Source organism: Pleurodeles waltl, chromosome 7 (genome assembly GCF_031143425.1).
Source record: "Pleurodeles waltl isolate 20211129_DDA chromosome 7, aPleWal1.hap1.20221129, whole genome shotgun sequence".
NCBI lineage: Eukaryota > Metazoa > Chordata > Amphibia > Caudata > Salamandridae > Pleurodeles > Pleurodeles waltl.
Window position 1 is genome coordinate 1,426,326,790 of NC_090446.1, and position 144,179 is coordinate 1,426,470,968.

General features: G+C 45.5%; 1 protein-coding gene and 1 long non-coding RNA gene across 2 annotated transcripts; both read right to left on the minus strand.

Moving 5' to 3' along the window:
• Window positions 1-31,532: 31,532 nt before the first annotated feature.
• Window positions 31,533-49,695, minus strand: LOC138247070 (venom peptide SjAPI-like). The gene is made up of 4 exons (XM_069201817.1): window positions 49,678-49,695; window positions 49,553-49,573; window positions 47,520-47,547; window positions 31,533-31,956 (listed from the first exon to the last, which is right to left on the minus strand). Exons 1-4 carry the CDS (start codon window positions 49,693-49,695, stop codon window positions 31,778-31,780), a joined length of 246 nt encoding a protein of 81 aa, XP_069057918.1. The 3' UTR covers window positions 31,533-31,777.
• Window positions 49,696-50,042: 347 nt separating this feature from the next.
• On the minus strand, window positions 50,043-100,584 carry LOC138246445 (uncharacterized). Its single transcript, XR_011194290.1, has 4 exons — window positions 100,513-100,584; window positions 70,530-70,594; window positions 67,748-67,783; window positions 50,043-50,178 (listed from the first exon to the last, which is right to left on the minus strand). It is a non-coding gene; the product is annotated as an uncharacterized lncRNA (long non-coding RNA).
• Window positions 100,585-144,179: the final 43,595 nt, after the last annotated feature.

Here is a 144,179-nt window from a genome sequence, read left to right on the forward strand (position 1 = left end):
TCCTGTTCCTGGCGGGAGACCCGCCAGGAACACGATGGCGGTAGGGGGTGTCAGAATCCCCATGGCTGCGGAGCGCGCTCCGCAGCCATGGAGGATTCACAAGGGCAGTGGTAAACCGGCGGGAGACCGCCGGTTTACCCTTTCTGGCCGCGGATGAACCGCCGCGGTCAGAATGCCCTCGGGAGCACCGCCAGCCTGTTGGCGGTGCTCCCGTGGTCGGTGACCCTGGCGGTCACCGGCCGCCAGGGTCAGAATGACCCCCTTAGTCTTTATTTTGAAGTTTTTCTTCACCGGGACGAACCTGCCAGTTGAATCCGACCTCCTGGAGCCCTTGTCCGGATACGCGATGTGGGTTTCCTCGGTGGAGACTTTTACCTTCGGACTTAGTCGTTTCTTCGAGATGAAAATCCTTCGACCGGGGTAAACCTTGATCTTGATCCGACGTCCATGGAGCCCTTCTCGGATACGATGGCTGGAAGGTCCCGGTCAACTTTTTACGTTCGGACTTAGTCTCTTTTTTGGATGTTTTTCTTTACCGGGACGAACCACGAAGTCAGGCTGGGTCGCGGTTGAGGCAAGCCGGCTAGAATTTCCGCGGCGGGTCGGTCCCTCTCTGGAGCTTTTTTCCAAAAATTCTCAAATCTTTTCCAAACTTCTGGGGCTTCACCCAGATGTTCTTTTAAGGTTCTTTTGGGGTCCACAGCTCACCCCAAGGGTCCAGAAGTTCTGTGATGGTCCTTGGGGGGTGCGGACTTCAACTCCCAGAATGCACCTGGCGCAAACTCCTTTTTGGCCACTGGACAGTGGTCAGCTGGTCGCTTTCTTCAGGAGTTGGTGCAGGGGACTCTGGTTAGCAATTTTTCACCTGTAGCAAACAGGGAGTCCCTCCTTGAACCAGTTGAAGCCAGGCAAAGTCCTTCTTGTGGTGAAGCACAAGTGTGCAGCTGGTGCAGTCCTTCTGAGTGCAGGTTCCAGGTGCAGGCCAGGGGTCCATTAGGGCAGTCCTTCTTCTCCTTAAGTTCTTTCTTCTTGAAATTTGGTGGGGATCTGAGGTGTGGGAGCAGGTCTGCCAGTTTTATCCTTGCTCCTGGGTGAAAAGCAGGGGGGCCCTGGTTCTCCAATCAGGGACAGGGTCGTCCCCCTGTGATGACCACTTCCTGGGAAGTGTGGCAAAAATCCATCCCAGAAGGCAACAGTCTCTAAAAATCCAACATGGATGAATCTGATTTTTGGAGGTTACATCTGGCTGAGCCCACCCACTGGTGTGGCTAAAAATCATAAACACACCCCTCTCCTGCCCTCTCCTAATCTAATCAAGGGGGCACCTAGCTGTCTGGGGTTGCAGGATGTGGGGGTGTTGCTGGGTGCTGCAAATGTCCTTCTCTGCCTTTGAAGACCAGTTTGGCAGCCCTCCCCCTTCCTGCCTCACCATCTGCTGAGGGGAGATTCTCTCCCCCAAGCACATTCCTTTGTGTGAAGTCTGGCCACTTCACACCTCATCAAGGCAGCCTGGCAGAAGCTGCTGCAGGCTGGCCAATCAGAGCACAGCAGCAAAAACAATGCATAGCTGAAATTGGCAACTTTTTAGGTAAAGTCTAAACTTTTTACCTGGACAAGTTATATTAAATCCAACAACTGGAAGTTGTGGGATTTATTACAACAATCAATTTGATACCAAATTCTTGGTATGTAACATTTAAGGAGACTTTAAAATTTAAAATAAAGTCTGCCCATTCTAGCCTATGAAGGCCATTTACTTCAATGAGGGAAAAACGAATTTGGCTGTTTTTACCTCACCAGGGCTTATAAATCTATTTTTATAAAGTCCCTGCTTATAGTTACATGGCACCCAGCCCTAGGGGCACATAGGGCACACCTTAGGGGTGACTTATATGTTAAAATAAGGTAGTTTAAGACTTTGGAAGTACCTTTAATTCCAAAGTCGAATTTGCATATAACTTTAATTTAAAAGCAGCCAGCAAGGCAGGCTTGCTTTTAAAATGACACTGGGCACCTCAGCAATGCACCTAGGTGTGCACCACCTATGCTGTGGTCCCTAAACCTACATGCCCTACCATATACTAGGGACTTATAGGTAGGTTAACTTAGCCAATTATAATTAGCCTAATTTGCATATCCATTTTACACAGAGCACAGGCCCTGGGACTGGTTAGCAGTACCCAGGGCACCTTTAAAGTCAGGAAAACACCAGCAAAAAGTGGAAAATGGGGGCAAAAAGTTATGGGGCCTCTGCAATCAGCCCTGTTTTCTCACACAACCCCCCCCCCCCCAGCCCACACGCCCAGGAGACTCAGCCCAACCCTGGGAGAGTCTTCCTGGCTTGTTAGGCGAGGAAGACAGTGAAGAAAACTGGCTGTCCCTTTGCAGGGCCTACTCTGCCTTACATCCCCCTGTCAGGGTCACTCCCTCTGGGTAGTGAAGCCATCCCAACAGTAAAAGGACCCAACTCAAACTGAAACTTCCCTCTAGGGGGGTCTTCTTCCTTTCTCTCTGCCAACTTGGGTAGTGAGGTGCCCACCTCCCCTACTTCAAACTTTGCTAGGGCAACACCTAGCTTACCCAAAGAGGTCACCCAACACTTGAGTAACCCCACCATGACCAATAGGGTCAGGGGGCCTACTTTGCTATTGGCCCTGGGGTCTGCCTCCCAGGCCAAGTACAGTGCTGCCTGGAAGGCTAGCACCCAGCAGAGGCTACTGACAGCTGTCAGTACCCAGAACCACACCCTAAGCTCTCCACTGACAGGTGGCTGAGCTGCTTTAGGGGCATCTTTGGGGTCCTGGCACCCCTCTTGCTGTCTAGAGTGGGGGGCTACCACCTCCTGTGGCAGACACCCTCCTTCCACTCTCCCTTCTGTCAGTGCAGGGGCAACACCTTGCATCTGGACAGCTGCCTGACTACTCAGGACTTCCTTGGGGTCAGGTGAGGCCTCACCAGTGCCAACTCTGGGCTCCCCCCTTACTGGGGCAGAAGGCCTTTGGCTCCCTGGAACTCTCTTTAAGAGTGGCCTACCCTTCCTTTTCTTCTTTCCTTTTCTTGGGGACCCCTGTCTCCTAACTGTAGGGACTGACTCCCCAGGACTTTGGGTTGGGGGGGCGCCCTGGGCGACCACCCCATCTGTGACCAGACTCACCTCTGGGAGGTCATTGCCCAGGATACAATCTAGGGGAAGGTCAGCACTGACTACCACCTTAATCCAGTCAAGGATATCCTCCCTCTATAGGGGCACTATGGCTACAGGTTTGGAGGTGACCTCCCCTGTGGCTATCCTGACTTTCTTTGTCTTTCCTGGGACATACATGTCTGGGGTCACTAACCGGTCACTCACTATAGTGTGACTGGCACCGGTGTCTCTCAGGCCAGTGGTAGGGATCCCATTCACTTGAATGTGGTGGAAGTGCCTACTCCCACCCTCAGGGATCACCAGCTTACCATCTGGTCCTGTCTCCCAGCACACTGCTAGGAGGACTTCATCATCTTAGGAATCCTCCTCTATGGCTACACTGGACAGCCCAGTGCTAACCACCTTCCTTGGACAGGCTGCATCTCCTCTGAAGTGACCTGTCTGCTGACAGTCAAAGCAAGCCCTACTGTCCAAGAGCTTTTTTAACCCTGGGTCTAACTGTCTCTGCTGGTCAGAGTGGGAGTGGGATTTACTCTCCTCCTTCTTAGGGTTCTGGGGTACAGAGGGAGTCTCTGTGGTGGGCTTACCACCTCCCTCCTTAGGTTTTGGGGGACCTGTCCCCCCCTTCTTGGAGTCTCCCCCCTGGGACTTGACAACCACCCTGGTTCTCAACCACTCATCAGCTGCCTCCCCTAGCTCTCTAGGGTTGGTCTGCTTAGAGTCCACTAGATGCTGGCGTAACCTTTCTTGGATACAATTGGTCAAGATGTGCTCTCTCATGATCAGATTGTATAACCCCTCATAAGTATCTACTTTGTTACCAATAATCCAGCCCTCTAGTGCCTTTAGTGAAATGTCCACAAAGTCAACCCAAGACTGGGTACTGACCTTCTGGGTGTCCCTGAACTTCATTCTATATTGTTCTGGGGTCAGACCAAACTTCTTGGCTAAGCACCTCTTCATACTAGGGTATGAATCTGCCTCCTCCCCCCTTAAGGTCAGAAGCCTGTCCCTCCCTGAGTTGGGGACCAACTCCCACAAAAGGGAACCCCAGTATTGAGGCCTAACCCTTCTCATTTGGAGTGCCCTCTCAAAGGCCCCCAGCCACTTATCTATGTCATCCCCCTCTACATAAGCAGGAACTACCCCCTTGGGCAATCTGGGGCAAACTCCCCCACCCATGGACACCTCAGCTTCTTTATCGCTGCTTCCATCTCTTTTCTCTTTGCATGCCCACTTTTTCTTTTCTAGGGCCAGCTTCTCTGCTTCCAAAGCTATGTATGCTAGCTGGGCCTCCAACTCTCTTTCTCTGATGGATGGGTTCTCTCCCCCTTCCCACCACTAGCTTTGGATCTGCCCCTAGTGACTGTATTTACTGAGGACCGTTCTTCCTCATCCTCACTTGGGCTCAGATGCCTTCCCTCCCCTGAGTGGTTAGAGCTTGCATCCTCCCTTCTTTCTCCCTCCTCTGGAGCTTCTTCTGACTCTACCTCTTGGGCCTCAGCCCATGCTGTCAGGGATGTGATCAGGATTTGCTTCCTGAGATCAGTGGTTGCAGGCAACCCTCTTTCAATACACAACCCCCTAAGCTGGACTACTGTCAGTGTGGGTAGGCTAGCCAGATCAAGCTCCATGGTTCCCTAGTTTTGTGTCAACAAAAACTTTTTGCAAAAATTGGAAACAAGAATTTAGAAAAATTACAAAAATTCAATAATTGAAATTAATCCAAATTAAAAATTAAAAACAATTTTTGCACTAGGACAATTTAAAGGATTTTTAATTTGTTTTACCTAAAACTGTAACGTGATATTGAACACAAGTACAGGATCCCGTCGCTGCTTCCAATTATGTTGGAAAATGGGTTATTGGTAGGGCAGGTAGGTACCTACACCTAGCAACAAGCCACCAACCTCCACATAGGTACAGTTAGGTCTCAGTAAATTAATCCCAGCTCAACCCTTGGTAGCTTGGCAACGAGCGTCAAGGCTTAACTTAGGAGACAAAGTGTAAAGCATTCAAATATCACAAAACAGTATTTAAATAAAACACAGGAAACAGTTTAAAAATCCAAAACCAATTTATAAAAATAGTTTATATTTTTATCTTTAAAATGACACAAAAACGATTAAAATCGGTTCAGGGGAACCGGAGATATGAATTTTTAAAGAATTATTACTTTTCTAGCGCTTAGAAACAAAAAGCGCCAATCGGGTCATCTGGTTGCACCTCGACCGGGGCAAAGTCAAACTTTCAGGCCGACCGCGATGGAGCCCTGCTCGGCTACAGGTCGCGGGAGGCCTCGGTTAAAAAGTTACCTTCTGACTTAGTCTTTATTTTGAAGTTTTTCTTCACCGGGACGAACCTGCCAGTTGAATCCGACCTCCTGGAGCCCTTGTCCGGATACGCGATGTGGGTTTCCTCGGTGGAGACTTTTACCTTCAGACTTAGTCGTTTTTTCGAGATGAAAATCCTTCGACCGGGGTAAACCTGGATCTTGATCCGACGTCCATGGAGCCCTTCTCGGATACGATGGCTGGGAGGTCCCGGTCAACTTTTTACGTTCGGACTTAGTCTCTTTTTTGGATGTTTTTCTTTACCGGGACGAACCACGAAGTCAGGCCGGGTCGCGGTTGAGGCAAGCCGGCTAGAATTTCCGCGGCGGGTCGGTCCCTCTCTGGAGCTTTTTTCCAAAAATTCTCAAATCTTTTCCAAACTTCTGGGGCTTCACCCAGATGTTCTTTTAAGGTTCTTTTGGGGTCCACAGCTCACCCCAAGGGTCCAGAAGTTCTGTGATGGTCCTTGGGGGGTGCGGACTTCAACTCCCAGAATGCACCTGGCGCAAACTCCTTTTTGGCCACTGGACAGTGGTCAGCTGGTCGCTTTCTTCAGGAGTTGGTGCAGGGGACTCTGGTTAGCAATTTTTCACCTGTAGCAAACAGGGAGTCCCTCCTTGAACCAGTTGAAGCCAGGCAAAGTCCTTCTTGTGGTGAAGCCCAAGTGTGCAGCTGGTGCAGTCCTTCTGAGTGCAGGTTCCAGGTGCAGGCCAGGGGTCCAGCAGGGCAGTCCTTCTTCTCCTTAAGTTATTTCTTCTTGAAATTTGGTGGGGATCTGAGGTGTGGGTGCAGGTCTGCCAGTTTTATCCTTGCTCCTGGGTGAAAAGCAGGGGGGCCCTGGTTCTCCAATCAGGGACAGGGTCGTCCCCCTGTGATGACCACTTCCTGGGAAGTGTGGCAAAAATCCATCCCAGAAGGCAACAGTCTCTAAAAATCCAACATGGATGAATCTGATTTTTGGAGGTTACATCTGGCTGAGCCCACCCACTGGTGTGGCTAAAAATCATAAACACACCCCTCTCCTGCCCTCTCCTAATCTAATCAAGGGGGCACCTAGCTGTCTGGGTTTGCAGGATGTGGGGGTGTTGCTGGGTGCTGCAAATGTCCTTCTCTGCCTTTGAAGACCAGTTTGGCAGCCCTCCCCCTTCCTGCCTCACCATCTGCTGAGGGGAGATTCTCTCCCCCAAGCACATTCCTTTGTGTGAAGTCTGGCCACTTCACACCTCATCAAGGCAGCCTGGCAGAAGCTGCTGCAGGCTGGCCAATCAGAGCACAGCAGCAAAAACAATGCATAGCTGAAATTGGCAACTTTTTAGGTAAAGTCTAAACTTTTTACCTGGACAAGTTATATTAAATCCAACAACTGGAAGTTGTGGGATTTATTACAACAATCAATTTGATACCAAATTCTTGGTATGTAACATTTAAGGAGACTTTAAAATTTAAAATAAAGTCTGCCCATTCTAGCCTATGAAGGCCATTTACTTCAATGAGGGAAAAACGAATTTGGCTGTTTTTACCTCACCAGGGCTTATAAATCTATTTTTATAAAGTCCCTGCTTATAGTTACATGGCACCCAGCCCTAGGGGCACATAGGGCACACCTTAGGGGTGACTTATATGTTAAAATAAGGTAGTTTAAGACTTTGGAAGTACCTTTAATTCCAAAGTCGAATTTGCATATAACTTTAATTTAAAAGCAGCCAGCAAGGCAGGCTTGCTTTTAAAATGACACTGGGCACCTCAGCAATGCACCTAGGTGTGCATCACCTATGCTGTGGTCCCTAAACCTACATGCCCTACCATATACTAGGGACTTATAGGTAGGTTAACTTAGCCAATTATAATTAGCCTAATTTGCATATCCATTTTACACAGAGCACAGGCCCTGGGACTGGTTAGCAGTACCCAGGGCACCTTTAAAGTCAGGAAAACACCAGCAAAAAGTGGAAAATGGGGGCAAAAAGTTATGGGGCCTCTGCAATCAGCCCTGTTTTCTCACACCCAACTTTTGGAATCCAGTCAGTAGAGGTTATTCATACATCCCTTATCCCCAAGGACTCAGCACTGGCAGATGTGTTGTCATTATGAAACTGTGGTAAGTCCTGCAGGACAATGACAGGTTCATTTATGTCAAAAGGTGTATCTTCCGCCTCGCCCGAGGACCATCGAGATCTGGAATATACATTTGTGATCTGAACAGGACTTCAAATGGGGTACATCCTCCCAGGGACCTTCTGCTCTCTGGACTCCATGCAGGTGATTTAGCCAACTACGACCCGTGCCTAATACTCTTGTTGTCAAGGATTGCTTTAAGTCCCAGTTCCTTTGCTCCACAATATTATTTCCCTCTGCATGATAAAGAGACAAATAATACAGTTGGACCCTTAATAGAGCCATGGTGTCCCTGAATGCCCTTGAGGCAAAAGCAAGGCTCTGGTCTGCATATGTGCTGATAAAGACTTGAAATTCTTTAATAACAGTTTGTGTGTCAGCTGAGAGTTGAGCCACACCCACAGAAATCTGGATCATGAGCCAACAGTGAATAAGATGTATTTATATGCACCATTAGGTGTCAAGGGACCACAGTGTTCCAGGTACACACATAGTAGTACTTTGCCAGAAATTAAGAGGGGTGTCTGTGGTGGGTGTTTAACAGTGGACCCTTGAAATAGTAGCCGCCACACCAGCATGTGCAGAAACAACTCCCTTGTGCGATGCCTTAATCACCTCAGGGGCATATTTAAGAGCCACTAGCAGCACCGGAGTATCACTTTTCATTATATTCTGGTGGCACAAAGCCCTACACCGAATTTACAAGGTGCATTAGGCCACTTTTTTTAACCTAACACCATCTTGTAAAGACGTCCCCTTCACAGGCAGCACTTTACATGGAAATGGCGTGCAATGGATGTTGCTGTGGACGTGCCACAGCCACACCTATTGCATCTTGATGCTGCCTCAGAGTTTTCGTAATCCTGAGGCAGAGCCAAAATCTAACGCCACCCCAGGGGTGGTGTTAGCATGATGCAAAGAAGAAAAATGCTTTAATTTCTCTTTGTTTCTTAGGGTCAAGTGCGCAAGAGCTCTGACCCCTGTTGTAATCTCTCTGTGGGCTTTTAATCACTTTCTTTGGTTCGTAGGCTTGCCTTTTAAAATTTGCTTGATTTAACTTGTGAAAGGCATGCATAAATCATGCCTTTTCTGGTGTTTAGCCCTCCTTGACAGCACTGGTAAACTACTGAGAACATACGTGGCTCCATGTTTTCCGTATGGTTTCTGGATTACCTTTTTTTTTTATTTCGAAGGCAGCGCAATCTAACTGGGGAGTATTCAAGCGCTTTTCATGACTACCAGTTTAACTCTATTGTTTATATTAGTGCTCCTTTGCGAATTCAAGGTTTTACACAGCGCAATCTAGCTAGTTTTGTATTTATTTGTCATTTAAAAAAAAATAATTCCAGTCCCTGTTCCCGCCCCTGCCTGCCCCTCCCCTTGTTTTATTTGTCAGCCTCCCTTTTTGGAAAAACCTACTCAGTTCTGAAAAATGCTATGAAATGTAGTAAGGAAACATTTACGGCAAGGTTTGGCTGAGAAAAAAGCCCAGATTAATACCAGCATGGAACATGCAACTTATTCTAGGCAGAGAAGGTTTCATGTGACAAGTGCAGCACAGAGCTTTGACACAATAAAAGGGGCCGTTTAGATTCCTCACAGTGAACCTCAACTGGTACTCGACTCCTTGATTCAATTATAGTGAGTGTGCCTGCATTGTATGGTTGGATTTGCTCAAACCATTAGCCATGCGGTGCAGGGGAGTCGTGCTACTGTGGAGTTCATGGAGATAACAGGATATCAGTGACACGGGTTGGCATTTAATGCTCTGCTATGATATTGTTAATATCAACACTGCCAAGGCCCTGACTTATCATGTGGTTTCATGCAGTCGGCCCACTGTTTCCGGTTACAAGTTTTAGCACATGAGATGCCACACGAAGTAACTCGCCCATTATTTTTGCACGCTGGTTTTCATGCCCTAATGCGAGGTGTAATACCACATGCAGTAAAATCATGTGCAGTGAAATTGATTTCTCTCACTTGCAAGAGAAAATGCCACCTGATTATTTCTTGTGCTTAGTCCTAGAGCATGGCTTTCACCCCTGAAACATATACATGCAAAAACCTCTCACACCAAGAAATCTTACTTCATGATCTATATGCAATCTGGTCTAATAAGATTCCAACAAAATACATTGATTTCCAAGGCAAAACATAAACCACATTACCACAGCAAACATTATTACACAATACAAGTCATGTGGTTTGACCATAAACAGACACAACACCTGCAGCTGCATTTCGGACTGGTAGACTTACACCGTGACCTAAAAGCACTTTCAAATTGTGATGATGATCCCCCAAACTTGCATTACTCACTCGAGTGATATGGAAATCAACCCATACACATGCTAATCTACTGCTAAATAAAGAAATGTTGAACATCAGAGACCATCCAAATGTTTGTGCCATGTGTATCAGTACATAAAGTATTGCATGTAATATACATGCTCCCCACAGACATTCCATTGGATGACAGGCAAAGATTGGAAAGGCACATGTACATGCTCACCAGTCCAGGGTGCAGAATCAGTGACATCAGCAAATTAACCCCTAACCCATTCCTAAACTCCTCTAATTCTACCTCTATCACTCCCAAGACCTACTTTTTAGAAATGGGATCTTTGGTTGGCAGTCAGGTTACCCCTGTCCAAGCAAGGACCCTCACTGTAGTCGGGATAAAGGAGAATCACACTCAGTTAACCCCCACTCACCCCCTTGGTAGCCTGGAATGAGCAGACTGGCTTAACTTCAGGAGAAATGTATAAAGTATTTGTACCAACTCACACAGTAATACAGTGAAAACTCTACAAAATGGACAACACACCAATTTAGGAAAATAGGTAATAATTATCTAAACCAAACAAGAACAAAATGACAAAAATCCAACATACGCATGTCAAGACATGAATTTTCAAAAGAATAAGAGTCTTAATCGTTAGAAAACAGTGAGAATGCTGTTGTTAGACAAAGTATCTGGTTAGCGTAAAAAATAAAGCCGCACGGGTGAGCGTGCTTCGGAAAAGTCATTGATCTGATGATTCCTTACTCGCAAGTGAGGCTGTGCATTGTTTCCTTCTCCGGTCGGGTCGGGCCATGCATCGTTTTTCTCCCTGGCAAGAGAGCGATGCATCAATTTCCAGACGGGGCACCTCTGATCCACGCAGAGTCGGGTTGAGTTGGATGCCCAGGGATGATGAATGGAAAATCCAGTTGCAAGGGGTTAGAAAACCACGCCGCATGGGGTTTGCGTCATTATCAGCCTCAGTAAGGGGTTGTTGTGCGTCGGTTCTCCCACCGTGTTCTGTCGATCTCCCAGCCGCGATGCAGGTGAGCGTCAATTTCAGCTGTGAAGCCTGCAGCGTGTCGTTTATCAGCCTCGTTGTGGAAGGTGTGTCGTAAATTTCCCTGAACAACATTCTGTCCGTGGATTTTCAGTTCTTGTCTGCCAGATTCCAGGTGCTGGCAGGGGAAGTCTTTGATGGCTCTGAGACTTCAACAGCAGGAGGTAAGCTCAGTTTAAGCCCTTGGAGATTCTTCTAAAGCAGGAATGCACAAGAAGTCCAACCTTTGTCCCCTTTCACAGGCAGAAGCAGCAACTGCAGGATAGCCAAACAAAGCACAGGCAGGGGCAGCACTGCTCTTCAGCTCTTCAGCTCTTCAGCTCTTCTTCTTGGCAGAGGTTCCTCTTGATTCTAGAAATGATCTAATCTTCAGGGGTTTGGGGTCCACTACTTATACCCCTTTCTGCCTTTGAAGAAGGCAAACATCAAAGGAAAGTCTCTCTTGTTTGTAAGATCCTGCCCTGCCCAGGCCAGGCCCCAGGCACACACCAGGGGGTCGTGGACTGCATTGTGCGAGGGCAGGCATAGCTTTTTTAGTCGTGAGTGACCACTCCTTCCCTGCCTCCCAACACAGATGGTTCATCAGGATATGCAGTTTACATCCCAGTTCCCTGTGTGTCACTGTCTAGAGGAGTGGTGCAAACAGCCTACCTGTCAAATTGACCCAGACAGGGAATCCACAAACAGAATGGTTTAAGCAAGAAAATGCCAACTTTCTAAAGTGGCACTTTCAAACACACAATCTAAAAACAAACTTTACTAAAAGATGTATTTTTAAATTGTGAGTTTCAGAGACCCATCACTCCACATTTCTATCCACTCCCAAAGGGAATCTACACTTTAATCGTATTTAAAGGCAGCCTCATGTTAACCTATGAGAGGGACAGGCCTTGCAACAGTGAAAACCGAATTTGGCAGCCTTTCACTGTTAGGACATTTAAAACACATTAGTATATGTCCTATCTTAAATACACACTGTACCCTGCCCATGGGGCTACGTAGGGCCTATGTTAGGGGTGTCTTACATGTAAGAAAAGGGAAGGTTTAGACCTGGCAAGTGGGTACACTTGCCAAGTCGAATTGGCAGTTTAAAACTGCACACATAGACACTGCAGTGGCAGGTCTGAGACATGACTACAGGGCTACTAATATGGGTGACACAACCAGTAATGCAGTCCCACTAGTAGCATTTGAATTACAGGCCATGGGCCCATCTAGTGCACTGTACTAGGGACTTACTAGTAAATCAAATATGCCAATCATGGATAAACCAATTACATACACATTTTGTGTAGAAGCACTTGCACTTTAGCACTGGATAGCAGTGGTAAAATGCCCAGAGTAACAAAAACAGCAAAAACAGAGTCCAGCACACATCAACAACCTGGGAAACAGAGGTAAAAAGTTAGGGGAGTCCACTCCAAGGATGCCAAGTCTAAAAATCACAAAGAAGGCCATATTATATAAATTGAAACTTCATCTCATGGATGTGTTGGTAAATCCTCCAGCACCATTGGTATGTTATTGGTCCTAAATATTGTGTCTCAGCTTGCACTCTACACACTCACAGACAACTCTTTCCTCCACCACATCTATGCCAGGCCACCAAAACTTTGATCTTAGGATTTCCTTTGTCTTAACAATACCCAGATACCCTCTGTGAGCCATTTTTATCACTCTTTATCCGATTGAACTTGGGGTTTTAACAAAATGCTTTTGTCTTCTGTTAGTTCTTCCCTCCTTGACTCTCACACTTTTCCTAGTGCACACCAATTACCTTTTGTTTTGCTTTGTTTCTTAGTGACTGCACTGAAAATGTCATCATCCAAGACAGTTGATTTCCATTCCATTCCATCTTCTGTATCGCACCATCAGTAACCTCACACACATTCATTTAATCTTCAAGTTGAATCTCTAGCTGATCACCACTATCCATCTCTCCATTGACAGGCTCAACTAATCTTGATAAACATTCTGCAGGCTGAATTTTTATACCTAGAACATATTCCACTACAAACTCAAAATCTTGTGAATAACCTATCTACCCCTTAATCCTTGCAGAGAACTGTTCTAATCCTTCCTTTGAGAATACTTCTCTCTTAGGTTTATGATCTATTTGTACCATAACTGTCATTCCTCACACCAAACTCCTGAGTTTGTTTAAAGCCCAATAAATCGCTAGAGGTTCTCTCTCAATGACTGAATAACTTATTTCAGAACCTCTTAAGCTCCTGAAGATACATGTGATCATGTATTCATTCCCATATAAATCAGTAGAGGATATCTCGATGACTGAATAACATATTTCAGAACCTCTTAAACTCCTGGAGATACATGTGATCAATTGTTCATTCCCATCTTTAGTCTGTACTAACATAGCTCCCAGACCATTGGGCTTGTTTCAGTAATGACAGACATTTTTTTTCCAGACACAAAGCCTACAACACAGGCACCTTTACCAAATCTCTCTTGATGGATTGACATTCTTGTGTACATTCCTCAGACCACAAAAGCTTCCTCAATGAAACTGACTTTTCAGCAACATTTCTGATAAATTTGCTGTAATATTCCATCATTCCTATAAGGAATTAAATTCCTCCTTGTTACTTGGTACCTGTAAGTTAAGAATAGTATTTACCAGCTCTTATTTTTGTCAGGTGACATTTCCAAACTGGACATTCTATGTTAAAGATAGTTAACCTCGTTATCCAACACCTACTCTTATTTTTCTTCCATCAACTGGTGTAACACATAAAAAACTCTGTCATCATGCTTTTTCCAGGTTGTTCCAAAGATCAACAAGGCATCCTTACATTAGAGCATGCCTACTACACCTTCCATACACCTTGCCCATCACTCTCTGGAATACAGAGGCTGGGGATATTAAGCCAAACGCCATTCTCTTGTATTTAAATGCATCAACTGGTGTTATGAAGGCTGTCAAATTTTGGGAAGCTTCACATAGCTCTGTCTGGTAGTGCACATATTCCAAATCTAATGTGGTAACATACTTAGCCTCCTTTAGTTTCATGACCATTTCATCAATGTTTATTAGGGGATATTTAACCACAACCACTTCACAATGTAATGCTCTTAGATCCACACATAGGGGGTCATTCTGACCCTGGCGGTCATGGACCGCCAGGGCCAACGACCGCGGAAGCACCGCCAACAGGCTGGCGGTGCTTCTGGGGCCATTCTGACCGCTGCGGTAAAGCCGCTGCCCCAGGGAATCCTCCACGGCGGCGCTGCAAGCAGCGCCACCATGGGGATTCCGACCCCCTTCCCGCCATCCTGTTTCTGGCGGTTTTCACCGCCAGAAACAGGATGGCGGGAACGGGTGTTGTGGGGCCCCTGGGGGCCCCTGCACTGCCCATGCCACTGGCATGGGCACTGCAGGGGCCCCCTAACAGGGCCCCATTAAGATTTTTAGTGTCTGCTTGGCAGACACTGAAAATCGCGACGGGTGCAACTGCACCCGTCGCACACCAGCAACTCCGCCGGTTCCATTCGGAGCCGGCTTCCTCGTTGGTGGGGCTTTCCCGCTGGGCGGGCAGGCGGCCTTTTGGCGGTCGCCCGCCAGCCCAGCGGGAAAGTCAGAATGACCCCCATAGTCTTGTTGTGTAGTCATTTTAGTTATAGCTCCATGCACATTATTTTATACTAGGCCTGCCACTGTGCACTTTAACCTAGATATATTTGTTTCAGCTTTGTTTATTATTTTAACAATAGTCACATTTGCGGTCTTGTTTTATTTCTTTCTATCTAGCTGTTTATTGCTTAGGCCAGCACTGTGTTCTTAAACAAGCACTATGTGCTTCTCTCAAGGCTGCAGTAAGATAGGTTACCGGTAAACTTGGTAACGTTTTGTCTCTGGTATTCATAGAAACATACACATCCTTACGTAGGGACATTTTCTCAGAACATCAGCTGTTTTATTATAAAAAACACTTCCCTGTCCCATACACGTTAGAGGGAGATTCCAGCCAGATGACCACGACTGTATGCTAATTGCTGAACGATTCACTACAGCTGCTTATGAAGGCTTCAGGCTCTTGCTCAGGTATGGGGGATGATGTCTTCCCAGGGGAACTTGAAGGGCAGAACTAGAGCTTAACATGCTGTGCTATAATGTAGACTAGGAAGGAATTATTCCATTGACCATAGAGACAATGTGGTACCGTTATTTCTATGCTTTACTCTCCTTGTCACAACTTTAATCCTGTCAGGCTTTATTGTCCTGGTCATTGCAGTACATGCTTTATTATTTAAAATGCAGTTGCTTCAATAAAACCTTATTGGAACATATACAGCCTCTGTTTGTCCTTGTATATGTGAGACTAGTGTAATTGAGAGAAACAGATGAGATCTGAGTGACCACGATTTCCCTGAGGAGTCAATTGTGTTATGCGCTTGGCTGCCCAATTGGGTGGAGATGAGGCACTGCTAGTAAGCCAGAGCAAAACTTGAACTGGGGCGACAGGGGTCACCTGTAGTGGGTTAAGACTCAGTCTCCCACACCCTAGGCGATTCTGCAGCTCAAATCCAGTAGTCTCATTACAATAATGAGAGCCTAAGCGACAGTCTTATGGTCCCTCTCACCTTTTCTTGCAACAACTATGTGAGCCAACCATTCAGTGGCCTCCACTGGCTCACTCACCCTCGTATATCAAATTCTTTCAATTCCTTTGCAACATTCTCTTGCATACATACATGAATGCATCTTACTTTTGCCATCACTTGCATAGCTCCTCTTTTTTACTTTATGGGATGTGTGCATCCCACTATGCACAACAAAGAATCTCTAAACAATTTACTGAATTCTTGTTCATAACAATCATTATCCTAGGAAATGGACTGAATTTGTACTTGCCGATCTGCTTTTGTATTTGACTTGATATGTTGTTGTCAATGGTGTGCCACCCTTTTAACTCATCTTCTTTAAGTCATACATACACTTTTCTTGTGGTCATGCATTTTCTCAGTTTGATTGTGCCACAAAATATGCCATTATATCTATGGGGGACACACAATACCCCACTGTTGTTATATCTATATTATGTAATTCTACCCTTTATTCAAACTCTCTTTCTAGTACTGATTTTGAGATTATTGTTAATTGAGAACATGAATCAAACGCATTTATACCATAGCCTCACCAATTTGCACTACTTGAATGCTTGTGTAACTTCCTTCATTTCCTTCAGAATAATTTTTTTACACTCTTACTAATACAACATTTACTAAAATACCCCTATTTCTAGTAAGTGTTACAATTCACATGCAGAGCCAGACATCTGCTAGAATAAGCTATGTGGCCTGCCTCGCTACATTTAAAGCATCCTCTTTAAAATATACTTGCAAATTCTGTTATCTTGCTTTTTCATCCCAATCAGATTCACTTCCTTATGTAGTTTGTCCTCTTTTTGTTCCACCTTTTTCAAGACACTCAACTCTTTAACACACTTTACCATATACTCCACCCTCTTCGGTAAACTAATCATTTCTTCAAGAGGATGCTCATCCTTGAGCCACCATTCCTTATGTATTATCTCACTGCTACATTTTAACTAGTGATGGGTGGTAAACTTCACTCCACTGGCAAAATTCACAGACTTTTGCCACTCAGTGCTCCACCTGAAGTGCAGAGTTTGGCAAAAACAGCTATGCTAACCACCGGCAGAGCAGAGTTTAGGGGTGTGCTGCTCACCTCTTTTCAGCATCACAATGTAAATCGGGCTGCAATCACTCAATAACATGTTTTCGCTGTCACATCAGGAGTACACGTTACTGCGAGGGAGGCCAAAAGGTTGCTTCTCTAATGGAAAAAAAACACTATTCACATTTGTACTTCTACATCCTAGCTTCTTATCACATAGGGTGCTGGGAAGTGTAGTCCCCAGGAAATGTCACATGAATGCTAAGGATGAGAGATTCACTTCATCCTCCAGTGAGCAATGAGCACATGAGGACTGTGCGTCCACTTAACGGCTGGTTCGTCAGCTGCCACTCTCACAGCACCCAACCTGGTAAAACTTCAACTCCTTGGCCTGCGCTGTGAGTTCCTAGTAATCACTGGTGAAGCGTGGGAGGAGGAAGCATATGCAGCCCGGGCAGGTAAGTGTACCCATTCTCTGCAGAGCTGGGATTCTCTCTGGAGCAGCCCTGCATGATCTCCTTGGCAGGTGGACAGGCACTACCTGTTCTGGGGTACTCACGGCAGACAGTCTCAGGGGAAGAGAAACACTGGCCCTACATGACACAACTTCTACAGGAGACAGGAATGATGTCTAACTCCTGTGGCTATAGTCTCTTCCTCTGTAGGAGCTGGTTTTGCCATCTATGCCTGAGGATCCTCTCTTCCCTCTCGCGCTGGGGTCAGAGCCAGTGAGAAAGAGGCAGCTGCTTCTATACTGCCCGTGGTGTGATGCATATTGTCTCAGAAATGCAGGGCTGGTTTTTCTTCCAATAACTACCTTGGCCTGTGCATCTTGGAACATTGCTGAGTCTCTCCCCTATGGCTCACTGATTGTTTAATTTCAGAGATCTAATTAGTGCAGTGCAGTGAAATGAATCACCGCTAGGCACTTTCATGCTGCAATGATTTCAAATGCTCATACTTTTCACAGAAGTAAAAAAAAAGCACAACTATCACACAAAGCAGCTGGGTCCATTTTGTTTTGCAATGAGTGTCTGTGTTTTAAAAAAATTAAATAGAGAATGGGAGTTATAAGTTCTTTGCTCGCATAAAGCACTAGAGGTAACCAAGCACTGCTTTGCCAGCTCTTGGAACTCTGCATTATTTGGTGGAGTTTTTCCGTAGCTCCAAAGCATTCCACTCCATTCCACAAACTCCGCAAGCTCTCCCCAGGCCCAATTTTTACAAGAGTTGATATCTAATTCTTTCCTCCAATGATGGTCTGAATTTACACGTGGAAGCAAGTTTTCCTAAACTGGTGACATCTACCCTCATTATGACCCTGACAGAATTTTGACCGCCAAGGTTAATGTGGCGGTATCACTGCCAACAGGCTGGCGGTGTTTACCACCACATTATGGCCGCTGCCAACCCGCCACATCTCCACTCATACTGCCATAATGGTATGAACCGTCAGGCTGGAGATGTACATCATTGATATTATATTGTAATTTGGACTTTAGACTAACAGTATGTATTGAAATTATATTGAATTTCTAATGATTAATGATTTACATGTTTGTGCAAAAATAGAGAAATGCAGTTCTGCGTTACACTGACTGGAAGGTATTAACAGAGTCAATTTGTTTAAAGTGACTGTAACATGAATAATAATGAAGAATTATTCATGTGGAATGTATAGACTTGCATATTAAAATGTGTTTATTATAACATAGCAATCAAATGCATTGTTTTAATATAGTTGTATTAGACTAAGTGAGGCCTGCTAGGCCTGTATTCCGTGACAGTTTGGGGTAATGCTGACTCATTTTAATAACTTGAACTTTGTTCAGATTTCGTTCCCATGAGAAAACGAGCTTTGGAAATAGACTCCTACTGTTTTAGACATAGAGAGAAGTGAAACAATGTCATTGAAAGAAGAACAACCTGACCAGTGAACTGGCATTATATACAATTGTTTGAATCTCCTGTGGAGCTACATGCAAGGATGATGTCCTCATGACGGACCTGGGAAGATGTGCCAATGTTTCAGCTTTGAGTAGTGTGATCGATTGCTATTGAATTATGCCCCTTCAAAGTAAAATGGGCTGTTTTCCGAAGCAAATCAGATTGTCTTATGAATTTTGGTGACCAGTTAGACTTTTGTGTGATTCTCATTCAGAATCCAGACAGATGCCTCAAAGATGAAGAACCCTGCATCCTGAACCACTTGGAGAGGTATCTTCCTTTCTGTTTTGCCCCTTTGAAATGCCCTATTGAGACTTAGAGATTTCCTTTGCGGAAGGCTCTTGATTGAGCTTCTTACATGCTGACACTTTCCCTTTTTACCCTTTAAGGAAGTCAGTTTTTTGCCCTGATCACCCCCATTTTTTGACTGATGCTGGTGGTTAATGCCTCTGACTGTGCCCTGGGCTCTGCTATGCAGACCCAGGGCCAGTGCTCTGTGTAACAGGAATATGCAAATTAGACATAATCATAACTGGCTATGACAGCCTACCTGTAAGTCAAGTCCCTAGTATTTAATAGGGGCTAGAGGATTAGATGCCCAGTGGATTTAATGCACCCTAGTGTGCACTGCTGTAGTGCCTGCTGTCATTTAAAGGTAGCCCTTTGGAATTAAAATTATTTCCTAAGTCTCAAACTATCCCTTTTTCTACATATAAATCACCCATAAAGATTCCCCTTAGTGTCACAGGGGTAGGGGGCCTTGTAACTATGAGCATCAACAGTATAAATGATGTTATATGTGCCCTGGTGAGGGAAATTTAGTTTTTTTTCCTTTGTAGTATGTAGCTCCATAGGCTAACAAAGGACATTTTTATTAAGGTATAACTACCGCTAGGAGAGGACTACAATTTTTATTCTGGGACTTAAAATGATAGAATAAATTCCAGCAATTTGTCACAGAAAATAAGTGATAAAATGTTCCTTTCTGTGGCTCAAAATCCAGTCTTCTAGTAGTTCCTCTGATTGGCCAGCCTCTGCCAGGCTTAGCCAACCTGCCTCAATGAGATGTAAAGTGTCCTGCATTGAGACAATGGGACATCTGGTGGGTGGAGATCTGCAAGCTGCAGAGTCAAAGGCAGATGTGAAGCTGGGTAACCAAACTGGTCTTGAAAGGGGTAATTACACTCAGGACAGTACACAGTTTACCCCCACTTCCTCATACATCAGCCAGATTAAATTAGCCAAGGGAGTGTTAATGGAAATAAGCCACACCAGGGGGTGGCTTAGCCAGATCTTAACCCCAAGGAGAGATTTCCTGGATTTTGGAAGAATAGTGTTTCCAGCAATTGATTTTTGCCACACTTTGCAGGAAGTGGTCACCCCAGATTGTGGCACCCTGCACCCCAGTGGTCAGGGGTGCCCCCCTGCTTGTCAACCAGTGAACAATAGCTAAATATGGAAGAGTGGTACAGTAACTAAGGCCACTGAGCAACAGGTTAAAAGAGCTTCACCTGTAACATTCCCACCAAGAAGGAACCTGGTAACCACCTTCAACTAGTTTGAGGATATGCCAGGTGCATTCTGGGGAAACATAGGGCCAGATGTAGCAACCCGTTTGCGAGTCGCAAACGGCGAAAATCGCCGTTTGCGACTCGCAAACGTGGGTTTGCTATGCAGAAATGCATTTTGCGAGTCGGATCCGACTCGCAAAATGCATTTCAGACTCGCTAATAGGAAGGGGTGTTCCCTTCCTATTAGCGACTCGCACTGGTATGCAATTCCATTTGCGGCCGCAATGGACTCGCAGTTACCATCCACTTGAAGTGGATGGTAACCCAGTCGCAAACGGGAAGGGGTCCCCATGGGACCCCTTCCCCTTTGTGACTGGACCAGATATTAATTTTTCAGGGCAGGGAGTGGTCCAAGGGACCACTCCCTGCCCTGAAAAACCGAAACTAAAGGTTTCGGATTTTTTTAAAGTGCAGCTCGTTTTCCCTTAGGGAAAACGGGCTACACTTTAAAAAAAAAAAAAACCTGCTTTATTGACAAGCAGGTCGCTAACATGGAGGCCTGCTGACGTCAGCAGGCCTCCATGTTAGCGAGTGCCTATACTCGCAATGGGGCCGCAATTTGCGACCCACCTCATGAATATTCATGAGGTGGGTCATTGCGACCCCATTGCGAGTTGCAGTCGGTGTCTGAGACACCGTACTGCATAGCAATTTGCGAGTTGCAAATTGCGAGTAGCAGGGACTCGCAATTTGCAAGTCGCAAATTGCTTTTTTCGTACATCTGGCCCATAGTCCCAACATCTGAAGGACCATTTCAGAGCTTCTAAACCCTTGTAAATGAGCTGTGGACCACTGGAGACCTAAAAGAGGACTTCTGAAAGACGATCTAGACGTTTGGAGAATATTGGAGAACATTTGGGAAAAAACTCTATAAGGCCTCTAACCCATCAATGAGAGTCAAGCCACCGACATCGAAATGCGCCTCACCCTGAAATTCATGTTCGTCCCACTAAAGTTTCAGAGATTTTCCCATCGAGGAGACTTTCAGGTGTAGACCAGGAGGTCATGCTGAGCCAGGCCAATGATGCACTAGAAAGGACCTTTTATTTATTTATTCTTCATATTGCTGCTTCCCTTCTTTATATTTTTGTCATTTTGGTATTGTTGTTGCATTTTTAGTATGTGACGAGTCTTACTTATTTGATATATTGGTGTTTTTAAATGCTTTACATGCCTGTCTCTTAAGTTAAACCTGCCTGCTCGTTGCCAGCTACCAGAGATTGAGCAAAGGATTCATTTACTGAGACCATAACTGAACCATTTATCGTGTTTTTGGACTTCTTACTAGTAGTAGGTCCCTACTTATCACTACTAATAACCCACTTTCTAACTTGATTTTTAGACATGACATCTTTGGAGTGGTCATCCCCCAACTTTTGCCTGCCTCCCTCCATTTCTCTGACACTGTTTTTGCTGATTTTAGGACTTTGCACACATTACCACTGTAGACCGGTGCTAAAGTGCATGTGTTCTCTCCCCTAAACATGGTAACACTGGTTTGTACCCAATGGGCATATTTGATTTACCTTAAGTCTCTTGTAAAGTGCACTACATTTGTCAAGGGCCTTTAAATTAAATGCTACTAAAGGGCCTGAAGCACTGATTGTGTCACCCCATAAGCAGCCCCTTAACCATGTCTCAGGCCTGCCATTGCAAGGCCTGTGTGTGCAGTTTTACTGGTACTTCAACTTGGCATTTAAAACTACTTGTCAAGCCTTAAATTCCCCTTTTTCTCCTATTAGTCACCCCTAAGGTAGGCCCTAGGTAACCCACAGGGCAGGGCGCTATGTAAGTAAATGTCAGGGCATGTACTCATGTGTATTACATGTCCTGGTAGTAGAAAACTCAATGCTCCTCTCACAGATTAGCATTACAACTGACCTCATATACTTTTAAGATTCTTCCAGATTCTGATCTGGAAGGAGTAGCCCTGTTATGTTTAGTATGGCAAGAATGGTAATAGAAAATCCTGCTCATTGGTTAAGTTGCAATTAGAATTACTATTTTAGAAATGCTTGCTTTAGAAAGTGGGCATTTCTCTGCACTTACTGCCATCTGTGCCTTACAGGCTGTCTCCAATCCACCTTTAGTCTGTGCTGGTTGATAGCTCCCCTTGTGCATTCCACCCAGTTAATCATAAACACAGGACACTCAGTCCCATCTGCATTCATCTGCATACTGAATGTGTCTCCCTGGGCAGGAAGGGTGGAGGGGCTCTCTCTTACATTTCAAAGGCCAGTGGCCTGCCTCACACAAAGGACTTATAACTCCCCACAGGGATCCTGGTACACAGAACCTGTGTAATTCAAAACCACTCTTTCAAGTTTCCCTTACTTCAAAGGCATGTTTGGGTACATAAACTGGGTCTCTGACCCCACCAAACCAAACAGTTCTAGATCTACATCTGAACTCATCTGAACTGCTTTGATGGGAAGGACTGCTGCCCTGCTTGTTGCCCTGCTGCCTGCTGGCCACTGTCTGTGCTGGAAGGTCTCTGCCTTCCCCCAAATGTGCTCTCCAACGGCTTGGATTGAGCTTGACTCCTGTTCTGAAGTCTCAGGGCCAGCAAAGACTTAATGTACTAACTATTAGCTAGTTCTTGAATGCAGCAACGCCAGTAATGACTTCAGCGACGCCAGCACCTCGTCTTGACTGTCTGGATCCATCAACCTACCGGGCCACAAGGAACCAATGCTTCACCACCGATGGCGCAACCAGCTCCCCCTGCAACTGGACAGAACCAACACCTCGCCTCCCCTGCCTTACAGTACAGAACCGATACCTCATCTCCTCAGACACCATAAGGGACTGATGCCACACCGGCCTCAGAGATGCCTCACCTCCACGACTCCCTGTGAGGTCCATTCAAAGGTATTGTACTTGGGGGTCAGTGCTACTCTGTGATCAGGGCCTGTGGTGCCGATCCATCAACGATGCTGTGATAGCCCCAGTTGTGTTTTTAAGCACTCTAGTGGGATTTAATCTTTAAGAAGTCATAATTGTGCTTGTGAACATTGGATTTTCATTGTTCCAACCTTATTTTATTCAGATAAATATTCTCTATTTTTCTAAACCTGTGTGGTGTATTTTTGTGGTGTTTTCACTGGGTTATTGTATGAGCTATTGCACATATCACAGACACTTTACACATTGCCTTCTATGTTAAGCCTGACTGCTCAGTGCCAAGCTACCGGAGGGTTGGCGCAGGATAAATTTGTCCATTCGTGGACAAGGGTGCATACCCCTGCTACTAGAGACCCCATTTCTAACAACAATCTTTTTCCCAACTTAGTTAGTACCCTGTTGCCCCAGATTAACCTTTTTCCCAATTTTTTGTGTCCCTTTTGTCTTTTGTCCATATATGTTCCGACCCGCACATTATCTCTTAATTTGATTAATAGTAGGGTTTTCCCTGTGGCCAGCTAAACTGAACTTTTTGATGATTTGAATAGCATTAATGCTTGTCATAGCTGAGCAGCGTTTATTTTCTGTATGTCAAATTCTCTTGTTAATGTTTTGCATTATTCTTTTAGAGTGCTTAGATCTATTAATGCTAGTTTGCCTGCACTTATTTCATCCCCTTGGACAGCCCTTGGTGATTCTGTATCTTTATAACTTGGTTTTGTAAACTTTCTACAGAACACTAAGCTTGAGTTTGAAATAAATCTTTTTTTTCATGACTTGAGTTTTCTTTGTATGGCATATTGGTCATACTGTGTAACTTAATTGGTCTGTATTGAAAATTGAGTTGTATGACTCTACCACATTCTATTGCAGGGTCCAAAGATCTATTGATCAGAAGTGAAGCAAAGATTCCTGCAAAGGATGAAAATGCTCCAGCACATAATTCCTGCTGCAGCAGAGACGGCCACACACTGATCCGGCCTCACCAACTAATGAGGTTAGTGTTGTACTTGATGCTGCGGCGCTCCTTCCTCTCACAGCTCCCACAACCTCCTCACCTGCGGGTGACCAACGGGCAATCCTTACTGTCTGTTGAGGTGTTACACTCTCCAAAAACAAATCCTGTCCTCTGTCACCAACGTGACGATGTAATTCACCACATTGAACACATAAGGCTTGCGGAAGTGAGTGCTTTAATGAACACCATAGCTGGCGTCCAGTCTCACACCAACTGTCACTGGTACCCATGCTCCCTTCCACATTCTCATGGAACCTTCAGCTCCTAAGGAGCTTGTGGTTCATGTGCAGCTTGTGACATCCACAAGCTTCACTAGACACCACAAAGGCTACTGTCAGTGGTGAGCCTGAAGACACAGAGATTGTATCTGGAATGAAGCTGAACATACCTCTTCTTATTGACTCCTCCTCATTTCTTTTTCAACACCATCCAGCTCCAAATGTAACGCAACACAGCTCAAGGTACTGTGTTGTGTTACATTTCTTTACAAAGCCATGCTAGGTGGTGCAAATCTCCCCGTGTGTGGCTTCGTAAATCTTGCAACGAAATGGGGTGTATAAATAAGGATCAATTGCGCTACGGGTGATATTCTACCCCCAATAGATTACGGGGAACCTCCTCAGGGAAACACCCTACCCTAGGAGAAAAACAACTCCAACTACAAACTAAAGATTGCAAGGGTCCCCTCTTGTTATAAAGAAAACCAAAAAATTATTTTTTAGTCAATACTTCACAACACAAATTTTTTCAATTATATTGCAACTGTTCCAAAAGAGATCACAACAGTCTTGGAGTCAACTAGTTAGGTTGATTGATGAATCCACAGTCTTTTTATTCCAAATCTGATTCACATTGCATAGTCTGTAATCCACAAGTCATGATCCTTCCAGCCGAGTACTCGCGAAGCGTCTTTTACTGTTAGACGCTGTAGCCCTTCAAGAAGATCTTGCGGAATATTAGGTCATTGAAATAGGACCGGAGTAATGGATTACGATTTGGAGTGAAACATTAACGATTTTGATTATTGAGGAATAGTGCCTCAAGTGAGAAGCCCTGAAGAAGTCGTAGGGGACATATTATTTCCCAATGACGAAACACGTGTTGGCTGGAAGAATCATGACTTGTGGATGACAGACTATGCAATGTGAATCAGATTTGGAATAAAAAGACTGTGGATTCATCAATCAACCTAACTAGTTGACTCCAAGACTGTTGTGATCTCTTTTGGAACTGTTGCCCTGTAATTGAAAAAATTTGTGTTGTGAAGTATTCACTAAAAAATAATTTTTTGGTTTTCTTTATAACAAGAGGGGACCCTCGCAATCTTTGGCTTCGTAAATCTTACAGAAGCTATTGCCTTGTCCTTACATTGCTACTTTGCTATTCAAGAACAACGCTAAGGGCCAGATTTACGCGAAACTGGCACAGCTCGGTGCTGCACCAAAATCAGCAGTGCCGCACTGCACCTGTTTTGAAACACAGGGCTGCCCTGTATTTACAAGAATACGATACAGCACTGTGTTTCCCCTGTGCCGGGTACAGGCATCCTTGCACCGTAATGCAAGGATGTCTGTTCTGAGGGGAGTGATTGTTTATGTGCAGGAAGGTGTTCCTTCCTGCACATCAACAATCTACAATGGTGATTTGGCACTTCTATGTGTCCTGAGTATGCAGCACACATAGAAGTACAAATGTGTCATTTTTGAATGATTGTTTATGTGCAGGAAGGGACACCTCCCTGCACCTAAACAATCATCCATGGCATTTTGCTTCCTCTATGTGTGCTACAGAATACACATGAAAAAAGAAAAAAATCATGAGGAATAAAACCCCTGGGGTGGCAGTAGTTTTTGGCGCTGCCGCAGATTTACGATTTCTCCTAAATCTGGGACAGCATCAAAAGCAGTGGGTGTTGCAATGGAACGCCCTCTGCAACACTCAGTACATGCCCGTCTCATGCAGAAAACTGATTCGGAGGGGCCCATATTCACAATGAGGCGTAAAGCCACAAAAAGTGGTGTTACACCTCCTTGTAAATATGAAGAAGTGGTTAGCGCCACCAAACCGTCGCAAAATGTGATGCTCCCGGCGGGCTATGGCCTTCTAAACCTGGTCCAGAGACTTACTACATCTTAGACATTTTTGTAAATCTCCCACATCCAGAAGAAAAACAATACACTCATACAATGAAAGAGCATTGTGATCAAAATGTATTTAAAGAGGGAGTAAGCGATAAAGAAAATGGAGTACAGCAGAGAATTGAATAACTCAAAATAAACCACTTCACATGTTTCAAGAAAAGTCCTCATTTATATGAACTTTGGTAACAACTTTGAACAGCAGGTTTACGCTATTCAAGGGCAGTACATACCGCCTGCAGGGATGAACATGCATTTGACTTTGGTGCAGAGAGAGAAGGATTGCAGTTGTGGATTCTCAATAAAAAGTGTAAATTTAGTCACTGACTGATAATGACAGTGACTCCAGCTCCCAAGATTATGTAACACTTTAGCCTGCAGCAGAATTGGCATTTCAGATAACTAGAAGGGCTACAAGAGAACTCATCTTTTTAGTCTCTGGATTTGTTTTCACAGACATGATATGGTGAAGGATCAGAGAGCTTGTAAATGTCTGGAGCATTAATAATCTTCCTGACACTACATCTAATTCCCGCTCAGCAGAGCTGTGGTCTCCTACCCCACCCATTCTTCAAGATTAATTCTCCTTATATGTATGAAGAATGAGGAAGAGATGTGCAGCCTTATCGCCACTGTTGTGGTCTAACATTTTTTTTTTAAACAGTAAACGTCTTCTCAAAGATCAACTGGATCTTACCAAAAAAATTAATTTTCAGTATCACCTTGAACGTATCCATGCAATGAGACTGATTTACACTATATTGTGAAGATTAAGATTTTGACGTGATGTATATTACAGTGTGGTTACAGTGAGAATTTGTTTAGATTCAGTACATGTACAGGTTGATATTTCTGTCTTGGGTATTTTTAAGACTAACAAACAATTAACAATATACATTTGTTGTTTTATACACAGAAGTATGTGGCTATTTTTAACATATTCGATTTCCACTTCTCTTTTTATTTATGCCATGCTACGGCACTATTCTTGACCCCCTACTGGCACCTAATGACACCTAGGTTGCGCCGTATTTATCATACAGTGTGCACTATGGCGGTAGTTTATGATGTTACTGTGGTGCTTTGCTACACTAGCTTCAAAAATATTGACGCTAGGGCAGCAAAGTGCAAGAAGGCCCAAAGGTTACTATTGGTGCGCCATTTTAGTGCCTGCTCTGAGCAGGTGTTAAAAATGACACCAAAAATGGGGCAGTGGAATCTTTTAAATCATACGCACCATTTTGCGGGCCCCCCAGTGCCAGAATGCCACCTTGCATACAATATGCATACAATATGACTGGCGCAGGCATAATGTGGCGCAAGGGTTTTTAAAATAGTGCAACGTTGGCACTGTGCCACTTTGTAAATGTGGCATGTGGGAAATGCCACATTAACACCACATTTGTATAACAAAAATATGTAAAAATGGCCCAAGCTGGCACTAGAGGCCTCATAAATATTTGACTACGTTCCTGAAGGCTGGTGTAGGTGCAGTGTAAAATATGTAACAAAGGGCAGGATGTTCAATGTCGTGGAAAAAGGCTAATGCGAGTTTTTGACCCACATGGCATACATAACTATATCTCCCAACTCACACTTGCTCAGCAGTCCTTCATCTTTTAATTTAACAGAAATGCACCACACAGGTAGGCCTGAGACCTCATGTCTTTCTAAAGTGGTCTTTTAACAAGGAAATAACTTGCTCAGGCTTTTTGTCCTGTCCTGTCCCTGAAACCCTACGCCCCTGCATTCAACACCTACTACCCTTTTCCACACATGAAGTTCCTTGCCAGGGAAATCACAGACATGGGCAGGCAAACTGCAGGGCAGTTTTTCGAGTAATAAAGTTACGTGATGTTGCCATTAATAAGAGTACATGATTGCACACATTATTGACACGTTAGTGAAATGATGAGAGTGAGCGTGCAAATCGGTGGACGAGTAATTGATATAATGGGAGAATTGTTGGTGTATGATTTTGTATAGGTGAGAGTGACTATGTCAGTTTGTTAAAATAATGGAAAGAAAAAAGTTTGTGGAATTAAGTGAAATTTTTCATTGAACAACTTGGTAAATGCAGCCATAAAACATTGTGGGGGACTAGGAGAACTGGTGGAAGAGTGTACACATCGTTTGTAACAGATGCAAGTGAGGTTTGTGCTATTTAAAGATGATATTTGAATTTCTTAAATAAGTAGCATATTGTGTGTTGCAGTGCACTTCTGTGTGTATTTCGGGCTCAGTTGATGTAGTTTTAGGTAAAAGGTTTTACATTTTAAAACATGGTTTGATATTTTTAACGCAAATTACTTAATTCAAAATTATTAATGAACTTAATATAAAATGATTAACGTAGAAAAATAATGTGCACGTTTGAAGTTGTGACCTCGCAGAATGGCCACCAGTTTCACGAAATGTACTGAAAGAATGATTAACATACATGAAATAATGAAAATGTATTAGAATTATGTAGTAATATGTCATATTGAGAGTTATAACCTATGTCTTGCAATAATTGTAGGCCTTAACTTAGTGAGTGTCTTGGCCTAGTCTTGCCAGGCCTCATGCAGAGAGCTGAATTTCTTAGTGTCTAATAGAAAAATGCTGACGAGATGAACCGACCGTGAACTGCTCATTGTTTTAATAAAATGCTTAACTAGATCTTCTGTGAGAACCGACGGACAACATATGATGTTCTAGTAAATGTAACCAATAATGTATAACGTGCATGAGATGTACTTTTCCAGAACTCCAACAATGAAGGCACTGACTGTAGAAGAAGAAGCAACATTTTTGATAACTGATGAGCCGGATGATGAGGACATAGTAAAACGGACCAATCAATGACATGTGAACTGTGAAATATTGGAATACATAGATTTGGATTAGTTCAACTATTGCGTAGAGTCATAACTTGTGATTAATTGACCAATTGGAAATTGTGGGATAGTCTGGGTAACTTCCATAACAACGTGACAGAGTGACGAGAAGACAGATGTTAGATGGGAGATGTTAGATGCTAAGGGAGAGAGACTACATTATCGCAGAGGTGATTTCAGATTCTGTCACTGGGCTCATACCCTTTGAGAGCATGATGTGATGCTGATCGACTGATGACCTGAGGATGAAGATTGACTCTCTTGCTGATCCATACCAAGGATAGGTAGATTTGACAATTTGACTGAATTATATTTTTGTGCCTTTCCTTTCTAGGTACCAACTGCACTCTCTAAATAGTACTCTTAGTCAGATGTTTTCTAAATTCCTGTTCTAAATTGTTTTGTATGAAGTCCCACATGCTGATGCTAATCTGGGTTAGACAAGGTTTTCCTTAAGTGACATTGACAGATTCAGAGACAAATGGTTGACGGACTGTTTTGCTGAACTCTATGATTAGAAAAGATCTATTGCCTTCTGTTGACCTATGCTAATGCTTTAAAATACACTTTGATGCAAGTTTTGATTAGATTATGTTTTTGGCGCCTTTTAATAAATTAATACGGATTTTGAATTAAATTGAATTGCGTTTGAATTAATCTCATGAGTTAGTATTGTAACTAATAGGTAAATAAAATCACTAAAACGTATAATGAGTTGTGGTTATTCAATGACTTAAAGGTCTTGGGTCTTGGTGTGGTGTTTATTGATTCTTATTAATGATGACTAAAGTTGATTAAGTTTTTGTGTAATGACTATTGGGAAACACCGACCATACCCCTGCTAGGATACTCCATGCGAATCAAAAGGTTCATCGACCTATGCGCGTCCCATTTTAGGTTTACTTACTAAGGACCAGGCGCGCTAGCAATATCTATAATTCCCTCATTAAAAATATTCCCCTCTTTAATGTCTTGCCACAAGGTAGATGTATACAAATAGATGTATTGTGTGCAGGTTATATCCCCTAATGCAGGAGGGTCAGATGGATGCTACAGCAAGGTAACACTAGGTGCTTCTCTAGTTCATGCAGAAGTACCTTGGGCCATATTTATACTCCGTTTGCGCCGAAATTGCGTCGTTTTTTTTGACGCAATTTCGACGCAAAACTAACGCCAACTAACGCCATATTTATACTATGGCGTTAGAGGCGAATAGCGCCAAAGTTCCTGGAATGTGCGTCATTTTTTAGCGTGAACCCCTTCCTTGCGTTAATGATATGCAAGGGAGGCGTTCCCGTCTAAAAAATGACTCCCAGGCCTTTACGTGGTATTTATACTCCCGGGCAAAAGAGACGCCCGGGAGTTGGCGTGGCAAAAAACGGCGCATTTGCGCCACTTTTTAACGCCTGCTCAGGGCAGGCGTTAAGGGGCCTGTGGGCTCAAAATGAGCCCACAGGTGCCCTCCCATGCCCCCAGGGACCCCCCCTGCCACCCTTGCCCACCCCAGGAGGACCCCCAAGGATGGAGGGACCCACCCCAGGGAAATTCAGGTAAGTTCAGGTAAGTATAATTTTTTATTTTTTATATTTTTTTTTGGTGGCATAGGGGGGCCTTATTTGTGCCCCCCTACATGCCACTATGCCCAATGACCATGCCCAGGGGACAGAAGTCCCCTGGGCATGGCCATTGGGCAAGGGGGCATGACTCCTATCTTTACAATGATAGGAGTCATGTTGATGGGGGATGGGCGTCGTTAAAAAATGGCGCAAGTCGGGTTAAGACGATTTTTTCGACGTAACCTGACTTGCCCCATTTTAAGACGCCCATGCGCCATTTTCCCCCTACGCCGGCGCTGTCTGGTCTACGTGGTTTTTTCCCACGCAAACCAGGCAGCGCCGGTCTGATTGCGCCGTCTAACGCCATTCCATAAATACGGCGCCCGCATGGCGCTTCAGAATGGCGTTAGACGGCGCAAAACTTTTTGACGCTAAACTGCGTTAGCGCAGTTTAGCGTCAAAAAGTATAAATATGGGCCCTTATATGTCCTAAAACTGTACATAATGGTCCTTTCCGGCATGAATATACAATCCATCTTTCAGACAGTGTACACACATTCACTGAGCATGATTTCAATGTGAGTTACCAAATGAAGGAAGGTGGACAGTGCATTGAAACTCGGAAGAAGGAATTATCAAGGTAGCTTCTACTTGCCTTGCAGTGCAATCTCTTAGGTGCTTGTGTCTTAGGGTTATATTAGACTGTGAAGCGGGACTATGAGTGACTTGTGGTTTAGAAAAGCAAGATCTATTAGCACAAAACTCTAAAACTGTAGAAATGTATTGTTTTTTTATATGTACAGCTATAGCTTGGGGTTGATGCTAGACTAGCAGTATTTGATACCCGTTAGGAGGTGACAGATAATGTATGGCTTCCAATCATTGTAATAAGATTTCCGTAGAAAATAATACAATGGCAGTCGGTGAGCAAGAGACTGTTTATTTCCAAATTTTCTCATCCGTACCTATCCCCTAATTGCATCAAACACTGGAAGGGTCGCACACACGTGCCTCCTTGCCGCTTGCTGAAGACAAGCCCTTCCTTGCAGATACACCCCTCAACACAGTCATTGGTACATTTAGTGATTACATGTAGGTAATTCTGACAGTTCAGGGGGCAGGCCGTGTCGCAGGGAGTGTAGACGCCGTTCCTGTTCCTGCAGGATCAACAGTGGTCCCTGGGTACACATTTAAATAATCTCAAGTCTTCCATGAGGTAGCCGTCGTTGCAGGCACACCTTGCAACACAAGGCTTCGTGCAAGAGAAAAACTTTCCCCGTTGGCCGCAGGTCACTGGACAACCACTTCCACAGTTCTTAAAATGCATATTTGCTCGGCATGTACCTACGTAGGAAAAACATCAAGAAGCAAGTCATAATTATATATTATCTTTGTCTCTTGTCTTCTTTAGCCTATATGTATCTCTATTTTTTAACTCTTGCCATCATTATCTCTCTCTATTTCGTTCTCTCGCTTCCTTCCTTCATTGGTTTTCTGGTATCCCTACTATTTCTTTAATCTCCTTTCATTCCAAGTTTCACAAATAGTTGTTCTTGGGTGTATGTCTCTCTGCTGTACCACTGAATGCTGTAGTTCATTCGGCACAGACGTTGCTGGTATTGGCCAGCTCTTCGCTCAGGGGCCTCTGTACGGGCCTCCTGGGAGCAGGAAGGGTGTGGACAGACCTCTGACAATTTGAAACTGCTGAGCTCACTGCACCAGTGTCTCAGTGCAGAAACCAAACTACAACCATTTCAGGAAGAGTTTGACACCTGTTGCAGGAAACATCTAACTGAAATCTGAACACTCCGGGTCTATGAATGAAGGTATCAGGCCCTATATTACGTGCGATCTGCACCTATTCTGACCTCCTGAGGAAATACAGGTGAAGTTAAGATAAGTGGCTCCTCTTCAAATGTTCCAGGTCTTAGTCCTACCGCCTGCGAGGACAAGGAGCAACAGCTAAGTTAAATAATTACACTTTTAAAAATGTAATTTAGCAATGTTCATGCAAACACCACCTTGGTATTTGCATGATCTCTAAATGTGCAGGTCAGCCTTCTCGGCCTCTCCACCAGGCCCCTAATGGTAGGAGGAGGAAGAGCATGGGGTGGTGGGGGATGCTGGGGGGGGCAAGCGATGACCTCCTACAGGGTGTATTTTAGAAATAGCTGGATGCCTGGATTGCACATGTCTCAGGTGTGTGGTTCTACCACAATCCTCTCACATAAGCACAATCCATTTATTTAGGAGACATACTGCACATGCCTCAGGCAGAACAGTATATCCACTGACATATGGCTGTCAGGGTGCACATCAGTGCATCCCTGAACCCAATAAGGAGCCACACACAGAAGCAGGACCCCCAGACCTGTCCAATCTTCTGATAGAGTTTGTGGGTTCCCCTGATGGAGACCAAGAAATTAGCAAAAATACAGAGAAAATGTCATTAGTTTAAAAAAATGGGACAAAATTTCTGCAGAAGAAGGCTCATGGTTTTTTCCCCGAAAACGGCCTCAACAAAGGGTTTGCGGTGCTAAAATCACCATCTTCCCAGCTTTCAGGAACAGGCAAACTTGAATCAGAAAACCACATTTTTCAACACAATTTTGGCATTTTAATGGGACATACCCTATTTTTCTATTTGTTGTGCTTTCAGCCTCCTTCCAGTTAGTGACAGAAATGGGTGTGATACCAATGCTGGATCCCAGAAAGCTAAACACTTCTGAAAAGTAGACACAATTCGGAATTGAGAAAGGGGTCATTTGTGTAGATACTGCAAGGTTTTCCTACAGAAAATAACAGCTAAAAAAAAAATATTGAAATTGAGGTGAATAAAACAGGCATTTTTCTCCACGTTTTACCCTGGAACGTTTATCTGCGATGTCAGATTTTTGAAAGCAATATAACATTACGTCTGCTGGACTCTTCTGGTTTTGGTGATATATAGGGCTTGTAGGTTCATCAAGAACCCTAGGTTCCCTGGAGCCAATAAATGATCTGCACCCTGCAATGGGTTTTCATTCTAAACTGGGTACACAACAATTCATTTGGTGAAATATAAATAGTGAAAAATAGGTATCAAAATAACCTTTGTCTTTTCCAAATTGGCACAAGATAAGGTGTTGAGAAGCAGTGGTTATTTGCACATCTCTGAATGCTAGGGTCCCCATGCTAGCATTGTGTATTACAGGGCATTTTTTTTTATAGATTTTTTTTTACACAGTATCATACATTTGGAAAGAAAAAATGTAGAGAAAGACAAGGGGCAATAACACTTGTTTTGCTATTTTGTATTCCCCCAAGTCTCCCAATAAAAATGATACCTCACTTGCAGGGGTAGGCCTAATGCTTGCAACAGGAAATGCAACATGGACACATCACATTTTTACATTGAAATGTGACTTGTTTTTTGGAAAGTGCCCAGCTGTGGCCTCTAGCTCAGCTGGCACCTAAGGAAACCTACCAAACCTGTGCATTTTGGAAAACTAGACACCTAGAGGAATCTAAGATCGGGTGATTTGTGAGGCTGTCAACAGAATCCTTTGCAAACCTCAAAATTTGCCCCCAAACACTTTTTCATCACAATTCGGTGACAGGAAGTTCTGGAATCTGAGAGGAGCCACAAATTTCCTTCCACCCAGCGTTCCCCCAAGTCTCTTAATAAAAATGGTACCACACTTGTGTGGGTAGGCCTAATGTCCATGAAAGGAAATGCCCCAAAACACTATCTGGATACATCCAAATTTCATCAAGTATCAAATACAAAACAACCTGTTTTTGCGGAGGCGGAGTGGACCTGCATTTTGGTCCTGGTCTCAGCAGCCATGCAGGGAAACCTACTAAACCCAGACATTTCTGAAAACTAGACACCCGAGGGAGTCCAGGGAGGTGTGACTTGCGTGGATCCCCGTGTTTTCTTACCCAGAATCCTCAGCAAACCTCAAATTTAGCTAAAAAATCACATTTTCCGTATTCCTGTGTGGGATGATTGTACTGGGACCAATTTCTTACCACCCAACGTTCCCCTCAGTCTCCCGATAGAAATGATACCTCACTTGTGTAGGTGGGCCAAGTGCCTGTGACAGGGAAGAGCCAAAAACAAGTCAAAATTGAGGTGGAACAAAAACGGGTCCAAAAGGGCAGTTTGAAAAAAAACTTTTTTAGTCTGACAAGTGGGACAGTCTTTTTATCGGTATAGATGAGACAATGCTGGGTGGTAGGAATTTTTTGGATTCCTGAAAATTCCTGGAAGGTTCCATCACAAATATGTGGAAAAAGTGTGTGATTTCCAGCAAAGTTGGAGGTTTGTAGAGCATTGTGGGTAAGAAAATGGGGCGGTGCATGTGAAGCACACCATCCTAGACTCACCCAGATGTTTAGTTTTCAGATGTGTCTAGGTCTTGTGGATTTTGAGAGTTAGCCAAGCTCTCATGGCCCAAATGTAAAAACAAAACCCCAAATAATCAAATGTCCTTTTGCCGTGGGATAAGATGTTTTAGTGTGCAGGGGAGAGGTGAAAGACTGTTACCCCCCTTCTGTTAGGGTAAGGCATAACCATGCCCGTATTGGTTGGTAGCCACCACCACCACCACACTATATATATATATTTTTAATTCCCTGGCATCTAGTAGACTTTCTGCCCCCCGAGGTGTGGATCGGGGGTAATTGCCCCATCTGCCCACTGGTGGGCAGAACAACTTTGTCCACATTTATTTGGGGTGAGGGTATGGCCATATCCCCACCCTCCTATTTTGAAAAAAAAAAATCTTCCCTTGTCTCTGGTGGGCAATATGCTGGCCTAAAAACAAGTAGCCCCTCCCGGGGAGCGACCCTTGCCTAAGTGGTCGCTCCCCTTATCAATAGAAATTTAAAACAAATCTCTGGTGTCTAGTGGCTTCTGCCCCCCATGGCAGATCGGCCTAATAATATAGGCCAATCTGCCCCCAGAGTGGGCAGAAAAGGCCTAATAAAAAGAATTGCCCCCCTGGGAGTGACACTTGCCTAAGTGGTCTCTCCCCTTATGCAATTTCATAACTAAAAAAACTATCCCTGGTGTTTAGTGGCTTCTGCCTCCCCTGGGCCACCTGAGTGCCGTGCCACCAGATGTAACCACCTCGTCTTTGGCACCCAAAGGGTTAAGTAAAAAACAACAGTGCTGTTTCTTTGTGTATGTGTGAGTTAAAGTGTGTTTGTGGGAGCCAATTAGATTGATTGAGTGTCTGTTAGTTTTATGAATTTGAGGGAATCAATGAGAATGAGTGTGAAGCAAACACGGAGCAGTGCGAGTGAGTTAAAATAAGTGAGTGAGGTGGAGGGTGTGAGAGGGAGTGGTAGTGAGTCAGGGGTGCCTCTTGCAATGGTGCAACAGGATGCATAAGTCCTAGTGCAAGTGCAGCTGTTGCACTATTAAGACCCCAGGAGTTCAAATCAGAGTCGCTGTCCATCAGTAGTTGTGACTGAAAGTTAGTGATTGTGAGAGTGTATGCAAGTATATTTTTGGGAAGAAACAGTGAGTGTGAACATATCGATACATTCATCTGTGAGTGCACTACGGCACATTTTTAAAGCAAGGAGGTGAACCCGTGGCAGGTATTATGCTCTACCACTTTCCGAGATCACTGGCTGCCACTGGTTATTATACACTTAAATTGTAGTGATAGGCAATGTTGGAAATTAAATATGACTGTAGACCGATACTGTGATATAGTTACATACCATATGAACAAATAATATTGGTCAGATATCCCTACACCAGTGGAACTTAAAGAGCCTGATTTTGTATTTTATTCAGCTTAGTAAATTACAGAAAATAGGAGAGCAGTTTATAACACTCTAAATATAAAAAATTATGAAAACACAACGACCTGACATAAATATGTTGGAGCACTAGATAATAACAGGATTCAACTTGAAGTAAAGAGCATCAGTTGGCCAATTTCGAAGGGTAGTTGCAAATGTGAAGGTAAAGTAAAAGATGACTAACACTTCAACCCCAAGAACTCTAAGGAAATTGCCATCAAACTCCCTTGCAAAAGTGGCCATTGAACTGAAATACAAGTTGACAGCTTTTCATCACTTAAGAAACATTTCCCTGGAAAATTAGGATATGCAAAAAGGGCCTCCAGTGGCAGGTCCAGTATGGTTTAGGTGTCTTTAAGAGTAGATGGAAACTGTCAGGTTTGTTGGGTGTTAGTTGTTTAGAGGGCATCCTCTAACTGTGATTTACCCATGAAGCTCAGGGTGTCCGGTCTTTGTCTGCCTGAGGTAGGGGCAGCTCCTTCCAGTAGCAACAATGCACCAACACTTGGAGATGCCTTAGTAGATGGTCCATTCCAGAAGGAGTCACAGAGGAGGAAAAAGCTCAGAGGCAAAAAGCTTCCTATTCAGAGAAACCGCATGTGGAAACATTGGTTTTGCTAGTTTAAAATGGTTTGTTTTCATGTCATTTTGACCTAACTATACCATCCTCTTAAACTTTGTTTTTTTTTCTGTGAATTTTGATGATTATATTTAACATAAAGTAAGATGTCCATCGTAATGCACGGCGGGGAGGTGGACGCAGAGTCTGGCCTGGCATAGTCCATTGTCCTTCCAAACAAGCTGCCCTGTCCTCCCTCCTCCTTGCCCTCCATTGTCCAAGTCTATAATCCTGACCCCTTGTTCAGCCCTGTGTGCCTCTTCCGAGTCTATGACCCATCATTGCCATCTTGCTTAGCTTGCTGCCCCTAAACTCCTTCCCCCATCCTCAGATGCTTGTGTGCATGCCTGTTTCCTCCCTTTTGCCCTCCATGATCTATGGACCTGCCACAGTCTTACCTCTCTAATTTGAGTGTTATTTTGAGCTGCTGCAGCCCCTTCTGTCTGCCCAACATGGTCAGATGTCTGCTGCCTGCCCCAACCCCCTCCACCCTGCCTTACATTGTCCAAGTTTCATGTCCCTATCCCCTTCCTTCTGTCCTCCATGACCCATTTTGCTGTCACTCCCTTGTGCCCTCCATGCTCTGTTGTGCTGCAACTACTTCTCCGGCCTGCCCTGTGTGGTCTGTTGTGAAGTCCCAAAACTCTTCCCCTACCCTCTCTATTTCCAGCCCCTACCCCTTATTTCTGCCCTCTAGGCTCCTTTGGGCGGGAAACATCACTTACATTGCGGTGAATGCAACCAAATGCATTTACAACAATGCATTTACAACGCACATGCATTTACCATGCATGGTTTTACCACGCATGCCTTTACCACAAACAAATTTCATTGTAAAATCATGAATGGCAAAGGTGTATGCGTGGTAAAGGTTTTATAGGTTAGGTAAGTACTGGTAAGTATTAAAAGTATTAAGTGGGTTGAGTTATATATATATAGGGGGTAATTCCTGACGGAGGAAGCACCGCCAACAGGCTGGGGGTGCTTCCGGGGGCATTCTGACCGTGGCAGTAAAGCCGTGGTCAGAAACGGGAAACCGGCGGTGTCCCGCCGGTTTCCCGCTGCCCCAGGGAATCCTCCACGGCGGCGCTGCTTGCAGCGCCACCATGGGGATTCCGACCCCCTTACCGCCATCCTGTTCCTGGCGGTTTTCACCCCTTCGACTCCGCCGGCTCCATTCGGAGCCGGCATCCTCGTGGAAGGGGGTTTCCCGCTGGGCCGGCGGGCGGCCTTCTGGCGGTCGCCCACCGGCCCAGCGGGAAAGCCAGAATGGCCGCCGCAGTCTTTTGACCGCGGTGCGGTCATTCGGCGGTTCCCGCTTGGCGGGCGGCGACCGCCGCCCGCCAATCTTGGAATCACCCCCATAGTGTTGAGGGTAGGTAACAGTTATTGGTGGTAATTGAATTTTTAGGTTTTAGGGTGGGCATGGGTTTTGGGGTGGCAAGTTATTTTTAGGGCTTAGGGGGGCATGGGTTTTGGGGTGGTAAGGGCATCTTTAGGTTTTAGGATGGATATTGTATATATACACACACACACATATATAGAGACATTTATATATATTACATATAAATGTAAATATATACACACACATATAGAGAAATTTACCAACTAATATGCCTTTACCAAATATGACTTTACTACGAAATGTTTGTGGTAAAGACATTTGTGGTAAAAGCATATGCATTGTAAAAACATTTCGTGGTAAGTGCATGCGTGGTAATGACTATGCATTGTGCTTACTCCGTTGTAAAGGCATGCTTTGTAAGTGCACACATTGTTCCATCATACATCCGCTTTGTGCATGCCCCTGCCCACTCACTTTTGCCCACCATAAACGTTGTGCTGCCACTAACACGTTCACCGGCTATGCATGTTTTTTTGTGCTGTCACTGCTTTTCCCACCTGCCCTCTCTCATCAACTTGCTGCCTGACCCACTTTCAGTTTCCCTCTGTTGTCTGTGTGCCTGCCATTACGGGTCTCCCTGTTTCCATCCATGATGTGTTGGGCTTCCAGTGCCCATCCACTCCTACACTGCAAGGTTAGCTTGCTGCTCCTGCCCTGCCTCCTTTCTCCCTGCCCTTTGTTTTCAATGTATGTTCCCCTATGCCACCCCTCCTGCCTTCCCTGGTCCATTGGCATGCCTCTGCCCCCCCCCTCCTGCCCTTCATGGTCCGTTGTGCTGCAACTTCCCCTCCCGTCTGTCTGGTATGGTAATCTTGTTGCCCCTGCTTCTTTCCTCTCAGCTCTCTGTTGTCAATATGAATGGCCCTCGCCTTTCCCTATTGCATTCCATGGCCTATAGTGCTGCACTGCCCACTTTCCCTGTGTGGTGTATTGTGCTGCTGTAACCCGAGATGCCTTCCCTGTAAGGTCAGTGTGGTGCCACTGCACAACTCCCTCCCTCACTCTATTGTCTGAGTCCTTGTCCCTACTCCACTCCTGCCTTTCATCGTCTAATGTGCCATGCATGTCAGTATTTTGAGTTTGGTAAGAGGGAAATAAATAAAAAAAATCTGAGGAATTGATTTTACCCATTGACTTCATCAAAAAAGAGGAGGTTTTAGGCAGAAGACGGCTAAAATAAAGCCCTTTTGGGCTTAAAAACAACAGGAATCTCCTGCCTGAATCGAGTCTGTTGACATGTATGGGTGTACTGCCACTGATTCTTCCTTCATCCCTCAATAGTCTGTTGTTTTGCCACAGTCTCTCTTGTCTGTCCTGCATGGTTGTTTTTTTTTTGCCTCTGCCCCCCTTCTCCTTCCCTCAATGGTCTGTTCTGAAGCCACTGCCCCTCTCACCTGCCCAGAATGCCAACTTGCTGCCTCTGCCTGCCCTCAACTCTCCTAATCAATGCTCCTGACCTCTGTTTCCCCACAGTGTTCTAATGAACAACTAGATTGCTAATATTCTACATGTATGACAAAACTGTGGTAAACTTGAAGTTATCTTGATGTAATCAAATTGTAATTCCTAAAGTATTCCAGTTAGAAATTACAAAAATGAGGGGGTCTTTTTCCAACAGAAATTATGGTTAGTGCTCTAAAAAAAACTAAAATGAGGCCACATTTTCTGAGTTCTCAAATAGCGACACAGCATTTTTAAATTATTTGCTATGTTTATGTTTTTTTTTTAATCCAAATGTATACTTCATTTATTTGTTGCTCTTAGGGGAAAGGGTGGGGCATTATTACATTTGTAACTGGTAAACTTGGTATGAGTTTGGGTGTCAGCTCAACATCCTGTGATTCTGGGCAACTCACTTAGGGCCAGATGTAGCAACCAGTTTGCGAGTCGCAAACGGCGAAAATCGCCGTTTGCGACTCGCAAACGTGGGTTTGCTATGCAGAAATGCATTTTGCGAGTCGGATCCGACTCGCAAAATGCATTTCCGACTCGCTAATAGGAAGGGGTGTTCCCTTCCTATTAGCGACTCGCACTGGTATGCAATTCCATTTGCGGCCGCGAAAGCGGCCGCAAATGGACTCGCAGTTACCATCCACTTGAAGTGGATGGTAACCCAGTCGCAAACGGGAAGGGGTCCCCATGGGACCCCTTCCCCTTTGTGACTGGACCAGATATTAATTTTTCAGGGCAGGGAGTGGTCCAAGGGACCACTCCCTGCCCTGAAAAACCGAAACTAAAGGTTTCGGATTTTTTTAAAGTGCAGCTCGTTTTCCCTTAGGGAAAACGGGCTACACTTTAAAAAAAAAAAACCTGCTTTATTGACAAGCAGGTCGCTAACATGGAGGCCTGCTGACTACAGCAGGCCTCCATGTTAGCGAGTGCCTATACTCGCAATGGGGCCGCAATTTGCGACCCACCTCATGAATATTCATGAGGTGGGTCATTGCGACCCCATTGCGAGTTGCAGTCGGTGTCTGAGACACCGTACTGCATAGCAATTTGCGAGTTGCAAATTGCGAGTCGCAGGGACTCGCAATTTGCAACTCGCAAATTGCTTTTTTCGTACATCTGGCCCTTAATCTCCCCATGCCTAAAACCAAATTGAATGTGTCATTGTATAAAGAAGCTGATGCTCATGGAAAGTCCACGATATATAAAACTGCAAAAAAAAGTGTTTCGCACACTTTTGTCATTGGGCTATACTTGGGCTACATTTGGGTGAGCTTTTTTTACATGTGGGCTCATTTGACTCTGGTCGCCATCTTGGGAGACTTTTTGGTCATGAAGCTCCCAAATTTTCTTATTTACAGCAGTATCAAGATGGTGTTCAGATGTGCCACACTTTGGCATATATTCAGAATGTTAGCACTCAAGTTGCTCATTAGAACACTATTGTAAAGCTGCTGATCACCAGGGAGTTAACTGGCAGTCTGCTGGTGGTGTGAAAAGTACGTTTCAGTCTGCATGTCTGAATGATTTATTGAAATGTAAGTAAGATATTCAAGAACTCATTCAAAATGTGTCCTAATGTTGTTATCTACAGCTCTATCCATTATTTCTATGACACAATGAACCCGCTCATTTTATTTATTTCTAAATTAAATGTTTTAAGTTTTACTAGTTTGGTTCAATCAAAATGGCTTATGGTGTGCCACTCTTTAGTCATAAGTAAGACCATAAGCACTTTATTGTTCTTTAGAACACAATGGGAGGCTGCAATTGAATACAGAGGAATCCACTGACAGGCTGCTGCCTTTGGAAGTACATGTTTTACTGAGAATGTCAGGCTTTTTTCTCACATGGCTGAGAAAGATACTGTAAATTTCCAGATATTATGCGCTCAGTTTTTGGTCTGGAGAACCTTCCATAATCTCTATTACAAAATAATTTTAAAACAGTTTTCTCTCAATATTTTAGGAAATCCCAGCAGAAGGTCAGCGTTTTTCACAGGATAAAATCACATTAGAACACATCACAATTTCTAAAATGAGTATGGTACCACACACAAATGATTTATATTGCAACTAAAATATTTTATCACCCTTTATACGTGCACGTTTTTTTGACCCTCAAAATCTGCCATTTGCTGCATTTCAATGGGGCACGTGTCCCAGAGTCCAGTATGTTGTCCATTTGGGCCTCTCCACATGCCCTTTGTGGCCTGGGGGTGCTCACACGGCCCCCTAACATTTTTTGTATTTCATTCACAGGACACAGAGACCAAAACCCTGAGTCTTGTGATAGATGAGAAAACACATTGTCCAGGTTGACAACATGCAATCGAGATTGACTAGTCCCATTTAAATTGGCCTATCAGAACATATCTGGAAACAAACTGTTCAGATAGCTATACATTTTGAACCTAATTTCTCCAAGCAAATTCATACCAAATCACTAACAGCACAGTCTGTGGAACAAGATCTAGCTTCCTGCCAAATTTGGTATCATTTCGTGCAGCATTTTTGCTGTAGCCCAGACTATAAGTGTCTATGGAAAATAAGTGGGCATTTTGCATTTTTCTCAACCCTTGCCTATGGAGTCACCCCAAAACTTTCCATGCAAATCCAAGGCAAAACATAGCTTTTTTCTGATTTTTGGACAAACAGTGCTTAAGTTATTAGCAGCAGAAAAAATCAATTTCCTAAGGAAACGTTGCCCTGACTATAACTACCCAGTGGAGAGAAAAAATATATATTTTATTTCCACTTTCGTCTCATTGTGGGGGCAGATTATGGATGGATTATGGCACTTTTGCCTGCTTTCACATTGGTGTGTCCCAACCAGCAGGGCCACACTGGTCAATGTTCCTCAGAAATGTTGCTGACCTCCCACAAATGTTGGGATAAAGGTCCAGGGGAACGAAACGTGTCAAGTGTTGTATTCTCTATGTTTTTACCAATAAATAAAGCAAATGCTTCTTCTTTGAGAACCCTGTTTCATGTTTGTTGATGTTTGCTGACAATATGGCATGAAAGAGAGAGACAGATATTGTTATTGCAGTGGTCTTGCAATACAATGACTTCAAAGCGTCGCACTAGCATAATGTTTGAGTCAAATGTTAGAGTTACATTTGATGCACAGCAGAGCAGAGTCAGTTCTGACCTTCTGTTAAAGCTCTTGGATGGTTGCTCAGAAGGCTGAAGATTCAAATCCTGCTATCTTATGGCAGTGTGTTTTTTTTACTTGTGTTCCAAATGTAAAAAATTGCTAGTGTGAATATTTACATCTTTTTCCATCATCATCTTTGCTTTGGTTGTCATAGATAGATATGTCTGGACAATACACAGTAAGCAGTCACCTGTGGCCTATTTGTTAAGGTCCCTGACCCTCACAATGAAGGCAGAGCTTTTCAGTTTTGGTGTGTCAGTGGTCATTTTCTTGCTTTAAATTCGTTTCAATTTAGAATATTTCAGGTACATACTGAAATGTGCTCTCAATCTTTTGTGGGGTGGGTGTCGGGTGGCCATAGGGGTTTGTTTGCAGGACCTGACAGGCCCTGTGGAGAACCCCCAGCACAAATGGCCAAAGAGTGTGCCTGGACGACTGGTGGTTATAGGGAGTGACTACAGGGCCTCTGGCCAACCCCCAGCGTGAGTGGGGTGAATACAGGGGTAGGCCGCCGGGCCTGGGCATAGGCCAACCCCCACCTGGGGGGAAGACTATAACCGTGTCCTAAGGTAACTAAAACTCGCACCCTTGCCATGCACTGTTAATTACCCCACATATTGCAACACTCATGACAACTATGACATGTTTGATAATATCAACATAATATTTGCAGCAACATTATTGAGGAGACAACTGTGCATGGTGATGGCACAAGTTATAGTTACCTTAGGGCACAAGGTATTGTTACTTGATATAACCATAACAATAACTGCTCAAATTCTATGGTTTTGTGTGTGCAAATTCAAAACCTAACTACAACGTCCTTGTAATCTTTTGTTTTTGTTTAAGTGAATGTCTACATATAACTATATATATATATGTGTGTGTGTGTGTGTATCTTGGAAATGGCCTTTCTGCAGGGTCCCCCCAAACTTTTTGCCTTCCTGCTTCTCTTTTTCTGACCTCATTTTTGCTGGTTCTAGGACTCTGCGCACTTTACCACTGCCAATCAGTGCTAAAGTTCATATGCTCTCTCCCTAAAACATGGTGACATTGGCTCATACCCAATTGGCATATTTAATTTACTTGTAAGTCCCTAGCAAAGTGCACCACATGTGCCCAGGGCCTGTAATTAAATACTACTAGTGGGCCTGCAGCACTAGTTGTACCACCCGCATAAGTAGCCCTTAACCATGTCTCAGGCATGCCACTGCAAGGCCTGTGTGTGCAGTTTCACTGCCACATCGACTTGGCATTTAAAAGTAATTGGCAAACCTTAAACTCCCCTTTTTTCTACATATAAGTCACCCTTAAGGTAGGCCATAGGTAGCCCACAGGGCAGGGTGCTATTTAGGTAAAAGGAAGGACATGAACATGTGTGTTCTATATGTCCTGGTAGTGCAAAACTCCTAAATTCGTTTTACACTGCTGTGAGGCCTGCTCCTTTCATAGAATAGCATTACAGCTACCCTCATATACTGTTTGAGTGGTAGATTCTGATCTGAAAGGAGTAACCAGGTCATATTTAGTACGGCCAGAATGGTAATAGAAAATCCTGCTTATTGGTGAAGTTGGATTTAATATTAATATTCTATAAATGCCACTTTTAGAAAGTGAGCATTTCTCTACACTTAAATCCTTCTGTGTCTTCCAATTCACATCTGGCTGGGCTGGTTGACAGCTCCCTTGTGCATTTCACTCAGACAACCCCAAACACATGATGCTCAGTCACACCTACACACATCTAGATACTAAATGGGTCTTCCTCGGTTGGAAGGGTGGAGGGCCAGACACTTACATGTCAAAAGACAGTGGCCTGCCCTTACACAATGGACTGCCAACCCCCCCTACTGGGACCCTGGCAGACAGGATGGAACTGAAAGGGGACCTTGTGTACTTCTAAGCCACTTTTTGAAGTCTCCCCCACTTCAAAGGCACATTTGGGTATTTAAAATGGGTCTCTGACCCTACCAACTCAGACACTTCTGGACAAAATATCTACTCAGGAAGAAACTCTGAACCAGAACCTGCAAACTGCCAAGAGAATTTGCCTGGCTGCCCATAGGACTCACCTGACTGCTTTGCTGTGAAGGACTGCTGCCTTGCTGTTGCCCTGCTGCTTTGCTGCCCTCTGGCTCCACTGAAAAGTGCTCTCCAAGGGCTTGGACTGAGTTTACCTCCTGTTTTCTGAAGTCTCAGGGCCAACAATGACTTTATCTCTGCAAAGAACTCCTTGTGTGGTGAAAAATCCATGCTCAGCCTACCGGAATTGACGCACAGCCTGCCCTGCGGTGACAAAATAATTGAATGCTGAACCGGAACAACGCAGCCTGGCTCCCGGAGTGGAGACGACGCAGCGCCAGCGTGTGACCAGAACTTTAATGCACAGCCCACTGGATCAACGCATCGCCGACCCGGAACAACGCAACCTGACTTCCTACGAGAAGAATTGACACAGCAGCTGCCGTGCGACAGAAATTTCCCTGCATCGCCCACCGGATCGACGCAGCTCCTTCATGCCCAGGATTTCTCTGCATCGTCCCCGGGTTGTCTGAATACCCCGCAACCCGGAGAGGATCCAAATCTGCGTGCCGGAAATCATTGCAAAGCCCTTGTTGTCTGAAAAAGCATCAATGCCCCTGACTGCTTCCAGCAAGCAAAAGCAAACAAAGACTGCTTTCTGTCAAAAAGTGAAGTTTTCATCTGTCTTCCCTGCACGCAAATATGTGTGCTGGGAAGGCAGATAAAAACATTGCTCCCACAAGCAGGTGGATGCAATTAAAAGCAGCTCCCTGCTTGTGGGAGGAAAGGTGACTCCTACAAGATATGGGGAGTTGGCTCGGACCGACGGGATCTTCAGGCTCCCCCCACGGTCTTGTCACTCTCTCATCCATCCCATAATTGGATGGGCGAGAGATTGTTATTGCAATGGTTTCTCAATACAAATACTTCAATGAGCCAGTCTAGCAAGATCATTGGTTTGACTGTAATTATTATGTTTTGATGCAGCACAGACCAGGATCACTTCTGCCCTACTGGTAAAGCTATTGGATTCTCACTCACAAGCTAGAAGGTTTAAATTCTAATATGTCATGGCTGTGTGTCTCTTTATTTACTAGTGTCTTAACTGTTAACACTTCCTGGTGATGTAACATTCATGTCTATTTGCTGTCACAATCTGGGGGTTGCATGTCAGAGGTATATCTTGACATAGAACAGTCAGGGGTAAGCTGTGGCCTAGTGGTCGAAGTTGATGGTTTGACTCCAGGTGTATCCATAATCATTTCCCTCCATTAATTTATTTTCAACTGCAAATGTTTCAGGCTCACACTGAAAAGTGATCTCACACTTTTCAATTGGCAAATACATTTTTCTTTTCAATTTGTCCAGAAATGTCTCATTTTAAGTATATGACTCAACAAAACCTAAAAAACTCTCCATCTCTATCTCTCTCACACTCTTTCTCTCCCTCTCCCTTTCAATCTATTTTTCAAATTCACTCACCCACTCAGACCCTTATGCACCAACTCACAGACCCACTTAGACAATCACACACCCACTCACAGACTCACTCAGACCCTTACACACATACTCACTGACTTACTCAGACTCTCACCCACCCACTCACAGACCCACTGAAACTCTCATGCTCCCACTCACAGGCTCACACAGACACTGATGCACCAACTCTCACAGCCACCCAGATACACCTTGTCACACCTAATCTCACACTGAGAGAGACAGGCTGTGGCCAACTCCTACTGTGAATTACAAAAGGGGTAGTTAGGGGTGTTGGCCACAGTATCAGGCCACAAGCCAGACCCTGTGGCCAACCTCCACTGCATATGGCCAAAGGCGCAGGTTTGGGTGGTTATAGGGGTTGGCTGCAGGTCTTGGCTACAGGCCAGACCCTGCCGCAAAAATCCACTGACCATGGCCAAAGGCTGTTTGCATTGTGGGGTTAGGTTGTTAGTTCCTGCGGCTAACCGCCACCACACACGGCCAAAGGCCATGCACAGTGGTGGTTGGTTTAACATATAGTAATGAAAATTAGTTTATGTAAAAAACATAGAAATTCACTGAAAAAACTAAGTTTACAGGAATGTTATTGTTACGAAATAGAATTAAAAAACATAGAAATTCACTTTAAGGTTACAATAATGTTATAGATAGGTTCACATTTTAAATGTACGAAACCAAAGAAATTAATCTCTTATAATTAGAGTTATCTCAAGTAACTATAACTCGTACCATAAGGTAACTATAACTTACTACCTTATCTTGTATTGCTAATTCCCCCATAAATTATGCCACTCATGACACCTTTGATGACATCATTGATAATATCAATGTAATATTTTCAGTAATTTTTTTGATGAAAAAACTGTGCATGGCGAGGAGGGTGCATTGATAATATCAATATAATATTTTAAGTAATTTTTTTGATGAAAAAAATGTGCATGGCGAGGTTGCAAGTTATAAAGACCATTGCAATGACAATCTCTCTCTCTATATCTCCCTCTCTCTCTCTCTCTCTCCCTCTCCCTCTCTCTCTCTCTCTCTCTCTCTCTCTCTCTCTATCTCTCTCTCTCTCCATTATGGGATGGAAGAGAGAGAGAGTGACAGGGCTGCTGGAGGAGCTTCAAGGTGTCTGGGGTCCTAGCCATCTTTCAGCATCCTGTAGTAGCCGGCATTCCTCCCACAAGCAGGGAACTGCTTTAAATAGTAGCTCTCTGCTTAGGGGAGCAATGTTTTCATCTGTTTCCCTGCACACGTTTGAATGCAGGGAAACAGATGAAACTCTGCTTTCTGACAGCGTGGGCTCTTTGACAGCTCCCGCTGTCAGAAAGCGGACTATGTTTGCTTTTGCTTGTTGGGAATTGTTAGCTCCCACCAAGAAAATGCAAGCTCCCACCAAGCAAAAGCAAACAGCTATGTCCCAGGGGTAGGCACCCCAGGACATAGGAGGAGCCAAAACCCGGGAAGTGGCAGTCCCAAGGGCCATTAAGAGCTCCTTGAGGTGTGAGAAAGGGCCTCTTTTGACAAGGTACCTCCCTACATTTTGCCTGGACAATTATATGGTTTCAAATTGTAAGTACCCTGGGTCCTTCTAAACAGGTTGCTAGGGTCAGATTTCTTTCTCCAAAAGTGTACTTTGTGTCACACTTCAAGCATCCTTGTAAGTCGCTAGTAAATGGTACCCATGATACCGAGGGCATGGGTACTGAAAAGGACCCTCCAGAGCTGCAGCAACAATTTTGCCACTGTGAGGGGCCCTACGCCTCATGGAGACTGCCATTGCAAGTGCATGACAAGGTGTATTTAAAAGTTGAAAACTCAACATGGCACTCACCAAGAGAGCTATGCCCACTAGCACTGAATGCAATATAGGTAAGTCACCCCTCTCGCAGGTCTTCCAGCCCTAAGGAAGGGTCCACTATAATGCACATGCAGACATATTTGTGCATGAGCAAATATGTCCCTACTGTGTCTTTGCAAAACTTTAAGATGTAGCAAGTGTACAGGGAAGCCACAGGAAATACATGTGTTGGACACTGGTCATTACGAGTTCACGAGCTACATGATGGCCTCTCTGAATACTGGGTTGTTTGATAATAAACATCTTAGAATAATAAGCCCACACCAATGCCATGGCTGGATTTATTATAAACTGTATCCAGAGAGCACCTTAGATGTGTCCCCCGCAAAACCTAACAGCCCTGGCATGGTTTCTGACTGGTCTTAGCCAGCCTGCCACCACCAGACAGAAGTCTGGACTCCTGGGGTAACAGCCTCTGCTCTCAAGAGCTAGAGCACAAAGCTTTTCCTGGCTGTGTGTGTTATATCTCCTCCCCAGGCAGCCATCTTTCACCAGAGGTCAGCTTCAAAAGCCTTATCACCTTTGAAATGTAACCCAGACCTCTGCTGCTAGCAGCAGATAGCCACCCAACAGTTCTCCCCCCAATTTGAGCAGGAAAACTGGCAGGAAAATGTAGCCAGAATAGGAGGACTGGCACTCATCAACCTGGACCATGCCTCAGGTGTGGCAGGTGAGGTGACTACACCATTTAATTTTCCTCTATCCTGGAAGGTAGGAAAATAGCTAATCAGGGTTACGGATGTGACCCCTTCCCACAGGAAGTGGTGATGTAGTGGGTGTAGCCACCCTAACATTGGTGGCTCACTGGCCACTACCTGGTACTCCCCTAGCACCCACTAAGAACAGTACTTAGAGGGAATTCATGGACACGCAGAGCAGACTTGATGGACACAAGAAGACCAGAAACAAAGAAGAGCCGAGGCATGAGAACAGAAGCTCTGCTGCAAGAAGAAAAAGGTGCCAGATCCTGCCTGCTGCTCCTAGGACTCGACCATCGCTGCTGAGGCATCACCTGGAAACCTAAAGGACTCTAAAACCCCATAGAGCAGCACCAGCCTTCTGCAAATCACCCAGAACCTCCCTTATAGTGAAGGTATCACTGTCCTGCAACCTACAAGCAAGGAACCAGTGAAGTCCAATTTACTGACTGCCAACAGACCAATGAACTGGACTAAGCAGCCTGACCCATATCCTCATGACAGGGCAGAAGGACAAAATCAACCAGTGTGCCAAGATTGGTGGCACTGCTACTTTCAGGGCCTGAGACATTCCATTGCCCTGGGTACTGGACCTCCAACATGGATACCCAGAAGCAAAGTTCACTCCAGACTCTCTGAGGACCAGAAGCAAGCACCAGTCAAGGGACATCAGGTCACCCAAGAACCACCTCCAGAATCACCCTGATGACCTGCAATCTACCCTCCAAGTGTACTTTGTGCATGGCTTGTGAATGTAAGTAATACCTGGCTCCAAGGACTTTCTGATGCACTATTCTTGGCTGACCTATCTGCACTGCACCCAGCCTCCTTAACTCTTGCAACACTGTTCTCTAGGGGTCTTCAACCCCTTGCGACCTCTACAGCTCAAGGGGACCCACTGGACGTACCTTTAAGTGCACATGTACAGAGAGATTCCAAGTTGTTCCCTCCTCTGTTGTGCACCAGCTCTAAGACTTTCAGCCGTTGCTCCCGTTTGAGACGGGAACTGCCTCAACTCCTCAGCGTACTCACAGGACATCTCGATGACCTCAACCTAAAAATAAAAAGTGACACTTGTGAGAGCATTGTCTGATTTAATATGCATTTTTAAAAATTATTTTCCCATTCATTCCTATGGTGCTTAATTACGCACAAAAAGCATACATTGTTTTGGAACTTTGAAAAATCATAACAAAAGAAGTACTTACTATTCAAAGTGGCCTGAGGTGGCATTTGTGAAGGAGATAAAATCAAGTAGTGTAATTACATTTTGTGAGAATCTGTTTCGAAAGGAGAGATGCCCAGCAGTAATGTTGACAGACAATGGTCCTCCATTTGTGTCCAAGTAGTTTGAAAAATTGTTCAAGATGTGGGGAATCAAACATTGCAAAACCCCAGTATACCATCCCAGAGGGAATGGTCAAATAAAGAAATGTGACCGAGAATTTGGGGAAAGTATTCCGGAAGCTGCTGTAGGAAATATATGTTATGGGCAGAGGCATAGAAAAGGGATTAAAAAAAATCAAACAAATTGTGCTAGGAATGTTTATGAGAGTACCTCTTGACAATAGAGCAAGAAAAGGTTGCTCAAAGATTCCTTTTCCCAAGGAAGTGTTGAAGGTGAAAGGGAACAATGTCATGTTGTCAGATGTGAAATGGTGGAATACGAGGAAAATATAGATTTGCAATGAAAGAGAACAACAAGCATGGTTTAAAGTGAAGGTTGAAGTGTAAGAAATGGTGAGGTCTCAAGAGAAAAAAAAACAATCAAAAGCTACCATCAGAATAAAAGCTAAGCCCAAATTGCTAGATTACATTTGTGACTGAACTATATTATGTGGCTACTAGTCTATTCAGAGGATTGCTATTATGGAAAGAGGAGGCGTTATATTCCATGGCTTGTGAATGTAAGTTATACAGTGGTGCAAGATTTTATGTAATGTTTGTACCTTGGTTCAGTGATGTTGTTCCTAGGCAACCTGGATGCTTCCACTTTTGGAATCTGAAATGAAGATTCCTAAAAGCTGAGCAAGCAGGCAGTTGCCTGGGGATCAGGAGCTGATCAGGGGTCATTGTATGTAGCTCCAATAAATTCATATAAAGCATGGATTCCCAAAACCCTCCACCTTTTTTCCTATGCGGTCTATCGGTATTAATTAAATGAAAATACTTGTGGAGGGCAGCTATCATATCTGGCACTGATTCATTGGTAAGCCAGGATTCTGTCATGAATAATATGTCTGGAGAGTCTGAGATCAGTAAATCAAATATCTCTAATGGATACTTAATCAGTGAGCCAGCATTAAGGTAGATGACTTTGAGAGAGTTGAAGTTCTTATTTTTCAGCACAAAGCAATTTTAGTAATAGGCATCAAAGAAGGCTGGGAACCAGCAAGGATATTGTTAGTAGGAGTCTGATTAGTCAGTGGAATCACCTCTGAATTCTGATTAATTATGCCAAATTTATCTAGTTTAATAGCAAAGGAGTGTCTAGTTGATACCTTCCAGAGTAAAGATTTCTTAGGTCCCCAGGCATATAAATCAGTTTACAGATATAGTGCCTGGTCTCAGAAAATTGCAGACTTTGCAGAAGGTGCTCCTTCTGTGTGCTAGTGGCACCCAGCTGTGCACGTCTGTAGTCAAAACGCTAACTTAGGCTAATGGTCTAACTTTGTTACTTTTCAGCAGTCACAAAGTAAAGTTATTATTACTAGTAACTTTACTACCAGTAATTTTAAGATTACTAGTTAAACTTTTGGTCTAATTTTACCTTAGTGAATCTGGTCCAAAGTGTTTTTGTGACCAGGAAACTGAAAGAAATAAGAAATGTTGTGTTAAACATCCATTGACATCTTTTCTGTGAAATATGAGCTTTGAAAACACTGCCAAACCTTTGATATTCAAATAGAAAGTGGGATATCCCATTTCATTCGGTCACCACTTTAACTGGCAATCTCACTTTGATTTCACCACTCACTGCATATAGCATGGTGCAGTGGGTTAGCCTTCTGAAAACATTGGTCTCTTCCATTGGGTGTGATGGCATTTTGCTTGTCACACAGTGTGTAAAGCCACCTAAAAATAGTCTGCTTCAGTGCCAGAGCTGGTCTTTCCTTGTATTTATGCTTAATGGGATGCTTTATAGACTCTGGCATGCAAGTAGCCACAAGGCAAGCACCAGCCTGGATCAATCATATGCCCCACACAGTTGGTAAACTAAGTAATGGGTACATATGAGGAGACTGGCTACACTCCCTGGAAGAGTCAGTGCCTTCAACTGTTGTACTGATGTGTCATGTGCCATCTCACGCTCATGATCCATGACAATTCCATGAACCTTGAAATATTACATAGTGAAATTGCATGCAACATGGCAGGAAATGGAAAATGTCCTTACACACATCACTTAATACGAAAAAGAAATTCTATGAAGGGGTGAGGGCACAAATCAATTCTATAAACAGTCATTCCATTTTGTTGGTGCTCTGCATTCACATCTTGGTCTCTGTGGTCTAGTAATGTGATCACCGGTGGGTGCCTTTGAAGTTGTCTCAAGACGCTGCTGTTTACCAATCTGCTGCATTAAACTCTATGTGCAGTACTGTACAGTAATGGCTAGTGTGAGGAATTCCATTGCCTTCTCTGCACTCATCACCTTCTCTGCACTCATCTTTTTTTTCGTTCTGGCCTTTCTTCTTATATACCATTACTTTTCATACAATCCACTTTTCTCTTTCACCCAATTCTATCCGTGGCCTGTTACTTGAACCTGTTGTTTTGAATGGTCTGTATTTGTTTAGACTTTTTCTATGTGATACTTGTTATTATACCCTGACCACATTTTGTTTTCAAATTGTCTTTTATTCTCCAAGTGTTTTTTGTATGTTTTTGTTTCTTCACTTTTCTTTTTTTAAACATTTTGACCACCATAGGTTTAGATTGCTGTGTGGTTTTCATCAATTCAAAAGTTGGAATGTAGTGAAGCCACTAGTATCATTCATTATACTCTGATGTGGCCTTAATACACTATGGATAACTTTGCATACATTTATGTTAAATGTAGTGGCCATTTAGATAGTTGCTTTTGTTCATACTTTCTGCCATGCTGTTGTTTTGCAGTAATAAAGTGTCTATATTTTATGTCATATTTCATATATTCCTTCATTTGACAAGATATAAATTATGCTACATTATGTGTGACATTCCCCTGTGGTGCTGGTAAGAAAGTTGGGTATTAATTAAGGGGGTTACCAAATACCTCCTTCTTTTTGTCAGAAAATGTCAGAGCGGGAAAAATTGAACTTCATGCCCAGAGAAGGTCCCTCACAGGTGGAATACTTTTTAGCAGGTTTGTCCATCGAAGATTTCTATCTGGAGCTCAGATTATTACAGCACATTGAGGGTACATGCTGTAGCCATGCTGTAGCCAAAATGGACAGATACCTTCTTCAGAAGGTCCAGCAGAATTTGATTTGCTGCTGCAAATAAAGCTCTGAGCAGGAACAACCTGACTCTTTCACATAGCAGCAACACACTTTGTTAGATTGTCAAGGCAGGTTGTTCTGGTCCTGTGGAAGCCTGTGGAGCAAAAATGTTTTCAAGTACCAGGTTTTTAAGTTATATTGAGAGGTGTACATGTTGATACCAGCCAAGGGTCAAGGTCCTTGAGGACAGCACTTGGGGGTCAAGGCACAGTCCAGCAGTGGTGAGCACCAGGCTCTAGGGCAGGTCCAGTAGGAATTGGTCAGCTAGGTATTTACATGAGAAGGTCTCTTGCAGCTTATTGTGTCCCAATAGATTGAATACGAGAGCAGCCTTATGTCATTTGGATCTTCTACTTTGTCCCGGGTACAAATAGAGAATAGGTCCAGCCTTCTGGGCTATTCTCAGGTCACAGGTGGGCAGTCAGTCCTCTTCTATCCTTCTACAGTTAGAGAATTATTTTGAGAAGGTTACTGTTGGTGCCAAATTAATTTCTAGTGCCAGTGGGGAAGATTCCTGGTTCCTCCCTAACCAATGGGGTAAAAGTTCCCAGGGGTAAACTTACCAACCTTTGTAGCATTTCTTGAGTGCCCTTTTGCAAATAATCTTTCTCTACCTAAATTCAAGGTGGCAGACCTTTTCTTCCTCTGTGCGGAGCTCCTGTGCACACCATAGGTTTGTGGCCAGAAAAAATGAGTAACCCCTTCTCTATGGTAACTTTCAGCCTGTTATGGAGGAATCTCCTCTCTCACTTGGTTTGGTGCCTGCCAGCCTGGCTGGGGAAACAAAGGAAGGGCCTGTCCACATATCAGCTAACCGTTTGCCTGTGACATAATAAGCCTCTTTAAAGTTAATCAAGTTCCTGGGCATGGCCCACTTGCCATCCTGTCAAGGCAACAGCATAATCTCCTCATACCAAAGGCCTTTGTCCTGCTCTGAGGTATGTCTTCATGCCTCATCAATGGGGCTGGTCAGCTGCCAGATGACCTGTGAAGCTCAGGCAAATGGACGCCCAAGACTTTAGGCAAGGAAAGTGTACATTTCTTCAGGTGTCTTCAAAGAATTAATTTTGTAGCTGTTTCTTTGGCAGAGATAACGTTATTGAATATAATATTGCATTCTAATGCTTTGTCCTACCCTACTTTTTTAGTCTCTTCAGGTGCCCTCTGTTACAAATGGGGTCTTTCGTTGGCAGTCAGGTTACCCCCTGTCCAAGCAAGAACCCTCACTCTAGTCAGGGTAAAAGAGAATCACCCTCAGCTAACCCCTGCTTATCCCTTTGGTAGCTTGGCACGAGCAGTAGGCTTAACTTCCGAGTGCTAGGTGTAAAGTATTTGTACCAACATACACAGCAACTTAATGAATGCACTACAAAATGACAAAACACGGGTTTAGGAAAATATTTATCTAAACAAAACAAGACCACAACAACAAAAACCCACACTACACAAGTCAAGTTATCACTAAAAATGCAAAAAGAGTCTTCACGTAATTTTAAACACAATGCTAATGCTGTTAGCGTGAAAATGTACCTTGGGTGCATAAAACATAACCCTACACGGGCGAGTGTGCGTAAAAAAGGGATTGCAATGCATTGATTTCACTCACGAGCGAGATCTTGCGTCATTTCTCGTTTAGTCGGGTCGGCGTGCATCATTTCTTCTCTCCGCAGGAGAGCGATGCGTCAATCTGGTCAGCGCTCTCGGGTCGGGGCAAGCCTTGCGTTGTTTTTACATGCCCAGCGGTGTTTGCATCAGAAATCCAGCTGGGCGATGATCCGAAAACCACACCGCGGGTTGCGATCTCACCAGCCTCCGTCAGCGATGCTGTGTGTTGCTTCTTCAGCCCCGGGTGTCGATATTTGGGTTGCCTTGCAGGTGAGCGTTGATTTTCAGCCGTGAAGTCAGCGACGCATCGATTTTTCAGATGCAGATCGGAGTTGCATTGATCTTTTCCCCGCATGCCAGCTTCTCCTTTCAGGGTCCCAGGAACTGGATGGGCACCACTTGGCAGGGTATGAGTCTCCCCACAGACTGAACGTGCTGGCAGAGAGAAGTCTTTGCTGTCCCTGAGACTTCAAAATACAGGAGGCAAGCTCTAAATCAAGCCCTTGGAGATCTTCACAAGAAGGAAGGCAACACAAAGTTTCAGTCTTTGTCCTCTAGCACAGGCAGAAGCAGCAACTGCAGGATAGGTCCACAAAGCACAGTCACAGGCAGGGCAGATCTTCTTCCTCAGCTCTTCAGCTCTTCTCCAGGCAGAGGTTCCTCTTGGTTTCCAGAAATGTTCTAAAATCTGTGGTTTTGGGTGCCCTTCTCATACCCATTTTGCCCTTTGAAGTAGGCTTACTTCAAAGAAAAATCTCTCTTGATTTTGAAATCTTGCCTTGCCCAGGCCAGGCCCTAGACACACACCAGGGGGTTGGAGACTCATTGTGTGAGGGCAGGCACAGCGCTTTCAGGTGTGAGTGACTACTTCTCCCCCCTAGCACAGATGGCTCATCAGGAAATGAAGACTACACCCCAGCTCCTTTTGTGTCACTGTCTAGAGAGAGGTGCAACTAGCCCAACTGTCAAACTGATCCAGACAGGGAATCCATAAACAGGCAGAGTCACAGAAATGGTATATGCAAGAACATTCTCACTTTCTAAAAGTGGCATTTTCAAACACACAATCATAAAATCAACTTTAGTAAAAGATGTATTTTTAAATTGTGAGCTTAGAGACCCCAAATTCCACATGTCTATCCGCTCCCAAAGGGAATCTACACTTTAATCATATTTAAAGGTAGCCCCTATGTTAACCTATAGAGGGACAGGCCTTGCAACAGTGAAAAAAGAATATAGCAGTATTTCACTGTCAGGACATATAAAACACATTACTATATGTCCTACCTTAACCATACATTGCACCCTGCCCTTGGGGCTACCTAGGGCCAACCTTAGGGGTGTTTTACATGTAGGACAAGGGAAAGTTTAGGCCTGGCAAATAGGTACACTTGCTAAGTCGAATTTACAGTTAAAACTGCACACACAGACACTGCAGTGGCAGGTCTGAGCCATGATTAAAGAGCTACTTATGTGGGTGGCTTACTAGTAAATCAAATATGCCAATCATGGATGAACCAATTACATACACATTTTGTATAGGAGCACCTGCACCTTAGCACTGGTTAGCAGTGGCAGAGTGCCTAGAGTAACAAAAACAGCAAAAACAGAGCCCAGCACACATCAGCAACCTGGGAAACAGAGGCAAAAAGTTAAGGGAGACTAGACCAAGGATAAAAAATCTAACACCCTCCAAAATTGTTTGGACACCTTTGTGGCCATTTTTTGGTGAGCATATGTAAGCATGCCTCATGGGCTAGCCATGGGGATTCTTCCTTCACTTATTACAATTCAGTTATTTTGCTACTATTTACATGAGCTCAGTACCCCAGGTGTTAATAATTGTTAATAATTAAGTGGAGTATTGCTTTTTTCCTCACTTCTGGTGTGAGGTTTATGCTCTCTTCTAGCAGTAAAACAGGAAGTCTCACCAAAAGGTTCACGATCTATCACTGGCAACTTCACTTCCGGTTGGGGATGCACAGCTGATTAGAAGCGTGGGGAGAAGGATTCCCCTCCTTCGTCTTGATCTGTCCTTGGAGAACACTGATGTGACGCCCTGTTTTATGCAATTTTGTTGATTCTCACAGACTACTTTCACAGTGGCAGCAAGGCATTGGGCACTAGGTTTGGTGTTCTCATGCTTTCCCTTGCTCCCTAATCGATCCTCCAATTTCACTTTTGGTTTGGGACACATAGCTGACTAGATGCATAGGGTGAAGGATTCTCCTCCTTTGTTTCGATTTGTTTCTTCTTGTATGAATTAATGAGGGGTTTTTATTGTTTTTTTTTACCTCCTCAGAGAGTTTTTTCTACCAAGGTGGTTTTCATTTCCTGGAATTTTTCTTTTTTTTTCTTTCTGTTTTTCTATAGGTTAGTGCCACTCTCTGTTTTCAGAGGTGGTGGTTACACAATGTTTTAAGTGGATTCACCTCATCTGTCTGCCAATGCCCCATTCTGTTCCAAGAGGTGGTGACTATGTGGTGCATGGAGATGATGTCATCAGTTCCTTCATATGCACATTCACTTTTTCTATCACGCTTTCTCAGCTCTTTTGTGGATAATTTTAACATGATGATCATTTTTTGTCTTCTTTTCTCCTTCGTCTTTCTATATGTTCCTCTATACTCTTTCTTTTCTATTTGGGTTTGATTCTTGCTAATGAGCAAGCATGTCTTTTATTCCCTACCCTAAAGGGGTCTACCTTTACTTTGGTAAGATGTGTTACATGTTAAGATGAATGTGAGAAATGAATGTAATATCCTATTCAAAAGCTCAAACTTGTGATATTTTCCAAGCAGACATCCTTCTTTCCAAAAGTGATGTGCATATGTGCATATGTGCATTTGCTGCTGCAAATAAAGCTCTGAGCAGGAACAACCTGACTCTTTCACATAGCAGCAACACACTTTCTTAGATTGTCAAGGCAGGTTGGTTCTGGTCCTGTGGAAGCCTGTGGAGCAAAAATGTTTTCAAGTACCAGGTTTTTAAGTTATATTGAGAGGTGTACATGTTGATACCAGCCAAGGGTCAAGGTCCTTGAGGACAGCACTTGGGGGTCAAGGCACAGTCCAGCAGTGGTGAGCACCAGGCTCTAGGGCAGGTCCAGTAGGAATTGGTCAGCTAGGTATTTACATGAGAAGGTCTCTTGCAGCTTATTGTGTCCCAATAGATTGAATACGAGAGCAGCCTTATGTCATTTGGATCTTCTACTTTGTCCCGGGTACAAATAGAGAATAGGTCCAGCCTTCTGGGCTATTCTCAGGTCACAGGTGGGCAGTCAGTCCTCTTCTATCCTTCTACAGTTAGAGAATTATTTTGAGAAGGTTACTGTTGGTGCCAAATTAATTTCTAGTGCCAGTGGGGAAGATTCCTGGTTCCTCCCTAACCAATGGGGTAAAAGTTCCCAGGGGTAAACTTACCAACCTTTGTAGCATTTCTTGAGTGCCCTTTTGCAAATAATCTTTCTCTACCTAAATTCAAGGTGGCAGACCTTTTCTTCCTCTGTGCGGAGCTCCTGTGCACACCATAGGTTTGTGGCCAGAAAAAATGAGTAACCCCTTCTCTATGGTAACTTTCAGCCTGTTATGGAGGAATCTCCTCTCTCACTTGGTTTGGTGCCTGCCAGCCTGGCTGGGGAAACAAAGGAAGGGCCTGTCCACATATCAGCTAACCGTTTGCCTGTTACATAATAAGCCTCTTTAAAGTTAATCAAGTTCCTGGGCATGGCCCACTTGCCATCCTGTCAAGGCAACAGCATAATCTCCTCATACCAAAGGCCTTTGTCCTGCTCTGAGGTATGTCTTCATGCCTCATCAATGGGGCTGGTCAGCTGCCAGATGACCTGTGAAGCTCAGGCAAATGGACGCCCAAGACTTTAGGCAAGGAAAGTGTACATTTCTTCAGGTGTCTTCAAAGAATTAATTTTGTAGCTGTTTCTTTGGCAGAGATAACGTTATTGAATATAATATTGCATTCTAATGCTTTGTCCTACCCTACTTTTTTAGTCTCTTCAGGTGCCCTCTGTTACAAATGGGGTCTTTCGTTGGCAGTCAGGTTACCCCCTGTCCAAGCAAGAACCCTCACTCTAGTCAGGGTAAAAGAGAATCACCCTCAGCTAACCCCTGCTTATCCCTTTGGTAGCTTGGCACGAGCAGTAGGCTTAACTTCCGAGTGCTAGGTGTAAAGTATTTGTACCAACATACACAGCAACTTAATGAATGCACTACAAAATGACAAAACACGGGTTTAGGAAAATATTTATCTAAACAAAACAAGACCACAACAACAAAAACCCACACTACACAAGTCAAGTTATCACTAAAAATGCAAAAAGAGTCTTCACGTAATTTTAAACACAATGCTAATGCTGTTAGCGTGAAAATGTACCTTGGGTGCATAAAACATAACCCTACACGGGCGAGTGTGCGTAAAAAAGGGATTGCAATGCATTGATTTCACTCACGAGCGAGATCTTGCGTCATTTCTCGTTTAGTCGGGTCGGCGTGCATCATTTCTTCTCTCCGCAGGAGAGCGATGCGTCAATCTGGTCAGCGCTCTCGGGTCGGGGCAAGCCTTGCGTTGTTTTTACATGCCCAGCGGTGTTTGCATCAGAAATCCAGCTGGGCGATGATCCGAAAACCACACCGCGGGTTGCGATCTCACCAGCCTCCGTCAGCGATGCTGTGTGTTGCTTCTTCAGCCCCGGGTGTCGATATTTGGGTTGCCTTGCAGGTGAGCGTCGATTTTCAGCCGTGAAGTCAGCGACGCATCGATTTTTCAGATGCAGATCGGAGTTGCATTGATCTTTTCCCCGCATGCCAGCTTCTCCTTTCAGGGTCCCAGGAACTGGATGGGCACCACTTGGCAGGGTATGAGTCTCCCCACAGACTGAACGTGCTGGCAGAGAGAAGTCTTTGCTGTCCCTGAGACTTCAAAATACAGGAGGCAAGCTCTAAATCAAGCCCTTGGAGATCTTCACAAGAAGGAAGGCAACACAAAGTTTCAGTCTTTGTCCTCTAGCACAGGCAGAAGCAGCAACTGCAGGATAGGTCCACAAAGCACAGTCACAGGCAGGGCAGATCTTCTTCCTCAGCTCTTCAGCTCTTCTCCAGGCAGAGGTTCCTCTTGGTTTCCAGAAATGTTCTAAAATCTGTGGTTTTGGGTGCCCTTCTCATACCCATTTTGCCCTTTGAAGTAGGCTTACTTCAAAGAAAAATCTCTCTTGATTTTGAAATCTTGCCTTGCCCAGGCCAGGCCCTAGACACACACCAGGGGGTTGGAGACTCATTGTGTGAGGGCAGGCACAGCGCTTTCAGGTGTGAGTGACTACTTCTCCCCCCTAGCACAGATGGCTCATCAGGAAATGAAGACTACACCCCAGCTCCTTTTGTGTCACTGTCTAGAGAGAGGTGCAACTAGCCCAACTGTCAAACTGATCCAGACAGGGAATCCATAAACAGGCAGAGTCACAGAAATGGTATATGCAAGAACATTCTCACTTTCTAAAAGTGGCATTTTCAAACACACAATCATAAAATCAACTTTAGTAAAAGATGTATTTTTAAATTGTGAGCTTAGAGACCCCAAATTCCACATGTCTATCCGCTCCCAAAGGGAATCTACACTTTAATCATATTTAAAGGTAGCCCCTATGTTAACCTATAGAGGGACAGGCCTTGCAACAGTGAAAAAAGAATATAGCAGTATTTCACTGTCAGGACATATAAAACACATTACTATATGTCCTACCTTAACCATACATTGCACCCTGCCCTTGGGGCTACCTAGGGCCAACCTTAGGGGTGTTTTACATGTAGGACAAGGGAAAGTTTAGGCCTGGCAAATAGGTACACTTGCTAAGTCGAATTTACAGTTAAAACTGCACACACAGACACTGCAGTGGCAGGTCTGAGCCATGATTAAAGAGCTACTTATGTGGGTGGCTTACTAGTAAATCAAATATGCCAATCATGGATGAACCAATTACATACACATTTTGTATAGGAGCACCTGCACCTTAGCACTGGTTAGCGGTGGCAGAGTGCCTAGAGTAACAAAAACAGCAAAAACAGAGCCCAGCACACATCAGCAACCTGGGAAACAGAGGCAAAAAGTTAAGGGAGACTAGACCAAGGATAAAAAATCTAACACCCTCCAAAATTGTTTGGACACCTTTGTGGCCATTTTTTGGTGAGCATATGTAAGCATGCCTCATGGGCTAGCCATGGGGATTCTTCCTTCACTTATTACAATTCAGTTATTTTGCTACTATTTACATGAGCTCAGTACCCCAGGTGTTAATAATTGTTAATAATTAAGTGGAGTATTGCTTTTTTCCTCACTTCTGGTGTGAGGTTTATGCTCTCTTCTAGCAGTAAAACAGGAAGTCTCACCAAAAGGTTCACGATCTATCACTGGCAACTTCACTTCCGGTTGGGGATGCACAGCTGATTAGAAGCGTGGGGAGAAGGATTCCCCTCCTTCGTCTTGATCTGTCCTTGGAGAACACTGATGTGACGCCCTGTTTTATGCAATTTTGTTGATTCTCACAGACTACTTTCACAGTGGCAGCAAGGCATTGGGCACTAGGTTTGGTGTTCTCATGCTTTCCCTTGCTCCCTAATCGATCCTCCAATTTCACTTTTGGTTTGGGACACATAGCTGACTAGATGCATAGGGTGAAGGATTCTCCTCCTTTGTTTCGATTTGTTTCTTCTTGTATGAATTAATGAGGGGTTTTTATTGTTTTTTTTTACCTCCTCAGAGAGTTTTTTCTACCAAGGTGGTTTTCATTTCCTGGAATTTTTCTTTTTTTTTCTTTCTGTTTTTCTATAGGTTAGTGCCACTCTCTGTTTTCAGAGGTGGTGGTTACACAATGTTTTAAGTGGATTCACCTCATCTGTCTGCCAATGCCCCATTCTGTTCCAAGAGGTGGTGACTATGTGGTGCATGGAGATGATGTCATCAGTTCCTTCATATGCACATTCACTTTTTCTATCACGCTTTCTCAGCTCTTTTGTGGATAATTTTAACATGATGATCATTTTTTGTCTTCTTTTCTCCTTCGTCTTTCTATATGTTCCTCTATACTCTTTCTTTTCTATTTGGGTTTGATTCTTGCTAATGAGCAAGCATGTCTTTTATTCCCTACCCTAAAGGGGTCTACCTTTACTTTGGTAAGATGATGACACCGGAGGAATAATCCTAATTTCAGGTCCAACTGGCAACTTCATTTTTAGCCCACCCTTAACCTTTATTGTTGGACACAGGACTTTTATATTCTATAATTTTAGGTTGAAATCCCTGAATCTAGTAATCCGAGGGATATTGGGTACGTTGTATATTTTGTATATATATTCTTTATGTTATGGTTCATTGTTCTTCAATGGTTCACTGCGCCGTCACTTGGAGCACCTTTCTTTCGTTTTCTCTTTTCTTTTTTTGAGAAATACAATATTTTGAAAGTTGCTGTATGTTATTATGATTTCTTGAAAGGTGATAATTGACCCAGATAATAGGCCAATATATTTTCCATGTCTTACAATTATAGTTTTGTTTAATAGTCCCTTTCCCTGCAAAACATTTTGGGTGAATGTTGTCCTGGTTGCAAGGGGGAATATGTCCAGCCATATGGGTTCTTCTCATAGGACTCAACAGCAAGCCCAGTCCTTCTTGTGTCTTCCTGAGGTCTAGTAGTGTTCTGAAGAAGCTACCCAGGATGCCCCAGGATGCCCCATTTATGCCTGGTACTATTGTGTGAGTGGGGAGGCACACCAGACCCCTACCTAATCAATGAGGAAAAGTGTTCCCTGGACCAACTCTACCAACTTTTGCAGTAGTTCCTGTCTGCCTGGCAGCAAACAGTCCCATGCTGTACTATCCAAAACCAACATGGCTTACCCTTTCTTCCTCTGTGCAGAGTTCCCTGTGCCCACACAGAGGTGTAGCTATGGAAATGGACAAACACTCCCTCAGGTCACTGTACACCAGGTCTGTGGCAACTTCTCTCCCACTGGGGTTTGAGCCAGCCTGATTAGGAAGATAAAAGGCATACATTAAATTTACACATGCCCTCCTTCCAAATATACTCTGCCTTAGAGCTAGTAAAGTCTACTTCAGAGGTGACTAGTAGTCAACTTTGTTCCTCTACATGTTCATGGAACTACTTGGGGACTTGCAATATCCTTACAATGTACGGCGGGAGTACTTTACTCCTATAGTATCCATACCGCTGTGACTAGAGTGAGGTTGTTTCCCTCGTGAGAAGGCACATCAGATATTGGGATTGATCTTAGCAACCTAATTTAAAACATTTCCTTATCACTTCTCAAAAGGGTCTGCATTCTTGACAATAGTATATATTATATTGCTTTTCTGGTTGAAAAGTGATGCTGTGCCATTTACTTCCCCCTGACTCTTCCTTTTTAGGGTCGAGCGCAAAGCACTCTGTCCCTGGTGTAATCTCTCTGTGGGCTTTTAACCACACCCATGTGAAGCCCATCAGTCTGGTTGGTTTGTGGGATTGCCTTTTAAAATTAGCTTGATTTAATTAGTGAAAGGCATGCATTTGTCCTGGCTTTTCCGGTGTTTAGCCCGCCTCAAGCGTACCGGCCAACTACTGAAAACATACGAGGCTCCATGTTTTCCATATGGTTTCTACATTATTTTGAAGGCATTGTAGTCTCGCTGGGCAGTAGTAGAGTGCTTTGCATGACATCGACCCTGTTACATGGATATTTGCACTTTTGCCGGTTACATGGTTAATTACAATTTTGCGGTTACATGGATAATTGCACTTTTGCTGATATGTTTCACTGTGAGCAAACTTCTCTTTCCTTTTGTGTGTTTGCTTTTCACTCGTTTCAGCCGTCGGCTTGCTTATGTGTAACTGTTTTATTTTTCAGCTTATGTGGCAAGAAAAGTCCAGTTGGGAGTTTACAACGCTAATAGCTTTAACTCGAGTAAACGCAAGACCCATTGCATTTTAGATGCTTGTTTAACATGTAACTCCTCCAATGTTGTAGACTTGCACAGGCAAACATGATTGGAATGTTGTCCTTCTCCATCAACTCAATCCATTCATTCATTCATTCTTTCACTGCCCTTCTCTCTTTTTATTTCAGATCCCTCATTTTTTTCTATTTGTTTTGTTTAAGATTCTGTATCAAGGGAAAGTTCATAGTAGAAGGAATAGTTTATTAAGATTACTGTCATTCGGCTTATACCTGCTGTTATTCCCTTTTTAGTAAAGACACCTTGTTTGGTACAAATCACACTCCGTCTACCTGCTGATGATCATTGTGGATGGGTTAAGAAATTTGTAACTCATTTGGAACCTAAGAAGAGTTCAGAACTCATACATGGTAGCTGTTCTGCCTATATGTCTCTATGTATTTGTCTGTGCCTCTCCATTGCTTTGTGTGATGCCATGTTCTATTTTGCACAAGTTTGTTTATGTGTGTGTGTGGATTCGTTTCAGTGTAAGTATTCCTATCTATGTTAAAGTGTGTGCTTAACTGTTCATGTCTTTGTTGGGGTTCGGTTATATGTGTTGGCATGCTTCTTTTAATGTATCTGTCTCGATGCAAGTCGGCTATGTTCTTGTGTCTGTTGTTGTGCTTCCTGTTGTTTGTCTGTATTTAGGCATTAACTGAGAAAATATGAGTATTTTTTTTATGACTGGGTGTCAGTGTGCTTCTGTTCTCTGTTTTGTGTTAACTAGTTGCATGCTGCTGACTTCTGCAGTGACTTGTGATTTAAGGTTTTGAACGCAGCCAGACCCACTCAGGAATTTACCTTACTGATGCCTCTACATGTAGTCCTGTAAAATAAGTATGTAGCACTCTGTATTTACAGTGCCTAGAAACTGCCAAACCTTCATTTCTAAGTATTGCATGAAAAACACGATATATCTCAAATTTTGAAAAAATCCACTATGCAATGCAAGTTATTTACAACACATACCTATCTGCTCCAGCATAATATATTTTCCCAAAATAGCAAGAAAACATCACCTAATTTACATAAAAGAATATTATGCTTGAAATGCTTATTCTCACATTCTCCAGTTTAAAGTCCATCACCTCGCAAAGTGTCTGTGCCAATGCCTTCACACAATGCCCTTTCTCTCAAACACTGGCCTGGTTCTCACACTCTGTCATTGCTTTAGTCCTCAATTCTACCTGACTCACTTACTCCCTTTGCAACCTATAGAACTTCACATCTATACACTCACTCACAAATTCATCCACCTATCCATTCATGCCTGCACCTACGCATCCATCCATTGATCCAACAATTGACTAATTCTTACATTTACTCACTCTCCCATCCACACAGCCATGTGGGCAAACTTGCCAACCACTGAAAAAGCATCTTCATTTATGAAAATGCCAGACAAATTGGCTTTGTCTGTGCTTTTGTCGAAGACGATTTGTCTGCCAAATTATAAAGTATTTAAAAACCATTAAAAAATGGGCACCTGTGAATGCACTCACAAGCGCAGCCATCTTGGTATGATATTTGCCATACTTTATTTAGGTTAAAAAATAATGGGGAAATACCATTTTAAATTGGATGACAGGACGTATTTAACATTTGGCAAAGCCAATATTACTGTGGCCAACCATTTAAGTCCTTCTGACTTATCAATTCTAGTTCAGTTTCTTGCTCATTTTCTAAATAAGGCAATGGGGTGTGAGATGTATGTAGACAACTCAGTGGTGGCTCCTCCATTATGGCAGAGGACCGTCACCCCCCACCAGCAGCAGCAGCTGTAAACCGTTTACTACAAAATGGTAATAAAATATGCTTATTATCATTTTGTAGTAAAAGGTGTGGGGCATTGGGGATGACAGCCAGAGAGAGGAGTGCACAGAGTACTCTCCTCAGTGCGCACGTATGTTTGGCCGAGTGTCTCTGACCGGCCAAACACACACGTGCACTGTGCTCTCTCCAGCCCTGCACCGTGTTGCCAGAATGGAGAGAGCAGGCTCAGGCTCTCAGTCTGCCTAGGAGCACCCTGGCTGGGCTCTCCCAGCCAATCCTAATGCTGCTCTGAGCAGCGCCAGGATTGGCCGCATGACAGGGAGAGGCGTGGTGGTGGCAGTGAGTGAAGGTAAGTGTATTTTTCATTATTTAATTAATTCCCCCCATGCCACCCTGCCCCTTCAAAGCCCCACAAGACGCACTTGATACAACTGATAGATTAGAAGAAGAGATGCAAGGAATCATTTGAGCAAGTCAAAGAGCTCAAGCATGACCTCTGATGTTTGGCCCTCTAACTGCTTATTCTACAAGGGCTTCCGATTTATACGTCAGATGTAGACTAGAAAGAAATTGTAAGGAACCATTATATACTTTCTGCATGATCTTCATAGCAGAAGACGTGTAAAATATGCACATCACTTTTGGAAAGAAGGATGTCTGCTTGGAAAATATCACAAGTTTGAGCTTTTGAATAGGATATTACATTCATTTCTCACATTCATCTTAACATGTAACACATACCAAATTGGTTCAGCATAAGGCCTTAGGAATGTGCATGAATGTGTCTAGATCTCACAGCATGCACAAAGGATGTTCATGTTCTTTTAAAATGTTCATAGTTAAGAGTGCAGTAGAAAATATGAATAGGATTGTACGATGTTCATAATCGTACGTATGCACACTGTCTTGTTATGTATAGTGTGCATTTTGAATAGTCGACATTAGTCTATAGGATACATTTAGACAAATTTGTGAGATTGTCCTTCCTTATATATTATATCCTGGAATAGTGTATATAACAAATTCTAGAGATCTTTAACTGGCCTTAGTGATTTTGTTGGACAAATCATACACTGTAGGAAACAATCCACGGCCAATGTCATCAAAGGACTCAGATATTTTAGTCATTCTACTTACCTTTTACCGATGTTATACATGAGTATCAGATTTCATGATGATATGTAAAACTTATTATTTTATACCATAAATAAATTTGGATGGCTGTGATTATTTTTCTCCACATTTTGTAATATACAATTCCACCACAATTTATAAAAGTGGGTTTCCTAATTTCTCCTGCTAACCACACCTTTTCAGATTAGCGCCGCATTTGCTCCGCTTCTTGACGCGAAAACGGCGCAAGCTTACAAAATACAATTGTATTTTGCAAGTTTGCACCACTTTTGATTTGAAAAAGTACGCAAACGCGGCTCTAAAGAAGTATAAATATGGGCCTAAATAGGGAGCAGTGAAAAATATCACAAAACTATTTTTTGCTGTCAGAAGTGACAGTGACACTGCCACACATTTTCTAATAGTCATTCCTGTTTGCTGCATTGAGAGTATGCCAGAGAAAAGATGAGACAGTTACCAGAAATAAGGTTACAACTGAATGGTACAATTCTTTACTGGAAGTGCTCTAAATACAGAGGTGATGTCAGCAGTAATGCTAATACATCTGCTGTTCTTGCTGCCATATTTACAATTATTGCTGGCAAACATAACAAGCATCACATCAACATTAAAATTAAGAATAATACTTACGGGATGCTTGAGTAGGTGCCAGCGTCAAGGCAAATCCTGTGGGATAGAAGAGAAACAGGTATTACAGGAGTTAGAGTTTTCTGGTAAACAAAGCATGTGAGTTATCCCCCATTACTCAAATGAGAGAAGGGACATGGGAGCTCTAGGCAGCAGGCTCTGACCTACAACCAGAGCCTTATCTTCAATGCGGTAAAAGTGTCCCCTCTAGGTAAATGAAACAGGCTTCATTTGTACCCCTAATCCAGGGGTAGGATGAAGTCTACAATATAGGCAGGTAGCATCTTTCAATGTTTGTGTAAAAGAAGGACTCATAGGGTGGTGGTGCAGAGTCTGGTGAATCCCTTCTGGAATGTCTGCTGTGAGTGACATACCTGCATCTATGCCCATCAAAACTATGTGATTATTCGGACATGCACAGTCGAGCTATGGCCAATTTGGATGAGTGTGACCTTAGCTACTTTTCACACACTGATATTTACATATTCTGTGAATGTGGCCAAACTCGGAACACACTTTATCTAGTCTGCAACCGTGCAGTCATAAATTACGCCATTTTAAGGACTGTGTTTCTGGGGAACCTCGCTGTTGAATTCAGTACCATCTGTATATAATAATTAGATATCTGAAAATAGGGCCAAACTTTCCGAAATTTCAGGCGTCCTCTGGTGAGGCCACGTCTGTAGCTTCCTTACGACCCGGCGGGGTAGATGAATCCACTAGGTCAAGATCCAAGGCTGGGCCTTTGTGGTGTCACGAGGGCCACAAGTGCTGAGTTGGGTGTCCCAGATGTCAGGGACACAACAGTCATGACTCCCACTGTGGCGGGACTTCGGAGGTGCTACAGTGGCATCAGGCCTGTATTGTAGGTCACGGTCATTGCACTTAACCGGGACCACAGCTCTGGTGCAGGCAGCGGCATGTAGTCGAAGAGTGATGCCAGTTCAGAAGTTGCTCCGGAGTTGATGTGCTTAATTTCTTAGTTGCACCAGAGCTCACTTACAAGGGCCTTGGAACTGAATTTGACACCAATTGGCAAGTCAGGACTCTCAGCAAGAGAGCCCAGGCACTGGCAGACAAAGGGGGTCATTCCAACCCTGGCGGTCGGTGTTAAAGCGGCGGCTAACCCGCCAACAGGCTGGCGGTAAAAAAAATGGAATTCCGACCCTGGCGGAAACCGCCAACAGAGACGCCACTTCAACACACCGCCCGCCACGGTGGGACAAACAAACAGTGCAGCGGTCACCGCCAACAGACAGGCGGGAGTCAATGTACCGCCCACCCTATCACAACCCACCAATCCGCCACCTTTTCCGGGGCGGTAGCCCTGCCGATAAAAACACGGCGGAAACAGCCATTTCGAACGGAAAACGCTCACCTCCATACACCCCACGAGGAATCTGGACAGCATGGAACCCGAACTCCATATCCTCCCAGCGATTGTCTTCCTGCTCCTCTACCAGGAGCCCGAACGCCGGCGCAGAAGACAACGGTGAGTACTGCACCTACGACACAGGGGAGGGGGGAGGCAAAAAATTACGGGGACACACACACGCGACACACCCACCCCCACCCTCACCCACTACAACACACACATCAATGCATAGCAACAACTCAGAGTGACACCCCGTTAGTAATAGTTATATAAGGTGCAGGTTTCACAGGTTTGTGTCTGAAGAATAATTCCTGAGTGTTGAATAGGTCTATGGAAGAGATTGGCACCAAATGCGACAGGCAATGCATTTTTTGCTGACCGTAAACTGTTCACCAGTGAATTTCTTTACATTATTGAGCCAAGACTGGAGAAAATCCTTTCTTGACTGATTCATGAAGTCATGAGGTTCTTTTCCAGGTACAATTTGGTCTAACTCCTCCCTCTGTCTCAGCTTGTACTCATTTAATTTCAGAGATATATCACTGCTGTTTCAGTTAACTGACTTGTCAATTTTATGTTTATAGGTTTTTTTTGTGAAGGAGCCAAGAGGCTAAGAACATTTATGACTTTTCTTTTCAGGGGATGTGTTACAGTAAGTGCCCTGAGAGAACAACAAACATTTTCACCCACTCTTTGTTCCCTGGGAGCTCTTTGGAATCATATAAGAAGCCATGGTTGTGCATGCAGCCTCTTCTATAATATGGAATGTGCCAGAGGACATTTTTAGCAACTGCACATATGAACTGGAGCTTGCTCAATTGCATGAGGGCATGGACAATGGGCAATACAAATGAGGAAACACTACTTTTGAGCCCGTACAGTATCACCAATGTACACGCAGAGACAAGGGAGCTGTAGGGGAGTGTGTCCTATAGTGCAAATAGAGTGGTGGGAAATGGTCCCAGTGTCCTCCCAGCAGGCAGGTTCAGTCACTCACTGCATCGACCAACAGAATACTCCATACCCACATTTAAATACAAGGCCAGGTATGTGCCCACACAGTGAAAGGTGGACTAGCATCTTCAAACAGTTGCTAAGTGATCTGTGTCTACCCAACCCCTTTCTATTTGAATCTTCTTTTTTCAGGTTGTAATATTTGATCTGGTTAACTCTGAGGATAGGCTTCCTAAAGTATCTCAAATAGAATATCAACATAATTGAGTCAAGCTCATGCTTATATATTTCCTAACACAGGACTGGTGGGCTGTGCACTGAAAGTGATCATGCAGTGTTAGGTAGATATGTGAAACAATTTACATGGAAGACATAAATAGATATTCTTTATGCAATGTGAATTTTTGGTTTGGCATCTGATAAACACTGTGGTCATTTGAATCACCGTATCCTCACCCATGAGGAGAGCCAGTAGAATAGTTTCCTTATTTCCCATTGTGACCGATGGCATTGAGGTTGATCTGGAAACAAGAGTAAGGTTTACATAGTTATGAGTCATTTAGGTGTGGCTATGCCATAACCCTATAATAAGTTATTCTTCCAAAACAAAACGTGAATGCTTATGCTAGCACATTTCTTTTCTTTTTTTATACAGATTTGTAATGTTCAAAACTTGGAATTATCAACCAGAACTTTGTGAGAGTACAGATTGAACTAAAAACATATGTTGTCTTCTGAGAAAAACACCACAATGGGCTTCAAGTTGGAACTGGCATTGTGTATGAATTTGGGCCCATATTTATACTTTTTGACGCAAAACTGCGGCGGAGCAGTTTTGCGTCAAAAAAATTACCGCCGGCTAATGGTGCGCCGCGCGGGCGTCATATTTATACTTTGACGCACGGCGGCTCAAACAACAGGTGGGAGTCATTATTTTTTACGCACACCGCGGCGTCAAGTCGTAAAAGAAAACGACGTTAACGCAGCGGAAATGACTGTGGGTCGATTTACGACATCGCAAACCGGATATGTGCAGTTTTTTGACGCAATAGCGTTAAAAAAAACAGCGAACACTGCCAGTTCACCAGAGGAGAGCCAGCATGGATCCCAGATGCCACTACAGACCCCAGGAAGATGACAGCAGACCAGGAACCAGCCAGGAGGATCCACACAAGAACCAGGACACTTATAAGAAAAAAGAAAGTGTTGCTTCAGTGCAGAGGAGCAGGAAATCCTGGTTAAAGAGGTGACGGAACACCAGCGCCAACTGTTTGTCACCTCAAAGTTGCCAATCAGTAGGAGAGAGGCTATATGGCAACAAATTGTTGACAAGATTAACAGTGTGGCAGAAGTACGCAGAACAGTCATTGAGTGCAAGAAACGCTGGCATGACTGCAAACGCAGGACCAAGGAAAAGATGTCCAGGAACAGGAAGGCAGCACTGCAGACTGGACGAGGGAGTCCAGCACACCAGGAGGCCCTGGACCACATGGAGGAGATGGTTGCAGCCGTCACCCCTGAGGAGGTCGTCACAGGGATTCAAGGAAAGGGCAGCGCAGACTACCACGAGACAACGCACATGCAGGGTAAGTCGCATGGGGAATTATAATGCAATAATGTCAACTGCAACCGGGGGGGGGGGGAATACCTACTACACATTGCATGTAAGTCATCATATACATGGAGTGGCATGGGTAAAGGGGCACAGCAGGGGGCATGGCCTGCACAAACATAAGCTGAGGCCCACCATTACACTACACCAACAACAGTCCCATGGGGGCATGCTGTCATGCCAACGATGGAGCAAAGGGAAAGCCACGACAGGAGGGAAGGCCACTTCGGCAAACTGACATCCTGGCACTCATCAGCCAACATACCTCCTACATTAACTAGCGCCCTATTGGCAATCCTGTAGCCAAACCGACAACTGCAATGTAACTGCAACAACAGTTGCCACTACCACCTCTGATCTGTGTGCAGCTCAAGTAGCCAATGGCAATAACCTCCCCATGGAACATACATACCTAAATTAGGGGGTGAGGATGACAACTGCAACAATCTCCAGAAACAAGACAAAGGCCCCAGTACACTCAAATGTCAATGCCCATAGTTGCCGCAAACATCAGCCAATGTAAACAACAATAGGAGCGACACAGCACTAAGGACACACCCATGCTGCATATGTCAGCATCCATCCTGTGCCTGGGTAACAAGGCAACATCACAAATGTCATACTGCTCAGACAACAGCATTGAGGAGGGGACACATGTAACTGGTCACTGAAATACACCTGCACAGTCAGAGGGGGAAATAGGACACTGATACGATTATCAGGGCAATCCAATGTACCACACATTACCCAACATCAGCAGGACACATTAACAATGTCAACATCCATATCACATCATAACATTGCCATGCATAGGATATGCTACATGTCAATTACAATTAAGTTGATGTAAAAGATCAGGGATTGGGGCAGGTCCTGATAGTTAAGTGTGCTGCCAAGGCCATCAGAACACCCACAGCCAGTAAAAGGTCTCACCATGAGAATGGATATACACGGAGGGTCAAGTAGGAAAAAAAGGTGGCAATTCTCTATTTGGCATAAAGCAACACCTAGAGGCAATGAGGCTGACAAGTCTGATAACTCAATAACATACATGTAACACGCAGGTGGGCCATAGGCCTGAAACAATGCCCATCTAAAGGACTGCAGATATTAATACAAAACAAGATCACAAAGTGAATTCATCAAAAGGCAGACACGTCACGTCAAAATTGTCACAACACAGACACATTAATTGTACCCTGTTTCATTGCAGAGGAAGATGGATCTCCTGCCGATATGCCTGTCCCAGATTTCCCTGATGACATGGATGACGAGCCGATAAACATTCCTCAGGTGTCGCGCCGCGTGGTGCTGCGCGAGCCAAGTGTTCGGCGCAAGCCGGGCGTTCGGCTCGGGCCGCGCATCGCGTTTTCAAAACGTGGCGCGCCCCTAGCCTTTCCTGCACTTTATGAGGCCCCAGAATAGGCTTGGGGCCTCGCTCTGCTTTCTCCCTCTGCATTTTTGGGGTCCCTGACCCCTCTTACTTGTTCTTGCTCCTTCTTTTTCTTTTCTTCTTCTTGGGTCTTTTTGTTGCACCTTCCTTTATGTCTTTTCCCCCTTCCCAGGTTACCTTTTTCTTCCCAGCATTCCTTATTCCCTATTCTCTATGGTTCCTACTCTATTCTGTTCTATGTACTTTTCCCTATCTAAGATGGTGTCCTTTTTCTTCCTGTGGGTCACTTCCTGTTTTTGGGTATTTAAGGGATGTGTTTTCTTCTTTTCTTTGCGCTGCAACACTTTCTGTTCGGATGGTGTCTTCGCTCCTGATTTCCTTGCCTTTTGGTTCTGGATTTCGCCAATTCTGTGTTATCTGAATATAGTTCTTTTGATTCCTGTTCTTTTGTTCTTGTTTTCAGGAATCATTCTGTTTGGAGGTTTTTTCCCCTTTTTGTAAGGGTTTTTTTCCCTCTGGCGCTATTTTCTGAAGGTCACGGTCTGTTCTTGGGGTTTCCATTGCCTACAGCACCGTGGCTACCAGAAAGAGTCGCCCCTTTTTGGGCCAAAGCCGAACACTCAAGACCCACGCCACTAGATCTGCAGATTCCAGGCGCAAGCAGCACGTGAGTTGTGACACCAGGAGACCATCCAAAAGGTCCTTGAAACCCTCCAGACCCCACCTTCAGTCACAAGGAGGAGCACAGAACAAGCAGCCATCGCAAGGAACCACCCACCACCCTAATTGTAAGACCTGGCAGCTCGAATACAGCTGAGGACTCAGAAGACACTGGCACCAGCTTTGAGAGAACTGTAGTTGGAGTACAGCGGGAGCTGGCCAAGGAGGTAAAGGGTGGGGATACAAAATATCGCAGCCAGCCTTGAGGGGGTGCGTTTGTGCATGATGTCATCTGCAGATCAGGCAGCAGCTATGCAAGCCCTAACATCCATACTGCAAGGACTACAAGAAACTATCAAAGAATTCACTACTACAGTAAGGGAGTTGCCACAACACCTCGCAACCCAAACCTTCCACTGCATGCACGAATTCAATCATGACTCCCTCAGGGCCGACCTGGCTGCCTACCATCGTGATGTGGCTGCTATTCTCAAGAACCAGTAGATCCTCCTTGCTGCAGTACTGCCCTTAAGACCTTCACAGGGAGCAGCGACCGGGATGTCTGACTCCATGTCTTCTAACACAGGTGTGGGTTGCCCCTTCACAACCAACAACAACAAGGACAAAGCAGGCAACACACACATCAGAAGAAGAAGACATGGAACAGATCACATTCACAAGGAAAAGTACCCGGAAGCACTAGTCCCTGCCACATGGCCGACATTTACCAATGTCCTGCGCTTTGTAACTTGCCAGTCTTGCAACATTTGTACTCAAGCACTGTTCTGCAAACCACTGTATATCTTGTCACCCAGTCCAGTGATTGTCTCTCTCCTACTCATTGCCAAATCCTGTCCCTCTGCACTGTCTGAAACAGCAACCCCAGCATGACAAAAGCATTTTGGTAAACCCTTGTGTTGGATCCCAATTTAAAATGTCACTATAATGGACTCACAGAAATGGACAATGTACATATAGCACTACAGCACTTTTCAATAAATAGCACTTACACCAAAAGTCTGTCTCTGGGTAATGTGACATATCAACTGCGCAGTAGATAATTGGAATGTCCCTACTGTCAAATAACGTAGCTTCTCAATACAACTGTCCAGATATTATGTAGTCAGAGAAATCTGCACAGTGACCATGATTGCATCATACTCTGCCCATCCTCAGGGAATAATCTGATGAAGTGAGAAACCATAGACCACTATGCTGTGTTGGACCTTGCTTTCAACATGTATGTGTGAAATAGTTGTGGTCCTCTGCTATAGGCCTTCAAAGGAGATATGTACATGATATATGTCATTAAGAGTGTGTGTGTATGTGACCATTGTATGTTAGGCATCACATAAGCTCTGGGATGTTCCGTGTCCTACTCAGTATCTCAGCAATGCTCCATGAGGCAACACTCTTATTCTGATAAGTAGAGATGAAGCTGTGTAAAAAAGGAATAGCCAGACCATGATATGGTGATTATAATAGGTGTTTATTTAAAATAGTTAACTAAAGTGGTGAAGGTGATCATATTCAGAAGAAATTATTTACAAGTTGTTGCCACCTGCGTATACCAGCAGCTGTGTTCTGTAGTTCCCCCTCCTGTTGCAGGCCATCATCCTCCTCTTCCTCCTCTTCAGGCATGTGTGGCTCTGGTTCCAGGAGGGGAATGCTTCTTCTGACACAAATGTTGTGCAATATTGCACATGTGAGGATGATCCTACAGACCATCTCGGGGGAATATAGGAGGCTACCACCAGTGATGTCGAGGCAGCGGAACCTTGACTTGAGGATGCCGAAGGTCCGCTCGACAATGCTGCGTGTTCTCCTATGGGCCTCGTTGTATGCACGCTCTGCAGCTGTACTCGGGTTGCCAAATGGTGTCATAATCCATGGCTGGATGCCATACCCCTGATCAGCTGCAATAGAAAATGAATGGGATCATGTTGATGTAGCTGGCACTATTGAAAAGACCTTTAATGGCACTAGTTGTCTTGTGTTGTCTGTGTCTCTTTTGTGTACTAATGTGACATTCTATGCTTGTAGGCTATACCATCTGCATTGTGTTGTTTCCTTGGCTGAACAAGTGTTTGTCTGCTAACCGTTTGTCAGCAATATGTTTGGGGATTTTAAGTACAGTGTGCCCTCCCTAGCATTGTGACTTGTGATACAGGTGTCCGTGTGTATTCACTGGGGGTGAGATGATAGTTCCATGCAGAGTTAAAATTGAAAGTGTTGTTAGCACGTTCATATGAAAGTACCCTGGACATCCCATACCTTTAGACTTAGGCAATGTATTAATGTAAAGGTCATTGGGACACTTACAATTTGCAAGGTGACATTTAGGCAACCACACTCATTGACGTCTTCACATTAGGCTGTACAGTAGTTTCCGATGTGTGACAGGTTCAAGGATGACTTCAGAAACATGGCTAGTGATGTCACGACCTCAGTCTGTTCCTGTTGACATGTTGCTGTTGTGGTGTATGTGTTGTGTGTCCTAGTGGGTTGCTGTGCAGTGTATATATAAGTAGGTTTTTGTACTTACCAACAAGTAGTCCATTGCCATACCGTCCATCCTGGAAGTGTTGATTGATGGTGCAGTGACGGAAGATGAATGAGTCATGGACACTCCCAGGATATTTAGCCACGATGTTGGTGATCAATCCCTGGTGATCGACAATGGCCTGCACGTTGATGGAATGTGTGTGCTTCCTGTTGCAGTAGAGGTGTTCAGTTGCAGCAGGTGGCACAAGGCGTACATGTGTGCAGTCGATTGCACCAAGGATGTGTGGGAAGCCACTGATTGCGTAGAACCTATGTTTAGTTTCCTGCTGCTTCTGCAGTGTGTTGGGGAAGCAGATGTGGCGGGGTGTCAGTCGAATGATAGCATCCAGTACTTTGGGCAAAAAGGCGGAGAATGATGGTTGTGATATTCCGCCTACCAGGGCACCAGTTGTTTGAAAAGAGCCACTTGCCAGCATATGAAGTACGGCAAGCAGCTTTGTTTCTGTTGGGATGGTGTGGGGTGTCACCAGAGTGGGGGCCAACTGCAGCTCAATGTTTCGCAGCAGCTGCTGAATGGCCTGCCAGTTCAACCGGTACCTCTGTATGATGTCATGTTCCCTGAGGCCCTGAAGGGTTGTTCTTGGGCAGAATATCCTCTCCTGCCTTCTGCGCTGCCTTTGGGGTCCCTGCTGGGGTTGTTGTAGCTGCTGTTGTTGTTGCTGGGCTCTGCGTCTGCGTGCATGCTGGATTAGAATGACCTCCATGGCTCCCTGTTGCTGCTCTGCTGCTCTGCTGTTTGTTCTGTGTGTTCTGATTAAATACAGGTGTGTTTGCCCCATTTTAATGCCTGCCCTGACCCAGGCATTAATTTTTGACGCAAATCGGGCTGTGCGCCATTTTCTGGCTCCGCCTCCCGGCCGTGCGTCATTTTTGCCCAAAAGCATAAATAAGGTGCACGGCCCTTTAAGCCATTTTTTTGGACGGGAACGCCTACCTTGCATATAATTAACACACGACGGGTTGCCGCATCCAAAAAATGACACACAGGGTGGAAATTTGTCGTCCGTGGGCTCGGGCATCAAAGTTTAAATACGGGGCAACGTTTGCGCTGATTGTGCGTCAAAATTTTTGACGCACAATCGGCGCAGACGGAGTATAAATATGCCCCTCGATGTCAAGAACAGAGGCTCCTGTTATGCCTTCTCATCTTGCTTTAATAATATAGCAGCAGTCAAGAACTACAAATACCAAGAAGCTGAGCAGCAGGCTGGCTAATGGGACAAAAGAATGTAACAATAGTAAGCACCAACAAGGTAATAAAACTGGCAATAGAGTGCACACTTCACTGCAAGCAGTCGTCTTTTCTTGCATCTCGCAGTCAAGATAAGTACTCTTATTTCCTCTAGAAATCATTATTCATACAGGTTATAGTGTATTTTAACTTGTGTGTGTTGTTAATTTAAATGGTAATGATAATTTAATCCTGGAATATTTCCTTTCATTCCATCTAAGTCACGTTCTGCATCCATTTGTTCTACCTCCTTGACGTAACTCTTGCTTATTACCCCTTTCAGCGGGACTCGTGCCCGATATTTCCCTTTCCGAACGGCTCACACATCTGCAGCGGTTTCAACTACTGCAACACCTCACCACTTTGTCTTCCGTATTTCTCAGCCACGCTCTTCTTCCCTGCTTCACTGCTTACATTGCAGGTTCTGTTCTCCGACTTACTCATCTTCATCGTCCTCGCTTCATCAGGAAGGGTGCGTCCCTTGACACACTGGCACTTCAGTTGTTGCAGTACATGCCTCAGGGGAGTGATTCTTTCATTTTCTTCCCACTTTCTCCTTTCTGGCTTCATTAAACCCTTACTAGACAAATTCTTAATTCTCAAAAATGGAAATTGATAGCTCCCCTTTAATGCCTGACAAGAATGACGATGGGGAAGCTTATAAACAAGAATGAGATGTTTTCTGTGGAGCAAGCTCTTGAGGCTTCAATGGAAAAAATGTCTAAGAACAATGAAAATACTGCCATAAATATGATGTCCAAGACATTGTTGGCCCATTCTCCGGGGGGAAAGCAGAAAACATAAATTAAAATCTTTACCTAAAAAAAGAAAGTTACCTCTAATGATGATGTACAATAGAACAGTGAGGCTTTAACACTGGTCCTTTTCTTTCCAACACTATCATGGATTCTGATGTTTGACCCTTCTCTTATTCACCACCCTAATTCTATGGAGTGGTTATCAGCCACCCTTGTAGGAGAATACATTTCTTCTAACCTTTGCCTCCCATTAGACAAATGCAAGCAGAACTTAAATGTATGGGACTGATTAAAGAGCTGCGCTGCGTTTTGCAGCACACATTGAAGAGGCAAAATGCAATGGATGATTGGTTATGTGCAGGAAAGTGTTCCTTCCAGCACATAAACAATCATTCATAAAGAATGCTTTGGTACGTCTATGTGTGCTGCATTTTGCAGCACCCTTAGAAGTGCTAAATTGCCATTATAGATTGTTTATGTGCAGGAAGGGGCACCTTCTTGCACATAAACTTTCTATCCATTCAACACAGACACTCTTGCACTATGGTGCACAGAGGCCTGCATTGGCCCAGGCAGCTTAATGTGCCACTGGTGCAGGGGGAAATGTAGGGATGCACAGTATTCCTGTAAATACGGCGCATGCTGGTGTTTCAAAAGTGGCACAGTGCTGCTATTTTTTGGTGCAGCCCTGCGCGGAGCCACTTTGGCATAAATCTGGATCTAAGTGCCTTAGACCTTCTTTATCTTACAACACCACTGTTATTCCTTCTATCAACCAATCCATAACTACTTTTTTCTCTGTATTTGGAAAAGATTTATAAAGAGGGGTCAACAAAGCCTGGTCAACCTACCAGGATAAATTATTTAATGTGGTATTTTTGAATTGGCTGAATCAGCTACATTGAACAGTACGGACATCAATCCTTCAGACCTCTCTCTATGGGTCCAAAGGGCCGTTTTTTAGTGACTATTATCCATGAAAGAACAAAAGGTTTATTATTAAAGCTGGACCTGAGACTCGCCAATCTAGCCACTCTTGAACCTGGTATACAAGCAGAAGGTCAACTCTTTGGGGACTCATCATCAAAGACCTTAGCCCCCGCGTCACAATGTTTTTGTCTATTGATAAGGCATAACAATTCTTAAAGAAGGCCTTCAATCTACAGGCTTTTGCATGGGTCAGTAGAGGCAGGAGCCACTTTACTGGCCATGCCTACTGCAACCAGGGATCGAGAGACTCCTTCAACACGACCTACAGTGTCCAGGAGTACAAATCCCAGTTCTACCATCATAGGACTAGGGGATGGACAATAGAACTTGAAGTCCAATATTCCCCAAGGTAAGCCTATCTTCTGGCCTTTCCTTAGGAGGCTGTCTTCAAGTTTTTTCTATCAAAACGGCAAATGATTACAACAGATCCTTGGGTTCTAAATATGATACCTCATAGAATTCTAGTCTCCTCCATTCCAAACTGTCTTTCCTCTCCCTCTAAAGTTTTCATCACAATGACCAGTCTCATATCACTAGAAATTCAGTCTCTTTTACAAAAGAGTGTAATTCAACTATCTCGTCTGGATCCCATGGGTTTCTTAAGTTCCCTCTTTCTTGTACAACATAAAAGGAAAGAGATGAGACCAGTGATCAATCTCAGACTGTTCAAACATCTTGTGGTATATCACCATTTCAAAATGGAAACTATAATACAGCAAATAAATATTTTACTATAATATGATTGGATGGTAAGACTAAGGTGGTCATTTCAACCCTGGCGGATGGTGTTAAAGCGGCGGTAAGACCGCCAACAGGCCGGTGGTAAACAAATTGCTATTATGACCATGGCGGAAACCCCCAACAAAGACAGCCACTTTAACACTCTGACCGCCGCCGCAGTACAAACAAACAACGCGGCAGTCACCGCCAACAGACAGGCATAGGACAAAGTACCGCCCACAGTATTTCAACCTCCCAATCTGCCACCTTTTCTGGGGCGGATTCACCGCGGACAAAAACACGGCGGAAACAGGACTTCGAAGAGAAAACGCTCACCTCTACACACCCCACGAGGAATCCGGACGCCATGGAACCAGAGCTGCTGATCCTGCCAGCCCTTATCTTCTTGCTCCTCTACCAGGCGCATGAACGCCGGTGGCGAAGACAACTGTGAGTACTGCACCTACGACACATGGGAGGGGGGAGGGAAAAAACAGGGACAAACAACACGCAACCCCCCACCCTCACCCACGACAACACACACACTAATACAGCATGATACATTATAGTTACACCCCCAACCCCCCTGGAAGAATGCAAAGAAAAAAGAAGATGAGTGTAACCATTGTAATATATTAAAATCAAGTATGCAAAAATGTATATATACACTATAAACAAAATATACACCAAGCTTAGTAGTCCAGGTAGTGCTCCAATGAACTCCGTGGAACAGTGGGCCCACATGGTATGGGCGAAGCCCACACAAGATCCCCGACCATGACGGAGAGAACACTGCAGGGGCATCATAGAGCAAGAAAACAGGCACCTCAGATGGAGGGAAGGGGGGGCAACTCAGCCGGTTGAGTGCACGATGCCAAATCCACGAGAGGGTCACATGCCCACTGTTCCATCCTGGGGAGTGCAAAGCCGCAGTCTCTCAAGTCTCTACAGTGGGTGATTTGCCCACTGTTCCATCCTGGGGAGTGCAAAGCCAAAGTCTCTCAAGTCTCTACAGTGGGTGGGTTGCCCACTGCATTATCCTGGGGAGTGCAAAGCCAGAGTCTCTCAAGTCTCTACAGTGGGTGGGTTGCCCACTGTTCCATCCTGGGGAGTGTAAAGCCACAGTCTCTCATGTCTCTACAGTGGGTGGGTTTCCCACTGCATTATCCTAGGGAGTGCAAAGCCACAGTCTCACAAGTGGATGACAGTCTCCACTGGTTCTGGAGGGGGCATGGTGCCCAGAGTGCTTCATCCTGCTAAGGACTGACGTAGTGGATGTGAATCTCCACTGGTTCTGGAGGGGGCATGGTGCCCAGAGTGCTTCATCCTGCTAAGGACTGAGGTAGTGGCTGCATCTCTCCACTGGTTCTGGAGGAAACATGGTGCCCAGAGTGCTTCATCCTGCTAAGGACTGAAGTAGTGGATGTGAATCTCCACTGGTTCTGGAGGGGGCATGGTGCCCAGAGTGCTTCATCCTGCTAAGGACTGAGGTAGTGGATGTGAATCTCCACTGGATCTGGAGGGGGCATGGTGCCCAGAGTGCTTCATCCTGCTAAGGACTGAGGTAGTAGATGTGAATCTCCACTGGTTCTGGAGGGGGCATGGTGCCCAGAGTGCTTCATCCTGCTAAGGACTGAGTTAGTGGATGCATCTCTCCACTGGTTCTGGAGGGGGCATGGTGCCCAGAGTGCTTCATCCTGCTAAGGACTGAGGTTGTGGATGTGAATCTCCACTGGTTCTGGAGGGGACATGGTGCCCAGAGTGCTTCATCCTGCTAAGGACTGAGGTAGTGGATGCATCTCTCCACTGGTTCTTGAGGGGGCATGGTGCCCAAAGTGCTTCATCCTGCTAAGGACTGAGTTAGTGGATGTGAATCTCCACTGGTTCTTGAGGGGGCATGGTGCCCAGAGTGCTTCATCCTGCTCGTGACGGACTCAGTAGCGTCAGTGCCCTTGGCGCTCATGGGCCAGCGGTGTTTGTGGCGGCGGTGCCCTGTTCAGCGGTGCTTGTGGCGGCGGTGCCCTATTCAGCAATGCTTGTGGCGGTGGTGCCCTGTTCATCGGTGCTTGTGGCGGCGGTGCCCTGTTCAGCGGTGTTTGTGGCGGCGGTGTCCTTTGCAGTGACTCAGTTGCCGGCGGTACTTCATGGACTAGCGGGGCTGGTGCTGGCAGTCCTCTCTGGCCAGAGGGGCTGGTGGTCCTCTCTGGCCCAGCGGGGCTGGTGCTGGCGGTCCTTCATGGCCCAGCTGGGCTGGTGTTGGCGGTCCTGTCTGGCCCAGCGGGGCTGGTGCTTGCCATGCTGTCTGGCCCAGCGGGGCTAGTGCTGGCGGTCCTGTCTAGCCCAGCGGGGCTGGTGGTCCTGTCTGGCCCAGCGGGGCTGGTGGTCCTGTCTGGCCCAGCAGGGCAGGTGCTGGCGGTGGCCTCTTGGGCAGCAGGGCAGTTGGTGGGGGTGGCCTCTTGGGAAGCAGGGCAGGTGCTGGAGGTGGCCTCTTGGGCAGCAGGGCAGAGTCTGGCGGTGGGCTCCTGGGCAGCGGGGATGATGGCGGTGGGCTCCTGGGCAGCGGGGATGATGGCGGTCTTCTCCGCCGTGCTGCTCTTCCCGGACCTACTGACTTGCTTGTGGCCCTTCCCCACCTTGGAAGGTGTTGCAGCTGACTCCACACTCCCACCTGTACCTCTGGGAACGACTTTTGTGGCTGGAGTCTTCACCCTCTCCCGCCGGGCACTGCCCAACTTTAGATGCTTCACAGGTGGGGGACTGTCTGTGCTGTGGCTCCGTGCCACACTGGCTGCCCTGGTGGCCGGTGCACTCCAGATTCCAGTGACTACAGGCACCACTGGTCCTGGAGATGTTGTGGCTGAGGTGCTAGGTTGTGACCTGGAGAGTCAGGCCCTAGGAGGCGGATGCGTTGGGGGAGGTGTGGGAAAGAGGTCAAGGTTGGACAAGAAAAGTTTTTGGGAAACACTCGGACGGGTAGCTGGAGGGGGTTTGGGAGTGGAGGAAGGGGTTGTGGTTATAGGAGGTGTTGGTTTGGTGACTTTGGGTGAAGGTGCATGCGCTGGAGGCTGTTGTGAGGTGGATGGCTGTTGGGTGGGTGTGTGCCTGCGTTTGTGTATCTTGGGAGGTGGCGTCACAGACACACTGGGAGAGGACACAGGGGAAGTGAGAATGGCACTGGGGGTGGTGACTGCACGTGGGTGGGGTGTGGTGGCATGTGTGCTGGTGATGGCAGTAGTGGCTGTAGATGTAGTGCATGCAGGTGTGAGTGTAGATGAGACTGGGAGAGAGGAGGGAGACGAGGAGGAGGGAGACACAGTGGAGGCAGTGGATGTTGGTGTGATGCTTGCGTGAGTGCCTGTGGGATGTGTGGTGCTTATGTTTGCCTGAGCTTCCCTTGTGTGTTGAGGTGTGTGCATGCTGGTCTGAAGGTGTGCTTGGGATAGGCTGAGGTACAGGGGATTGGGTCTGAGTGGAGGAAGTTAGAAGGGGGAGGCTAGAGACATGGACAATGGCTGCCATCAGTGCTGAAGCCAGAGTCTGAAAAGCTCGCTGAAGGGCCGCCTGACCAAAATGAATGCCCTCCAGGAATGCATTTGTTTGTTGCAACTGCCTTTCAACACCCTGGATGGCATTCAAAATGGTAGACTGCCCGACAGTGAGGGACCTGAGGAGGTCAATGGCCTCCTCACTAAGGGCAGCAGGGCTGACTGGGGCAGGGCCCGAGGTGCCTGGGGCAAAGGTGTTGGACACCCTCCTGGGTGAGCGGGCATGGGGCAAAGGCTCTTTGGCTGCTGGGAGGGCGGTGATGGTAGGGAGGGTGGCGCCTGTTGATGTGGGGGGCACAGATGTTGCCACCACCACAAGGGAGCTCCCATCACAGGACGAGTCTGTGTCACTGGTGTCAGCTCCTGTCACCGCCGTGGAGCTCCCCTCGCCCTCAGTCCCACTGGTGTACTCCGACTCCATTGTCTCGCCCTCCAGGGCCATGTGGGATGCAGCACCCTCCTGCACCATTGCCACTGCTCCTCCACCTGATGATGCTAATGCACACAAGAACAGGGAGACCACAAAAAGGGGGGACGACAGAAGAAAGACATATTGAGTGCATGCATTACCGCTACCGTTGGCGGACACGACAGACACAGAAGCCCACTGCACTACGCCGCACGCTTGGCCTCCACTGTTCAATCCCTGGGACATGGCCTACAAGGCTATGGATGACATATGCACACATCGATTTCACAGGAGCCTGACTAGGTGTACTTGGCACTGTACACAGGTGGGGTGGGGTGCCACAGGCTCTGCCAGCACAAGGGGCCCTTGCCTCCTAAACTTGCCCTGGCATAGGGAAACCCACAACTCACCTCCCCAACCAGACACATCCACTGCGCACACAATCAGTAGAATGAGAGTGTACCCACCCCCTTGTGGCTGCTATGATGCGCCCATCCAACTCCAGGTAGGCCACTGCCAGGATCCTAAACATCAGGGAGGTCATGGTGCGACGGGCACCCCTACTACTTTGGGAGGCCATCCCCATCTGGGCCTCCGCCATGTCCTTCCATCTTTTCCGGCAGTGGGTGCTCCGTCTGTGGTAGAACCCCAGGGTCCGGACATCCTTGGCGATGGCACGCCAAATATCTTTTTCTGGTGGGCGCTGACCTACATGAATTGTACAGGAGGAAAAGAAAATTTATTACCAAATGCACCATCACAGTCATTGGCCTTTGCCATGATGCACATGCACTCACTGTCGTTTCATGCACTCCTCAATCCCCCCCCCCCATTTTTCATCCACCCCACTCCACACAGGCATAGCCCATACAGCATGCTCCCAGGGTATTTACCTGTTTGTCTGGAGGAACGTAGAGTAGCGTGTACTGGGGGAGGACCCCATCCACAAGTTTCTCCAACTCCTCCGATGTGAAGGCAGGGGCCCTTTCCCCAGTCGCACGAGCCATTGTGTCTTCCAGACCGAGGTCACAGCAGCACTTGTAGTGTAGGTCCTCTCCTGTCGAAGATCAGGTATCAAGTGATGATGGTAGTCACGTCTGCGGCGGTGCGTACCGTTACCGCCGGCGTACATCGTCATTGGCTCCTGGGACCCATAGGGTTCCATGTTAACCAATGCAGGATTGCACAGCGGTCTTCGACCGCCTACCGCGACGGTGTACAACGCCAGTGCAGTTACCTCGCATCCCATTGTTCCACTTTACAGGTCAGGCAGCCGCCATTTCAGGGGACCACATGGCTTAATTTTTAACTGCGTCACACATACCTAGGCCTAGCCTCAACACACATACAGGCCAAATATCGGATTATGATTCGTGTTCAGTGTAAGCTGTGTTTACGTACCTCTGAGTTGTTTCACTCTGTGCTTGCTGTTGTCCTTCATAGGCACCGTCCACTGGGACATGTGAGGAGATGGCCGCATCCTCCGGTGTACAGACCGCTGGTGGACCTGTCGACAATGGAGGAAAGACATGTGATCATCACCTACAAGCTTGACCGTGCCACAATCCAGGAACTGTGTGCCCAGTTGGAGCCAGACCTGATGTCAGCCATCCCACAGGAATCCCCCCTCAAGTGCAGGTGCTATCAGTACACCATTTCCTTGCAAGTGGGTCATTTCAAACAACAGTGGCCATAGCATCAGGGATGTCCCAGCCTATGTTTTCCAACATGTTGTCCAGAGTGTTGTCTGCCCTGCTTAAACACAGGTGAAACACAGGTGGAGTATTTGCCTACAGTGAAAGGACACTTCTATGCCCTGGGACATATCTCCAACATCATAGGTGCCATTGATGGGACACATGTGGCTTTGGTACACCCTGCAGGAGTGAACAGGTGTACAGAAACCGGAAGAGTTATCATTCCATGAATGTGCAGATGGTGTGTTTGGCAGACCACTATATCTCCCATGTTAATGCCAAATTCACTGGCTCAGTGCATGACACTTACATCCTGTGGAATAGCAGCATCCCTTATGTGATGGGTCAAGTCCAGAGGCACTGTGGGGCATATTTATACTCTGTTTGCGTCAAATTTGCGTCGTTTTTTTCGACGCAAATTCGGAGCAAAACTAACGCCATATTTATACTTTGGCGTTAGACGCGTCTAGCGCCAAAGTATGAGTAAAGAGCGTCATTTTTTTGCGTGAACGCCTTCCTTGCGTTAATGAGATGCAAGGTAGGCGTTCCCGTCCAAAAAAATGACTGCGACGCAAATGCGTCGTATTTATACTCCCGGGCAAAAATCACGCCCGGGAGTGGTCGGGTCAAAAAAACCCGCATTTGCGCCTCTTTTTAACGCCTGGGTCAGGGCAGGCGTTAAGGGACCTGTGGGCTCAAAATGAGCCCACAGCTGCCCTCCCATGCCCCCAGGGACCCCCCCTGCCACCCTTGCCCACCCCAGGAGGACACCCAAGGATGGAGGGACCCATCCCAGGGAAGTTAAGGTAAGTTCAGGTAAGTGTAAATTTGTTTTTTTTTAATATATTTTTTTTGGCATAGGGGGGCCTGATTTGTGCCCCCCTACATGCCACAATGCCCAATGACCATGCCCAGGGGACATAAGTCCCCTGGGCATGGCCATTGGGCAAGGGGGCATGACTCTTGTCTTTACTAAGACAGGAGTCATGTAAATGGCGTCTGGGCGTCGTTAAAAATGGCGCAAATCGGGTGGAGGCGATTTTTTTGCGTCAACCTGACTTGCACCATTTTTAAGACGCCCTAACGCCATTTTCCCCAACGCCGGCGCTGCCTGGTGTACGTGTTTTTTTTCCACGCACACCAGGCAGCGCCAGTCTGCTAGCGCCGACTAACGCCATTCAATAAATACGGCGCCCGCATGGCGCTTCAGAATGGCGTTAGCCGGCGCTAAACTTTTTGACGCTAAACTGCGTTAGCTCAGTTTAGTGTCAAAAAGTATAAATACGGCCCTGTGTGTGGCTATTAGGTGAGCACCTGGAAGCAAGTCAGTGGGAATGGTTGTCTGGGTCTGGGGATATCCCTACAGGTTAGTGTGTTTCTAACAGTTGTCCCTAGCCATTAGCAGGTGACTCTGGTTACCCCAACCTGTCATGGCTACTGATCCCAGTGAAGAATCCCAGGACAAGGGCAGAGGAACGCTGCAGTGAGGCCCATGGGTGAACTCAGCGGATAATAGAGTGGACCTGTGGCCTCCTGAAGGCCAGGTTCAGGTGCCTACATATGACAGGTGGAACCCTATTCTACTCACCAAAGAAGGTGTGCCAGATCATCGTTGCCTGCTGTATGCTTCACAACTTAGCTTTGCGACGACAGGTGCCTTTTCTGCAGGAGGATGGTCCAGATGGCGGTGTTGTTGCAGCTGTGGAGCCTGTGGACAGTGAAGACGAGGAAGCAGAAGAAGAGGACATGGACAACAGGAACTCGGTGATCCAGCAATATTTCCAGTGAGACAAAGGTAAGAATACAAACCTGCCTACTACATGTACTTTAACACTACTACCTCTCTATTGTCTGTCGTTTTCACCCAGTGTATGGTCACTGAGTTGTCACTTTCCCTTACGATTTCACAGATGTGGATCCCACTGCGTGACATCTGCTTTGATTCCTCATGGACTATAGCTGTGTGACATAGGTATGTTGACATTACAATTGAAAGAGCATTTTGCCACAGTAATTGCTAATACACTATTTCGAAATCACAGACTGACTCCAGATTGTTTTGTGCTTCAAGGGTGTTTATTTAAGTGCTCAATATTGGAGGGGGTTGAAAAATGGTGAGGGTTGATGGTGGAGGAATGTCCATGGCAGAGTCCAGTCTATTAGTCTCACAGGTGAATTTCCCAAATGGGCATAGGAAGTGGAGCAAGGGCAGTTTAAGGATGGACAGGGTGACAACGTGGGACAAAAGGATGACATTCAGGGTGGTCTTATTTCTTGGCGGGGGTCTTGGCATCGTTCTTTGTCTTTGTCCTGGATCTCAGGGACCGTTTGCGGGGTGGTTCTTCCTCTGCAGGAGTGGGGTGCTGGTGTGGTGGTCCTGTGGCGGTGCCTCCTGTTCACTAGCACCGGCGGAGGTGGTGGGCAGTTCATCGTCCATGCTAGTGTCAGGGGCCCCTTGTATGCCACAGTGTATCTCTTGGTGGTGAGTACTTCCTTCAGCACCCCTACGATGGTGCCCAGGGTGGAATTGATGGTTTTGAGTTCCTCCCCGAAGCCCAAATACTGTTCCTCCTGCAGGCGCTGAGTCTCCCGAAACTTGGCCAGTACCGTTGCCATCGTCTCCTGGGAGTGGTGGTAGGCTCCCATGATGGAGGAGAGGGCCGCATGGATAGTGAGTTCCCTGGGCATGTCCTCCCCTGTCGCAATGCAGACCTTCCAGTTCCCCTGTGTTCCTGGGCCTCCGTCCCCTGGACCGTGTGCCCACTACCACTGCCCCCAGGTCCCTGTTGTTTTTGGGGTGGTGGGTTAGCCTGGGTTCCCTGTAGTGGTGGACACACTGCTGATTGACGTGTCCTAGAGACAGAGGTATGGGCCCGCTGGGTGGGTGCTGTGCTGGTGTTTCCAGAGGGGGGAAGCGCTGTGGTAGCCTGTGACTGTGTGAGGGGAACTGACTGTCCAGAGGTCCCCGATGGGCCGGGCTGGTCATCTAGATCCAGTTGGACAGAGCTGCTGTCATCACTGTGGGCCTCTTCTGTTGGTGGTGTGGACATGTGTGGACCCTCCTGTCCAGTGACATTGGGTAGGGGTCCTGCAGGGGTATAAAAGGATGTTTATTACATCTGTGTGTGCCATGGTGTGCAATGGGTGGTTGTCCGTGTACCCCAGTGCTTGCATTCCTGTGTAGGACCTTGTGTGGTGGTGGTTTAGGGGGGTGTATGGGTATGTGCAATGCCATGCTTTGGTGATGGGTGTCCATGCTTTGTTGTTGCATGCAGGGCTTGGTGTTGGGATGTGTGGGTTGTGATAGTGGAACATTTGTGAGGAGTAGGAGTGATGGGGGTGAGGGTGAGGGTGGGGGATGTCATAGTTAAGATTTGACTTACCAGAGTCCATTCCTCCATCTACTCCTTCAAGGCCCTCAGGATGCAGAATCGCCAAGACCTGCTCCTCCCATGTTGTTAGTTGTAGGGGAGGAGGTGGGGGTCCGCCGCCAGTCCGCTGAACCGCAGGGTGGTGTCGTGAGACCACGGAATGCACCTTCTCCTGTAGGTCGTTCCACCTCTTCCTGATGTCATCCCGATTTCTTGGGTGCTGTCCCACTGCGTTGACCCTGTTGACGATTCTTCGCCATAGCTCCATCTTCCTAGCAATGGAGGTGTGCTGCACCTGTGATCCGAATAGCTGTGGCTCTACCCGGACGATTTCCTCCACCATGACCCTGAGCTCCTCCTCCGAGAACCTGGGGTGTCTTTGCCATGCCATTGGGTGGTGTGGGTGATGTGTATGGTGGTGTGTGCGGTGATAGGTGGGGTGATATTTAGTGGTGTGTTGTGTGAGGTGCGTGGAAGTTCAGTGGGTGATGGTATTGTGTGCCTGTGGATGCTTGGTAGTTGTTTGTGGTGTCTCCCTCTGGCCTTCGTTCTGGATTTTTGATCATAGGGTTTTGTGGGTGTGTGTTTTATATTGTATTGAGTGTGTGGGAGTGGTGTGTGTATGTGTATCAGGTGTGTGTATTTTGAATTGTCCAATGTGGCTGTGTTTTGTATGTTGAGCGCGGCGGTGTGTACCGCCAATGGAATACCACGGTTGAAAGACTGCTGCGTGGATTCCTGTGTTGTGATAGTGTGGGCGTATCTCTGTTGGCGCGACGGTGGAGGTTTTGTTTTCGCCAGTTTATCACTGACCTTTTGTGCAGCGGACTTGTGTGCGTGTCAGACTTTTCGCGTATTCCGTGCTGTGGGTCATAATAGCTGTGGCGGAGTTCCACGGCCGCGGCGGTGTGTTGGCGGTCTTCTGCACGACAGTAAGCGGCTTTTACCGACAATGTTGTAATGAGGGCCAAGATCTAAAAGAGGCTTATTTCACAATACCCATTCATCCATCTCACAAGACATTTCTTCAGTTCTAGTGGCAGAGAAAGTTTCCCTCCTTTCCTTTGAGGCTTTCTTTGACTTTGACAAAGTCACATGTTCAGGCTGACAGCAACTGAGCCCAGGCCTTCTACAGGGACCCAGTTAGGCCTGCTAAACAAGAGTACCTTAATTCCTGGTTGCAGAGCAATGAGAAATCTTTAAGTTGAGGTGCGCTGGCTGGCATAGAGAGACCATTGCTAACGATGTGAGATCCTGCACCAAGATGCATCATGCAGCGACATCAGTTAACATCTGTAGGAGCTTGCAGTGCAAAGTCCAGCTTTGTCACTAAGGAAGAGGCTGGGGCTTATAAAGACATGTCTAGCAATGCATCCGTGCACCATCGACTGGTGCTGGTGCTGGTGAAGCCATTTGGGCTTGTGGGGACTTGCTTTGATAAGCACAGTGCTGCGTCAAGCTGGGATGGTTGTCTGCATCAAGATGCATCACACTGGGACAGGCTGGGGGAGCTGCTGAGGTGATGCGCCTGCCTGCCTGCATCAGGGCTGCAAGAGGGTGTGAAGCACTGAGCTGATTGTGGACTTCAAGATTTATCATACTGATTCAAGTTTATGGAGCTGTTGAGGTGAAATGTGGTCCTGCATCAAACATTCGTGGCACAGAAAAGCCTGCTATGTCCCTGCAGCTTGAGAACAGGAGGACAGCTGACTGACTCTCAGAGATCTTTGAATACTAGCACACAGAGAGATGGTTGTTTCAGCTGGGCAGCTCACAGCAGAAGGGTCCATGGGCAGCAAAGCATGTCAGCAGGGAGAACTTCATAAGTGAATCTGTAGTGATCTCAAGAGTTGGGGCCAGAGGTTCAATATTTATATCTGGTGCCTACTTTGAAAGAGGAGAATCTTCCAGATGTCTCCACCACTCAGAGGTTCTTGGAATTTCCTCCCTCGCAGCCTTTGCTCCTGATTGTCTAGGGTTGCAGTAGGCTGGAGTCAAAGCCCTTTGTGTGTGTGCTCATACACAGCCTTTGTGATGTGCAAGGGTGAACGGTGATAGCCCCTGCCCTTCTTTAACTCAGAGTAGCCATCCTGGGAAACACCTACATTCAATTTGTCTCACTGTCTGAGAGCAATACACAGAAACCAATTGTCAGCTACATCTAATAATGTGACCAAGAAATAGGCTGCAGGCACCAATTGGCTGGGACAGGAAGATGTCAATTTTCTAAAAGTGGCATTTGCGAAATTGTGAGCAAAAAGCTGGTTTTTCATTGCAATTCCAAAGACACCAAACCTGAATTGCCTACCTGCTCGCAATTGGAAGTTATAGTTTATTAAATTTAATAAGGTAACTACAATGTTATCTTATAAGAAAGGAAGTCCTTACAGTAGTAAAAAGTGAATGTGGGAGTTTTTGACTTCCAGGCAATGAAAAACGTAAAAATACATGTCCAACCTTTAAAATACACTGTACTCTGCTCTCTGACATGTGCAGTGCCTGCCATGGTGCGCCTTTATGCTTTGAAAAGGAAGGTTTGGGCCTGGCAAAAGGTTTACTTTTCAAAAGCGACATGGCAATTTAAATCTGCATACTCAAAAGCAGGGAGCCAAAAAATGTCCTATGGTCCAAAATATCATCAGTAAATAATTAAAGGTGCCTTTCCACAATACGGTTCCCCATGCACTAAGGGTCCTGTGTTACTTATTCTCATGCATTTCTCATTTCCCATACTTATAGTTCTTTTGCAGCTGTGCACATTACTCTGCTTATGACATAAGGGGCCCAACAGGTACATCCCACGGGGTGAGACTCCTCACCCTCGCCAAAAGGGATATGATGACCCTCGGGTCCCTTTTATGGTGTTTATAGTGTGTCTGTATGTACTGTGATTTCACAGTTTTTACATGTGTAGTCACCTGCGTGGCCTGCTGTGTTTCTTAGCACTGATCACCTATTGGCATCCGCTTTGGCACCTACTGCAAGGAGCGTGAATCTCGCCTAGTTCGAATTTTTTTTGAATCTGCATATCTTTGAGATTACTTTTTTTCTGTCTCCAGGTTGAATCATACCTCAGATAGGTATTTTATCAGTAAGAGAACACTAATCATTACATACGCGTTTTGGTGTAGGGTAGGGATATGTGTTCCTGAAGAAGCACCAAGGATCTGGCTGGACTGGCTGGGCTGAGGGGTGCAAAATATGTTGACCCTACCAAATCCTCCTGAAGGCTACCTGGGGACCTTACACCAATTGGGTAGCATTCCATTTTTGTTTTTAAGCCTGTTAAGGTGAACACAACATTAAGGGGGTGCCAAGCAGAACCGCCAGAAGACCGTACTGCGGTCAAAAGACCGCAGCGGTCATTCAGAGTTTCCCGCTGGGTTGGCGGGCGACCGCCAGAAGGCCGCCCGCCCGCCCAGCGGGAAACCCCCTTCCACGAGGATGCCGACTCCGAATGGAGCCAGCGGAGTGGAAAGGGTGCGACGGGTGCAGTTGCACCCGTCGCGATTTTCAGTGTCTGCTATGCAGACACTGAAAATGTTGTGGGCCCATGCAGTGCCCATGCCACGACACCCGTTACCGCCATCCTGTTCCTGGGGTCGGAATCCCCATGGCGGCGCTGCAAGCAGCGCCGCCGTGGAGGATTCCCTGGGGCAGCGGGAAACCGGAGGGACACCGCCGGTTTCCCGTTTCTGACCGCGGCTGTACCGCTGCGGTCAGAATGCCCATGGAAGCACCGCCAGCCTGTTGGCGGTGCTTCCGTCATTTTAGCCCTGGCGGTCGCCGACCGCCAGGGTTAGAATGACCCCCTAAATGTTATTTAGGTACCCATTGGACAGGTTTCACACTTTTTGTTGTCTCTCACCTTATCACCAGCCTACACAGAACAAACCCTCACAAACTAGGTCATCATTAAAGTATAATTAAAAAAGATCTACAAAAAAGTGCCATTTCGACAGGCCTGTCGAACACTGCAGCACCAGTCAGATGAGGAGCATGCTCTATGATAAAGCATGACACTAATTTGGATGTGTGGTGGCACCAATTCAGGGGTACAAGAACTCCATGACAGTTCTATTCAATCTCACACCTATCTATCTTTTCTTCTAGGAACAGCACCTTCAGTTGTTTACTGAGTTTAAAACTACACTCGTAAGCTGCAATGGCAGGCTTGAGACTTGCTAAAAATTTAAGTAGGTGACACGGTCATTGCTGCAGGTCCCCTAGTACCATTTACTTTTCAGCATGTAGTATCACTTGACTAGGGATGTACGAGTAAATTAAATATGCCAATTTCAGCGTAAGATAATTTTACCATGTTTAATGCAGAAAGAGCTTGCCAGCAGTGATAAAGTGCACATAGTCCAAACGACAGCAAAAACGTTATCAGCAGAAACTCAAGGAGGAAGGCAAAACGTTTTGGGGGAAAGGCCCTGCAGAGAGGGCAACGCACAACACTTATCCATTGAGGATTATAAGTTAAATGTTTCTATTATGATCAACAGGCCAGTATGTATCCTTGAAAAACTATTACACAAGGCATGTAAAAACAAGGTCCATATGCCAAGAGGCATTCATTCACAAAACACTCAGAAACAAAGACAATTGGTCTGTTTGCCAATGGTGAAAATGTCAAAACTCGGTGACAAGGATACAGGAGTGCATTCTGATTGTTTCTAGATGTTAATGCATTGCCTGATATAACAATGCAGAGGCGATCTTTAAAATATATATAGAAATCTTTTCTATGCTTTTTTCATGGTTGATCTCTGCTGTGGACTTTGCAATTGGCAGTGGATTGTAAAAGCCCCAAGTATTGATAAAGCCAATAGCAGTTATCATCATGGTGGAGGAGAGGCGTAGCAGTGCAAAAGAATATACAGAAGATAAGGGAGCAAGATGTAATCTGGAGCAAAAGGAAGAGAAAGAAGAGATGAGTAGCAGTAGAGACAAATATCCCGACAACAGAATTAGCTCAGTAGCAGTGGAAAGAAAGACAAGAGATAGGCAGTGGGAAAGCAAAATATTCAGTAGATTGTGGAGCAAGCAGAAATCTGGAACAAAATGAAGAATGAAAAGAATGAGCCGGGATCTGGAGTAATGAAAAGGAATATAAAAGGTAAAAAGAGTTGGAAGAGAAGAACAACAGCCAGGCACTACCGTGAAGTACTAAAAGACAAATGATATGTAAAGATGCAAATAGAAAAATCTGTCTCTTTATATCAGCCATGCTGGAATAGAAATGCTTGCTCTGAGCAGGCATTAAAAATGACACACAAAAATGGCACAGTGGACTCTCATAGATTCCACTGAGACATTTTTCTGGGCTTCCTAACGGAGGAAAGCCTCCCTTGCATACAGTATGCCTGACGTAGGCATAATGTGGCTCAAAGGTTTACAAATTGGGTCAATGCAAGCATTGCACCACTTCATAAATTTGGTGCAGCGTTTTTGCCAACCTAACACCACATTAGTGGCAAACAAATGACACTAATGTGATGCTAAGTGGCGCGAGGCCTTCCTAAACCTGGACCAAAGTTTGGAATACACCTTAAATCTTAAATAAGTGCTTATGGCAAGTTGTTGAATGTTTGAGTTCTTCGAAGCAGCAGATAGAGTAGACGGAGGGTAAATGAAACAGCCCTACTTATAAAATGAATTCTGCAGTTCTGTCTGTATCCATCTCAGATATAGAACTGGGCCATGGGAAGACTTGTAAAGTCAGGGGTGCACTCTGACAACTCTAAGCTTCGAGGGAGGGCCTGTTTCTGTTTCATCCCAATTGCAGTCCACAGAAAACATCCCTGTCACTCCGGAAATCTTTAACAAATTACCTGTAAACACATTTGACACACTGTTAAGAATTAGCTTGACAGAGTTTACAAGGTTTTCAGAACGTAGCACTGGCACAGAAAGAAAAGAGATTTTTGAGGCACTTATCTGCAAAATTACTCTTCTTAACTCTATAGTGACAGACGTTGAAGGTAGAGCTCAAATAGATTTGTTTGAAGTTCAGTGCTTTGCTAAAAAGTAGAACAGTCTATTTTGTAAGACACAGAGGAATTACCACAAAACTGAGCGCGCCATGGACAGCCCCACTTTCGGACCCTTAGCAAAAATCTGCTCCTGTGGAATGGGCCTCAGTTAAAGCGAGGTGTTTCCGTTCATCTAACCTTGAACAAATCGTAATGAGGATGTGACTACTGGGTGCTAGACACTGGGGGTGAATACATTTGGTAGGATGTGTTAGGACAATTCACCCTCTGAATGTTTGTTCATGGCCATTACTGGCCAGGAGTGATGTCGCTGGTGTAGTCCTTAGTCCTAGCAGGATCGGTGCTACTCACCACCGTGGACCCGATACTGCTCGTTTATCACTTGATACACAGTGCTCTTTATTGCTTACATTTGGACCTCTGCCACGCAGGACATCTGGTTTCTTTCTAGAGTCTATGAGCACGTTTTGAAAATGTAAGGGCAGTCGCTGTCCCTGCAGGAGAATATTCTGGCAGATAACCTACTTTTCAAATGAACAGCAACAGTAAATCACTGTGGGTTGTACCCAAAAGTCAGCCAATAAAAGACACAACACAAGACTGAAAGGGCCAGATAGTGAGGCTGGTTTTAGTCAGGCGCTGTGCGTAAGAACTTGTCTAGTGTTGTAGGTGCTTGGAGAAGTAGTGGAGAAGTACCATATGCAGGTCTCTGAGCCCACAGAGGAACATGAAGTTGTTACAGTAAGAGCCAAAAAAGCAGTAGGAATGTTGGAGGCCAATGTTGGCTGCCTCTTCCCTCCCAATGAGTAAACATGCAACAAAGCAGCAAGGCTGTCATGGCAATGAGAGTGGATCAATTCACGTTCATGTGGTCACTCATGGTCTCAATAGAGCAGTGCTAACTTTGAGCCTGTGGTTGCCGGTGGAGGGCACTGGCACTTATTTCTGAGGGCCAGAACTTATTTTTCTGCATCAGGCGTTGACTGTGAACAATAGACACATGCAGGAAAGACAGAGGAAAAGAAAGACGGAAAAGCATCCCAGAGGGAGAAGGCAGAAAGCTGCAAGAGTGAGCTGAAGGGCCAGGGAGTGGCTGTAAATAGATTAAAGAGGGCTGAAATGCCTTTAGGATTACGCTGCTTCGAATTCTGTGCACGCACATTGAATTGCAGCAGCCGCTTGTTTCAGAGAAGAGTTTTGGTCACTGCACGCTTTTTATTTGAAAATTAACCACTGCCAAGGAGCTACTTTTAAAACAGTCTGCCGACTCTGCCTTGTCAGGCCCTGCTGCCTTGCTGTCCTCTTGCTCTGCTGAGAAGTGCTCTCCAAGGGCTTGGAACTTTGGCACACGGCACACTGGATTGACACATAGCCGAACTGGAAAGACGCAGCCTGTCTTCCTGCGAGAAGGCTCGACCCAGCGCATGGTGTGCAACAAAAGTTTCCCTGCATCGCCCACTAGATAGATGCAGCTCCCGTGACTTTGTCCTGCATGCCTAGGATTTCTCCGCATTGTCTCCAGGGGCCCAAATACCCCGCAACCCGAAGAGGATCCAAGTCCGTGCGCTGGAAATCGACGACAACGTCCTGGCTATGTAAAAAATATTGACGCGTCGTCTGTGTGCGCCTGGAGAAACCGACGCCCGGCTCCTCGTTTTCCATGCATCTCCTCCTCTACGGTCCCTTGTGGATAATTTAGACACAAACCAGGTACTTTGTGCTTGCAAGAGACACTTATTGCTCTTAAGAATTTAAGACTCTTTTTAACATTCTCTAAAGTGATATCTCAATGTTTCCTTATCAAATATTGATTGTTTCGACCTTATTTTACCTAGATAAATATTCTGTATTTTTCTAATCCTGTGTGGTGTATCTTTTTGGTGTTTATACTGTGTTATTGCATGACTTATTGCACAAGTACTTTACACATTGCCTTCTAAGTTAAGCCTGACTGCTCAGTGGCAAGCTACCAGAGGGTGGGCGCAGGATAATTTGGATTGTGTGTGACTTACCCTGCCTAGAGAGAAGGTCCTTGCTTGGGCAGGGGGTAACCTAACTGCCAACCAAAGACCCCATTTCTAACATGATGTTATAACGTAGATCAACTGTACTGTGTCTATTCATCTTGCTTTGATTTTAGGCAGTTTCAGTTAAGCTGGGATTCATATATGTGGGTACAGTAGTCCACTTCTGCTTCTATGCTTTTTTCCGTTTAATCCTCTCATGAAGGGTGGCCCTTTAATAGGTTTGGTAATTCAGGGCACCTGGAAGATCATTACGTCTAGAACAACATCACTGGGGTTTAGAAAAAATGTTCTGAGCTCGGAAAGCAAATAATCTGTGGAATTGGATTAAACACAGATAATTCCACAGATTATTCATAATTCATACTTGGAATTTTACTCGGAGATATAGGCAGCTTTAAGAAAATGGTGTCCCTTTGGGTAAATGGTCCTGGTAACCCTTGTTACTGGGTCCAGCAGAGATTATGAGCATTTCCTAGTGAGGGCCTAGTTATCCTCTTTTAACAAGGTCTCAAGTACTATCATTCCCTGCATGTTTCTTCTTTTGCACACAAGGAGTCTCATTAATTATACACTATGAGCACTCTAGTAGGGCTTGGTGGCTAACTGGGTACATGTTTCTAATACTTTTTGAATGTTTTGAAAAAACGCACAAATATGAACAATAATAAACAAATGACAACACTTTTTGTGGTTGGTATTCCACTTTTTTTTCTGAAAATCATAGAATTTTTGATGGATGCTAAAAATATTTGGGGGGATGTTACTTAATATGATATGTACAGGTGCTCGTTTACATCTGTATTCTCATCAATCGGCAGTCCTTATTATGTACCTAATCAAAGCTATTACAATTTCGACTACACTACAATATAGATTATCTGGGTAAGAGAGATCTGAAAATTAATAATTAATTTCTTCTCAGGGGCAGCATCTATTCCATTAAAGATCTACTGTAGTAGAATAAATAGAATAATGTATAAATGTGAGTGAATTATTATCAGGCTTGTCGATGCTCCAACTGAATTTCCAAGAAAAAATATTTTCCTGCTTTTTAAGATATCCTGTGGGGCAATCCTCCTCACAAGTAGTGTGAGAACGTCAGAAATGGACAAACCACAAATAGCAAGTAAGACCCTAAACTAAACAGCAAATGCAGCCTCATTACTAAATATAAGGTATCAACTCTGCACACATGAAGAAAATGCCAACAGGTGAAGTAGATTTAGAATCTACCTATTCTAAATAGTGTTGGTAAGTGAGGAACACCATAAATAAATGTGTTGGCACACACTGGTCATTACTTCAACAAATACAGACAGGATAGGAGAAGATTCACGGAACCTGTCATCCAAAGAGTGGTAATGGGATGGTTTACTTCAGTGCAGAATGCCATCATACTCCACTCTACCCTGCACCTGTTTCAAATCTCACTTTCAAAGTAAATGCGCCCTTCATTCCTGAATCCTACTCCTCATGGGCATGGCAGTGCTGTAATGACCCTCACAGAATATCCATTCAGACATGCCTCTGAATTAAAATTGTAGCTTTTTCTTCGATTACTGGCAAATAGGAGCTTGAAATGCAAACTCTGACCCCGATCTCAGCACACTCTTTTCAGTTCAGTCGGGCTCGCTCAATTCATGCACTCATTTGGCTCACTGGCTAAACATAAAATGCTAATTAAAAAGGTCGGTCACTTCCGCTATGGATCAAAATAGTGGAGAGAGCGCATGCAGCAATGTACAGCACCATAAGTGCCTTTTGCTTTTCAGATGTGCCCAGGGCCAGAGATCCTGTAAGGTGAGGTAGGACAGCTGCCTCAGGGTAACATCTCTAAGTGATATCAAACACACATACACTAGCATGAAAGTCCCCAAAAAATGTTTTTCCTACTGAAAGCATAGCACTCTGGTGGGGACATGCGGCTAAACATCTGAGAATTCGGTGCAAGGCAACACAGCAACTCATCTTGCTGTTCTGCCCTTCCTCAACAGGAAATGGCAGCAATGTGCTGTGTCTATGAAATATGGTGCATTCCTTTCCCTTCCAACTGCGCTGGTTCCATTTTGAACACAAGCACCCTTGCACCATGGTATGAGGGTGTCTGCATTATCTGCAGGAAAAGGCACCTTCCTGCACTAAAACAATCCAGAGAGGCTTTTTCCTCTGCAGCACACATAGTGGAAAAAATTAGGAGAAATAAAGATGCATGAATATCCCTGGGTGTTGCGTGGGAAAACACACCTCAACACCCATGGAACACTTCCCCAGTGCAGACTGAGGCACGGCAGCAATTTGTGCTGCCGTCCCCTACTCCTTACCTATGAGGCCATTCAAAGCCACGCAAAGTAGCTTTGCTTGGCCTCATAGATGTGATTGAGAGGTTTGCTCCTAAAATGACACAACAGTGGTATAAGTCCCTCATAAATATGTCTCAAGGTGTTGTGCATTGAGCATTATGTTGCAGTGGCTATTATTACTGGAATTAAATCAGGGGCTGTATTATAAAAAGGTGCATTGGCTCAGAGAAGATCTGTGTGCCTGTTGGAAAAAAGTTTACACTTAACTTAGAAACTCTCTGAGTTAGTTCATCAGCAGTATTCAGCACAGCTCAGAAACAAGGGACCTTTCTTGAACTACTGTTCAGGCAGCAAGAATATCTGGGTGCCCTTTTTATGTCAATGCCTGTCCAAGGAATATACACATAGGCCCATATTTATGGGCTTTTGAAGCAGGGCAGCACAGCAAGTCACATAACTGCAGTACCCTGGCTCAAAGGGGAAGGAGACGAATGCTCAATACCTATGGCATACTTCTCATTACTGTCTTTCCCCACTGTGACGATGCAGTTTTAGCAGCCTAGCTCCATTTCAGGCACCTTGCACCATGATGCAAGGATCTCACCTTGCATGCAGGATTGTTTTTGTACAGCTGCAGGAAGGAGCACCTATCTACACAAAATCAGTCCTGGTAGACATTTTTCTCTTTCTCACATATGCTGCTGAATGCAACACACATAGAAGGAGAAAGAACACGAGGAGAAACAAGGTATATGGTATTTAGCTGGAGCATCTAACATTCTTGAACCATGTCTGCATGTTTCACACACCCTCAAATCATAAAGCTCAGCGCAGGGGAAGCCGTGGGGAGGGGGAGTATACTTTACACTTGTATAGCCCTCGACCTGAGTTCACCAGAGGGCTCACACGCAGTAAGATCTATCTTTTGCTGCTGGGGTTTGCCATCTTATAAAATAGCCTAGATGTGAAAGATTTTTGTCAACTTGATGTATCTGCTTAGACGTGTAATCACACTCCTAAATTTAAATGACTCTAGTATTTATTTATTTTCTAAAGAAATACAAATTTCTTTACCAGCACTTAGTGGCCTGGTATTACTAATATTTAACAGTTTCCCAGAACGTGACCTGCTGTAGTTAAAGTAAATGTTTCTTTGCCTTACCTCAAGTTTCCCTACTCCCGATCTGCAACTGGATTGTTGTGCCAATGGGTGACGAGGCATGGATATATAAGGGAGCAGGAAGGCATGAGGAGAATCACCAGCCTTGTGGGTGTGACTGATTTATTGAATGTGAGAACATTCATACTTCACTGTTATTTGTCTTTTATATTTGGCATGTACTGGTTGAACCATTTGATTGATGCTGAGTGGTCAAGATCTGGTCAATTACAAAAGCGCACTAAATCATTACATATAAAAACTCTCAAACCTAAGTACCAATAATGGGGTTCTTTTCACTGAGGGGATTAAACAAGCTCAAGTTATTATTGTGATTTTGAGCCCTAGGGATTTTATATCTGAGTTACAATGTCATACTATATATTGATTTTGACAAGCAAAGGACCTAAAACACTTGTTAGGGAGGGACATAAATTAAAGACATCAATAACATACCCTACATGCTGATACTCAGGAGCAAAACATTTACCCCAGGTTGTTCCTTCAGTTTTACTGTCTCTGTGCTCCCTATCAGGCTCAGTGCTTAAGTTGTAAATACAAACGTTCCGGTGCCCAAAGCTCTCGTCTGAAACATGCAGCTGCTTCAATTAACTGTGCGAGCACGGAATACTGAGGCAGCGTAATCCTTAAGCCATATCGGGCCTCTTTAAACAATTTACAGCCACTCCCTGCCCCTTCAGCTCCCTCTTGCTGGTTTCTCTCCTGGTGACACGTTTTTCACTTCCTCCCTCTTTCATATGTGTCTTTTACTCGCAGGAAATGTTTGAGGCAGAAAATAAGTGCTGGTGCCCCGCACCGGAAACCACTGGCACAAATTAAGCACTTACGTGTATGTATAAATATATGATATACTTGCACTCGCACAAAGCTCTGTCAACTTTGCCAGCTCTCAGCATTCCCTAAAATGTAAAGAAATGTTCCCAGACCTCTCCAACACCCCTCCCCGACGTTCCTATGTATGTAAAAAAAATCATATGGCTTATCTTATCATTTTCTTTATTAACATCACACCTTAATGTGATATCTGGACCCTACCTCCTTTTGCCATACCCAGCTGAATCCTCCCATCCACACTCACTGTGGGTGCTCCTGCTTGCAAACAGAGACTCAATAGCAGTGGTAGAGAGCACCCAATCATGGAGAGATTAAGCCCCTGTCTGCCCATTCGGTCCAAGCAGTTGAAGGTGGTGGGAGTCCTGTCTCAACAACTTAACTGCTGACAGACATGTATTTAATGGAAGCTTCCAAAAATGCCCAAGTGCGCCTTTGGAAGTCTTGGCCATTAAATCTTTGAGGTGCCAGATTCTCTTTCCTTCATCCACCCTATTTCTTAATGAGTTCATCTTCATTATTGGAGACTACAATTGGAATGGCTTAGAAAATATCAACACAGCGACACTTTTGAGGACCTAACTGCCAACAAAACTCACACCACAAGGCCTCAGTCACTGTGGACTCCAAATTATGGCAGTGACCAATGGCAACCTCTGTTATGGCATCACAGTTCAATCTTAATGACGGAGACAACTTGACTAGCCTGGGCTCCTGATGACGTGCATGTTCTATGCTGTTGTTACAGGTAGAAGGAAGAAGCAATGAAACTAATAATCGTGGTCTCACTGTGTAGGAAGTCATGACTGAGGAAAAGATATGCAACTTTTGCAGGAAACAGGGGAGGCCCCAAGTCACAATGCCATGGAATGTGAAAACTGTGTGGGAACAAGGAGGAAGGCCCAATGTGAGACCACACATGTGGCTGAACAGTAAAAAAAATGACATGGCCATAGCAATACGTGCTTTGGATTGATAATTTGTGGCAACCATTTTGGTATCAATTAAATCATGCATTTACGCATCTTCGGATTGGGAAAGTGGGCATTCAGACATTGGCCGATGGGCTGGTGCTTCAGGGTCACCTGTAGGCTGTGTTTTTTAATAAGGTCTGTCAATTTAAATTTCAATTTACTGTTCAGTTAATTAAAACCATTACAAGAAAACACAGTGGATAATATTTGCATTAAACTGTGGTAACATTTAAAAAGAGAGGAAGAGGAAAACAAAAAACCTGTTAAGAAGGAGTTAGTGTTTGCCTCCGTTTTCAGTAAGAGGCACTTACGTTTCATTTTGCCCCACATGCACCAGGCTGTCCACCCCCACTAACTGGGCTAGCAGCCGCCTGAGAATTGTCATGTATTTTGTACCTCTAGACAAGGCCCAAGCAGCCAAATGTGAAAAGCAGAGATTGGACGTCTCCATGCAACTCCGCGCCCCCAGAGCCAAAGTTACTGGAATAATTAACTCTCTCCTATCGGCTGCTAATGTGGGACAATAGCACAGAAGGTGTAGCCATCAAAAGCTCTGTCAAACAGCCTACAGAGTCTTACTGTCTTCCTTGCCCCCACCAGCAACTGTTATGTGGGGCCAGCATCATAGGCAGGCTCGGAGTGGGTAGGGGCTTACAGTAATGTCTCTAGGCCAGTATTGTTTTGACCGTGGCAGACTTCCGCTTGGCACTCCAGTGGGACTGGCACAGAAGCACAGAAGTAGTGTCCTACTCCCCTGTTGTGCTGTTAAACTAAGACGGGGTGTTGAAAGCACAGCAGCCTTACTGGGGTCAGGTGACGTGGCCTTTGGGACATCATCACCTCATCCCTCCTGAAGCAGCAGCAGCTCTGTGCCTTTCTGTTGCTGGCACCTCAGCCCTAGTGTCTTTCAAGCCATGGTGGATCGAGGTTTCCATGGGCCTCCCTGTGAGGCATTTTTCCCAACGAGGAAAATTGAGAGGATATGATGTTAAATTTAGATTCGCCAACTTTGGAACTAGTGAGTAGGTTTGAGTCCCAGTGTGAGCTCAACATCCTGTGATTCTGGGCAAATCACTTAATTTCAAAAGGCCTAAAATAAAAATGAATTTGACCTTGTATAATGTAACTGATGCTCATATAATCCCTCTGATGCCCTTCGGCTATATAACATTACTATAAAAAATAAACTTCTGTTTGTTCATGTTTTAAGAGGCTGCAAAGGCCTGAGCATGCTATTGAATGAGGATGCCTGCTATAACAATTAAAGCAGCCATATTCCATTTTAATATGGCTTTTCTGCCTTTGTTTAGCTTACCACAGTCACAGATCGTTAAGGAAGCTTTACACCACATTATACACTACTTTTACCCTAACTTTACTGTACAAAGTACATATTGATCAGATAACAAAATACTGGCTTTAGGTTTTTCTTCATTTTCTTATCACACAGGACATTAAAAAAACAAGTTGATGGCGATCATAACCAGATAAGGAGTAGTGGGCTTTGAGCTGGACTTGGGGTGCCCCTGGGGGCCCCTGCACTGCCCATTCACTTGGCATGGGCAGTGCAGGGGCCCCCAGGCATAGCCCAGTCGCACATTTCACTGCCCGAATTTCTGGCAGTGAAATGCGCGACGAGTGCTACTGCACCCGCTGCACATCAGCATTGCCGCCGGCTCAATTAGCCGGCAGCAATGTTGATGTGACATTTCCGCTGGGCCAGCGGACGGTAACACTGTTACTGCCCGCTGGCCCAGCGCAAATGGCATAATAGGGAGCCAGGAATACTGCCGGCAATGGTGGTATTCTGTCTCCCGCGGCCTCGGCGGTCTTTTTGCAAGACCCCCGAGGTCGTAATGACCCCCTATGTATTTTAATGCAAACCCATATTTACTAAGGTAAATAAGCATAGATTTGCCTGAAAATGGAGGCCTACCTGAGGCTGGAAAGTCGAGAAAAAGAAATATGAAATATCTCTGAAACCCCCACCTGGACCCAGCCTGAGTGAGTCCTAGTCTCCAAAGTGGTTCCTCTTCAGTCCTGGACCCTTGTTGGTGGTGCAAAAGGTGTCCATATAGCCAAAATCCAGAACCTGGGACTAAGAAAATGTTTGGCTAGAAACTGCTCTGAGAACTGAGGGAAGAGCAGGACCAAACTACTTGTCAATACCCTCAAGGTACATTACGGTTGTCTTGACTTCAATGCTGCTACTGATATGTTCTTCTCTGGAGGCAAATCCTGTTCAATGGTCCTTCACCGTCTGGAACTTTCATCAGCTTCAGCCTCCTGCCTCATCCTGCTAGAGATTTTCTACTTTTAATAATTGACTCTTGGCTCGTTGAACTTTCTCTTCTTAGAACTTTGTCACCAGAATTTCTTCTAAGTCCAAAGGTGAGCACAGATCGGGCCCAATCCACCTCTTGCATCCAAGCCACACTCCATTGTGGTCAGCCACATTTTTCAACTTTGACCTGGTGTTGCACTACTAGATATCCTTGGTTGGCACTTTGATGTTTAAGTGCTAGTTTTTCCTAAAAAAATAAAAACATCTTAACACTGTTTGTTCTGATTCAATGTTTGATGTTTTGATGTCAAATATTAACAATTTCCCTATTTTTCTAAATTGGTGTGAAATTGTTCTTGCATTGTGTTTTCACTTTTTGTGAAAATACACCACAAAGTACTGTTCGAGTCCTGCATAAATTCTTTACATTTGCTTCTAAGCTAACCCTGGCTGCTTTATGTGTTGAGCTTCCCAGGGTTAAGCACAAGTTAATTTAGTGACTTTTTGTGGTTCATCCTGCCAGGGACTGTGGCAGTTGGTTGACCAGGGCTAAAACCTCTACCAACAACCCAATCACTCACAATGTGTTTTCATGTACTATATGTTATGGTATCAACATTGTGAAGTAATAAGCATTGCATTTGGTGTCCAAGTTATGTTTTGCATGGTAGTTGTGCAAGTTATGTATTGTGAGGATAACTATAAGTTGCTAATCCCAGTTTTTTTTAGTTTTTAATCATTCACTTCATCTGTACTTTAAGTGTTGTTTTAAAAAATAATTACATTGTTTTTAAATATTTGGAGGCACTCAGGTAGATATATTTTCCAGAGATTCTGAATAAATCCAAATTTCATTACCACAAGATTATCCATATACTGATGATAGATAGTGAGTAGTTATAATGAGGCCAGCATTTCCACTGAAAACTATTTTTGTTTTCTTAATACCTATGGTGCCATTCAGTGTATCTGTACAAAATGCAAAACAAATCATCTAATTTAGGTTTTTAGATGTATATTTTGTGCAGATATGTGGAATTGGAACCAATGAGGACATCAAAAAATGTATGTTTCTCATTTTAAATCCTATAGGAACCTTATGTGTGTGTGTGTGCCTGCGTATTCACTGAAAAAAGCCTAAGTTTCAAATAATGTTACAGTTAGGTGAATATGTCAGTGACAACATTAACATTATGACCTAAAAGAAACACAGTAATTCACCAGTTATAGTTAGCAGATCTAACTCTAACTTGCACCCCCTCCATGCACTGCTTATGACCTCACATATAAAATCACTCATGACATGTTCAATGACACCATTTATGACCTCACTGATGATATCTCAAGTGATGAATCAATTTAATAAATCACTGATAACCATCCAAGCTTCTTTTGGACACATTACTGTATAAACTAGTATGGCATTATAGGCTTGAAAGTAAGTACAAAATAGGTCTGAATAATATGGAGCTTCATTAATGCCATCATGGATAAAATATCCGTTCGATGTAGCAAGCATGGGTTATGTACAACATTGACGCTTCACAGATATCCTATTTCACATAACAATCAACCACCGATATATAGGAAAAGTAAATTGCACACGGTGTGCAATCCATATACAGGTCTTCAAAAAAGCCAAGTCCTTCAAGATCCTCAACGTGTCTTTTAAAATTAATAACCTACTATAGACAGCCTTTATCTGTATTAAATGCCTCACAGTCACCAAACCTACATTGAGAAATTAAGATGATATTAGTAGAAACGTGGGTACTTTAGGCAATGTTTACTCTATGGGAAGGGGTTTCCAGGACCAATTAAGAGTGAGGGAGTAGCAACCCCCCTTCTTTAATATGTTATGACCCCAGGGGATGGGGCCATGGACCCTGAAGGTCTACCCTATGTTGTGCAAGCCAAAGGCTGTGCGTGCTATGAGGTTGGCAGGCTACTGGTGGTTCAGCTACAGGACCGGGCAGTTGGCTGAGCCCTGTGACCAACCCGCCACTGCACATGGCCAAAGGCTGTGTACAGCATGCAGTTGGCTGTCAGCCTTTATCTGTGTTAAATGCCTCACGGTCATCAAACCTACATTGAGAAATTAAGTTGATATTAGTAGAAACATCAGTACTTTAAGCAATGTTTACTCCATGGGAAGGGGTTTCCAGGACCAATTAAGAGTGAGGTAGGAAGTAGCAACGCCCCCTTCCTTTAATATATTATGACCACAGGACCCTGGAGGCCAACCCTATGCTGTGCAAGCCAATAGCTGTGCGTGCTGTGGGGTTGGCAGGCTACTGGGGGTTCGGCTACAGGACCGGGCAGTTGACTGAGCCCTGAGACCAACCCACCACTGCACATGGCCAAAGGCTGTGCACAGCATGTGGTTTGCTGTCTGCCTGGATTTGGACGCAATGCTGTGCTGCAAGTGAGGCCCTGCAGATAAACACAAGCCACACACAGCCAAGGCCATGGACGGCATGAGGTTAGCTGTCTCTAGATGGCTGCCTGTGGAGAGTTGGATGAAGGGCCTCACTGTAAGCCAGGCCCTGTGGCCCATCCCATGTTCTGCGCAACTAAAGTCCATGAACAGTGTGGGGTTGGCTGCCTGTGGGGGTGCGTTGATTGCCTCTGGATGGGATGGCCATGCGGCCGGCCTCAAATCCTCTGCTATGCAAGGCCAAAGGACTTGCACAGAATAGGTTTGGCAGCCTGTGGGGAGGCCAGGCCCCACAGGCAAGCCCCTGCTGCCCACGGCCAAAGTCCATTTGTGTTTAGGGGTTAACTTCATGTATGGTAGTAAAGTATTACTTTACATTAAAAAATGTAGAAATTACTTTAAAAAAACAAAGAGATTTATTTATCTTTTAGATTTTTTGAGACAGCTCACTGTTATCTAGTCCCGTATTGCAATCTCTTAATGATCAATGGGCAGTACACATAAAACTCCCTCTCTTAATATCCTGTTGAATACTTTGTTGTACAGCAAATGTATATAAAAGTACCATATACGTTTATATGATAATAAACCACGGGATGCCAATGAGTGAGTTTTAGTTCCAGACAAGCTTAGTTGTAATCTGGTTAGCTGTTTTCGAAGGGGCACTTCTGTTATTGCCCCACCCCCCACTGACAAGCTGAAATGTTCTCACTTACACCATTTGATCAATAAGTTTTGTACAACTCCAAATATATAGGGCAATCAAAAAAGTAACTTTTCAATGCAAACTGATTTCTAGCCATAATTGCTGAGTTGCTTTTAGTGATAATGACTATGTAGAAGCAGCTTTTTGCTTTGCTTAAAGCAGTGGTGCTATTTAACAAAACAGATTGTGCTATTTCCAAAGATTGTTGTGCTGGCCATTACAGAAATGAGGCATGTCACCTGAAAAAAGTGACAGGTTGAATTTTGTCATGAAAGGGAAATACAAATGCATTTTCTAGACATGATAGCAAATAAAGGAAAAGAAAACTAAAATTAAGCAGCTATTTATCTGGCTGCTGGGTAAATAGTGAATATTTGCTGCTATTTAGTCGGCCTCTAGCTAAATAATAAGAATTATGGACTATTTAGCCAGAAACCTCGAAAATAGCAGAGAGACCTCACTATTTACTTGGCTGATAGCTAAAATAGTAGAGAGCTCCCGGTCAAATAACAGAAAAACTTCACGATTAACGAGGCTGGTATCTAAATAGTTGAGATTCTGAACTGTATGTTGGACAGTCATGTAAAAGAACTTCACTATTTATCCTGGTGCCGGCTGAATATTGGAGGTTCTGCACTGCTCGGCTGGCAGCTGTGCAAATAGCAAAAAAAGATCACTATTTACTCAGCCACTTGCTTAATAGTAGATATTCTGCACTGTTTGGCTGGCACAGCAGATGTGTGAATGGTAGTGGGGGTGGTGAGTGCACATGAGCAGTGCATGGTGATGGGCGTGCTGGTGATGGAGGTAGTGACTGAAGATGTAGTGCATGCAGGTGTGAGTGGAGACGAGACTGGGAGGGAGGAGGGAGACGTGGAGGAGGGGGACACAGTGGAGGCAGTGGATGTTGGTATGTGAGTGCCTGTGGGATGTGTGGTGCTTATGTTTGCCTGAGACACTTTTGTGTGTTGAGGTGTGTGCATGCTGGTCTGATGGTGTGCTTGGGATAGGCTGAGGTACAGGGGATTGGGTCTGGGTGAGGAAGTTGGAGGGGGGAGGATGGACACAGGGACAATGGCTGCCATCAGTGCAGAGGCATAGCCTGCAATGCTCTCTGTTGGGCTGCCTGGTCAGAATGAATACCCTCCAGGTATGCATTTGTTTGTTGCAAATGCCTCTAAACACCCTGGATGGCATTCAGAATGGTAGACTGCCCAACAGTGAGGGATCTCAGGAGGTAAATAGCCTCCTCACTGAGTGCAGCAGGGCTGACTGGGGCAGGGCCTGAGGTGCCTGGGGCGAAGGAGACGCTGAGGGGCTGCTGGGAGGGCGGTTCTGGTGGAGGGTGGCGGCTGTACCTGTTGATGCAGGGGCACAGAGGGGCCCGCCACAGTAAGGGAGCTCCCTTCAGAGGAGGAGTCGCTGTCACTGCCGTCACCTCGTGTCCCCGCCGTGGAACTCCCCTCGCCCTCCGTCCCACTGGTGGCTTCAGATTGTTTTGCCCTCCAGGGCAAAGTGGGATGCAGCTCCCTCCTGCTCCGGTGCCACTGCTCCTCCGCCTGATGATGCTATTACACACAAGAACTGGGAGACCACAAAAAGGGGGGGGGACAGAAGAAAGTCATGTTCAGTGCATGCAACACCACTACCGTCGGCAGACACTACAGACACAGCAGCCCTCTGCAATACGCCATGCACTTATAGTTCCTAGATTATTCAGATGCCCATGGGGTACAAGGCCTAATCCTGATTGCTGCACACATGGAAGTCACAGGAACCTGACTAGGTGTAGATGGCACTAACCACTAGTGGGGTTGGGGTTCCACTGAACCTGCCTCTCAAGGGACCTTGCCTACCAAGCTTGTCCTGGCCTAGGGGAACCCACTGCCCATCTACCCCACCCAGACATCTCATAATGCGCACAGAATCAGATGAATGTGACTTTACTTCCCCCTTGTGGCTGCTGTGATGCCCTCAACTGCCCATCCAACTCCGGATATGCCACCGCCAGGAACAACAGGGTGGTCATGGTGCGACGGGCACCCCTCCCACGTTGGGAGGCCATCCCCAGCTGGGCCTCTGCCGTCTTCTTGCTCCAGCAGCGAATGTCCTCCCATCTCTTCCGGCAGTGGGTGCTCCGTCTGTGGTGGACCAGGGTCCGTACATCCTTGGTGATGGCACTCCAAATATCCTTCTTCTGGTGGGCGCTGACCTAGAGGAATATTATAGGGGAAAAGGAAGATCTTTACCTGTCCTGACCATCATACTGATTGGCCCACGTTCCCACCCTTGCCCTGACGCACATACACTCAACGTAGGCTCATGCAGGCCTCAGTCCCCCCCATGTATCTTCCATCCACACCACTCCAAACAGGCATTGCCCATGCAGCATGCTCACAGTGTACTCACCTGTGTGTCTGGAGGACCGTACAGTTGTGTGTACTCGGGAAGGACCCCGTCCACAAATTTCTCCAACTCCTCTGAAGTGAAGGCAGGAGCCCTTTCCCCAGACAGATGAGCCATCATCGCTTCCAAACTGAGGTCACAGCAGCACTTGCAGTGTAGGTCCTCTCCTGTTGAAGGTCAGTTATCAAGTGAGAGAACAGACAGAAAATGGCGGTCACGTCCGCGGCGGTGTGTACCGTCACTGCCGGCGTACATTGTCATTGGCTCCTCGGACCCATAGGGTCCAATGTTAACCAATGCAGGATTGCACTGCGGTCTTCGACTGCCTTCTGCGACGGTGTAGAACGCCAGTGCAGTTACTGCATATCCACTTGTCCCACCTTACAGGTCAGGCAGCCGCCATTTCAAGGGGCCACATGGCATTAATAATAACTGCGTCACACCTATCTAGGCCTTGCATACACACAGTAACAGGCACATTGCGGATTAATAAATGTGTGCAAATGACATTTTGTGATACCTCAATGTATGCTGACTCTCTTCTCGCTGTTCTCCTCCATAGGGCACGTCCGCTGGGGCAGGTGATGGGATGGTGGCATCCTCCGGTGTACAGACTGCTGGTGGACCTGTCGACAATGGAAGAGAGACATGTAATAGTCACCTACAGACTTGATTGTGCAACAATCCATGAACTGTGTGCCCAGTTGGAGCCCGACCTGATGTCAGCTATCCGCCATCCCACAGGGATATCCCCTCTAGTGCAGGTCCTGTCAGTACTCCATTTCCTGGCAAGTGGGTCTTTTCAAACAACAGTGGCCATTGCATCAGGATTGTCCTAGCCAATGTTCTCAAACGTTTTGTCCAGAGTGTTGTCTGCCCTGCTGAAACGCATGAGTAGCTACATCGTTTTCCCTCAGGTGGAGGATTTGCCCACAGTTAAAGGTGACTTCTATGCCATGAGACATAGCCTCAACATCATAGGGCCTTGATACCCCCACGCAGGAGTGAACAGGTGTACAGAAACTGGAAAAGCTATCATTCGATGAATGTGCAGATAGTGTGTTTGGCCGACCAGTACATCTCCCATGTGAATGCCAAATTTCCTGACTCAGTGCATGACGCTTACATTCTGAGGAATAGCAGCATCCCTTATGTGATGTGGCAACTCCAGAGGCACAGTGTGTGGCTAATAGGTCAGGACAAGGACCCTATACAGTTTTAATAGGTGTCTAGTTATGGGGTTGTCTCTATGGGTTAGTGTGTGTCTAACAGTTGTCCCTCGAAATTTGCAGGTGACTCTGGGTACCCCAACCTGTCATGGCTACTGACCCCAGTGAGAAATCCCAGGACAAAGGCAGAGGAATGCTACAATGAGGCCCATGGGCGAACTAGGAGGGTGATCGAGCGGACCTTCGGCCTCCTGAAGGCCAGGTTCCGGTGCCTCCACATGACAGGTGGATCTCTCTACTACTCACCAAAGGAGGTGTGCCAGATCATTGTGGCATGCTGCACAATCTGGCTTTGCGACGACAGGTACCTTTTCCGCAGGAGGATGGTCCAGCTGGAGGTCTTGTGGCAGCTTTGGAGCCTGTGGACAGTGAAGAAGAGGAGGCAGAAGAAGAGGATATCGACAACAGAAACAACGTTATCCAGCAATACTTCCGGTGAGACACAGGGAAGAAGATGTCACTGCCTCAGGCATCTCATACTATTGTTTGAGCTATCAGAAGTGTGTCATTTTCAGCCAGTGTATGGACCCTGACTTGTCACTTTGACTTTTCATTTAACAGATGTGGGTCCCACTTTGTGACCTCTGATATATTTCCTCCAGGCCTACAGGTGTGTTTCATCTGTATGTGGACAGTTAAATTGACATTGCTATATTCCATAGTTATTGCAATTACACATTAGTGAAAGCACAGACTGACTCCAGATTGTGTTATAATTGATGTGTGTTTATTTCTGTGAAAATAAGTGGAGGGGGTTGTAAAATGGGCAGGGGTGATGGTGGAGGAGTGTCCATGGCAGAGTCCAGTCTATTTGTTTCACAGGTGCAATGTCCAAAGGGGCATAGGAAGTGGAGCTAGGGCAGTTGAAGGATGGACAGGGTGACAAAGTGGGACAGAGGAGTGACATTCAGGGGGGTCTCATTTCCAGGTGGGGGTACTGACAATGTTCTCTGTCTTGTTCCTGGATCTCAGGGACAGTTTGCAGGGTGGTTCTCCATCTGCATGGGGTGGGGTGGGGTGCTAGTGTTGTGGTCCTGTGGTGGTGCCTCCTGTCCACTAGCACTGGCGGAGGTGGAGGGCTGTTCATCATCCAGGCTAGTGTCAGGGGCCCCTTGTTGTGCGACAGTGTCCCTCCTGGTGTTGACAAGGTCCTTCAGCACCCCTACAATGGTGACCTGGGTAGTGTTAATGGACCTGAGTTCCGCCCTGATCCCCAGATAGTGTTCCTCCTGCAGCCGCTAGGTCTCCTGAAAGTTGGCCAGTACCGTTGCCATCGTCTCCTGTGAATGATGGTACGCTCCCATGATGTTGGGGAGGGCCTCATGGAGAGTGGGTTCCCTGGGCCTGTCCTCTCCCTGTCGCACAGCTGTCCTCCCAGTTCCCCTGTTTTCCTGTTCCTCTGTCTCCTGAACTGTGTGCCCACTGCCACCTCCCCCAGGTACCTGATTTTCTTGGGGTGGTGGGTTTGCCTGGGTTCCCTGTAGTGGTGGTCACACTGCTGCTTGACGTGTCCTGGGGACAGAGGGATGGGCCCGCTTGGTGGGTGCTGTGGTGGTGTTTCCTGAGGGGAGAGGCTCTGTAGTGGCTTGTGCCAGTGACAGGGGAACTGACTGTCCCGAGGTCCCAGATGGTCCGGGCTGGTCATCTTGATCCAGTTGTGCAGAGCTGCTGTCATCACTGTGGGACTCTTCTGTGGGGGGACTGGATATGTCTGGAACCTCCTGTCTGGTGACGTTGGGTAGGGGTTCTGCAGAGGTGTAAAGGAATGATTATTGCATCTGTGTTTGTCATTGTGTGCAATCATTGAGTGACCCTGTACTCCAATGCTTGCATTCTTGTCTAGGTCCTTGTGTGATATTTGGTTTGGGGTCTGTGTGGGTATCTGTAGTGGACATGCTTTGGTGATGGGTGTCCCTGCTTTGGTGTTGCATGCAGGGCTTGGTGTTGAGATGGGTGGGTTGAGATAGTGGGACATATGTGAGGTGTTGGAGTGATGGGGGTGAGGGTGGGGGTATGTGATGGCATGCAGGTAGGGTGGGGGATATAATAGTTAAGAGTTGAATTACCAGAGTCCATTCCTCTTCCTACTCCTGCGAGGCCCTCAGGATGCAGTATTACCAAGACTCGCTCCTCCCATGTTGTTAGTTGTAGGGGAAGAAGTGGGGGTCCACCGTCAGTCCTCTGTACTGCAATCTGGTGTCTTGAGACCACAGAACGATCCTTCCCCCGTAGGTCGTTCCACCTCTTCCTGATGTCATCATGTGTTCTTGGATGCTGTCCCACTGCATCAACAATTCTGCGCCATAGCTCCATCTTCCTAGCAATGGAGGTGTGCTGCACCTGTGATCCGAATAGCTGTGGCTCTACCCGGACAATTTCCTCCACCATGAACCTGAGCTCCTCCTCAGAGAACCTGGGGTGTTGTTGTGGTGCCATGATGTGGTGTGGGTGATGTGTGAGGTGGTGTGTGTTGTGATGTGTGAGGGAATGTGTTGTTGTGTGTTGTTTGAGGTGAGTGGATGTTGTGTGAGTGATGATGTTGTGTGTCTGTGGATGCTAGTGGTGTTTCTGGTGGTGTCTCTCTCTGGCCTTATTTTGGAATTTTTGGTAGTAAAGGTTTGTGGGTGATGTGGGTGTGTGTTTTATATTGGATTGGGTGTGTGGGAGTGGTGTGTATATGTGTATCGGGTGTGTGTATTTTGAATTGTCCAATTGGTTGTGTTTTGTAAATGTGTGTGTTTTTTGAGCGCTGCAGTGTGTACCGCCAATGGAATACCGCGGTTGAAAGACCGCAGCGTTGTTTTGTGGGTCGTGATAGTGTGGGCTTATTCCTGTTGGCATGACGGTATAGGTTTTGTTTTTGCCAGTTTATCACTGACTTTTGGTGTGGCGCACTTGTTTGGGTGTCTGTATTATGGCGGATTCCAAGCTGTGGGTCGTAATAGCTGTAGTGGAATTCCGCCGCCGCAGCGGTGTGTTGGCAGTCTTCTGCACGGAAGTAAGCAGCATTTACCGCCAATGTTGTAATAAGGGCCTAAGAGTCTTACTCTATAGCATAGAAAACAACGGAAATGATTTTGCAAAAAGTACCTAGTTAGCGTCAATAATAAAGTGGCACAGGCGAGCGTGCATTGGAAAAGGCAGCAATGAGTCTATTCCTTCCTTGCAAGGGATGCCGTGTATCGTTTCTTCTCTGGTCGAGTCAGCGATGCGTTGTTTCTTCTCACTCGCAAGTGAGCGATGCGTTGATTTTTGGACAGGGCACCTCGGATCCACAGGTTAACTTTGATGCCCAACTACGATGCATGGAAAATCCTGTTGCACGGTGTTAGAAAACCACAGGGTCTATCTTACCCTTGCGAAACTGTGGTGAATGGACGGGATGGCTTCACCCCTCTGCTCATCCTGTTAACACTTGCTTTGGTCCTGCCCAAGTCTCACCACTTTCTGGATGGAAATTGTGGTCTATCTGAGCACAGTCCTGTAGGGGCCGCTGCCTAACAATGCCAAATTTACTTTGTTACACATTTTAGAAGATTTTGAAGGCAATAAGTACAAAATAACCTTATTATGGACAGAACTGGTGGAAGGCAAGAGGGATACCATCAGACACTGGGGCCCTCATTATGAGTTTGGTGGTCTTTTGCCAAGACCGCCACGCTGGTGGCTGCCAAAAGACCGCCAGTAATGGTGGTATAGTGACTGCTATTCTACACCCAAATATAGCCACAAATCCCAAACAGCCAGGCTGACAGAGGGCAGGAGAGAGACTGTCCCAGTACTGGCACCACCGGCACCACCATTCCAACAAGTCTCCGCCCTCCATATTACGACGATGTGTCTGGCCCCTCTGGGACAACTGGCCAGTCCAACACCACAAGCCCCACCCTCGACGTATCAGAGTCCCCTACCCATGTGGCTACCACAGCACAGCCAACCCTTCATCCGCAAACGTGTACCCAAAGGACAGGTCAATCAGCAGTGTGCCCCACAGTACAGGGACCAGAGTCAAGGCCACACCCCCAAGATACATATGTACGATTTGTTGTGTGTGGTTTGTGTGTGAGTGTGTGTCTGTATGTGTTTGTTTCCAACAAGCTTTTCGTGGCAGGGCAACCACGGTGGATATCCTGGTGGTGTGCAATCTCATAATATGGTCAGCGGAAACTTCCTCCCTGCCAACCTGGAGATGCATCCCACTGGCCTTGGCAGCCCGCCTGTGCTTGCGGTACTGGCAGTGACCTGGCTGTGTACCTTAACACTGCCATCGTCATAATATGGTGATCTGCTCTGCCGAGCCCACAGCGGTGCAACCACCACCTCCACTGTGCCGGTCTTTGGAGTGCCAAACTCGTAACGACGGCCTGGATTTTGGCAGATGTCCCTCCTCAGGTGGAGTGGTAGACTGGCCTGGACAGCTGCATGGCCATGGGAAATTCCACATACACAGCCAGGGATGTATCTGTGGGGGCAGGAGGGCCTGTGTTCCTGGTGCTGGCATGGTCAAGGCATGGAAGTGTGCAGACGGGCTTGTCTTTGGCACACCTACAGTGCATTCCCAGCACTCTTGCACTACAGCCTCCATTAAGTAGGTGCTGGAAGGGGAGAGGAGCACCGGAAGGCAGGAAAGCGGGAGAGGTGAATGGGTGGGAAAAAGAGTGAGGCGAGCCAGCTCCAAAGAAAAAATGGTGTCGTACAGCAGTCAACTAAAAATAGGCAACAACCGGCAGTACAATAAAACTAAATTATTTGTTAGACAACAGAAAACACAATTAACAATGGTGCACTACTATAATTGACAAGAGTCTAAACAATAGCTAACAACAGTTTTAAGAACACATGGCAAATGAAACTCAAAAGGAGTTAGGACTAAACAGTACATACAAAGCAGTGCTACCAAGTGTAGAAGCAGAGGGAAGCTGGGAAGAGGGATGAGCGGCAGATTCAGGGAGACCTGCAGAACAAAGCAGCAAGAGGGGAACAGATCAGGGATCTTCTTAATGGGGTAGAACTGATAACTCCATTAAGTAGATCCTGGGGGGTGGGGAATAGCATTGGGTGGCAGAAAAGCTGGAGTAGTGAATGGGCAGGAAAAGGATTGAGTGGCAAGGCGAGCCAGCTGCAGCAGGGAAATGGCACAGTAGAGCAATCAACTCAAAATAGACAAAAACATTGAGAGAAATAAAAACAAATTACAGGTTAAACAACGGAAAACACAATTGAAAATGGTGAGGTACTAAAATTGACAAGAATGTAAAGAATAGCTTACAAAGGAGAAAGAATTCAACCATTCAAACACAGCAGTGCGACCAGATGTGGCAGCAGAACGCAACAGAAGGCAGCAAAGGGGCAACAAGAGGCAGAGTCAGGGAGACCTGCTGAGTAGAGTAGTGAGAGGACAGCAGATCAGGAATCAGGGATCTGCTTAATGACTGTTGTGCTAGTACTTCCATTAAGTAGGTCCTGGGAGGGGGAGGAGCGCTCAGTGGCAGAAAAGCAGGAGCTGCAAATGGGTGAAGGGAGCAAGCGCCAAGGTGGACTGGCTACGACAAAAAAATTGCACGTTATAGCAATCAACTAAAAATAGACAACAAAAATGAATTAAATAAAATTAAATTACAGGTTAGCAACAGAAAACACAACTCACAATAAAGAGGGTCTAAAATTGACAATAATGTAACCAATAGTTAACACCGATTTTAAGAACACAAGGCAAATTAAATTAAAAAGGTGAAAGGACTCAGCAAAATAAACAAAGCTGTGCCACCAGGCAGGACAGCAGAGGGTGGCAAGGCAGCAATGAGTGGCAGAGTCAGGGAGACCTGTTGAGCAAAGAAGCAAGAGCAGAACAGATCAGGGATCTCTTGTATCATACTGGGACATGTGGGTTGAACACTATCCAGTTTGGGTGAGGACACTGAACTGTGTTAGTTTTCATTTTATACTTTTTAATTTCATAGTTATTACAATGAAAATGACAATACAAAAAAGTCCTACCATCTACCCTATGTCATCACTCTGGATGAACTAATCAGCAGCTGTTTCTAAAAATGACCTCACAGAATTTATTTGGATAGCCTTTTCTCCATTCTCCCACACATCCCACACATCCGTTCTGGGTCTCCATCCTCCATCCACAGGGATGAAGTTAATACATGCCCACTGTGTAGGGAAGCTGTATCTACTCTTCATCATGTCTTGCATCACATCATAACATTCAAAATGCATTCCAATGGTCAATGCACTTAAGGCCATATTTATGACCTGATTTGTATGGCTCTTGCACCATGCAATGTGATGCAAGAGTGATGTAAACCTTACTTGGGATTTATGATGCCATGCAAGGCTACCTTGCGTGGCCCTGCGTGGCTTTATAAACCTTGAGTAATGTATGCAGGGCAAATCGCTGAATTACATTACTCTGCGCCAGTGAGGTGTTTTCATGGATGTTGCTTCGGTGTTCTCATGCAAAACCCATGGATTTTGAAGCGTTCCCCGATTTATCAAGTTGGTAATCCTAGGAATGTGTCAAAAAGATATGTCTCCCCAGGAGAGGCATCACGAGGGGCAGGAAGGAGTCCCTTCCTGCACAAAAACAATCCTGAATACAACGCAGGCACCCTTGCACCATAGTGCAAGGGCACCTGCATTGGTGCTAGGCAGCCCATTGTGCGATATCGCAGAGGAAAGGACAGGAATTTGCAATAATATTTTGAATAATATGCTGTTTATTGGGTGCAAAAGTGGATTGGCCCCACAAGTGAAGGGAGTGAAGAACTGGAAAGTGAATGTTAAAATTGGCTATAGGCCTTCATACATATGTGTTTATTTAATACCTAAAGGGGCTATGCCAGGACAAGATTAAAAGTGAAGGTGGGAGTGCCAAAGGAGATATTGTTTGTGCACTCGCCATGACAAAAAAGTGGAAAAAAGAGAAACAAGGAAGTTATTTTATCCCAATGTGTAGGTTGCAATGTTTCACGCCTATGGACGTCACTAAAGGGTCAAGTGGCGTTTGTCCAGGACAGAAAACAAAAATCTAGACCTCACTACAGAGGCCCTGAGTGTGTCTGTAATGTATAGCAATATAAAAGGAAACCTAAATGTGAGCATAGGAGCCCTAATTTTAGATTGACCCGGAAAGAAAAGAGAAATTTGTAGGATTTGTACAACACACATAAATACAATATTAGTAAAAATAAAAGCAATGGTGTGAGCACACTTTGTATATCAGTGTGGTTTTTCTGCCATCAAAACACATGCAGAAACTCATCTCAGGGCCTGTGTTGTCATGCACAGATAAATATTGTTGCCTTTCCCTTGTATGTTAAGGACAGGGTTCCGTGAGAAAATGTGAGCCGTAAGACTGCTGCAAAACTATAATGATAAAAACTCAAAGATAAGGTTTACATTCAAAAAGATGTATCCATAAACTGGCATATTTTACTGTGTCATAGTGAATCAATGCATTCAGTGTTATTCAATGTGTCTGGTGTTATAAGTACTTTTGTAAATGTTACTCAGGTAGTAATGTGGAGGGGGCACAGTCCCTCACACCTATCATGAGTGAGACAAGGTGTTTCCGACAGCTCCCACCAAGTCCTTATGGTGACCCATATACTTTCCTCTTTGTATTCATCAATGGGGCTTCAACTATGTAGTGCAATGTTATTTACTGAAAAGTCATTAATATAAACAGGTAACCATTGCACTACATATCCTGCATTTTTACTGCTCCCACCAAGAATCTAGGTGGTTAAATACCTGTTAACTCAGCACTTAAAAGTATGCCGGACTATGGTCAGTAAACCTAGTGGGACCCCCTATTTCAGAACTGTGTACTTTGATGTACTGTGTTATGGAAGCTGTACCAGTCATCATTACTATAATCAACTAATTTTTTACAGTAACCAGGCACACTTAACAAAGAGAAAACAGAGGTCTTACCTCTTCATCCCTACTGTCTACCTGCTCATCTTGGTGACTCCGGTCTCAAGTGGCAGCCCACATTCAGTAAATACCTAGAAACATAGGTTAGCAATGACCTAGCTGAATCAGTCAAACATAACAAATCTCAAACTATAGAAAAGGTCAACGAAGGATGACAATTCTAAAGACGACAATCACTCCTTTTAAAAATGTTATTTCCAAAAAATTCTTAATATGATAATTACTCCTATTGTAAAGGTTCTTATGTTCATGCTTCCTATGAGCCTTTCACCATCATTTTTTGCCACCATTTATTAATTCAATCAGCTTTCTCATGGAATGGTAAAGGTGCCAGAATAGCATATAATACCATTAGTCTAGATTATGCACAAGGTGTTTGTAAACTACCAAACTGAGGATACTTTCAAACTGCCTTTTTGGCAGCCCAAGGTGACAACTGGCTACTAGAGAACTCAATCACCCACAGTTGATGGCAAGACTTGAAACGCTGGTTATACTCACCCTACTATATCACTTCTATTTGCACCATGTTGCGTTATCCCGTCCCACACTCACAACTAATTTTCAGCAATACATTGAGTGAATCTCACAAATGATATGGCCTACTTTAAATGACTTAGCAACCCCACTGACCAGAACCCAACTATAATATACAAGTAAATGCACATATTAACCAGGCATGTATCAAACTTCCCAGGATATCCCCTGTCTCTCCCAGTTTTTTAATTATTTGTTGGGTTATTTTCTTTTCTATTAACATCCCACAAAACACAAGACTCCTATGCATATAGTAGATGTGCATATATGCCTTTTGCAGTTAAATACTTACATTGAAATGTACCTCTTGTTTTTTCACTGACACCAATTCAAGATGTTTCTATGCTACTGATTCATTAACCTGTGTACCATACAACTTTCGGCTTTTGTCTTAAATAGATTGTATAGCCCACAAGACTGTTAAACTTAGGCACGTATTTATACTTTTTTAGCGCCGCATTTGCGCCGCTTTATGACTCAAAAACAGCGCTAAACTTACAAAATACAATTGTATTTTGAAAGTTTGCGCCGCTTTTGCGTCAAAAAGTGACGCAAATGCGGGGCTAAAAAAGTATAAATACCGGCCTTAATATTTAGAAATCACATTTCTACAATATAGATCATGTGTATGCCAGCCTTTTCTTGTACATGGATTGCTATTTTATGCTTAAAAGACTCAATTTAAAAAAAATGCAAATAAAAAAAAGAAGTTTGACTCCTGCATTTCTTACTTGCATATTACAATGACATAAATGTTTTTATTCAAAATTATTTACACTGTTTTTCATCTTTGAACAGTTCAGCATAATTCATGCACTTACCCTTTCACAAACTAGTGTACCTTTGTGTAAGAAATGTGGATACTCTTTAAGGAGGTGTAGCCCTTCTGAAGCAGCAACCACAATTCCTTTCAGGTTGAAGTCACAAGCAAACCCTTAATTAACCTATGCTCATCCTTCAGGTACCTTGCCACGGCTTACCTCAGAAGCAATTTGTGCAACATTCAAACAGTAACATAGTGAAAACAAATGAGAAAAGGACCCCCTAGCAGTTTAGAAACATAATGTTTGAGTAATAAAACAAGACCAAAATGCAAAACATCCGGTCAGTAGAACCAGAGATATGCAGGCTTTTTTCAGTAAAAATAGGATCAAAAAGCACAAAGCACAAACTGTGAATATCGGGTCATGCCGGACCAGGTAAAACACAGGTTCAGGCCATCCAGGATCAGGAAATAACATTGCTTTGGATGAGGGATGGCTATGTAGTAATAAGTAGGAATTTCCTAACAAGAATGACTTTTGGATGTCATTTATCTACATTCTCCCCAAAATACATAAACGTATGGACAGTCCCCCTGCTCTTTGGATCCCTGCTTGAACTTCTAGCACAATATGTAACTGTTTTTTTAAACCTTTTATGTGGGACTGTATGGTCCTAATCAATAGAATACAGGGAATGATTCTCATTGAAAAGATTCATATCCTCTCAACTTTTGATATAGAGCCTGTTAGACTTGGCATCCTTGACGTGGTCTCCCCTAACATTTTGCCTCTGTTTCCCAGGTTGTTGATGTATGCTGGACTGTGTTTTTGCTGTTTTTGTTACTGTGGGAACTTTACCACTGCTATCCAGTGCTAAAATGCAAGTGCTCCTATGTAAAGTTTATGTGTAATTGGTTTTCCATGATTGGCATATTTGTTTTACTAGTAAGTCCCTAGTAAAGTGCACTAGAGGTGCCCAGGGCCTGTATATTAAATGCTACAAGTGGGCCTACAACACTGGTTGTTCCACACACATTAGTAGCCTGTAAACAAGGCTCAAACCTGCCTCTGTTGTGTCTGTGTGTGTAGTTTTAAACTTTCATTTCAACTTGGCAAGTGCACCCACTTGCCAGGCCTAAACCTTCCCTTTTTATACATGTAAGGTACCCCTAAGGTAGGACCTAGGTAGCCCCCTGGGCAGGTGGCAGTGTATGTTAAAGGTGGGACATGAGCTAATGAGTTTTACATGTCCTGACAGTGAAATACTGCCACATTCGGTTTTCACTGTTCTCTCATAGGATAACATACTTTAAATATTATTAAAGCTCAGATCCCCTTTGGGAGCAGAAAGACATGTGGAGTTTGGGTTCTCTGAACTCACAATTTAAAAATACATCTTTCAGTGAAGTTGGTTTTTAGATTGTGTGTTTGAAAATGACACTTTTAGAAATATAGGCATTTTCTTGCTTAAACCATTCTGTGACTCTGCCTGTTTGTGGATTCCCTGTCTGGGTCAGTTTGACAGTTTGGCTGTTTGCACCTCTCTCTAGTCAGTGGCACAAATGGATCTAGGGTGTAGACTGCATATCCTGATGAGCCATCTGTGCTGGGAGGGAGTGGAGGAGTGGTCACTCACACCTGAAAGGACCGTGCCTGCCCTCACACAATGCAGTCTCCAATCCCCTGGTGTGTGTCAGGGTGAGGGACTGGGCAAGGCAGGATGTTTAAAACAACAGTGACTTCTCTTTGAAGTAGGCCTACTTCAAAGGCAGAAAGGGGTATAAAAAGATCCCCCAAAACCCCTTAAAGTTAGATCACGTCTGGAATCAAGAGAAACCTCTGCCAAGGAGAAGAGCTGAAGAGCTGAGGAGAAGTGCTGCCCTTGCCTGTGACTGTGCTTTGTTAGGCTATCATGCAGTTGCTGCTTCTGCCTGTGAAAAGGGACAAAGACTTGACTTTGTTGTGCATTCCTGCTTGAGAAGAATCTCCAAGGGCTTGAACTGAACTTGCCTCCTGTTTCTGAAGTCTCAGGGCCATCAAAGACTTTCCCTGCCAGCACCTGGACTCTCTGCTGAGACTCCTGCACTGCCAAGTGGTGCCCTATCCAGTTCCTCGGCCCTTGAAAGGTGAAGTTGGCAGACAACAACTGAAACTCCATGCACAGACCGCCGTGTGGGGTAATTTTCAAAGCATCCTTTAAGACGCAGCTGATAAATGATGCGCCGTCGGCTTTGTGGCTCAAATCAACGCTTCACCTGCATCGTGGCTGGAAGATCGGCACACAGAGGCTGGAGAAATGACGTGCAACACCCGCTAATGGAGGCTGTTACCGACGCAAACCCCACGCAGCCCGGTTCTGTGATACTGTGCGACCGGATTTTCAACGCAACATCTCTGGGCGTGGAAAATTAACGGAAAGCCTGCCCGGACCCAAGGTACCCATCCGGATCGATGCAATGCCTTCGTGCGGGAGAGAAGAAATGACGCATGCCGACCCAACCGAAGGTGGAACAATGCACGTTCTCCTTTGCGGATAAGAAATTGATGCATCGCTAGCCTTTTTCAACACATGCTCACTGTGTGGCTTTATTTTGATGCTACCCAGGTACTTTTATGAAATAACAGCATTCTCACTGTTTTCTAAGGATTAAGGGCCATATGTACAAACACATTTTCCCATAGACACAGAATCAGTAAAACCCTTTGATACATCTGGCCCTAAAACTCTTATTCTTTTGAAAATTCATATCTTGACTTGTGTATGTTGGATTTTTTTCATTTTGGTCTTGTTTTGTTTAGATAAATATTACCTATTTTTCTAAACCTGTGTTGTGTCATTTTGTAGTGTTTTTACTGAGTTACTGTGTGTGTTGGTACAAATACTTCACACATTGCTTCTGAAATTAAGCCTGCCTGCTCTTGCCAAGCTACGAGGGGGGCGATGGGGGTTAATTGAGGATGATTCTCTTTTACCCTTACTAGAGTGAGGGTCCTTGCTTGGACAGGGGGTAACCTGACTGCCAACTAAAGACCCCATTTCTAACAGAGTCACTACACACAAATATCCCACAGGAGGAAGTCATTGCAGTTGCATGTTAAGTCATTGATTTGAGAGAGTGACCCTGTTTGGTACTATTGAATTTTTGGTCGATTTAGCTTTCATTTGCTTCACAAATTTGTGTTTTAGGTTCAAGAAACAGCTTTATTTACAAATTCTTTATCTACAAAAAAGGGAGTAGCCATGAGCTGGAACTTCTCTCGAGTGGTGAAAAAACTACTTATGTCCTATTTGAAGAAAAGAATGGATTTATGGTGTGGAAAATCCTTTTAATAGCTCTATCAAATAATGGTTTTAATATATCGATGACATCCTTATGATTTGAGAGGGGTCTTTCGCAACACTTAATAACTTTCATGAATGGTTAATCTATCTTACACAGGATTAGAGGTTCACAATGACCCAGTCTAAGGTTAACATTAATTTTCTTGACTTATCTATTGGAGTAATTGAGAATCATTTGGTGACCGGTCTCTACTAAACCTACTGATAGCAATACTTTAACTTAATTTCATACGTGGACATCCCAGGCCATTGAAATAAAAGTTGCCCTATAGACCATTCCTCAGAATGCAGAGAATTTGTACTTATGACAAAATTAGTAATTACTAATGAATTTGCATTGATTAATGGCTATGGATTTATATGAATTAGGCTAAAATGCATTAGTGGATCGTACTAATAAATGTATGTTATGTATTTGTTTAGCTAATGCTAATTGATAAATTTCGAGGTTTGGGCCTAGCCAACAGAGCTTCATGTTTCATTGCATGGCATAAATAAATGTTCGTAAATGTTTTGTGAAAAGCAGAGCAATTAATATTATTCATTGTTCACATGATGATGAGCAAGTGATTTGAAAGTGTCTTAAACTTTCTCATGAGAACTGCTTGATGAAATGTTCTGCACTAGAAGTTGATACTTTGTAGACTTGATGCATGAGAAGATGTTCCCAGGAGCTAACAATGGACTGCAGCTAAGATTTCAACTAAAAAGTTACCTGATGATGGGAATGGGAGAAGAGAAGCCAATGATCGACGTTTAAAAGACTGTTCAGTTATATTGTGTATTTAAAGTTTAGAGACTATTGGTTCTACGGATAACGTACAATATTCTGACCAATGACGGCGTGAGAAAATACTTTCTGAATTTTATTGTATCCAGATTACACTTTGCAGAGCAGTCAGCCATTTCTTTCTATTCCGGTCTTGATCAAGTCCCGTTCAAGGAGCTGAGCAGATTCTGAGGTCTTCTATTTTCTAACTTTAACTTCATTGCTTAGTTTGTTAGTGGTGGATGCTGATTCTTTAGCTTGATGTCATTTCTAAGAGGGTTCAGTTAACTTACAGCCCAACCATGGCTGAACCATTCCCCTTTCACAGCCCATTGCTGATGCTGACCAGACGGATGTCAAACTGACAAAGAAATCATCTGTTGCTGATCCTTTAAAGATGTATATGAAATGTTATTGTGATATCGTAGATTTTGTTCTTTCTTCTAGGTACCAACCGGTAATTTTGATAGAACCCTAGTTAGATGAATTAAAAACTAAGTTTTGACTTTATTGTTTTTGCATGAAGTCCAAACATGCTGTTCTAATTGGAGGGTTAGTTAGTAAGCCCAATGTACTGACAAATGATATTAACAAAGAAATGATTTTGCTCATCTGTTAAATCTAGATGAATGCTCTTTCTGTTGTACAGTCATTGATGCTTTTAATTTGTACCGTAACTTTTGCATGTTTAATCATTAATGTTTTTGTTAAATTGAGATTCTTTCAATGCTGTGGCCAGCTTGTGTTGTTTGTATATGCATATTGTTTGATTCTAAAACTAATCTACCTGATATTAGCATTGTTAGTATAGGGAAAACAACTGTTTAACTTTTACTAAAAGGCGTGGTTATTCATGGCCATATGGGTCATGGTGCGTGAAGATTACTGACTCAATGTTTCTGAAACTTGATTCGTTGCACATGTTATATTGCTGTTGCTTAGATTATGAGTAATGATGGTAAACATGGTGGAATCACTCTAAGCATAGTCAAAAGGTCCATTGAACCTCTAACATGTCCCCTTATAAATAAATTATAAAAGACCAAATAAGGCCAGACGGGCTCGCACATGAATTCTCACATATACTCTGAAGCCACACAAAAAATCAAATACATCATTGAAAAGAACTAGGAGCTGGTTTCAGATTATAGAATCCTGAAACCCCTTTTTTCAGATGAGGGAAGAATTTATAACAGCATCTAGTTAAAGCTTTTTTTTGATCTTTTGAAAAGTCACAGGAACTATTGCCCTCGCTAGGGCTACCCGTGATAGTGGGACTCTTTAGGTGTATAAATTGTGCACATGTTATTTCATTAACAACAATCACATGTCCTTGCAAAACAATCTATATTGGCCGGACCACCCAAGTAGTAAAATCCTGCATTTTGCAGTGCAGGTTACAAACAAGATACCGCACTCAGTGAGCAAGCCTGGTTGAAGATTATCAATCCTTGAAACACTCTGAAAATTATTTTTTGTCAGTTTTGTATGTGGCCTAAAACAGGTCCATTGGCTTACAGATGTCCATTATATTATCAAAGGTGAAAGCAAGAATGATAGAGAAATTTAATACAGCTAGGTCAAGATTGAATAATATGGAAGAAATATGGGCATCAATATAATAATGACTAGCAGTCACTATACATTCACAAAATGCCAGTCATAGTTGTTCTGGGTCACATGATTTTAAATGTTAATACCATAACTGGTCTTTGTGAATGGCACATAATTCTGATGAGGAACATGTATTCATGTTAGAGTAATATGGCAACACCTACTTTATTTATGTTGGAATGCTTCATTTCATATGTGGGTTACTGAGCTTATACAGTATGTACACCTTTACTCACTATCTATACTGTTTCAGTAGGCCAGACATTTTGACATGACCACAATGTTGCTACTAGCCAGGCACAGTTTCATGGGAATTGTCATTTGAGCAGGCTATGCTCCCAACAGACATTTTCTGTGAAGAAGGATACCTCCCACATGATATGTGGGTTATTGGCATAGCAATTCACCCCTTGGCCATCCGATCTAATTACCTTCCAAATTAGTTTGAAATGTGAGATGGCCTCTTGTGTTTTTTTCCATGTACAGCATAATCATTTTGTTCCTGGTTTGCTCAATTTTAGCCGAATGTCCTACCGTTTGAGAGGAAGATCTTTGTACAGCAGTCTGTGTAAAATAGGATGTTTGATCCGCTACGACCCCACCACCCTCCACGCCATCAACCCAGGACGCTCCAACACCTGCTTCCAAGCTCACCCCAAACGCACCCATGGACCCTTCGCCTGCAACTCCTGCAAACGCATCTTCCACCATGCAACTACCATGAACACAAGCCCACGCGCCATCAACCACCTCAAGTGCATCCTGGTCAACGCTCGTTCTGTCCACAAGCACGCCGTTGAACTCTGGGACCTCCTGGACTCCACAGCCCCGGACGTCGCCTTCATCACGGAGACCTGGATGAACGCCTCCTCTGCTCCAGACATCGCCACCGCCATCCCCGATGGCTACAAGATCTCCAGAAAAGACCGCACCAACCAAGTAGGAGGAGGTATCGCCATCGTCTTCAAAGACTCCATCAGCGTCACCACCTCCACTGAAGACACCCCTCTCGCCGCTGAACACCTGCATTTTCAGATTCGTACCGACCCGAGGACCACCCTCAGAGGATCCCTCATCTACCGTCCTCCCGGACCACGCGCTCCTTTCAGCGACGCCATCGCCGACTTCATCTCCCTGCACGCCCTCGCCTCACCGGACTACATCCTCCTAGGCAACCTCAACTTTCATCTGGAACAAAACAACGACCCCAACACCACCACCCTGCTCGACAACCTCGCCAACCTCGGCCTCAAACAACTGGTGAACACCGCCACCCACATCGCCAGACACACGCTCGACCCTATCTTCTCCGCCAGCAAACATATCTTCTTCAGCCACACCTCCGCTCTACACTGGACCGACCACAGCTGTGTCCACTTCACATTCCGATGCGAGACCCGCCACCTCCGCACTCAACCCATCCCTCGTCAACAGTGGAACAAGATCCCCGAAGAGCAACTCTTCTCCGCACTCGCCGCCAACCAACCCACCCTCACCACTGACCCCAACGACGCAGCCCTCAGCCTCACAAACTGGATCTCCAACTGCGCAGACAACTTTGCTCCCCTCAAACGCACGCATCGACAGTCCAACACCAAAAAACCTCTCTGGTTCTCTGACACCCTCAAAGAATCAAAGAAAACTTGTTGCGCCCTCGAGAAGGCCTGGCGCAAGGACCACACCGCTGACAACATGACCGCCCTCAAGAACGCTACCCGCGAACACCACCACCTGATCCACGCTGCTAAAAGGAACTTTTTCACTGACAGACTGGACAAAAACAGCCACAACAGCAGAGAACTCTTCAGCATCGTCAAGGAGTTCTCCAACCCCAACGCCAACGCCGTCACGCCCTCACAGGATTTGTGCGAATCCCTCGCCACCTTCTTCCATCGCAAGATCAGCGACCTCCACGACAGCTTCGGACACCAGACCCAACCAAACACCACCGAACCCGCACCACCGGCCATCACCCTCAACAACTGGACCCACATCAACACTGAAGAAACCAAATCCACCATGAACTCTATCCACCCCGGCACCCCTTCGGACCCCTGCCCTCACTTCATCTTTAACAAAGCCGACTACATCATCGCCCCGCACCTCCAGGCCGTCATCAACTCTTCTTTTTCCTCTGCTACCTTCCCCGAATGCTGGAAACACGCCAAAGTCAACGCCCTAGTAAAGAAACCTACGGCTGACCTGAGCGACCTGAAAAACTTCCGCCCCATCTCTCTCCGGCCTTTCCCAGCCAAGGTAATAGAGAAGACCGTCAACAAACAGCTGACCACCTTCCTGGAAAACAACAACCTGCTCGACCCTTCACAAACCGGATTCCGAACCAACCACAGCACGGAAACCGCCCTCATCTCAGTCACAGACGACATCAGAACACTGATGGACAACGGTGAAACAGTCGCCCTCATTCTCCTCGACCTTTCGGCTGCCTTCGACACCGTCTGTCACCGCACCCTAATCACCCGCCTCCGCTCCACCGGGATCCAAGGCCAGGCCCTGGACTGGATCGCCTCCTTCCTCTCAAACCGCTCCCAAAGAGTTTACCTCCCTCCGTTTCGCTCAGAACCCACCGAGATCATCTGCGGCGTACCTCAAGGCTCATCGCTCAGCCCGACACTCTTCAATGTCTACATGAGTCCCCTCGCCAACATCATACGCAAGCACGACATCATCATCACCTCCTACGCCGACGACACCCAACTTATACTCTCCCTCACCAAGGACCCCGCCAGCGCCAAGACCAACCTACAAGAGGGTATGAAGGACGTCGCAGATTGGATGAGGCTCAGCCGCCTAAAGCTGAACTCTGAAAAAACGGAAGTCCTCATCCTCGGCAACACCCCGTCCGCCTGGGATGACTCCTGGTGGCCCACGGCCCTCGGCACCGCACCGGCCCCCGCAGACCACGCCCGCAACCTCGGCTTCATCTTGGACCCTCTTCTCACCATGACCAAGCAAGTCAACGCCGTGTCCTCCGCCTGCTTCCTCACCCTCCGCATGCTCCGCAAGATCTTCCGCTGGATCCCCGCCGACACTAGAAAAACCGTGACCCACGCCCTCGTCACGAGCCGCCTGGACTACGGCAACACCCTCTACGCTGGGACCACCGCCAAACTCCAAAATCGCCTGCAACGCATTCAAAACGCCTAGGCCCGCCTCATCCTCGACGTACCCCGCAACAGCCACATCTCCGCACACCTGAGACACCTGCATTGGCTCCCAGTCAGCAAAAGGATCACCTTTCGACTTCTCACCCACGCACACAAAGCCCTCCACGACAAGGGACCGGAATACCTCAACGGACGCCTCAGCTTCTACGTCCCCACCCGCCTCCTCCGTTCCTCTGGCCTTGCACTCACTTCCGTCCCTCGCATCCGCCGCTCCACGGCGGGTGGGAGATCTTTCTCCTTCCTGGCGGCCAAGACCTGGAACTCCCTCTCCACCAGCCTCAGGACCACCCAGGACCACTCCGCTTTCCGGAGACTCCTAAAAACCTGGCTTTTCGAGCAGCGGTAACCCCCTCTTTCCCCTAGCGCCTTGAGACCCGCACGGATGAGTAACGCGCTTTATAAATGTTAATGATTTGATTTGATTTGTGTTGTCCTTAGAGCCCACTCAATTCCCAGACAGAGATTGAAAAGTGCAGTATTAATTGATATTGTACTGGATTGGCTCTCCTCTTTCCTTGAGGATAGAAGGTATCAGTAGTGCAACTTTCTCTGCTATTCGAAGGACCTTCCACTGAAATGTGGGGTACTGCAGGGCTCCTCCATTAGCCCTACTTTGTTCAACCTTTATGTACTCCTATTTTGGCCACTTGATTATTATCTATGTAGATGATACACAATTGGTGTTGTCGCTTACACCTGGTAAACAGGCTAAACAACCACAGTTGGGACCATGCTTAAAACAAGTGGCCGACTGGATGGCACACTGCTGCCTGAAACTTAATGGTGAAAAAAACAAACTTATGGTGATGAGAAATAACTTTAATGCTTGATCTGAAGTTACCTGGCCAGACTCATTAGGAAGTGTTCTGTTTCCCAAAATGTCAATAAAAAAACCTGGTCATTTGATTTGACAGTCCCCAGTTGCAGCAAGCAGGTCTGGTATGATTAGGAGGTTGAGGAAACATAGGCCTCCATCCATTCTTCACCAGATGAATGGCTGTACAGGCACTGGTCCTCTCACAACTGGACTATGGAAACTCACTTTACCTGGATTCTCAACATTATGTGATAAAAAGACTGCAGACAGTACAAAATGATGGCACACGTCTTTTACTGAAAATCCCGAGGCATCAATCAGTGGTGAGTGCTTTGGCCTCACTTCGCTTTCTGCCATTTGAGCAAAGAATAAAATTCAAGGCCCTCTGCATTGCTCGAAGGACATACCATAAAAGTGGCCCAACAACTGCTCCACGCCCAATACAGCCATATATCTCACGCAAGATGCTAAGGGCTTCCAATACAATGCAATTCACAATTCCTAGAATTAGTAAAACCAGGGCTGGCAGCAGGTCTTTCTTATGTCTTGTTCCACAACTGTGGAAAGACCTCCCAGTAAGGATCAACAAAATCTAAAATAAGGATAGCTTCAGGAAGCACTTAAAAGCATGGCTGTTTGTTAAAAGGACTGAGAGTATCACAGACATTTGCCTGTTTTCAGGTTGGTAGTGCTGGGAAGTCCTTGGGTAGCCATGCACTTTGTACATCACCCAAAATAGGATAACATAGAATAGAGCTTCAGGGTGTCACTGGACTTTTTCATCTCATACTCTCTTTTACATCCTTTGTAACATTAGAGCATGTGGTGTGTGAGACATCTTTGGACTCTTTTTTCTGATTTGGTCTGACTCCTCTCTGCAAGTAGAGGGAGTTGGATTCACAGCTCAGCCTGATAGTTTAAGAGTTTGGCGTGCTTGTCTCTCTTCTAGATTGTTGGCCAGATGGATATGGTATCTTTGTACCTTGTCTGGATTGATTTCTGACTAGGTACTTGCCTGACATGAGTTTTGAATAGACACATTTCAAGTTATCAGCTATTTTATTTTAGCATAACACTTGGTGACTTGTATGGCACATTATGTATTGTGTTTATTAGGATGTCTTTGTGGTATTGACTGGTGAACTGTGGGAAAGCAATGCACATATTATTTGGGTGTATTGGTAATTGTTAGTTTTGCTAGTACATTTGTGTATGTGTGATGAGTTTTGTGGTCTGTACCTGCATTTGCAGAATTTGTTCCCTTTCGACACTGAGGGCCTGATTACGACTTTGGCAGATGGGATTACTCCATCCCAAAGGTGACTGATATTCCACCCGCCATATTACAAGTTCCGTTATATCCTATGGAACTTGCAACACGGTGGACAGGATATCCATCTCATTTAGGATGGAGTAATCCCCTCTGCTAAAGTCATATTGTGGCCCTGAGTCTTGAGGATGGTCTTGTGGACCTTTCTGACTAAGTTAGAAAGTGACTATGACAGAGTGTCCTCACTGACAGAACTACTGCATATGTTGCTTCCGTCCTCTTTGAACATTAGAATTATGAGGATGAAAATTGTGTATGACTGTTAAGTTTCATATCTGTATGATTAGGAGGGTTGACTGCTTATTCTGATCTGTGAATTGTGCATAGATATATTTACATATGGACTGTAGGGGGTGCCAGTGCGACTCTATAGATATACTGTTATATTTACTGGCTATTAACTTTAAAAACTGGTGATGTAATATTGATTGATTTTTGTATGTAAATAAACAAGATATTTTTTTCTAAAAGCAATACGCTGTCAATTGATTAATTACATAATGTACTGATGGTTGGTTGGTGTTGACCATTATACAGTATTGATGATTTATTTATAAATAGTTCCTCCAGGAACATGTATGTTTTCTAAATCCTCTCTGTGGATAGCACACAGTTGGAGAATGGTGGATTATATTAGCTAGCAATGGCAGTCATGTTTCAAAGCTCTGGGTGATTTGCACCTCCCTTTTCATCATTTTGTATTGTGGAACTTTGGTGATAAAGCTGTTTATGTCTCTGATAAGGACTATACATATTTATATTTTCTGTGAGGCAAAGTGCCTCTTGTCTTTTCTCTTTTCTCTGGAGGAGGCCTAACATTATCAAGGCCGAAATTTGTTGACTTATTATAGAGGAGCTTTTGGTAAATTAAATTAACTTATTTGCACAAATGGTTTTAGATGACAGGAGAAAGATATTACGGATTTTTTATTTTTATTCTCCTGGTCAGGTTGACTACCTGTCTGGTGGACTAATTTATGGATTTATTATTTAGACACCTGTAGTGAAACTATTCAGGAGAACCAAGAGAACAAGAATGATTTTTAATGATGTATGTAATATATGTGTTTTGTAGTTTATGTTGTGTCAGATTGTACATATATGTGTACCCAGGGTTTGTGGGGTTCTCTTGATGTAAAGAGTGATGGCTATTTAAAAGGTTCAGCAATTGGAATAATGAGCATGATTAAATCAGGTCCCAGTAAGAATTAGGTGCTTACTGTGTGACGTGGAATGATTGCTCCCAGAGGCTGCACACAGCAGCACAGGTAGTGGAGGTGTTGCTTGCAGCACTTTCAGGAATCAAGTAAATATTTTTGCACGATATGGCAGTCATGTTTGCCAAGTATGCGGTCGTCACCGCCGACAGACACAGCCTATGACCCGCAATGGCCACAGGCAACAAAGTTAGCCCATGGCTATGTCTGTCATGGTTGAGACTGCCTACCGCCCTAACGTCTTCTGCCGGCAGTCAAGGGCAGTACCCTATGTTCAGTGGAGTAGGTCAGGCATCCGTCATTTTGGTGGCACGTAATACTGTTTTTGGCTTTGTAAAATGAGTCACACCTACAAAATATACTATGGTTCCAGCAAGTGAGAGTGTGAGAGGGCGGTTCGGACTATCTGGGTTGACCCAGATTTTTTTCTTTTGGAGCACCTGGTTTTTGACCTTTTACTGTGAGGGGGCCTCATAGACTGGGAATCACCCAAAAATTTTAGAATGCTGGGGCCTTCAGTCCTCAGGGCTGAGATTGGCCTGGGGGAGGGGGACCACACGGTCCCTCCCCCCAAGAAAAATATATTTATTAACGCAGGCCCTAGGGTATGGGGTTCCCTGGGCTGACATCGGCCGGAGTTATAGTTACCTTGGGGCACAAGTCATAGTTAATTGAGAAATTGTTAACTATAACTGCTGAATTTCAATGGTTTTGTACGTTTACAATGTGTGCCTAACTATAACATTCCTGTAACCTTTGTTCTTTTAAGTGGATTTCTAAGTTTTTTTAAATTCTATTTCCTGTCTATAATGGCCTTTATTTTTTTCAGTTAAATCCTATGTTTTTTTTAAGTTATACTAATTTTCATTACTATACGTTAATCCAACCACCAGTGCGCACTGCCTTTGGCTGTGCACAGCTGTGCTTGCCAACAAGGGCCTGGCAGGCAGCCAGGCCCTGGGGCCAACCCTATATAACCGCCCAACCTTGCACCATGCACAACCTTCACCAGTATGCAGTGGAGGTTGCCCGCAAGATCTGGCCTACAACCAGGCCCTGTGGACAACACCACTAACCGCCCATCCCCATGCTGTGCATGGCCCTTTGCCCGTGTGTGGTGGGTCTCTTGGTGTGAGAGGGTTATCTGGGGGTGAGAGTGGTTGTGAGAGTCCATACATCAGTGTTTTAGTGGGTGTGTCAGTGTGTGTGTGTGTGTGTGTGTGTGTGCGGGTCTGTGAGTGGGTTCAGGAGGGGCTCAGTATATCTGTGAGTGGGTGTATCAGAGTCTGAGTGGGTCTGTGAGTGGGTGTGTGACTGCCTGAGTGGATCTGTGTTGCAGGGTGGGTCATTAGTTGTGTGGCCTGCACAAGTTATGGGTTTGCCCCGACCACCATTGGAAACCAAACACCCCATTGTAGCTTGTGACTCTCATAGGGTAGTAATGAAGAGCAGTCTAAGGCTTCTCCGCAAGGGAGGTGATGTGGGCTAGTAATCCCCATTCACGAGCACACAAGCATGACACTCAATAAATGATTGTCCAGTCTGTGCTTTTTCTTTTGATCAAGTAAAAGTACATATATTACACACACACTACTCAATAATATGCAACAATTTACAAATATACACACACTGATGGAATTACTCTTAGATGACATTGTGTAATCATTCTTGTCTCCCCAGATGGGAAATATAATCCGACAACCCACATAACACAACATTTCCTAGTATCCCAATGCAATATTTGAGTGTAAGTTGGAATGAGAACACCTAAATCTGGCAATTAAGTACATCTACCATGATAAGAAGAGGCTGGCAGTCTTATTACTCAAATTAGCTTTAACAAAGAACATGTAGAAAAATGTTCAGATAATTTAGATTAATTTCAGATTGCTTTCAATTTACCTTTGATTATCCTGATATAATAGCATCCTAAACAACAGAAAACACCAACCCACAAGCAAAGAACAAAAGTTGCAAAAAGCTTGTGCTACACATTGCATTTGAACCTTTTGGGGGGTTATGATCCTGTTGTCCCACCAAACCTAGGGTGAGGACACAAACTTTGTGTTGGGGTTGATGCTGTGCCACTTCTACAGCTACCCCTGTCCATGGGCACTTCGTTGGTGAAGGCCCCATCTTCCTGGGGCCACCATGAGCTGAGAACTGGGCTCTAAGAGACGTTGTGGCTGGCAAGGCATTGTGGTCCGGGATGCATATTGAATGAGCGGCTCTCCTGCTGTGCCCGGGGAAAGCCACTCTGCTTTGCCTTTATTCTCTTCATCTTCTGCTGCCTTGCGCCGTGTTTCCCATTGATTTTGGGGTAGTGTCTGGTCCCACACAGACAAGCCCATCATGCTGCTACCTTTTTGGAGAGCAGCTGTTAGGACTTTTCTCACACATGCACGCCTATGGCTGCTCCCTCACAAAATAAATCAGCATGTATAAAAAAAGATGAAACATGTCATAAATGTGTTTACAGCGCAGCACTTCACTGTAACTTGTGAGGAAAATGACCTTCCGGTTGAAGACTGAATATTACATTGCATGTTTGTTTATATTGATAAAAGTAGTGTTGTCCCATTTGTGAACTGTGTCCCAAGCGGTTTATGGGGACATTGAATTCCTTCATATGAGTCATCAGAAGTGTGTGATGACTCATCACCAGCATGTGTCTGATGACCCATCACCAGCACAGCATCCACACCCCTCAAGATTGATGACTCATCAATGGCATGTGTCTGATGATTCATCACCAGTATATAAACAGAACTGCCAAGGTCTTTCCTGTGCTTGGCTTTGAGTCTTCATTCGCTCACAGGTGTTCCTGGTTCAGCTGGAGTTCTGTGATTCTTTCAGGAGTCATCTTTTTACTGTGAGGCTTCATCGAAGCTTTCCTCTCTGGAGCGGATTAATTTCGCAGCGGCGAAGAATTTATAAGCAGTTTTCCATCTTCCTCAAATAATCGAAACATTCCAGGAGAAGTTGGTTTGTGAGTAATTCCCCTCTCATTTCCCTGTTTTCGCCTTCTTGAGGTTAATGACCTTTTGGTGCAATATGAAAGTCATTTGTCTATTCTGAGAAACCAGTGATACAAGGCTATTTTCCAAAGACAGCTTGAGAACTATTTTTAAAAGGAGCATTGAGGTAAAGTGTTGTGAACTCCTGAAAACATCACTCAATATCTATGTAAACATAAACATTTATTCTGATTGTTTTGGAGTGAGTCTATTATGTGAAAACAAATAACAAAAGACAAATTCATAAGTTTGATTTTATAATGATTCTGTTGTGAGTTACAAAAGCGTGCTTAATAGATGAGCAATTGAGTGCTAATAATTATTGTGATTTTGCTGAAAGACTCTGTGATATTTGTAGTTCTGTTGTTTTTGATTTGTTTTTGGTCTTAGAATTCCTGCACGAAGCCCTCAGGCAACTTTGTGAACTAGTGTTTTATTTCTCTTCCCTTCCCAATTCCCTAATCCCTATCCTTTTCCCAAGGAGGCTATTCACTCCTTCCATGTTCATTTCAGATATGAGAGAATAGTGTTTAGCGGTGAGGGTTTCATTCTTTTCGCTCCCGCAGAACCTAGAATGTGAGTGGACATGGACTTGTCAGCAGTGCGGGGAGCCTACCCCAGGCTGCCACCGTGTTCTGGGGTGTCTGATCCTACTCAGACAGCCCCTCAGGTGAGTGAAATTAGGGTGTGGCTCGGGGAGCTCACCCCCAACCACTCCAGCCAGCTCCCCGCACGGCCAGCACCTCCAGGTGCTGCCGCAGGAGCCAGCCCTGTACTTGGTGTCTGCCTGTTCCTGTGGGCAGACATGTGAGCTTTAGCTGGACGGGCCACCTGGGGGAGTGTGACGGCAGTCTCCCCTCCTCTCAAGTCGCATCAAGCCCCGGGATGGGGCCCAGGGCCCCTCCTTACCTTCCTGGGGATGGGGTCCAGGGGTTCTCTGGGCAGCTTCACGGGGTGCAATGGTGCTGCTAACTTTCTGCTCCTTGTGGAGCCCTGGGATGGGTTCAGGGGCCCTGTCGGGTATTTTCACAGGGAAAGCGGCAGTGCTCCCTGGCTTGGTCTTGAGCCTCTGGCCCCTCCCTCAGCCGGTGGGCATCTTCACAGCAGTGAAGCACAGCCAAGAGAGAGAGCTTTCCCCTGTGCAAGACCTTTTAAGTGGGGGCAGAAGTGTCCAGTAGGCCTGCACCTCTGGCCAATCCAGAAGTGCCACATCACTTCCTTGCCCCGTCTCCTCCTTCCTGCATCTCTGGGATAGCTCAAAATGGCGATGTCCTGGAGCTAGGGCCACATGTGCTCTGAAACTCAACTCCCCCTCCCTGACATTCCTTCCAGGGCCTCTCCGACCTATTTCCTGGTAGGGGCTGACAGCTGGCTGATTGATGCAAGGCCCTGCTCAGGCAGGTGGATGGAGCAGTAATTGACCCTAAAACTGAGTCAGAGTAAGATGGCATTCCTGAATGACCCATAAGTTGTACAACTATGCTTTTGTAGCTTACTGCATCATTCTTTTCACATAGATTACAGTGTAAATTGATGTGACTAAGGTCTCTGTGAGCCCTAGGGGACCTGGGTTATACCCTAAGCCACTCTTTCACTCTTTTATGGAGTGCTCCCACAGTGAAAAGACAGTAAGCACACTGACTATCCCTCACATGAGGTCTACTCCAGGTCATCACCCACTCTGTATAGATCTTTCTGCACCAGGATACCTAAGCGCAGTTCTTGGGTTGCACACACCAGGAATCCTCCCCTGGTAGCCCTCACACATGACACCAGCCCAGGGCCTCCTACTCTTTCTGTGCCACCGCAGCCTTTCCTTAACAAGGCGGCACCAGTGGTAAACATGTGCAGTCCATTTTACCATACGTTTACTCTGGGTGTGCCCCCAATTATGAAGGTTCCTCACAGTAAAAGGTCAAAAAGCATGTGATCAAAAAATCGGGGAAGACCAGATGGTGAGAACCATCCTCTCACAGTCTGTGAGTCGGTGTATGAGAGTTTGACTGGGGCTGAGTGGGTGCACAAGGGTCTGAGTGGGTGTGTGAGTGGGTGCGTGAGTATCTGAGTGGGTGTGTGAGTAGGAGAAAGAGATTGAAAGAGAGAGGGAGAGAAAGAGAGGGGGAGAGAGTTTGTTAGGCTTTGAAATATGATATATGTAGAGTGAGATATTTCTGTAAAATTTGAAATGAAAAATGTATTTTTCATTTAAAGAGAGTAACATCGCCTTTAATTATGAACCTTAAACATTTGTAGTTAAAAACTAAAATAAAGAAGGGAAATGACCAGGAACATACCTGGTCATGAACCCTCAATGTTCAGTGTGAAGGTCTGTGACCTTCACACTTGAGCTATTAATGTTTTTTGTAGCCCTTTATGGGCTAACTGGGACCAAGGGGGGAGCCTCAAGGCCTCCCTGCAGTCCCTGACTGTGGCTCTCATTATGATATTGGCGGTAAGTATCGCTTACAGCCATGCTGACTGCCGGCAACATACCGCCGCTGCAGCAGATTACAGCCACCCATATTATGACCCACACATAGCAATCCGTCACTATACAGCCACACACATAAGTCTACCATCCAAAAGGTCAGTGATAAACTGGCAGTAGCAAAACCCACACTGTTACGCCAACAGAACTACACCCACAGCATTATGACCGACGAATCACTGTGGTGGACATTCAATGGCGCTAAACCATTGGCGGTACATACCACTGCGCTCAAAATGCACACACACATATAAAACTACACCACATTGGACAATTCAAACTACACACACATGACAGACATACTATCACCATACCCACACCCCTTTAAAACTACAAACAAGTGCCACAAGAGAGATAGCAAGACCCCAGACAAGACCACAGACACACACCACCATCACCTATGCACCATCCACGCACCCTAAATCACACACCCCAACACAGCACCCCACACACCCTCACCACTCACAATACACCCTTTGCACCGCAACGACACCCCAGGTTCTCAGAGGAGGAGCTAAGGGTCATGGTGGAGGAAATCATCCAGGTAGAGCCACAGCTCACAGGTGCAGCAGATATCCATTGCAAGTAAGGTAGACTTATGGCAGAGAATAGAGGACAGGGTCAACGCCGTGGGACAGCATTCAAGAACAAGGGATGACATCAGGAAGAGGTGGAGCGATCTACGGGGGAAGGTGCGTTCCACAGCACCAAGACACCCGAAAGCTGTACAGAGGACTGATGGTGGACCCCCACCTCCTCCCCCACAACTAACAACATGGGAGGAGCAAGTCTTGGCAATATTGCATCCTGAGGGCCTGGCAGGAGTAGGAGGAGGACTGGACTCTGGTAAGTCAACTCTTTACTACTTTCACCTCCCCCTACCTGCATCCCATCACATACCCCAACCCTTACCCTCACTCCCATCACTCCACCACCTCCCACACACCCCACCATCATTAACCCACCCATCCCAATACCAAGCCCTGCATGTAACACCAATGCACGGACCCCCATCACAGACATGCATGGACACCCATCATTAAAGCATGCACAATAGAGAGAATCACCTAGCCCACAAAATCACTACTCACACAAGGCAAAGCTGCCAGGACAATAACAACCATAGAGGGCAAAACACCCATGCACAAGATGACACACATAGAAACAATAACACTGCATTTACATCCCCAGAGGTTCCCCACCCAAAGTCACTGGAGAGGAGGTGCCAACAACTTCCAGTCCCCTCCCTCCAGAAGAGGCCCACAGTGATGACAGCAGCTCTTGACGCCTGGATCTGGAAGACCAGCCTGGCCCATCAGGGATCTCCGGACAGTTGGTAACCCAAGCACAGTCCCATACTACCACAGAGCCTCCCCACTCAGGAAACACCAGCACAGTACACACCCCTTTAAAACTACAAACAAGTGCCACAAGAGAGATAGCAAGACCCCAGACAAGACCACAGACACACACCACCATCACCTATGCACCATCCACGCACCCTAAATCACACACCCCAACACAGCACCCCACACACCCTCACCACTCACAATACACCCTTTGCACCGCAACAACACCCCAGGTTCTCAGAGGAGGAGCTAAGGGTCATGGTGGAGGAAATCATCCGGGTAGAGCCACAGCTCACAGGTGCAGCAGACATCCATTGCAAGTAAGGTAGACTTATGGCAGAGAATAGTGGACAGGGTCAATGCCGTGGGACAGCATTCAAGAACAAGGGATGACATCAGGAAGAGGTGGAGCGATCTACGGGGGAAGGTGCGTTCCACAGCACCAAGACACCCGAAAGCTGTACAGAGGACTGATGGTGGACCCCCAACTCCTCCCCCACAACTAACAACATGGGAGGAGTAAGTCTTGGCAATATTGCATCCTGAGGTCCTGGCAGGAATAGGAGGAGGACTGGACTCTGGTAAGTCAACTCTTTACTACTTTCACCTCCCCCTACCTGGATGCCATCACATACCCCCACCCTTACCCTCACTCCCATCACTCCACCACCTCCCACACACCCCACCATCATTAACCCACCCATCCCTATACCAAGCCCTGCACGTAACACCAATGCACAGACCCCCATCACAGACATTCATGGACACCCATCATTAAAGCATGCACAATAGAGAGAATCACCTAGCCCACAAAATCACTACTCACACAAGGCAAAGCTGCCAGGGCAATAACAACCATAGAGGGCAACACACCCGGTCACAAGATGACACACATAGAAACAATAACACTGCATTTACATCCCCAGATGTTCCCCACCCAACGTCACTGGAGAGAAGGTGCCAGAAACTTCCAGTCCCCTCCCTCCAGAAGAGGCCCACAGTGATGACAGATGTTCTTGACGCCTGGATCTGGATGACCAGCCTGGCCCATCAGGGATCTCCGGACAGTTGGTAACCCAAGCACAGTCCCATACCACCACAGAGCCTCCCCACTCAGGAAACACCAGCACAGTACCCACCCAGCAGGCCCATACCTCTGTCCCCAGGACACGTCAATCAGCAGTGTGCCAACCACTACAGGGACCCCAGGCCACCCCACAAACACAGGACAATAAGGGACCTGGGGCCAGTGGCATTGGGCACACGGTTCAGGGGACAGAGGCACAGGACAACAGGGAAGCTGGGAGGACTGCTGAGGGGCAGGGGGAGGACAGGCCCAGGGAACCAACTCTCCAGGAGGCACTCACCAACATCCTGGGACCATAACCCCATTACCAGGAGACGATGGGCCAGATCCTGGACAAGTTGCAGGAGACACAGCTGCTGCAGGAGGGACAGTACCTGGGGATCAGGGAAGTGAATTTACAGTGTCGTACCTGTGTGCCGTATTAGTGCACTTCTGTTGTCCTCATCCTCTGCCTCCTCATTTTCACTGTCCATAAGGTCTACTGCTGCGACACGCCTATCTCCAGCCTCATCCTCCTGCAGAAAAGGCACCTGGCGACGTAAAGCACGGTTGTGCAACATACAGCATGTCACGATGATCTGGCACACCTTATTGTGTGAGTAGTACAGGGATTCACCTGTTAGATGGAGGCAACAAAACCTGGCCTTCAGGAGGCCGGATGTCCTTTCTATTATTCTTCTTGTTCGCCCATGTGCCTCCTTGTAACGTTCCTCTGCCCTTGTCCTGGGATTCCTCACAGGGGTCACTAGCCATTAGAAGTTGGGGTAACCAGAGTAACCTGCAAATATTGAGGGACAACTGTTAGACACACACTAACCCACAGGGTCCACACCATACCCATACACCAACATCGCTTGTGTAGGAACCAGGGCTCACCTATTAGCCCCACCCAGTGCCTCTGGAGTTGAGCCATCACATATGGGATGCCGCTAATCCTCAGGATAAAGGCATCATGCACAGACCCAGGATACTTTGCATTGACATGGGAGATCTACTGGTCCGCCAGCCACACTATCTACACATTCATAGAGTGAAAGCTCTTTTGATTTCTGAACACCTGTTCATTTCTCTGGGGGTGGGGAACAAATGCAATATGAGCACCATCAATAGCCTCAATAATGTTGGTGATATGTCCCATTGCATAGTCTATAGGTGAGGGTAATGAGCCTGTCCACCATTGTTGCAAGTCCACCAGGGGCCTGTACATGGGGGTATTTCTCCATCTCCTATTCATATGCAATGGTTGCAATCTAGGGGTAAACGGTGAACAGGTGGTCAGTGTTCCACATTTCCAAACACTACACTGCATTGCATGTTGTGACTGTAACACAATTTTGTTGTGTAGGCCCAAACGGTGCCTATGAGTACTGTGATGCAGTTAGGTGTCATGGCCTGCCCCCCCCGAAATGGCATCCACCTGTCCTGTACGGAGGGACAGGTGGAAATGAGGTAATTCTGCTGAGGTTGAGCACCGCTGCGGGAGGCGGTCGAAAACCGTCTTGCAAATCCTCATTGGATACCATTGGGCCCTATGGGGTACAGTGGCCAATGGTGATGTACGCTGGTGCCATTTTCTATCTGATTCCTCACTTGCTACCTGACCTTCACCAGGAGAGGACCTACACTGCAAGTGCTGTTGTGACCTGTGTCTGGAACCAGCCATGGCTTGTGTCACTGGGCAGAGTTGGAGAGACAGGTGGATGGGGTCCTACCCCAGTACCGAATGCTGAATGGGCCTCCAGACCAACAGGTGAGTACACTCTGAGCACGATGAATGGGGCATGAATGCATGGAGTGCTGTGTGTGAGGGGCTCATGTGGGGGGGTAGGGTAAGGTCCCTGGGCAGTGTGCTGAATGTATGGTGGGCAATGTCTGTGCGTAAGGGGATGTGAGGGCTATAGTGGGCCATGAGTGTAACATGCACGACAGTCTGACTGATGCCTTTTCCTATGTTAATTTCTCTGCAGATCAACGCCCATCAAAAAAAAGGGTATATGGCGTGCCATCGCCAAGGACATGCGGAGCACCCACTGACGCAAACGGTGGGAGGACTTGAAACGCTGGGCACGGAAGATGGCAGAGGCCCATCTGGGGATGACCTCCCAATGAGGAAGGGGTGCCCGTCGAACCATAACACCCCTGATGGCCCGGATACTGGTGGTGGCCTATCCGGTGTTGGATGGGCACTTGGGGGTATCACAGCAGCCCATTCAGGGTGGGGCTTATGTGGGCCTGTGGGTGCCCCTAGGCCAGTCAGCCAGTGCAGTATAGGGCCCATGATGGGCAGGGTCCGATGTCAACCTCCTCCAAGCAGGCTAGTAGGCCTCCACTACTGGGCACGGGTCTGTGGCTCTCAGGTATGCTGCAATTGGTGTCAGGTGTCCCTGCCCATGGGCTGGTGACTAGCATTGTGACTGTTAGTGCATTGCCTAGTGTGTAGGGCTGTTCTCTGTGTGTGACTGTGTTATGTACGCAAAATGTTGTGTTGTTGCCAACATTGACCAAGGGTATCCTTTGTCTCGCCCTACCTTTTTGTTTTGATTCCCTGTCCTTATGTGCATTAGCATCATCTGAAGGAGGAGCAGAGGCACCGGCGACGGGGAGAGCTGCATCCCACAGGGCCCAGGAGGCCGAATTCACTGACGTTGAGGGCACCAGTGGGACAGAGGGCGAGGGGAGCACCGTGGCGGAGACTGGAGAGAACAGTTCTGACAGTGATACCTCCTCCGATGGAAGCTCCCTGGTGGTGGTGGACACCTCTGTGCTCACCCCAACTACAGGTACAGCGGCCACCCCCGTACCAGCACCACCCTCATAGCAGCCCCTCAGCGTGTTTCCCGTGCCCGCTCTCCCAGCAGGGTGGGCATCGCCTTCGGCTCAGGCACCTCAGGCCCTGCCCCAGTTAGCCCTGCTGCCCTGAGTGATGAGGCTATTGACCTCCTGCAATCCATCTTTTTTGGGCAGTCAACCATTGTGAATGCCATCCAGGGGCTGGAAGCTCAAATGCAACAGACAAATACATTCCTGGAGGGCATTCACACTGGCATGGCAGCCCACATAGATCAAGCCAGGCTCTGGCCTCCTCTCTGATGGCAGCCATTGTCCCTATCTCCAGCCTCCCCCCTCCAACTTCCTCTACCCAATACCATTCCCCTCAATCCCAACCTATACCAAGGACACAGTCTGACCAGCATGCACCCAGGTCAACACACAGGAGTGGTTCATGCAAACACAAGCACCACACATCATCCCACAGGCACTCACACAAACACCATCCAGATGCAGACATACCAACATCCACTGCCTCCACTG

Excerpts from the sequence above, each read along its gene's own strand:
- LOC138247070 (XM_069201817.1), bottom strand. Across the intron at positions 47,548-49,552 it reads CAGTAAATTGGACTTCACTG|ATTGTCATTGCAATGGTCTT; the intron begins GTTCCTTGCTTG and ends ATAGAGAGAGAG. Across the intron at positions 31,957-47,519 it reads TGCAATGGTCTTTATAACTT|GTACATGCCGAGCAAATATG; the intron begins GCAACCTCGCCA and ends TTTCCTACGTAG.